This window comes from Cyrtonyx montezumae, unplaced genomic scaffold (genome assembly GCF_038088225.1).
Source record: "Cyrtonyx montezumae isolate F1298 unplaced genomic scaffold, pur_monq_1.0 scaffold_44, whole genome shotgun sequence".
Lineage (NCBI taxonomy): Eukaryota > Metazoa > Chordata > Aves > Galliformes > Odontophoridae > Cyrtonyx > Cyrtonyx montezumae.
Window position 1 is genome coordinate 872,250 of NW_027072050.1, and position 125,098 is coordinate 997,347.

The 125,098-nt window shown below is 47.5% G+C and overlaps 6 protein-coding genes across 10 annotated transcripts; 4 read left to right on the forward strand and 2 right to left on the reverse strand.

The window, feature by feature from the left end:
• The first annotated feature begins 1,825 nt into the window (after positions 1–1,825).
• LOC136055575 (excitatory amino acid transporter 4-like) lies at positions 1,826–28,784 on the forward strand. 4 transcript variants are annotated; one of them, XR_010622866.1, is made up of 12 exons: positions 1,826–1,878; positions 9,782–9,945; positions 15,196–15,439; positions 15,857–15,994; positions 16,871–17,075; positions 18,258–18,300; positions 19,210–19,550; positions 21,696–21,929; positions 22,839–23,033; positions 23,473–23,607; positions 24,462–25,003; positions 27,145–28,784. XR_010622866.1 is itself a non-coding variant. In XM_065747388.1 (11 exons), exons 2-11 carry the CDS (start codon positions 15,226–15,228, stop codon positions 27,174–27,176), a joined length of 1,641 nt encoding a protein of 546 aa, XP_065603460.1. In that variant the 5' UTR covers positions 7,689–9,945; positions 15,196–15,225; the 3' UTR covers positions 27,177–28,784. The 4 variants fall into 4 exon arrangements, 2 of the variants coding, with proteins under 2 accessions (XP_065603460.1, XP_065603461.1); XR_010622865.1 differs by lacking the exon at positions 1,826–1,878 and having other exon boundaries at positions 7,689–9,945; XM_065747388.1 differs by lacking the exon at positions 1,826–1,878 and having other exon boundaries at positions 7,689–9,945; positions 24,462–24,565.
• A 2,697-nt stretch (positions 28,785–31,481) lies between these two features.
• On the forward strand, positions 31,482–46,638 carry LONP1 (lon peptidase 1, mitochondrial). Its single transcript, XM_065747411.1, has 18 exons — positions 31,482–31,678; positions 32,831–32,919; positions 33,291–33,410; positions 35,712–35,934; positions 36,457–36,518; positions 37,028–37,157; positions 37,508–37,591; positions 38,255–38,475; positions 39,444–39,582; positions 39,911–40,089; positions 40,807–40,894; positions 41,655–41,777; positions 42,103–42,219; positions 42,516–42,656; positions 42,740–42,905; positions 43,972–44,180; positions 44,860–45,024; positions 45,760–46,638. The coding sequence occupies exons 1-18, from the start codon at positions 31,574–31,576 to the stop codon at positions 45,922–45,924; spliced, it is 2,526 nt and encodes an 841-aa protein (XP_065603483.1). The 5' UTR covers positions 31,482–31,573; the 3' UTR covers positions 45,925–46,638.
• A 967-nt stretch (positions 46,639–47,605) lies between these two features.
• On the reverse strand, positions 47,606–49,718 carry RPL36 (ribosomal protein L36). Its single transcript, XM_065747420.1, has 4 exons — positions 49,689–49,718; positions 49,476–49,570; positions 48,300–48,434; positions 47,606–47,734 (listed from the first exon to the last, which is right to left on the reverse strand). Exons 2-4 carry the CDS (start codon positions 49,566–49,568, stop codon positions 47,645–47,647), a joined length of 318 nt encoding a protein of 105 aa, XP_065603492.1. The 5' UTR covers positions 49,569–49,570; positions 49,689–49,718; the 3' UTR covers positions 47,606–47,644.
• Positions 49,719–64,046: 14,328 nt separating this feature from the next.
• On the forward strand, positions 64,047–93,546 carry LMNB2 (lamin B2). Its single transcript, XM_065747305.1, has 12 exons — positions 64,047–64,349; positions 75,269–75,405; positions 77,760–77,916; positions 78,467–78,592; positions 82,686–82,856; positions 85,337–85,462; positions 87,449–87,669; positions 88,232–88,523; positions 88,972–89,079; positions 89,880–89,999; positions 90,958–91,059; positions 92,271–93,546. The coding sequence occupies exons 1-12, from the start codon at positions 64,047–64,049 to the stop codon at positions 92,310–92,312; spliced, it is 1,905 nt and encodes a 634-aa protein (XP_065603377.1). The 3' UTR covers positions 92,313–93,546.
• A 5,025-nt stretch (positions 93,547–98,571) lies between these two features.
• Positions 98,572–120,536, forward strand: TIMM13 (translocase of inner mitochondrial membrane 13). 2 transcript variants are annotated; one of them, XM_065747292.1, is made up of 4 exons: positions 98,572–98,773; positions 98,863–98,931; positions 99,048–99,147; positions 120,525–120,536. In XM_065747292.1, exons 1-3 carry the CDS (start codon positions 98,636–98,638, stop codon positions 99,144–99,146), a joined length of 306 nt encoding a protein of 101 aa, XP_065603364.1. In that variant the 5' UTR covers positions 98,572–98,635; the 3' UTR covers position 99,147; positions 120,525–120,536. The 2 variants fall into 2 exon arrangements, with proteins under 2 accessions (XP_065603364.1, XP_065603363.1); XM_065747291.1 differs by lacking the exon at positions 120,525–120,536 and having other exon boundaries at positions 99,048–99,187.
• On the reverse strand, positions 100,062–112,557 carry TMPRSS9 (transmembrane serine protease 9). The gene is made up of 19 exons (XM_065747290.1): positions 112,440–112,557; positions 111,510–111,637; positions 111,077–111,144; positions 110,514–110,692; positions 109,962–110,003; positions 109,542–109,655; positions 108,066–108,237; positions 107,584–107,858; positions 107,322–107,458; positions 106,353–106,671; positions 105,488–105,659; positions 104,143–104,414; positions 103,358–103,494; positions 102,451–102,811; positions 102,254–102,370; positions 101,838–102,009; positions 101,282–101,547; positions 100,713–100,849; positions 100,062–100,245 (listed from the first exon to the last, which is right to left on the reverse strand). Exons 1-19 carry the CDS (start codon positions 112,555–112,557, stop codon positions 100,084–100,086), a joined length of 3,348 nt encoding a protein of 1,115 aa, XP_065603362.1. The 3' UTR covers positions 100,062–100,083.
• Positions 120,537–125,098: the final 4,562 nt, after the last annotated feature.

Consider the following 125,098-nt stretch of genomic DNA (forward strand, 5'->3'; position numbering starts at 1 on the left):
ATTCTCATGTTTTTCTAAGGTGACCATTCTCTGAGGATACAAAAAATGACACCTACAAGGAGCTTGGGCTGTTCGCCCTCAGTGTTTGCTCACTATTTTTTCTGCAGTGAGCTTCACATTTGTGTTAGAACATATCCCTGAAAGGAAATATCCAATTCTGGCACACAGTACACTGAATTAAAGGAATTCTCAATGCCCCAGTATGTGACAGGTGCTAAAAATTGTTGTTCTTAAAGGTAACTGTTGTGAATATATCTTCAACACCTGACTGTAGAATTTTATTCTGTACATGATCTAAATTAATATTCTCTCTCTTTAATGATTTCTGGTAGCACTTGACTACTTCAAGCCAATGCCTTAAGCTCTTCTGGAGTGACTGAATTCCCAAGGAGCCTAAAAATAACCTTCTGCATACTGTGATCATACCTAGGGTTTCTAGAGGATTGCAGCAGTGCTGTGGACAAGCAGTGCTTTCAGGGTGAGGGCTCAGTGTGCACTCCACCACACACTAGACTGGCTGCACAAACCATGGATGTGAGATGCTCTTTTCTGTTCAGATATTAAGGGAGATTTAAGCAATTACAGCTTAGAAGGAAATGAGAACTGAATGCCTGTGTCTAACTGCTGTGTAATTAAGAATTGGTATTTCTCATTTGAGTTTTGTGGTTTTGCTGAGTTCGGGTAAGACTCAAGTTATCTTTATCTTCTAAGCCTTTCTCTACTTGTCTCTTTACTACTCAGGGAAGCTCTCAAAGACTGCACTGCACAAAAGCATACCTGAGATCCTGATTTCTCACTTAACACAGGGTTTTGCAGGATAGGCTGCAGCTAGCCCAGTGTGTTGCAAAAAAAATTGTGCACAAGAACTTCCAAGCACTTATGATCTGTTTACCTCTTGCACAACTTCTTCAGAGCTGAGGTGCCCCTGCAACTCCATAGAATCACTGAAATACATTAAGAGGTTGAAATATTGAAAGAAATGTGGGCAATACCCCCATGCACTGCATGTAGGCTGTGTGTGAACCACACAGTGCAGCACTGGCTGAGCATTGTAGGAGTGCATTCCCAGCACAGAACTGCAGGGCTCATGCAGCTCTGTGCAGTGCACAGCCGTGCAGCTTGGCTGTCCTGGCCAGCAGGCATGGCAAGGAGAGTGGCAGCAGCACTATCCTGCTGCTGCTGGGGGTCAAGGCTGGGGTGCTCAAGGCTCGGGAAAGAGCTCATCTGGCATTTACCAGGAGCCCTGTGTATGGCTGTGTGCTCTGAGGTCATCCTTTGTTCTAATTTTGCACATGGTTCATAATTAATGTCAGACATTAGTACCACTTGCTGTCATTTTTCTCTCCTGGACAAGCTGTTTCCCTCAGCTCTCTGCACTGCCAAACCTGATCTCAGGTCTCTTGGCTCCATCCCTTCAGCAGCTCCTGCTGCCTTCCACAGCCCTTGCCCAACAGCTGCCTGTAATGAGGGAGTGGGGACCAAGTGCTGCTTGTCCCATGCCACTATCTGCGCAGCCAGGCAGATAGCTGTGATGCACTGTGGGTTGCACTGACACTGGCTTCCAGCCCAGCAGCGTGGCCTTGTACTTGGAGGCCAGCAAGAGTCAAAGTCACGAGAAAGAAAACGGAGCAAGTCATAGACATGATGCTGTGCGGGGCTGGTGGATAACTGTTGCTCTCCAAAGGATTTCTTTCCCTCTTCAGCTTCGTGCCTGCCTGGCTTTTCTCTGCAGCTGGGAGTTTGCACATGCTGTCGTTCAGGCTCAGCAGGCACAGCTTGACCTCTGGGCAGTGCTGGGCTCCCTGCTGCCACCGAGCCTTCCTGATGCTTCGCTCCAGGTGGTGTGCTGCGTGAAGGTACAGTGAGAGCCCTGTAAAGGTAATGCTCGTTTTGCTGACAGATTTTGCATGAAGGTGTTGTTATCCATACAGGAGATTCCAAGCGTGGAGAGGACTCCCATTCCAGGGGAAGCACAAAAGGTGCTAGGACTTGCAAAGACTGGAAAATACTCATTCTTCTTTCTGTGGTTCACAGATTTTGTGCCATTTCCCATTCTCACAGCAGTGGGTGATGATGAGGAATCTCTAATCCAGTTTGCTCTTCTTACAACATTTGTGCACATCCAGGCTTTGTGAGCAGAAGCTCACACACCTGCAGCCTTTCAAGAAGCAGCTTTTGTTTCTAGCTTCTTATAAGTGAAGACAGGATGCTGACTGTCACCTCACTGGCTTTAGTGCCATCTTTCACATTTTCTGCAATAGCTATGCAAGATACACACTTTAGCCAGAACTCAAGAATTAAATTATGTGCTAGATGTCTGGAAATGCTAGTTAGAGTGAGGAAGCATCCCTTCTTCAAATGTCTGTCCCTTTTCTGACACCTTATTTTAAAATAGCAGAACTGGATAGAGGTAAAAGACCTCCTCCGTGAATTCATTTTTGAGGCAGTATTTCAAATGTGGGGATAAAACATAGACATGCATCTAAAAACCTGTCAAAGGGGAAGCATACAGCGGGACTGAAGCATTAGTAAATAGCCTTGTTATTCAGTATAGAAGGAAAATCCTTCAGAGGGCACTTCCTGCCTGCACCTCGCTGGCCTTGTCAGTGCCAGGAGCTGGTGCAGGGTACGTGCTTGTTTCTTGGATTCTTGTTTCCTCATGCATCCAGAGATCACACACAGTTGAGTGCCTTGTGGTCATTAGCAAGCTAGATGCCTTTTTAGGAATGTTACATTAAAAGTCTGAATAATGTTTGTTTCTTGATTTGCTGTTCAAATGCGTAGGTTTCTGAGATGCCCTCTGCGCAACTACAGAGTGTAGTACTGAAAGAAACTCAGCAATAGTACTTTCAATGTATGAAACATAGTTTCCAGGATTTACAGCCGCCTAATTCCCTTAGGACTTATTCCCATCGGCTACTAATGGGTGTACGGGTGACCTGAGTGACATTGTAACACGAGGCCTTCCGCGCAGGCACTTGCAGGCTTTCCTCACTTCCTAACAGGGGATGAAACACCTACAGCGAGCACAGCTTCAAATCCAGAAGGTAAGAGTGTGTGGATGGGAGGGAAAGTGCAAGTGTTAAAGAGGAAAGGGAGAGAGGTGTGCACAGATAAGTGAAGAAAGAGATTGGGGCTGGTAGCACTTGAAAGCTTTCTGATCCTCAACCTGTCAGTATTCCTTCAGCACTGTAAGGCTAAATATATTTGTTAGGATTACTTTAGTCTTGATAGATGGATAATCAGAAGTAAGAGAACTCTGTTGTATGTCATTTTACCAATTTTACACAAGTTAGTAGATTTCAGGTTAGTCTGGGGCAGGAATGTCCATGGCTGATCACAGAACAGAGGTGCAAGTAGTGAAAACATCATATGAACTGGTTTCTTGTGCACTCCTGGCCAGAGCCAAAGAAGAAGCAGGTTCTACTGGCAGCCCTGTTCCAGAGCTTCAGTCTTCATGTCACCCTGTAGTGTCAGCAGTGCTAAAAAAATAGAGTGAAACAGAGCAAAGGAAGCAGGACACTGCTTCATCTCTACTCCTTATCACAGTGCTAAGAGGGCTGAGCAGATAGTGTGGGTGTCCTGGTAAATGTGACATGGCAGCCAAGCAGAACAGCAGCCCAGAGAGCAGATAATCACACTGCCAGCAAGGCTTGCTTCCTAAGTGCCTGAGTGTGCTCTGCCATGACCAACAGAGTGGAATTTTCCAGCTGGTTAGTCAGACTGCGCGTGCCACGCTCCTGACTCCCCACCGTGGCCGCTTGCTGATGCCCATTTAGCTGCAGGCTACGAACTGTGAGATTTCTCAGGGGCTTCTCCTGGGTCAGGAACAATCACTGGAAAAGTAGATCAGAGAGCTCACAGAGGAGGTGGCCTGATAAGCTGTGAACGTGCCTTCCCTCTAGCTCAGTTTCTGTAATGAGCTATGAGACAGTTTGTATTGCTCTGTTGACAGCGTGCAGCCAGCATCACTCCAGGACACTCCATGCTGCTGTCCAGGCTTCGTGTTCTTGCCCGAGCTAAGTCTGACAGCCTCCCAGCCACTGCCTCACCCATCTGTTTTAAGGTCTGCAACACAGGAGAGGAAGAAAGCTGAGAACTCAGCAAGGATGCTGGGTTAAGGAAGGAGACATCTCATCTGGTGTGATCACTCCCTTCTTGCCATGCTGCACGCTGGCAGGTGCAGCCTGCCCACAGCACCCTGAGTGCACACAGAGGCCTCCTGAATCACAGCCCAGCACTGCATGGACAGCTCGGTTCTTCCTGGGTGTTTAGGGAGACACAGGCCACAAAGCCTTGCAGCAGGCCCCAAACCCACATGGCAGCAGGCCCCAGACTCACACTGCAGGCCCCAAACCCATGCAGCAGGCCTCAAACCCACGTGGCAGGCCCCAAACCCATGTGGCAGGCCCCAAACCCATGCAGGAGGCCCTAAACACACGTGGCAGGCCCCAACCCTTCTGTCACTCTGTGTGGAGCAAATTTTTCGTTGGAATGCCATTTCTGAAGATCTCTGTGAACACTGAGCTTGGAATTCTTCAGATTGTGGATTTCAGAGCAACGTCCTACCAGGGCAAAAAGGTGTTTTTGTCAGAATTAGGAGTCAAATAACATGACAGAAAGGTGAAAAAAAATATGAAAGAGTAAAGAAAAAAATCCCCGAAGAGGAGCATAATTTTTCTAGAAAGAATTGATGGAAACAAAAGACAAAGTCCATCAGAAGTGGCTAAAAGCAGCTGGCTATAGGGGATTCTGCAATTCAGTGAAGGAAAGCCAAAGATGTGGACTTCCTACACAGATGTTTTATCTGAAATCCTGTGAATTTGAATTATTCTTCTTCAAGAAAGCTTGTACATAACTGGACAGATATCTGAGAGCAAATTGCAAAACCAGACCTCAGAAGTCAATAAAAGTAGCACTTGGATTTGCAGTCAAAGATCTCATTTGGGAATAGAAGACAGGGAACCCATTAATGTATGTTAAGGGAAGCAATTGTTTGAAGCAGGGATCTGGAAGAAACTTCTAGCTGCTAACTTTCCATTATCTACTGCAGGATCATCCATATTGATCAAGCTTTTATATCCCAGATCTCATGCACATTTTAGTCTGTGCCTGCAAGTGCTGTATGTATGGGTGTTTCCACGTCCACATTAACTAAGGTATGCTATAGCTCCTTGGTGTGTTAGTGTCAGTATTAATATTAAGTTCTGCTCAGCTCATCTACAGCAGCAGCTGGCTGCTTCTTCCAAATTATCATACGTAAATTCAAGGGTCAGGTAGACCCAGGCTTATATAATTTGCCTGGAATTGTGGTGAATTCATCACCACCAGGAAAGAGTAATGCAGGTTTAGAAATTTTTCTAAATAGTATATTCTACTTAAAAGAAAATTAATTAACACAGGGCTATTCCTGTCCTAAAAAAGGAGGTCAGACTAAATGATCACAAATGGTCCCTTTTGTCCTTGTAATATCCACATATACAGAGTTGGGAACTTACTGAGAAGAGCATAATGCCAATGGTAATACCATGTGGAGAATACCAGAGAAAATGGGCCAAGTTAAATTTGGACAAATATATCATCAGAGCAGCAGAAGTATTGCCATCCTGTTTTCCCAGCTCAGAGAAGGCAGACTTAACCCACAGTAGCACTGAACCAAGCCACTTGAAATATCAGGAAGGTTTTCTGACATTCTCCAGCTTGTACAGCTCAGTCATGTAGGATGTAATGTGATGTTGATGGAGAAACATGAAAGCCATTCCCCTGGTGTCATGAATTGCCAGATGAGGCATTTTAGGATGTTATTATGAAACATGGTACAGGAGAGTATGTGGCTTCACAGTGTCTCATCCTCAGAAACAAACCACACATAGAAGTTACAGTTGTACCCACTACTGCTACTCCTGCCAAGAAGTATTGCTCTCTGCTTTTGCATCGCTTGACTGCAAAACAATTGCAGTCAGACAGTATGGTGTATGCTGCATGCAGCATGCAGCTTCCTCTCAGCCCAGCAGCTCTTCAGTTTTGGTCTTCCTACCACATGGCTGTCCTATGGGATGCCATTCCCCCACGCTGAAGATTAAATCTTCCCCTCCATGACTTCCCAGGTGCTGGGACCCGCTCACACCCCTCAAGCCAGAGACTGTCCCAGAGCAGTTGCTCCCAACCTAATAACCCGTTTTCTTAGAGTCCAACTCCTGTTTGGAAATTGGATGAGATTCTCTCTTTCCAAGCTGCTCCTGGCTGCCCCAGCTGTGTGTGTAGGGAGGCTGGGGAGCTGGGGAGAGGGAGCAGCTTCTTCAAGCCATCCTAACAACAAGTGCAAACTCTGTGCTATTGTACAGTGAAGCAGCTGATGTGTGATGGCATCCTTGCTGGAACCCAACAAACTGCAGCAGTGAGTAGTGGGTGACCTGCAAGCTGGAGAAGCTGTGCAGCATGAAGAACAGCCTAGCCTGGGCTGCAGAGGTAGGGCAGTAGCAGTGTAAGTGCAATCTGGTTAAGGAAGGGAAGAAACAATGAAAACAATTTCCAATAAATGCCACACGCACATTAGATCTGTGTCTGCGTTAAACAAAGCGCATTCCCAATTAGTGAGCAAGATGTTGAATAGAGTTCAGTGTAAAAACACAATAAGTGAAGCAAAACAAAGATCCTTAAGAAGAACTTGTTTATGGTACGAAACCTGAATACAGCCTCTTTCAGATACGTAAGGCAGAACTGCTTGACAGTTTGTATTGCTGGGAGGAAGGGAAGGGGCTGAAAGGAGGAGTCAGAGATGGATTTGGGCAGAGAAGGGAATCTAGATCACTCCTCACATCTGTTCCCCCCTATTGGTGGTGGCATTTGGGTGAGATTTTCTTGAGGGCTGCTGTCTGTACCAACAAGGTGAAAATCTGACCATGAAGCAATGTTACAGCTCAAAGGGGAGCAGATTTGCATGTTTTGTTTGATCCCAAACAAAACATTTCTTTACATTTCTGCAAGGATTTTTCTGCACTTCGTGTGTTGCAAGAGTTTAAATTTTGACTTTTTGTTTCAAAATAGGGCAAAAATAAATGTTGAAATATTGGCTTTTCCCATAGGAAGGAAATGCCATTATTTGAGCAGTGCTGCTTAACACCAAGGAGATTCATTTGCAGAAACTCTGCTAACTTGGAATGAAGGTCATGGCTGCATAATTGGACTCTGCTCCCTGGGCCAAATGAGCAGCGCAAGATATAAAATTAATCCCAACCCCCAAATTAAGGTTACTGTAACAAGGAGAACCAGACCACGGAATTGCAAAATCCAGTGGAGGAAGATTTGAGGGATTGCTTAACATACCAGAAAATCACATCTTTCCCTGTGGCAATTAGCAACTGGGAATATTAACACCCGGGTTTCTGCACTTGAGATTCACAGCAGCATGCTTCCTAGTGCGTTCTTCTCAGCAGTTTGGAGACACTGAGTGCTGTCAGAAGGATGAAGCAATAAATGCTGACTGTTAGGTAATGAACCAGTGGGATAGTGGGCATAGCTTTCTGCTGGATGTTCTCCAACCCAACCCTGCAGCTGTTCCACCGGGCCTGAATATCTCTCTGTTATAGGAACAGAAACCCTGTGCAAAATCTCTCTAGAGCCCTTTGCCCAGATCTGCACTCTTTTAGGAGTTTTTCTCTCCAAGCTGGGCAGAGGTGTGGGCTGAGGGCGTGCTTCAGGAGGGGGTGGGTGCAAACAAGCTGTCCTGCGTCTGTGGGACATTATTTGTCTACTTGTGAGACTAACATTAATCTGTTCAAAAGGCCCTTTGTGAAGGAAATCACAGGGAGCTGATTTGGGAAAGCGGTTCCTTGCAGTGTCAGGTTGCTGCATGTGTCCTATTTTATAACTTGAAGGTGCCTGGAAGTTGCCGCAGGTAAAAGTCAAAATGAAATGTGGCTGAAGTTGGTGAAAGAGAAGGTCTAAGGCATTTGCCATCATGTGTTCATGGCTAGAGAGAGCACAAGAATATTAAATGGGGTTTAAAAAACTGGTAGGGATCAATACAGATTCTATGAGCCAAGCTGAGATGCAGGCAGAGAAGGTGGAAACAGGCAATTAAACACCCCTTAATCAACCATCTAGTGCAACTGCTGATATGGCCAAGTGCAGGGCAGCTCTGCCCCTCTCTGGGCAGTGCCAGAAATGCACTGTGCATGTGAGGAGCCCCTTTCTCACTGCTGTGATCACCCAGGCCTGCAGCAGGCAGCTAACCGTGGATCAAGTGCAATCCCATAGGGAGAGCTGCTGGCTGAAAGCAGGGGCAGAAGCCACGAGCCACCTCCTGTTCCCTCTATTGCTGGAGTCTGCACCACATAACCAGAGGCTTCTGGGAAGAAAACCAACTCACATTCCAATATGTGCTTTGTTGGAAGGGTGACTGACACTTTGCAGCACACGGGGGCTTGGGTTTCCAGTCCCAGCTGACGCTCACGTGAGCTGAGACCTCATTGATCCTGTGCAGCCTTTGGTAGGAAAACCTATGCCTGTTTCCTCTATTTACAAATGAGCCACTGAGTCACATGCAGCAATTTGCCTGGTGCAGGCAGTGTGTCCTTGTCTCCTGTTGCAGCAACAGCCTGTGTCCATGCTGATTTGGCAGAGGGAGGAAGGAAAAGGATAGAACCAGTCGGGACTGCAGGCTCCAAATGGCCCATTCAGCAAAGCCCCACATGGTCACGTCTGCCTGCTGCTGCAGGAAAGCCCATGTGTGTTGGGAGCTGTGACCTGAGGCTGAGGAGCACCCTCCCCTTCTTATTGAGACTGATGAAGACAGAGAGCTCAGAGGCAGTTCAGCTCCAGGACTCTGACACATGAGCTGACACTGAGGCTTTGGTCTGCTTCTTGCTGGAGGAATGACACTCTGGGGCAAGTTCTGGCTGCGCAGTGTGTTGCTGCTGCTGTGCACCAGGGCTGGGTACGCAGCAAAGCCTCTGCTCTGGGGTCACCTGGAACTGGGGTGTGTACCATCTCCCTGTGACCGACGTGTCTGGTGGGAACGGGAGCAGAGGTGCTGCTGTAACCTTGGCACTGGCTTGTATTTGGGAACTATTTTCTTCACTCTGCCCCACCTGGCTGTGTGATGCTCACAGCCTGACCTGTGCATTAATGTAAATATTGAAATGCAAGGCTGCTATTGAAAGGAAGCACAGCAGGAACCAGCATTTCACAGATCAGTGAGCAAAGGCAATGCCTTCTTCCTTGAAAGCAAAGCTTGGCTCCCTGACAGATCGTGTTGCTAACACATTACCTTTGCACACTCAGTGAAATCGTTCTGCCCTGGGACTTGCCTAACCCGCCACCAGGAAACTGCAGCTGTTTGGCTCAGGCACAGGCACATGTCCATCCCCCTGGGCTGCTGTGGACAAACTACCTCGGTGTGTCTGGATCTCCAAGGTCCTGCTCACACAGACGGGGCCAGGAATGAGTTGCCTGCTAGTGGGATGCAAGTATTGCTGTTCCTGCACACAGCCATCCCGAGGCAGGCAGCAGGGGATGGGGATGGGGATGAGAGCTGGTTCTCGATTAACAGCTTGCCCTGCTCTCTGTTTCTGCTAACTCTTGTGTGAGGAGGGAGAAGAAAGTGCAGTGATAGTGTTCAACCCAGTACGGACTGTGTGCAGCATCACGGTGACAGGTGCTTCTGTCCTCTGGTCTCCTGCAATCATCGAAGATTTCTTCAGTCTCCTCCTCCATGCCACTCCCCCACCCCTACTGCCATGTATCCTGAGCATATTACAGTCTTCCTTTCCTCTCTCAGGAGGCATTGCTCAGAGCTCTCTGCTAACGCTGTACCTTTCAAAGGAGAAAATCCTACACCCTGCCTTTGAGCTTCAAGAATCGAGGAACAAAACAACTCAGAATAATCCCCCAAGGAGAAAAAGACCTGCTGTCATCCTGCCTGACCACTGATACTTGTTCCAGGTGAGTGGTTTTGTCAGCAAATCTGAATGCATGAATCAGAGCGGGGCCAGGTCCAGTGGAGGGATAGGGGCAGGAGGGTGGATGGAGATTGCCTTGGGCACAGGCATGGGGGGCAGCAGGGACAGCTCTTGTCCCACTTTAGGAGAGGGCACTGCCCACAGGGGAGTGCTTTAGAAGTGAGTCTGTTTTAGAGGCTGGGTGCAATGCTGGTGGGCAGGTGGAAGCAGCTACTGTTGTCACGGGACATTGGTATGATTGGAGGCTATGGGGAGAAAAGCACATGTCCTCCCAGGATTGTATTTAGGCCCCAGAACCACTGCTCAGTTGGTGATCAATGTCACTGTGCTCAGCGGGGATGGAATTCCTGCCCCATGCATGTGCCCTTTGTTCCCCTTGCACCGAGAGCTGGTCCTCAGCAACCACGGCTGGGCCTGGGCAGATCTGCTCTCCTGCAGTGCCTGTTACAGAGGGATGGGTTGGCTGGCAAGGAGCTGGGAGATGAACATGGGCAAGTCCTAGTGCTTCGTGAGTGCAAAGCCCTGCCAGGGGCTGCTATAGCAACTCAGCAATGGCTGAGCCCACCCCAACTGGGCTGGCAAATGGAAGCCTTCAGCGTAGGCACTTCAGTGTCATTGCTTTCCGCGTGTGCTGCCCTTCTAAGGACAAGCAACGAGACGAGCTGCTAAGGCTCCAACTGGTGTAGGGATGAAAGTGTCTCCCGCCCATGGCCCATGAGCCAGCTCAGTCCTGTCCCACTCAGCACTGGGGTTAAAAAACAGGTAACAGCACAGCTGCTGGATGCAGTGCTGCTGGGAGAGTGGGACAGGAGGGGGGCACTCAGGACAGTGAAGTGCTCATTCTTGTGCCAATCCATTGCCCAGCCCCTCTCCTCCCACAGAGGTTCCCCTTCCCTCCTTTCCCTGCCAGCACACTTCCCTGCTGCTCTCCAGGGAGACCTCCCTCCCTGAAAATCCTACTGCTGTTGACATTAAACAGGATAGCAGAGTTTCCTTGGAGACGAGAGAAACAGTGGGCTCCAAAGTGCTGATTATTTCAGTTTCTGGCTGGCTTTCAGTGATGAAATAAAAAGAAAAGAGTTGTGATAGCAGAGGGAAGAGGGAGCCCAGGGCAGCCAGTGTTGCTTTTCCAGTGCCACCTCTTTACAGCAGGGTTTCCTGAGTGTGCCCCGAGCAGCAGAGCAGCAGCACCAACAGCACTGCTCTGGGACTGCCCCTCTTCCCAGGCCCCCGGGGGCCAGAAAACTGGAGAGAGTCTTCACCGTGGGCAGTTCTAATTGGGCTGACTTCTGCCAGTCCCGGGAGTAAAACTGGCTAATTAGATTAACCCTTCTGTGTTATTCTACATCAACATCATCAGCAGAGAGACAACGTCAGTATCAGTGTTTGGATCATTGTCACCTTTCCATTTGTCCCAAGTAGCGACAATGAAGTTTGTCTCAAGATGGCAGAACTTCAGCTTTGGGGAATACCCTGTGGTGCCACTTCCCAGTGGTGGCCAGGAGCTTGCTTGTCCTGGAGGAGCATCTCACAGAGGCTGTCACACTGATAGCCCCATCTGCTGAGACACGCCTGGGGTCCTCACTTGGACATTTCAACGAAGCAGCATTTTCTGGTTTATCTTTCAGTCTGGTGCAAGATTGCTGAGCAGGGTTTAAAGAGTGAGAGGAGTGAGGAACCAGGTCTAGTTCTGTGCCAATTATAAATGTAGACCTGCTCCAGGACACTGCTGGGGACAGTCCTGCTGAGCCTTGTCACACAGTGTGTGACTCCAGGAAAGGGTAGACGTGACCTGAGTGAAATGCTTTAGAGGGCATGGTGAGGGCGGGTTGATAGTTGGACTATAGACAATCTTAGCAGTCATTTCCAACCTTAATGATTCTAAGAGTCAATGATTATGAGTTGGAGGGACCGCAGAATGGCTGGGGTTGGTAGAGACCTCTGGAGATCATCCCATGAGTGTCCCTGCTGAAAGCAGTGTAAACTGCAGCTGGTTGCTCGGGACCATTGCTCAGGATCATGTCCTGGCAGTTTTTGAACGTCTCCAAGCACAGAGACCTCACAACCTCTCTGGGCAACCACTCCAATGCTCAACCACCCTTACAGTGAAAAAAGTGTTTTCTTTTACATGAATTCTTGTATTTCAGTCTGTGTCCATCACACCTCATCTGGTCACTGGGCACAGCTGAGCAGGGTCTGGTCCATCAACACACACCGTACTGTTAGCTGCCTTGTTCCATCTGCACAGGGATCCTGAATTCAATGTGCTTACATCTCCACCACATCCCTGTGAGCCCAGCAAGAGTGCAGCCCTATTGCTTTACATGGATCTCTACTTTTTACTCTCGGTTCCGCAGTGCTGTGCCCATTGGTGGAGAGGCATTTCAGAGGGGCTCCCGTCTGTGCTGTTCTCCCCAGAAAAGTGTGAGTTAGTGCCTTTGTCCCTTAGTGCCAAGCACACACATCTCTTCAATACCTCCAGGGAGGAGGACTGAACCATTTCCCTGCACAGGCTGTTCCAACACCGGACCACCCTCTCCATGAAGTAAATCTTCCTAATGTCCACCCTAAACCTTCCCTGGTGCAACTTCAGGCTCTTTACTCAGATCCTATCACGTGTCATCCAAGAAAAGATTGATGCCCTCCTTGCTGCAACCTCCTTTCAGGCATAAAAGTATTTTAAGAAACCAATCCTAGTGATGAGCACTGGTGGCCAACTGACAACAGTGGATTGAACTCCATTCACTGTGGCTTTTTGAGTCCATCCAGTTCAGTGCACCCCTAAATGTGGTTTGCCCTCAGCTGACAGGACACACTGAGTTGAACGTGCATCACCAGCATGATATATCCAAGGCTTCTTGTCCCTACAACTCCCAGTTTAGTATCATGGGCAAAACTGCTCAGCATGCACTCCCCACCCACACCAAATAATTGATAGAAATATTGAATGTAGAGCTGAGCTCCGGAGAGCACCACTAGTGACCGTCTGCCAGCCAGATGTAACCCCATGCACTATGGCCCTTGGAGCTCTACCATTGCTCCAGTTCATCACCCAGCATGATGTGAACTAGAAGGATGCTGCAAGGAATGGCACCAAAAACCTTACTGAAACCCCTGGAAGGTTACATCCATCACTTTCCCTTCATGCACCACGACCTTATTCCAGAAGGTCATCAGATCACTAAGGCAGGACCCTCCCTTGATGAACCCATGTTGACTATGCTGATAACAGCTTTGTTTTCTGAACAAAATGGTAAATGGGAAGATGGGCACACAAAACTCTGCAAAGTGCACAATAAAACAAAAACAATACTGTAAAAGTCTTCCTTCCCCATTTTTTACTTTTACCATCTTCTTACTGCTGTCCTTAAAATAGTCAACATTCCACTGATTGTGTGAAACCTCATTGCCAGGAACTAGGCATTAGTTATGCAACACTGGGCTTACAAAATATCCTTGTGCTTCCTGATCTAGCCTGGAAGTTATCTCCAGAACTGCTCTCTCAGATATCTTGATTCTTCTAGCAGAGCAGGGGCTGGAGAAGCAGCCTTGATTAGGAAGGCCTTCACCAAGAGAGCAAAGCTACTGCTTTCCTCCCAGGTAGTAAAATCCATGCCATTGCAGGCTGCTTATCTGCAAGAAGGCTGTTTTGACAACCTGCTGCTGCATCCGGAGGACTTCCAACTGATGCAATAGAGAATATTTACACTATTTCAGGCTGGCAATGCAGTGGGAATGTGCTATGGAGAGGGCTGCTGGATTGCAAAATGTGCAGATGGAGAAAGGCAGCAAGAGAGTGGGGACATTGCAGGAGCGAGTCCTGGTGCGTTCCTTCCACGTGATGAGTGTTGCTCTGAGAAGGCTGCTGAGCATACGGTGGAGCATGGCATCCTAGTGACTCATCCTGAACTTTCCCGTATCAAAATAGACATTTCATTTTCTTTGCACAAAAATACTTTTTCCCTGTATGTGTGGATGGGGACACATCTGGGGAACAAAGCAGGTGAGTCCCTCTGTAGGCTCTGTGGGTGCTGCTCCCACTTTCCCTATGCAGGAGTTCTTGTCATTGCTGTGATGTGGTCTAAGGAGAGCGAGGTCTGGGGGAGAGCTCAGTCTGCATTCTCCTCGATCAGTGTGGTTCTTCTCAGTTCACCGTGGCAAACAGGAAGCCTGCTTTGCCCCGGGCAAGCTGTGGTGGAGACTGCAGATTCCATTCACTGAGAAATGGGAGTGTTGCATACAAAGTGCCCTTGGCCTTCCCAAGATGTGCAGGGTGCTCTGGTGAGGAGTGAGCAGATTGGGAGCAAGAGTGTCTCAGAGGGTTTGACCCTTTATTTGGCAATTTGCTTTGCAGGAGTTTGTTTGCAGGAAGTCAGACCACATCCCTCCAGCAAACAGTCACAATTCTCAGTGTGGGGGCAGAAAGCTCTGGGATGGATGGATCAAGCTAACTTTGATCCTTTTTGGCTCAGGGAAGGGGCTGTTCAGTGGGTTTGTGACAGCAGTGGGTGAGATGTGAGAGGTGATGCTGGTAAGGTCCTACAGGAGGACACGAGAAGCGTAAAAGCCCTGCCTCATTCAGACCTGGCAGTGAAAAATTCGAGTGATCAAACCCATTGCTGGAGGGCTCTTCAGGGGCACAGGAACCGTTTCTTAATGGACCGTGAAGGCACAAACGTTCTTGTGGGGCTGAAGGCTGCATGATTAAAGCCTTCTTTATAAAGGTGGTTTGATTTTAGGGAAGCAAGGAGGCATCCAGAGGGACTTTCAGAATGGTTGATGCATCTTCTGCATCTCTCAATTCTTAAATATATTTAAAAATCTGCTTCTCAGTAGCAACTCATGTAACAATGGAAACATCTATTTAATAATTTGGTACAAAACTAAAATTTAAAAAAAAAAACAACTCCAGAGAAATCAAGTTGTATCATGAAGCCTGTTTAATGCCTTGATTTCATGGTGGGCATTTATCTGGTCCAAGCAGCAGAGGTGGTGTGCAGTCCATAGCGAAAGGGATCTCTGTGTCTGGGGGTTTCTTTGACTTAAATTCAGGATTGCAAATGGAGAGGCTGCCATTGCACCCCAAAGAAAGATCTCTTATCAGCCGCCGGAGTGCTGAGGTTCCTTTGTTCTCGGGTTGCCTGCACCCACCCGCTCTTACGTTTTCTTCGCAAACCCTTTGGGACATGAGTCGCTCTCAGCTCCCTTCCCTCCTGTGCTCCTTCCTGAGCAGCACAGTCAGAGCAGCGTTTGAGGGCCGACCATGAGCGAGCAGAGCCACGTTAACAGCCTGTTCCTCAACGAGGACGCGGCCAAGCGGCTCCACGCCGAGGGTCGGCTGCAGCGCCTGCGGCAGGCGGTCCAGAAACGTGCGGCGCGGGCCAAGAAGAGGATGAGCAGCATCACTGCCGACAGCGCCAAGAGCTTCTTCCGCAGAAACGCCTTTGTCCTCTTCACCATTGCTGCGGTCTTGCTAGGTATGGGGCAGCATCGGGCACCGGGTGTGAGTGTGGGGAAAAGCCTGTTTGTTCCATAAAGGTTTCATTTTATCGTACTGGTTTGGCTGGGGAGATGGAGGTGAAGGGGCACTGTGCTGCTGTCCCTGTAAGGGTGAGCACTTTGGTGGTAATGGTCTTGCAGGGAACAGAGCCTGCGGAGCAGCAGGGAGGCAGTGGTTCAGAACAAGGCTGCCATGCACCTACATACAAAGAGGGGGAGAGAGAGGGCAGAGAAAACTAGAGCTCAGCCTTGCAGAAAAGGATGAGTATTACCCTCCTTTGGGGAGAGGTGAGCATAAAGGAGAAGAGGAGGGAAGCCACACTGCAGGATGGAGTGAGGACAGGCCACCAGCTCGCTCTGACCCATGTCCATCTTCATCCCTTCTTGATCCACAGGAATCATCCTGGCATTTTCCCTCCGACCCTACCAGCTGACCTACCGCCAGATCAAGTACTTCTCCTTCCCAGGAGAGCTGCTGATGCGCATGCTCCAGATGCTGGTTCTTCCTCTCATTGTCTCTAGCTTGATTACAGGTGAGAAGAACTTTCTGGTGCTTTCAGCCAAGGCAATACTCAGCAAAGTCTGCTGCTAGCTGTTGCTGGACTTCCCCTCTGTGTCCTGGCTGCAAGTGCTCAAATAAGCAGGGCTAATAATGACAAACCTGAAACTACAGCTGTAGTGACCATGGTTTACACTCATCCCCCTTCTGGTTTGGTAGTGGTGTAGAGAAGCAGAAGGGTTTGTGCTTTCTCAGAAAGCTGGGGAGGGCACAGTGTGGTGCTTCCAATGCCCAAAAGTTGATCACTAAGAAGTATTTACCTGTTCCAGGTATCCTTACTGGAGCAGGGGGGTTGGACAAAATGACTTACGAGGTCCCTTCCAGTGTTAACCTTAGTTCTGATTCTGTGATTTCATTCAGCTTAACTTCGGATGTCAAACTTTGTCGTCCAAGTATGATTCAGGTTTCCAGTAGCCTAGGGAAGGTTAATTTGTGCCAATCCAAAAGGGTCAGAGTCGACACTCAGCTGTAGCTCCTGCCTCATGAAGGTCCTCGCAGAGGACACCCCAGGCAGCCAACCCTTCAGAGAGCAGAAGGGGCTGCAATGCGATCAGCTCTGTGAAACCTCCCACCAACAGGGAGTTGAAGACTTATTGTCCTGGGGGGGCATTATTCTGAGAGTTTTAGGAGGAAGTTGCTATGTTCCTAAGTTCAGACTAAGACCTACAATATGTTCTGCACCTTCAAAAGCATAATCAAATTCCTCCCATATCCTCATCCCCCTGGGGCTCCAAAGTGTGCCCCTGCCAATTCCTAGAGACTCAGCTCGCCATCCTTATCCCCTGCATGCTTTGAATCCTCCTCTAAGATGACAGACTTGCTTACCTTATCTGTCTGCCTGACTCCCCAGGAATGGCCTCTCTGGATGGCAGAGCCTCAGGGAAGATGGGTATGCGTGCTGTGGTCTACTATATGGTGACCACAATCATAGCAGTCTTCATTGGCATCCTCATGGTGATCATCATCCACCCAGGGAAGGGATCTAAGGACAAGCTTCACCGAGAAGGCAGAATTGAGCAGGTGCAGACCACAGATGCCTTCATGGACTTGGTGAGGTGGGTGAACCAGTTGGCTGCATGTGAGTCCATAGCAGTGAGAGCACACTCCTCTGCTGAACATCCCTTTGAAACGTCACAGCTTTAGGTATATGCAGTCAGGGAAAGAGATCTTTGGCTGAGTCTTTTTCAATGTGCCACTTTTCGCTCAGCTGGGGGAGGCCTATCACCTTTCTGCAGAGCTGCAGCCTTTGTCTCATGCTTGAGGGAATAGGGATTTTTTAGCCTGGGAAATTCTGGGGGTGATTCATTTACAGTCTTCTGCTGCTTGGACAGAAGTTGAAGAGAATATGGAACCAGATTCTTCTAAGAGGTGCACAGTGAAAGGCCAAGAGTGAGCTGGAACAAGCACAGTTCTGATTGAGCACAGGGAATAAACTGTTCCCCACAGGTAGCATAGACGGGGTACTAAGGGCCAAGGAGACAGATGAATCTCTATCCTCAAAGATACTCTAAACTCAGCTTAGCAGCCTGAAGAAATCTAGCATTGAATGGGGCCACCAGCAGTCATTTTTCAGTGATTTCTATGACTTAGAATATGGTGGTCATCATCAGTATTTAATGATGAGGTTGAGCCAACACTTCTTGGTTTGACTGTGTTCAGTGCCACTCTGAGACCTGAGGAGTGCACAAGGATCCAGTCTTGTGTCACTTCTCCACTGCAATTTCTGAGGTGTGTTATGTCTGACATGGTTACTTAAGAGTCTCTTCTCTGTTTGGGAAGAAAGGAAGGAACACCTCACAATATAGTGGTTGCACAAAATAATCTGAAAGGACTGGAAAACAGACTGAAAAATAATGTTTAATAAGACTTGGCTAGACAGAGCCAGAGCCAAAGGTAGTGTTTGCAGTGGTTCAAGGTGAACCTCCAGAGGGATCTGGGATTTATGCTTAATAAGCCAGAAAGATAGAAAGGATCATTTCTGAGGCATACCTTCAAGCTACTTCATTGCTCACTCCACTTGGATCTTTTAGGATTTTGTATGCGTGTGCAGAAAGGTCATCTAGATCCAGATCAGCTCCAGATCTTCAGCCAGACAGAAAGGATCTGTCTGCTCCATAGGCTGGCACTGTGGCTGCTGTGACAAAAAATACTGCTCTCAGACAGAGGCCTTGGCCATGAAGCCCATGTCTGCTGTCAAGTCAAACAGGACAATAACCCTTTCCTTGTTTTATCTGCAGGAATATGTTCCCACCCAACCTGGTAGAAGCCTGCTTCAAACAGGTACGAGATCCCACCTGACCTATGGCCTCCCTTCATGCACTGTGCAGTACAAACTATTCCAGCCTAATTCTACAAAGGGTGATTAGAGGGATTGCTCTTATACTGCCTTGGTGCTTCTCTAATTCCCAGCACTTAAGGAGGCATTGCAGTCATTAGTCTGTATAGTAGCATTCCCCATGCAAAACACCACGAGTATTTACCTGTGGTTAAATGGTCCTGTGTCAGTCCTAGTTTGCTAAAGAAAGAAAGTAGGAGTTTGTTTTGTGTTGGTGTTTCTCACTGCAAAGAGAAACATTTCATGTGGATTAAATAATCTCCTTTTTAAAGCTGTAAAAATTTGAAGATATAGGAAGTAACTACAGTGCAGAGAAAACTGAACAAGGATTAGATACAAGTGAACAAATCTGGGGGATCTGTCTGCTTAGTCCATCATGTAAAGACACAGCATTTGACTTGCAAGATTATAGATATATCCAAAGGAGAGAACAATCCTATCTTATGATCAGAGAGTAGAGATGGACTTAAAAAGAACAACGACTTAAAATGAAAGGAAGAGTTCAAATAAAGAATTTGATGCAGATTTTAACACTGAAATAGACTACCCAGGGCAGAATGGAATTCTGTCTCTCAAAATTGAGATTCAAACAAAAGGGGGATGTTTTAGCCATACTTGAGTCAGTAGATGGCATCTAGATGAAGTTCTCTAGATGCTCCAGTTTGACCTTAGGCTCTGTGAATTTTCCAGCCAAGGCATTAAGTCTGTGAGTCTGAGAACACGCACGGCAAGTTTCCCACTGAGGTCAGCAGGAACTTGTACTTTGTTCTTTGGGAAGGGATGCAACAGCCTGGCACTGTCCTGGGCTCCTGAGCGAGGGCTGGGAGTGCATCTGACAATCTCTGTCATTTCAGTATAAGACGCAGTACAGCACCAGAGTCTTCACCAGAACCGTCCTCCACAGCAGCAATGTCTCAGCGGCTGTGGCAACCACTCAGCTCCCCACGCCTGAGAACTTCACCGGCATCCTGGAGAATGTCACTCATGCCCTGGGGACCATCTCCGAGGTGCTGACCTTTGAAGAAGTCATTCCCATCCCGGGCTCAGCCAATGGGGTGAACGCGCTGGGGCTGGTAGTGTTCTCCATGTGCTTCGGTTTGGTGATCGGCAGCATGAAGCAGAAGGGACGGGCCCTGCGGGAGTTCTTTAACTGCCTCAACGAAGCCATCATGAGGCTGGTGGCCATTATCATCTGGTGAGGAGCACGGCCGGTTGGAGCAGGAGGTCTGCAGGTGCAGTTTCCACTGACCTGATGAGAAATGGAGTAGCTTTAAGGATGACATGCGTAGGAATAGTAGATGGGCACAGCTCTCCTTTGGCTCCATCAGGCTGGAGGGAAAAGTCTGGATGGGATATTTGTTCACATTTCATTTCCTGTTGGTTTTTGTTTGTTTGCTTTGTTTTGTTTTTACCTTAGAAATATCAGACACACCAGGACTTGCTTTCCCTGAGGCTGCTGGAAACGTCCTTGGAAGACCAGAAAGCTGAAGTGGAAGATCTCTTAGCCTTACCAGCAGGGGTAGGGCGTGAGGCTTTCCCACAGAAAGCTTTCCTTCCAACTGCTTTCCAGGAGCCTGACTTAGCTGAATCACAGTCACCACTGCATGTTTCCTGCCACTCAGGGTGGCACTCCTGTGCCTTAGCTCTGAAAGCTGAGCTGGGTTGGCAAGATCAACTCCAAGTTACTGCCTTTCAACTGGAGGTCCCCCAGATCCCAGCTCCTCCAGATCTTAGCTCCCCGTTGCTCCCTATGCCTGCATTTCACAGTCCAGACAAGCAAGGCATTGCTATAAAAGGTCTTCTTAGAAAGCAGGATTTTACCAAATCTTGTTATTTTAAGTTATGTTACTGTCTGTAATGCAATCTCTGAATGGGGACTTGTGGTAAGAGAGAGATGGGACTGGCAGAACATGTAAAAATGCCTGACAGGAAAGGATCTGTCAGCTCCACGTCTTGTCCCCAATTCTCAGTCACTCCAGCTTTCTTTCCCTGGTGTCCTAGTGGCAGTCTTATATTGAAGAGAAACTTCCTAGGCACAGGGAACAGCCTTACACAGACAGAGATACAGGGGAAGAGCAACCCTGAGCTCACAGCACAGCCATGCACTGCTTGGGAGACCCAGCCCCTCCAGGATCTTCTCCTTCATGGATGAGTCAGAATCTGGGGCCTTGCTTTCCTAAGGGGAGATAAGAGCTGCTCAAGGGCAAGGAAGCGGGAGCAGAGTGGCCAACAGGATTCTCTCTATTTCCACTCTTCATTCTCAGAGACCATTTCAAGCCACCTCCAACTGCCTCAAAAGGCAGAGTGCTGATGGGTGGGACGTTGGTTATGCCCAGGAAACAGCCTGAGCAAATACATTAGGCAATATTTGAAGACACCTCCTGACACCAAAACGCTGCTGGTGCAGGAGGCAGCACTGTCCCCTGAGCACGCCTTCCTGAAGCTGCAGCCTGCAGAGCATCTCCCACGAGTTGCTTTGTCCTGGGGAGGTCTGGTCACTACCTGCAGCCAAGACTGTCTTCCAAGAAAAAGGTCAGAGGAAATGAAATATTTGTGAAATCCTTTCCTGAAACTTTTCCAAACCTCCCAGGCTAAGTTGGAGTTTGGCATGTGGACCTCTGAGCTTTGTGCGTGAATTGCATGTGAGCTCCTGAGCTGTAGAGGCCAAGCCCTGAGTGGGGTGGCCATGGAGCTGGGATTTTCTTCGGTCCAGTTATTTGCTTATGTTTAGTTTAGTGCCCATGATATTCCCCATGTCTGTGTTATGGCCTAATTCACTTGAGGCCTCACTGGTGCTCATTAGATGCACTGTTCTGGGAGGGAAAAAGCTAGAAGAACTGGGGAGGATGCCTCAAAAAGAGGCTGCACATAAACCACAACTGCCTTCACAGATTGGTGTGCCAGTCCTCAGTACACCAGCTGTGGGTTCCTCTTCCTTGCACATGAATCTCTAAAGATAAGCACACAGGACACTTGCTTTCGCTCCCCCTTCCCTCTTACTTCTGTAACCCTGTTCCTCTCAGTGAAAAAGATCTCCTCAGCCCAAGCTCTGCTAGGAAATGAAGGGACCAGGAGGGCTCTATAATCCCCTCAGCAAGGCCATGAGGAGTGCCGAGGAGTGATGTAGGAGCCTGGAAGGAGGAAGAAGCCTCCACACACAGCTGTTTTTTGGCTCTGAGATCTCTCCACATTGCCAGAAAAGAAACCAGCAGTACGGCCTGCCAACCAACACGTTCCTGGTGTGCTGGCTCATGGAGGATGTGCCCAGAAAGCATGCACTGAAGCAGGTATGGTGGTGTGGATGTCAGTTCTGAGCACTGTCCGTGTGTTTCTGCTGCAGGTATGCCCCAGTTGGGATCATGTTTCTAATTGCTGGCAAAATCCTGGAGATGGATGACTTGGCGGTGATGGGGGGCCAGCTGGGGATGTACACACTCACTGTCATCGTCGGGCTCCTCATTCATGCCCTCTGCATCCTGCCGCTGCTCTACTTCATCGTCACCCACAGGAACCCCTGGGTATTCATTGCAGGGCTTCTTCAGGCCCTCATCACAGCCCTGGGCACCTCCTCAAGGTACAGTGGCTACATCACCTGGGGGAGAAGTAAGGTTGGAGATGGTGTGGGTATTCTGGGGCTGCTGCTCAGTGCTTTGGCTGCCCTCAATGCAGCGCTCAGGTCTCACTGTTTCAGGCACTGACAGCATTTTGCACTGGTCCAGACAACTCATTGCAGAGCAGAAAGATTCCCAGTTCCCTGCCCAGAAGATCTTATCGTGTGGTTGTGTCTACCCATGAGTGCATGACCTGCAGTCTTCCTCACAAACACTGTGGTTACCGTGCTTACAGCCCTGAAACACTCAGCTCAGGACACAGATCAAACCCCACTGAATCCCAGCATTATTTCCCATGCACACACCTCCACACACACGTGCCCACAAACATTTGTACACTTCTGTTTTCCAGGCACACACGCTGAGTGCAGCTGGTGTCAAACTGCCAGGTCTGTCCTCAGTGACTCACACAGCCAAAGCAATGCGCTGTAGATTGCTGTCATGCCAGTTTCTCCTACATGCATTTTCACACTGAAACACAAAAGATACACAGACACACTCACATTCTTTTCTTACGCTGAGTTGGGAAGGGGAAAGGACATGAGTTTTAAGAGCTGGAAAAGATGTTTCAGTCTTGAGGCTCCATTCTGTGCACCCAGAATCCCCCAAATCCCCTTCTCCTGGTGTTACACTAGCACCACACAGCCCACGCCCAGCCCCCTGTGGAAAGCTGTGTCTGAACGTGCAATGCAGCATGCACCATACGGAGGAACCCTTGCTTAGACTGTTTTTTCTCCTAGCAGCATCTGGCCTCTGGTTCACATGGCAGGGTGAAAAAGCAGGTGGGTAAGGTGACAACCCAGGCAGTGGCTTGGTCCCCCTAGCACAGCCAGCACATACCTAATTTGTGCTGTTTTCTAAATTTCTTTCAGCTCAGCGACTCTGCCCATCACCTTCAGGTGCCTGGAAGAAAACAATGGTGTGGACAGACGCATCACGAGGTTTGTTCTGCCCGTGGGAGCTACCATTAACATGGACGGCACCGCGCTGTACGAGGCCCTCGCTGCCATCTTCATTGCTCAGGTCAACAACTATGAACTCGACTTCGGACAGATCATCACAATAAGGTGACTTGTGAAAGGATTATGGGGTTTTGGGAGGGACCCCATAGCCAGCCCTTGGGTAGGCCAGTTTTCTTGACTTGCCTGAGGGGCTTTCAGATTCCTCTTCTATTTAGAGGTATGGATATGGAAGGTGAAACTCCCAGGCATGGAAGCAAACAGGGCTTGGGTGCCATGTCTTTGAGCCTTCCTTGAGACCAAATTGCATTCCCAAGTAGGGGCCACATCCTTGGGCAGAGCTGCTGTGTGCACTCTGCCAACGATGGTGCCTGGTGGCAGGGGCTGGGTTCTGTTTTGTGCCTCACATGTCACCTTCCTTCTCTGTGACTCAGAAAGGCTGCTAAGATGGTTCATAGATGATGTGCTGAGTCCTCCTGATGGTTCTGCAAATGTGACTGCCTGTATTTTTCCCTCTGCTGAGAGCTGTGCTTTGCTTTCCCTCCAGCATCACGGCCACAGCAGCCAGCATCGGTGCTGCAGGCATTCCCCAGGCAGGGCTGGTGACCATGGTTATAGTGCTGACCTCGGTGGGGCTGCCCACTGAAGACATCACGCTGATCATCGCTGTGGACTGGTTCCTGTGAGTTCTGTGCTCAGCAGCATGCCCTACCCCGTGCTCCCTGTGTCTGCACTCTCAGTGCCCCTGCTACAAGCAGACTCAGTGATCTGAATCAGGAGGCCTTTGCACAGAAGTCCCCTCTCTGTTCATTCTGGGGTCTTCATGTACTTCGGTGACCCAGTGCATCAGAGTTCACTTACAGATCAGCTTGGTGACCAAGCAGCATGTCCATAGTTTGCTTTATCTTACAAGAAAACTATTGGGAATAGGGACAGGTTGTGTCAGTAACAGACAACTTCGCTCTGCTGAGTGCTGGTGGCTCTGTGCTACCAAACAAGGACAGTGGGATGAGACTGGCTGGACAAACCCGAGCATCTCACCAGCCACACTGCTCCATTTCCACTTTTATCCCTTTTAAATTCGGGGTGACTTCAAGGAGCTCTCTCAGGAACTACACTGAAGAATGTCCTAACTCAGAAATGCACTGGCAGTGTTTTCTCTGTTCTTCTTGTGTGTTGCTGGTTTGTAGCCAAAGCAGCCCAAGTCTGCTCCCAGCCACAGCTGAACAGTGGGAAACAGCCTGGCCCAGCACCTCCATTCATCCTGGGAGATGTGCATAAGATCAAAACTGGCTGGAAAAGGTCACACCTCCTAAGATACCGAGTTATATCTTGCACTTACCCAGGAGGATTGTTTTCAGTAAGGTACTGAAAGTCCTACGTGCTGTTGCAGCTGCTGCAGGGTGTTTTGGTTTGCTCGACTGACGAGCAATATTTTCAATATTCAGGTTTATATACCAGGTTTACATCAGGAAATATTCTTCATCCCCTTAGCTGTAAGAAGCTACATTTCACTTTTTTTCTCTAATTTTTCAGAGACCGCCTTAGAACGACCACCAATGTCCTGGGGGACTCTCTGGGTGCTGGCATTGTGGAACATCTCTCCCGGCACGAGCTGGATGCGCAGGACTGCGAACTTGGTAATTCTGGGATAGAGGAGAATGAGCAGCCCTGGCAGCAGGTCTGCCTGCACAACGACAGCCTCAGGCGCCCCAGCAGGGAGACAGCACTGTGAAGTCAGGCAGCATTGCACACTCATGGTGTATAAAGCCAAGACTTGAAGCAGAAGTCTTGAAGGACAGAGTGGAGGACAGAGCAAGACAGACTTTCCAGCATCTACACTGTTCTCCTCCCCAGAGTGCAGTCTCCCCTGATCCCTTTTCTCCCCCATCTCTCTCTGACTGACATTAAAAAGGAGAAAATTAAATGGCAAAGAAACTTTTGCTCTATGAAAGCCTGATTTAGTCATTCTTCCTGGAGTCCAAGAGTTAGACCTGAGCAAATAAGGCGCAGTGAATGAGCTGGACCAGGAGCTCCCTCATTTCTGAGCTGAAGTTGAAGCATAGTTAAGTGACAAGGTGGGTCAGTGGCACCCCACCTGCAGACTGGCACCAGGATATTGGCATGATGAGTATTGCTAATCCTGCAGCTGCAGAGTAGCAAAGCCTTCACTTGGTCAGTAGCTTCCCCTGAAGCACTTGGCAGCTTTGAGATCTCTGGTGGGCACCAGAACTCCAGCTCAACTCTTCACTGGCCAGTGCTTATGAAAAAACTGTTGTCCTCCTTATGTACACTCCCAGCGTTTGCACAGTAAGACCACCAGTGCTTCCTGAAGTCTTCTCACCCCTCTGGCAACCCTTCTGGCTGTGGGTATGGAGGTCTGGCTGTGGCTGTTGAGGTCTTCTATCTCTTGAAAGAAGATGGGATCATGGAGTAGGGACAGGGCTGTGCTGGCTGACAGCACAGAGGTCAGAATGGTTTTCCATTAATGGAAGCCATGAAAGAAGTATGAAATAGTAAACAAACAATTGATTAGATGCACTGTCCAGCCTTCAAACCAGCTCTCCTCTCAGCTGAGCTCTGCCAAACAACAGTTATCTTCATCTTTTCCTAAAAATCTGTTGTCCTCTTAGTGAAAGCAGAAGGGGAAGTGCAAAGCTTCAGAGCAGCCTGCCTCGCGGAGCAGCTGCTGCAGCCTGCATGCTGGCATGCTCCCTGTCTGCTGTTTCTCAACTCTCTGAGAGGCAGGGACAGAATTACAGAACTGTCCTGTACTGTCTTTACATTAGTCACCTTCATCCGTGCCACAGGGAGAATGCTGCTGTCTTGGGCTTTTCTCACACTTAAGGATTAAACAATACTGTTGAAGCTGGTTGGACTGTACCTGCAATATCTGCTGCTAGAACAGGAGAAAAATGACAGTGTTTCTTACTAATTTTTACAAACTTTGATTTGGAGTCCAATTTTTGAGGCAAAACGGAGCCCTCCGGGCAGAAGGCCAGAACACGTGGTGTGCACCAGGGTTTGTTACTCTCCACATTCAAGGAAAGGATTATAAATGTTCTGAATATCTGAGCAGCTCCTAGGACAGTAATTCTGGGAGTATAGCTGCAGTTACAACTACAGGAGGGCATCACAATGCCTGAAATGTTGAAAGGCAGCTAAATCTGGATGCGCAAAAGCTTATTTTAAAAGGTCATAATTACTTCTTGTTTCTACTCAGAAAGAGAGCAGTTTTTATGGTTTTCAGTATATATGGGGAAAAAAATCAGTCTTTTATAAGACTTATGGAAAACTGAGCAGGAAAAGAGCCCCAGCACTCCAGGAGGAGCACAGACAATCCCACCAGGCCCTCGCTGAGCAATGCTGATCTCCAGATTATATGTCCCAATGCATTTTTTTCCTCCCTGACACAAACCTCTCCTTGACACAATGTAAGAATATTATTTCTTGTCTTGTCTCAGTGAGTGGGATAAGAAATCGTTATCCTCCTCCTCTTGGCATGGATTTGATTGTAATGTCTATTCTTCTCCCTTCTAGACTAAACAGTGCCACTTCTTTCAGTATGCCCTCTCAGGTAATTCCTGTCCTCTGGGGATTTTCTCCCCCTGTCCCATACCTTTCTCCATGTGGATTAAGAACAACTGGACAGAATGATCCACTGAAGATCTATTAGCACCGGGAAAGAACATTCCATGCACACTAAGATTTAGACCTTAGAGTCAGCTTAGCACAGGTACCAACACGCTACTCAGGGCAACTACCCACACCTGCAACAAATTCAAGTCTGCTCAGCTTATCTTAAATCCTTGTGAAATATCCAGGTGAGGTTAGACCCAAACTTTGATGAGATGGCTGTTTCTAAAGCCTGGAGTTCTACAGTATGCTGTGTTAGCTTGCATCTACAGTGGGGTAAGACAGCACTGACTTAGCACTGACACAGCTCAGCTGACGTGAGCCTAAACCATCAGAAAGAACAGACCTGCTTACAAAATCCAACAGTGCATGATGTTTTCACAGCAGCATGACAGCATTGCCTCCACCCCACTGATGATCCACAATAATTCCTGCATCATTTTAAGTAGAACTGCTGCCTAGCTCATAATTTCCCAGTCTGTGTTTGTGCAGTTGATTACTGTTACCTAAAGAGAGTAATTTCTATTTATCCATATTGAATCACACCTTCTTTGTCTTTTTTTTTCCTTCTCTTTTTTTGCAGATTATTTGTCCAACTTCTCAAGAAAGCATTGAATTCTACTCCTACTCCTGGAGAGACTTCCTGTATATATATATATATAAAGAGCAAACCAAGAGATGAACTGGAAGAAAAGATCATTGGATTGGACTCTAGCTCAAATGGGAATTGATTCCGGGAAGCCCTCCAGCTTGGGTTATGCAGAGTCAAACTAATTGATCGTGAGGGTCCCTTCTGGCTTTATAATATATGCACGTGCTTTCTGGTTTAGAGATACTGCAAAGGGTCCTTCTGATCGTTTCCAAAAGCCATCTGAAAGGATCCTAATGGTAACTTAGCAAAACTCAGCAGTACTCTAACCTGTTTTCAGTTGCTGTTAGCAGATATGTAAGCATATCACAAAAGGGGCTTTCCACACTGCATTACATCGGCATCATCTCAGTTGTTCCCCCCAAGCAGCACGCTCCAAACCTTGCCGTGTGATTTCCTGCCTTCAACAAAAGATAAACAGAGCACCAACGAGTGGACATCCCCTTTCTTAATCCCACAGGCCAGTTTGCTGCAAGGAATTTCAGAATCCAGCTGCTATTTTTTTAGCTCTGGTGTCCACCCATATTGTGCATCAGTTTATGATTGGGATTATCCATTTGTTTACAATACCCGAACAGTATTGTCAGGAATCTGCTTATATATACAAATATATCCATATAAATGTGTGTGTGTGTGTATATATATATATGACAGGGGTGCATATGCAGACATTCATATACACACAATTATTTTGTTGCTGCTCCAAGAAGGACAGGCAATACTGAACTCATAATCTACGAAGTTGCATATTTAAATTTGATACCCAGTTTGATTTGCAAAACTATTCCCATCTCTAAAACAATAGAGGCTGCTTTACATTAGAGTAACGAGTCTTCCAAAGCAAGGTTTATTTGGAAGGAGAGTGCTAATTGTGAGCTGTAGCTGCTCCCTATGTGTATATCCCAAGGTCTCGAGTCCCCACTCCGTCCAACTTTGCAAGGAGCCAAGCTTTTAAGAGCTCAGCCAGGAACACAGAAGTGTTTGTACTCCTTCCAGGCCCAAACTCTGACCTCGTACTAACTCAGCCTTCAGAACTGCGCAACTGAAAATATCAAATCATTTTATCAGCTGTCTTTTTGTGTTATCAGCTCTTTGGGAGCTTATATGGTCTTTACTGCAGTAGTGCAGCCTCTAGTTGCAGAATCACAGCGAGTTCCTTCTCTCGACCAATAACTTACTTCTGATCATTAGGTGGGCAATGTTTGGGCTGAAACATGGAGCTGCCTCAGTGCGTACAGCCACGAGGTTCTTGGATAGGACACACCCTTCAAAGGGAATTTTAAGAGAGAAAATATATAGAATTTGGGTTTTCACACCTCAGGCCACGGATCACATTAACTACATGGTATGAGCACATTGTTTCAGAAGACAGATCTGCCCATGAAATCTGTCCTGGAATCACAAAATCTTTTGCTCTCCCCAGGGATGAAGGCAGTAACTGGAAATCACTGCTGTATAGTGTTGTTGTCGCATTCGGGCAGTTTGACTGTGTTAATTCTCAAGGCCTTTCTTTCCACGCTGTGAGTTTCAGTGTCAATAAAGATAGTTTGCAAGTTTGAAAAATAAAGGGAATCTTTTTCCACAGTGCTCTTATATGATATTTCTTTCCTTCTTTTTTTTTTTCCCTACTCTTTTTTTCCCTCAGAACCATGACCCCACAGTCAGGGATGTCATGTTAAGCATTGTGTGTTACATGGCCTTATCTCTGTGTCTCTGTGTCATGGGTCAAGTGCTAAATTCAGATTTTTACAAGGTCTTTCCCCAGAGCCTTTCCTTTGATGCTGTCTATTGCTGTATGTCTGCTACAGCACAGCAGCATGGGGCTGGATTACTTACTGCATATGCTGTCATAGCACACAGGCACAAAACTTCTATCTGGGAAGTTTACCCAAAAGTTTCTGGGGCTTAACAAAAATGAATTTATATTTTTCTCTGAAATGCTGCATTAGTGGCATGGTAATTGAGCAACACTTAGTTCCTTTTCCCCTTGAGAACCCTTCTTGTCTTCTTTCTAGCCCCAATATCTACGGCTCAAATGGAAGAAGAAAGACTATGGAATGTGGAAAAAAGGGTCTGACTGAAGGGGAGGAATATAGGAGCACTGTCAGGGCATGCAGGGATGGCACTAGGAGAGCCAAGGCCCACTTGGAATTACATCTGGTGAGAATGGTTGAGGCAAAGGAAGGCTTTTGTAAGTACATCTATAGCAAAAGAAAGACTGGGGCGAATGTGTGCCTGTCACCAAATGAGGTGTGTGCCCTGGTAGTGGAGGACGCCGAGGAGGTGGAGCTGTTGAACACCTCTGCTTCAGTCTTTATTGCTGAGGGTCATCCAGACCCTGGAGATAAGGGAGAGAGTGTGGGGAATTGAAGACTTCCCTGTGGTTGAGGAGGATCTGATCAGAGATCATCTAGGCAAACTCAATGCACAAAAATCCATGTGCCCTGATGGGATGCACCCATGTGTGCCGAGGGAGCTGACAGAAGGTACTGCCAAACCACTCTATCAAACATCATGGAGAACAGGAGAGGTGCCTGAGGACTGGAGGACAGCCAATGCCTCTCCAGCCTCTAGATCTGGGAAACTCCAGGCCAGCCAGCCTCACTGCCGCCCCAGGAAGGCGATGGAGCAGTAACTAACTTTTGGATGCCATCTTCAAAAACACAGAAGAGAAGAAAGTTAACAGGAGCAGTCAATGTGGATTCACCAAGGGGGAACCACACTTGATGAAGCTGATAGCTTTCTGTGATGTTGTGACCAGACGGGTAGACAAGGGGAGAGCAGTGGGTGCTGTGCACCATGACTTCAGCAAGGCTTTGGAAACTTTCCCTCCACATCCTTGTAACGAAGCTTGGGAAGAGTGGGATAGATGAGCAGACAGTGAGGTGGTGAGAACTGGGCAGAGCTCAGAGGGCTGTGATCAGCAGCACAGTCTGACAGTCCTCTTGGAGGCTGTAACCAGCGGTGCCCCCCAGAGGTCCGTGCTGGGCCAGGTCTTGTTCAGTGCCTTCATCGGTGACCCTGGATGAAGGGACAGAGCACACCCTCAGCAAGTTTGCTGATGGTACAAAGCTGGGAGGAGTGGCTGACACTGCAGAAGGCCGTGCTGCCATTCAGCGAGAGCTGGGCAGGATGGAGAGAGGAAGAGAGGAACCTTAGGAAGTTCACAAGAGCAAGTGCAGAGTCTGGCACTGGGCAGGAATAATGCATACATCAGTGCAGACTGGGGGCTGCCCTGCTGGGAGGGAGCGATGCCGAGAAATCCGACAAAGTAACCTGACACAGCAGTGAAATATGCCAACCCTTTATTGCAGCGCTGGGTGCGTGGGGATCTCTCCACCAAACATGCACACCAAAGAGAGAAACGAATACATATTTTTAAAGCTATAGCACATGCATATTCATCACATTCCAAACTCTGGTTATTGAGGGGATTAAACCTAAGGGTCAGTTTTGCTGTAAATGTTCAAGCCCTGAAGGGGGAGAGCTCCTCGCCGTTCCTGGAGAGAGACATTGTTTGGTTATCTTGCTGGGACAACAGGATGCCCGTCCTGCTTTCTTATCGACAAGTTTAGCTGCCTCCTCGTTCTTGGATTAGTTTGATTTACGCCCACCCCCATTTCTAAGTTTTGCTCTCAGCCTGTGTAACACATCTGGCCCAACAGATAAATCAGCAGGGAGCCGCACCTTTGTCGCCACGTACAGGTATAATCGTCCTTCGCTATGATCAGCTTCTCCAAGCCGTACCCCAAGAAAGACTCCTTGCCCCTATTTCTGCTTATCCTTACAACCTCAAACAGAGACGCTGAGGCGCCGCGACAGCCATCTAGATGATCTGCAGTCGCCTTTACTATAGAGAAGCTGTTCTCCTGATTCAGGAGCTCTGCGAAACACCCGGGTGCTCCGCTGGCCGACGGCTCAGCCTCCAGCTCCGCACGCTCTCCCCCAGCACCGGGCGGCGCCGGGACTCGAACCCGCGGCCCCACGCGCGCGATTCCCGCAGACGTGCGCCGCCCCACGCTCCCCGCGCCGCGGCCTCACCCAGCGCCTGCGCGGCGCGAACCGGAAGCGCCGCAGCGGTCCCGCGGGCGGCATGGCGGCCGCGCGCTGCTTGCGGCTGTGCGTGCGCTGGCGGCCGGCCCTGCTGGGCCCCGCGCGGCGCCGTCTCCCGGCGGCCGCCTCCTCCGTGAGCCCCGCGGCCCCGCCGGGCCCCGCGCCGCCGCCCCGCGCCGCCCTCAGCACCGCCCCGCGGTGGCGGCAGTGGAGCCCCGGCGGTTTGGCGGGGGGCGACGGGCTGGAGGGCGGCGGGGGAGAGGAGGGCGGCGGCGGCGGAGGGGCGGACCCCGGCGGGAGCGCTCCGGTGATGACGGCGCTGACGCCGCTGATGGTGCCCGAGCATTTCCCCAACGTGCCGCTCATCGCCGTGACGCGCAACCCCGTGTTCCCGCGCTTCATCAAGATCATCGAGGTGGGCGGGGGGGGGGATCGGTGCTCGGCCGTCACTCGGAGCCGCGGGGCGGTGCGGGTCGGAGGGATCTCCGGTTCCCGCGTGCTGACTCGGGCTGCAGTGCCACACGATGCTTTTCCGTCTGAGGACGTGGATTGTTTGAAAGGATTTCCTAGGAAGGCGCTCGCTCCGCCGGCTTTTCTGGCAGAAGCTCCTCCAGGTTGGCTGCGCGTCACGGAGTCCTTAGGGTTGGAAGGGACCTTGAGAGGCCGTGGAGCCCCGCGTGCCTGCGGGGCACACCGCAGCTAGAGCGGGCTGCCGGGGGCTGATGCAGCGTCGCTTTGAAAGCCTCCAGGGACATCCACCGCATCGCTGTGCCGCTGTCTGCACTCACTTCCTACCCAGAACCAGAGCCACGATACAGGCAGCAGCAGCAGCAAGCCCTGGCTGTCAGCTCTGCTTCTCTGGGCCCTTACAGGCGAATGGAGAGGCGGAGTGAGGCTTAGAAATGTGGGATGCAGAAGTTGTGTATTGGGATCTTTAGGCGTGCAGTCCTGCAACATTTCTGTATGGAAATGATTGACATCAGTGCACTGTGATCTCAGCCTCAGCACTGCTGTCTGCTCTCCACTCCCTGCACTGGGATGGGGGAGGGGGCTGGAAGTCAAAGTGCGAGAACTCATGGCTTGAGATAAAGAGCTGAACGTGTATAGCCAGAGCTGTGTGCACAAGCAAAGCACAACAGGGAATTCATCCAGCACTTCAGGACAGCAGGGCTCACCTCATGACAAACTGAATGTCCCCAGGTTCTGCAGTTCACTGTGACATCAGGTGGTATGGGATATCCCCTTGGCCGGCGTGGGTCAGCTGTCCTGTTGCTGTCCTCCCCAGCCCCACACTGAAAACATCCCCAGCTCGTTGCAGCACTGCTCAGCAACACTGGTGTGTTAACACCACTACTTCAAAAACTCAAAACACAGTGACTTCTTAAATACTCACATTGGTGTTTTCTGATGTTCTTCCATTTCTTTGTTGCTGTCCTCTAATGTAAAGACTAGAACAAGGGTTAGACTTCATAATTCAATCAGAGGGTTCCACCATATGTGGTTCAGTTGTGCTGAGGGTGCAAAGCTGAAGGAGAACCTACTCCTGACCTCATGTTTGTTGTCCTAGGTGAAAAATAAGAAGCTAGTTGAGCTGCTGAGGAGGAAAGTTCGTCTTGCCCAGCCCTATGCTGGTGTTTTCCTTAAAAAGGATGATAAGTAAGTTGTTTCTCTTCATCTTCTCAGCAATAAAATATTTTCACAGCTGTGCTCTGAGATTCTTTGCCTGGGATAGGATTCCAGTAATTATATTATGCTTAGATCTCCTCTTAGCACAGCAGTTTCCACTGCCACCAGCAGCATTGCAGGGCTGTGAGTGTTGCTGGGGTTGCTGCTGTGTGGAGGGGCTGAGCACGCAGGTAGCTGAATGATGTGCAGAGGGGCTGCCTCACCACGAGGACAGTGTGAAATCTTTGCTCCTGAATGCAGTTTAAAGTTGTGCAACCAATGATTGTTTTTTTTTTCCCTTTAACATTCACCTGCTTCCTCAAGTTTCTAAACACCTGCTTTAATTTTTTTTTCCTCTATAGCAACGAGTCGGATGTGGTGGAGGATCTGAATGAAATCTACCAGATGGGAACGTTTGTGCAGATCCATGAGATGCAGGACCTGGGGGACAAACTGCGCATGATAGTCATGGGGCACCGAAGGTAGTGAGCTGGAGGGTGGGATGCACTGGAAGTGCTCGAGATGCACACATCTCTGTCTCATTTTCACCACGTGTGTGCTGTTTCATGACAAGCTTTTGTCACCGCAGTGTGCTCTGGTGCTGCTGACTCTGTGTGATGTTACAGGTGAGGCAGTTCTGCCCCAAAAAAGAGGAGCTGGCACATAGCATTCTCCCATGAGCCATAATGTGCTGCAGGCATTTGTTGTTCTGAGGTTCATCAGTTTCTTTGGCACATACAGCAAGAAAAAAGGAAGAAAGAAAGAAAGAAAAAAAATCAGGTGGTTCAGAACTGTAATAGTGATTTATCTGCCAAGCTTGTCTGGAAGTGGATTGAATAAATGGGATTACTTCTGGGGCTGTAGGTTTAGCTATTTGTGCTAAGTGTTTTGAGCTGAGCATAGAACTGCAGCTCTGCCAGCCTCGAATAGCTAATTTCAGGCTGTGTGTTGCTTTGAAGGTTTGTTTTTTTCCTCCCTTCTGCTTTGCTGCACTGGTTCTCTTTTTTTTTCTGAACAGCAGAGAATAGGCAGTGCTTCTCAGAGCTGAGTTCATCATATCCTTTCCACATGGAGCCCCAGATCTTGTTTGATTTGATTCTGGAGGTGTTATTTTTTGCTTATTTGGAACAGACCTATTTCCATAACTTGGAAGGTGTGGGGAATTGCTCTTTGTCTGATGGAGGTTTCCACCACCAACCATCCTGCCCTCCGTGCATTAAGACCAACATCATGCACGTGGTCTTAGAGCCCATGACAGGGAGCCTGCAGCAGCACAGGTCCCTTGTATTCTGTGTTCAGGATGCACAGCTTTGGCAGAGAGCAGAGGGCTTTACGGTTGCTGAGTGGTTGTCCAGTGCTCATGTCTAGTGAGAAACCTCTTAAGCCAGGGAGGGGGGTGAGATACTGATCCCAATCTGGAGAACTATGGGTCGCACTCTGTTCTTAAGATGTCTGATGTGAGGCTGTTGGTATAAGAGGCAAAATTCAAGGAAGTTTAAAAATACAAACAGGGAAATGGATTTTGTTTGGGAGGTGGTAATGCCACGATTCTAGCCCTTCCTTTTTAGGGATTGATAGTTAGCTGATTGCTGTAGAATGCACTGCTGGTTTGATCTCTTCCAGCATCATGATCTAGGAAACAGAATTGACAGTAGAATTTCAAATGTCTTTGTACAGAAGGACTTCATGATACATGTAGTGTTTAGAATCAGGGGGGATACTGCAGCAGGTGTGGTTTAAAGCAAAGGATTGATTGTTAAGATTCAGAAGAGTGAAGAAGTGAAACAGGATGTTCAGAATGAAGGTGAAAGAGTGAACCAGAGTTTTGGGAGTTTTCGGGAGGGTGGGAATCCCTTCCATATCATTGGTTCCTGCAGAGAAGCCAGCTGTCAGAGCAGCCACGCTGACAGTGATACCTCATTCATTGTCCTGTGTATGTGCTGCAGCATTTCACTGCGTAGTTGGTCTGTGATCCTGAGCTCTGTTTGTATGTATTTGTTAACCAAATTATTTAGTTGGGGGTTCATTAATTATTTTAATCCTTAGAAGTCTGGCTTTGCAGTTCCTCAGCTGGTCTGAGCAGGTGGAGCTGGTGGTGAAGGTTTCTGTGCTCCTGCTCACCCTGTGCTTGTGCTGACCTATAGAAGGGCATGACAGAGGGGAAAAGGTGTTTACCACCTTCATCCAAATGTGGAATTGCACTGTGGGGATTCTTGAAAGCCTTCAGTATTACAGATCAATGCTTTTTTCTCGTGCTCCAGTCATTTAGCAGAGCAGGTTCTAACAGAATGTAGTTACCTCTGATTATCAGGACTATGCAACAGATCAGTGTTGTTTAGAGTGAGCAGTTGCCTTTAAGCTACAATCTGAAAAGGAGATCCCTCTTCCCTTCCTTCTTTCTTGCAAGGAAGTGTCCCTCTACCTTCAGACAGTCTTCCTGTGTCTTTTCCAGCTCCTTTTGCCTTTGTCCAAGGAACCTTGTTAAACCAAACCTGCCGGGCAATTCCGTGGTTGGTTAATTTTTCTATATTGCTGCTTGTTATAAATTTAGTGAAGAAAGACCTACTGATATCTACCACTGAAGTGTTATGATTTTGCTAAATCACACCTTATTTTAACAGAGTGAACCAAAAAGTAAATCTTATTAAAATGTGTATCATCAATTAGTCATCACTGTCAAATGTTGGCATTTGAGCTCTCAAAATGAAGGACTCCTGCCTTTCCAGGTCTTATGTGACATAAGGGCAGAGAAGAATTGTGTCTGTTTTTTCTTTGGCTTTCAGAATCCGTATAAACCGACAGCTGGAGGTGGAGCCTGAGGAGCCTGAGAAGCAGAAGGTTAGGAGGAAACAGAAGCGCCCTAAGAAAGAGGCTGATGAGGAACCTGGAGCAAAGGAGCAAGTCGAGGTGGTGCTGGATCCTGTAGCTGCTTCCTCACAAGAGGTTCTCATGGTAGAAGTAGAGAACGTGGTTCATGAAGATTTTCAGATCACAGAAGAGGTTAAAGTGAGTGGATTGAGCATACCAGCCTTGACCTGTCCTGTGGAGTTGCATCTTTGTTGCTTGCTGGGGAGCTCTAAAACGAGGCTCAAATTTCAGGCTTTGGAAAGCAGTTCCTTCTTCTCACAGGGAATTTTATGAAAACAGTTCTTACAAGGGCTCAATTCCTTAGAACCAGTCACTTCCAAAAATTGCCAGCTGAAGAGTTTGAGCTGTGTGTAAGTCCATGTGATAACCTGTGTCAGACTGAGTTTTGCCCCAGGGTGATCTACGTGGTCGGCCTGACTGCATCTTCTGTCCCAGCACAAGATAAGTTCTGTGCTTGCAGAAGTCCTGCCCCTCCTGCCCTGCCTCGTCTCCCAGGTGGAGTCACTGCCACAACACAAGCACCATTTCAGCACAGCACTGGAGATGAGTGGCTGGGGCTAGATTTCTGGGCTCCCATAGTGGGGAAGTTGGGGAATACTGTTTTCATACTGAGACCTCATCTTCCAGTCTTTTTTCATTACATCTTTCTTGTGCTTATAGGCTCTTACTGCAGAAATTGTTAAAACAATCCGGGACATCATTGCCTTGAACCCTCTGTACAGGTCTGTATGTCTGTGTGCTCCAGGGTTGGAGTACCCTCTGGTTTCCTGTTCCCTTCACCTTTTGCTGTAACAGAGATGAGACACTCACTGAATTGCTGGCCAGAATTTGATTTGGGAATTAGCATCCACTGTTGGAATGTTTTGAAGACCTTATGCAAAACTTAAATATCAGATAGGACATGGGACTTGGGATGGTGGAGCTCGCTGCAGTAGGTGTCGCAGTCTTAGGCATTTGTTATGGACGTGAGGCTCAGCATAGTGGGACACAAATTGTATGGAGCTGTTAACATTTCATATAATTGGTTGTATTTATCATTGATCATTTCTTTTACTGGGGGATATGTGTATCTGTCACTCAGCACAGCTACTTTTGAAAGCTATTTTGCTACGAAGCTGAGTTGCATTTCATTTCTTCACCATCACCACAAGCAAATAACTCAACAAGGTTACTCCCTGAAGAATGCAAGGATTTACTGAACGTTTTGGGTTTTATCACCATTTTTTTCCAGAGAGTCTGTACTTCAGATGATGCAGGCTGGACAGCGTGTGGTAGATAACCCCATCTATCTGAGTGACATGGGGGCAGCTCTGACAGGGGCAGAGTCACACGAACTTCAAGACATCTTGGAAGAAACCAGTGTAAGATGAAGCTTTCAACTAATGCTGTACTAGCTGTTCTTCATTAGCAAAAGTGTGCCTTTCATTTGTCATAATTTCTCTAGCAGCCCCAGTACAGAGTAGGCTCCCATGCTAACTTTGGTGATAGGTTAATATCAGCCCATAGATTCCTGCTGAAGGATACAGTGAGTAATGAATAATCTGCTTTCAGGGGAAGTCTGGATGCTCTGTGTCTGTGTGGCAGTTGTCTCACACTGTGCCTGCATGTTGCTGAATTGCTCAGTGGGTCTTTCCACGCCTATGAGTGCTGGAGCACAGGGAGTTAAATGAGTGCAGTGTTTCACAACTCGTTTTGCATCTGTCATTTCCAGATTCCCAAACGTCTTTACAAAGCCCTTTCCCTTTTAAAGAAGGAATATGAGCTGAGCAAACTGCAGCAACGTCTTGGAAGGGAGGTAAGTCTTTTAAGTAATGTATATCTTAGATACATTTATATTATGTCCACCTTGTGGACTTAGTAGTGCAGTACTTAGCTCTGCCAGCAAAGAATTGTAAAACAAGGGTACACACTCTAAAAGAATGACATTAATGCACATACTCTTTTTCCAGTAGAAACTTAATTTTTCTTGCATGTTTGGAAAAGTAATACAGAATTTGCTGTTGAATCTGCTTCCTCCTGGGAACTCTGCAAGCAAATGAAGGAGCAAGAGATGATTTAGAAGAGACAAAAGGGATATTTTGAGAGCAAACTGTGCTTATCAACTTTATTTCTTTCTTTTTGAGAAGGCCTAGAGGACAAAGGGAGAACAATAAGTACTGTTACAGTGACTTTAGCAAGGCCTTTGTCATCTTTAGCTTTCTTTTGGACAAACTAGGGGATGTGGCTGGGAAGATGAAACTTTGAGTTTGGTGTGGATGCTGTGAGAATAACTGGAGCACAGTGAGACTTAGAAATGGTACAGCTGGCTGCTTGTTGCATTAGAGCATGCTGCACATGAAGATCTTTGTTGTGTTTTCAGCTGCTGAAAAGCTCATAACTTAGAAGTGTTGGAAGGCATTTGGTGTTTGTTGTGTGGTGCCAGGAGCAGGACAGTCACAATACTTGTTGCTGTGTTTAGGTTGAGGAGAAGATCAAGCAGACACATCGCAAGTATCTTCTCCAGGAGCAACTGAAGATCATTAAAAAAGAGCTAGGTCTGGAAAAAGAGGACAAGGATGCTATAGAAGAAAAATTCCGTGAGCGACTGAAGGAGCTGGTAGTGCCAAAGCATGTGATGGATGTGATTGATGAAGAGCTGAACAAACTGAGCTTGCTGGATAATCACTCCTCAGAATTCAAGTGAGTGCGTGATCCTGTCAGGATTAGTTAGGAGAGTGAGAGAAATCAGCCCAGTTCTGTTAAGCCCTTACCCAAAAAGCTTATTTTTCTTTCTTGTTTTCCCTGGATAAATCATGCTCCTCCTTTGCAGCCTAAAGTGCATAGGAGAACAGTGCCATTCCTTCCTCATGAAAAGTGCAGCGATTCCTTCAGCCCTTAAGTGTAGCTCTTGTCTCTTCTCCTTGGGTGTTTTCTTGAGGTGCAAGAGAAGAGAAGCAAGACCCAGCTCCCTGAGTCAGCCCCTGAAGTGCTGGGGCAGGGGTGGAGCTGCAAAAGGAGTGGCTTTATTTTTTGTCACAGAATCTATGGAATGGATTGTCAGAAACTGAAATTGCTTTGAACATTCATGTCTGTGGAGGTGGCATCTGCTATTGCACTGGGCAGTCAGCGTGGTCATCAGTTCAAGTTTGCAAAAGAAATATTTGGGAGGAAAACACCAAAGCTGCTATTACTTTTTCAAGTCTTAATTCCAGCATTGCTGTGCACCCTGTGGATAACAAGCAGCTCTTGCTTCCAAGCCCTTTTTTGCTTCACTACAAATAGGATTTTCATGCAGTATTTACTGTGACTGTGGTCCTGGTTATAAAATGGAGATGTGGGGTTGTTGTGGCAGGCTGCCACCCTTTGTCTCCTGAATAATGAGAGTAAACTGCTGAGGGAGCTCAACAGAAGAGAACCACCACCCAGACCAAGGTTCTCGTTCACAGATTTTGGTGCTCTGAGGCAGAAGTTTGGATTTTCTGGGAAAGGGGCGAGGGATTGAAGACCACAGTTGAAGGCCAGCAATGCCTGCCCAGATCATGGGAATATTTTCATCGTTATGAGCCTGATTCATCCTCCACTTCTTTGGGGTTGAGTTTATTTTGGAAGGCAGTGGAGGAAGGTGTGGGTTTGTTGCGAAATGATTTTCATTTGTGTGCTTTTGTCAGTGTTACACGGAACTACTTGGACTGGCTGACATCCATCCCGTGGGGTAAATGCAGTGAGGAGAACCTGGAGCTGACCAGAGCACGAGCAGTTCTGGAGGAGGATCACTATGGAATGGATGATGTCAAAAAGAGAATTCTGGTAAGGTGGGAATAGGCAGAGGGCACAGCTTCAAACTCAGCCCGACTTCAGGCAGTTTGGTTACGTTTCAGTTTGTGAATTAATTTTCACAAATTGCATAAGGTTGCATCATGCAGGCCTGGGGCTTTGATTACTAATAGAATTAATTCCATGCAGTGGAAGAGTCCTGCCAGTAACCTCAGCATCTTCCCTTGCCCTCCCCAACTCTTCTGGGGACCTATTTAGTGTAGGATGCTCATTCTGGAAGCACTGCTTGACCCGATAACAGATATGTTCTGGTGTTGCTGCAGTTGCCCTGTTCATTTTTGGTGCTTCCTTTGCTGTGCAGGAATTCATAGCAGTCAGCCAGCTGCGTGGATCTACCCAGGGGAAGATCTTGTGCTTTTATGGCCCCCCTGGGGTTGGCAAAACCAGCATTGCCCGCTCCATTGCCAGAGCCCTGAACAGAGAGTACTTCCGCTTCAGCGTCGGAGGGATGACTGACGTAGCAGAAATCAAGGGACACAGGTCAGTGTGCTTTGATTTGTATTCATGAGAGCATAATTCAATTTTAACAGCGTGCGTGGTTTAATTCTCTGTTCTGCCAGCTCCTGCTGAAAGGCTTTGGATGTAGGAAGAGGATTAAAGCAAAGGGAAGGGTTTGTTGTAATCGTGTCTGTGCCTCAAAGTGCAGTTGGTTCTTGTGTATTCTTACAAGGAAGGCTTTGGAAAGCTGTGTGAGCTTCTTAAAGGTGTCAGACTTAGACGCCAAAGTCATGTTTGTCTGTAATGCTGGCACTTGAGGATAGTAACAGCTTGAACAAGGTGATTCCTGTGTGTTCAGGTGTAATTGAGACCAGGTTTCTGAAGGATCAGGAGGGAGGTGCTGGTGAGGAAACCTTAGGAACAAGAAAATAAGTTCTAGTGTTTCTTGAACCAAAACCAGCATGTTGCTATTTGACCCCCTCTGTTCTCAGCCTCAATTGTTTGCTTCTCTTTGCCCTAAAAGAGGATAAAACTAAAGCTGAAAACTGCAAATTCAGGAGTATTCTGCCAAAATTCAAGGCTGCTTTCTGCTAGAAACAGAGTAGATGGTTCTCAGTGCTTCGTGTGGCACTTCGTGTGCTTTTGAAGGAGAAACTTCTTTCCCAGCAGGGTATACCTGTTCCATCACCTGCATGTTTTGTTGTGTGATGTGTGCCATACCTCATAGTTCCTCCCTAAATGCGGTCTCTGGTAAAACAGGAGGACCTACGTTGGGGCAATGCCAGGAAAAATCATCCAGTGCCTGAAGAAGACCAAAACAGAGAATCCACTGATACTGATTGATGAGGTGATGTCTCTGCTCTTTTCGTTTTTGCTGTTAAAAATCTGTGTCGCCTTTATTGGCCCCTACAGCTGGAAGGTGCAGCAGTAATGGTCCCAGAAGTCCCACATTTTTGTGGGGTGTTAAGTTGTGGTGGTCTGTAACGTTCTTTGGGTAACAGTGATACCTCAGACCCTTGTTTTCCTGTAACAGACCTCAGCTTTGACATTTCAGTCATTCCTGTCTCTTTCCATTGCAACTATTAGGTTCACGAGGATCTGTCAGAGAATTCAGTAGCTCTCATGTTCCCCACCTTGGTGTGCATACACCACTGTGCCCAAAACCACTATTGTCCATGTGATATTAGAAGGTGCCACTCTCTCAGCAAGTCTGAAACAGTACTGTAAGAAATAAGATGCTTACTGCCAATTTCAGGTGTGACTTGAGAATACGTAAGAGCCAGGTCTTCCAGCCAAGCTAGTAAGGCCAGGATGTAACAGCAGGGGTTTAGGACAGACCAAAGATCTCTGTGTTTTCACTGTGTGCCACCAACAGCAGATGGCCTGGGAATGGTGTAGAGGATAAAGAAGCAGTTGTCTGCCCACTGTTGAGTCCCTGTGCCTTGTCAGTGGGTGAACGGGGGGAACCTGCAGCAAACTGAAGAGTGGTGGTGGCTGTTTGTTCATAAACACGTGAAGGTTTTGAGATGGAGCCCTTAAAAAATCCTTGCACGAGAACCCACTGTGATGGGAAACTTCTTATGGTGTTTAAATCTTGTCTCCTGTAGGTGGATAAGATAGGAAGAGGATATCAGGGGGATCCATCCTCAGCCCTGTTAGAGCTGTTGGATCCAGAACAGAACTCCAACTTCTTGGATCATTACCTTGATGTCCCCGTGGACTTATCGAAGGTATTTCCTCTCTTCTGCAGGGTTGTGGAGCTGGAGGGTATGAGTGAGTATCAGTGCATAAACCTGCACATGGCAGCAAGAAAAGTCAGGAGTTTGTTTTGCATCATGACAGGCAGAGTTGCTGTGGTTTCTGCTGTTTGGCTTTTGTATTTGGTTGCCTTTACACAGAATCCACAGCTTTATCTGCAATAAAATTGTCTTACTCCAACCCTTCAGGTCTTGCTCCAGCCCAGCAGCCAGGGAAGCACAGCAGTAATGGAGTAGTGCTTGGAGTAAAAGCAGCAGGTTCATGAAAGTGCCTCACAGGATCTTGTTGTGCTTCCAGGTGCTTTTTATTTGTACTGCCAATGTAACAGAAACCATTCCAGAGCCATTGAGGGACAGAATGGAAGTCATCAATGTGTCAGGATACGTAGCAGAAGAGAAACTTGCAATTGCAGAGGTAAGAGGAACTGCTTCAGCCGTGTGCTGGTTACACCTGATAAAATGGTTTTGGCAATTTCAAGCTTACATATTTACATCCAACCATATCAACAAACATGAGGCATGTGGTATGTTGGACAGAGTTCCCCTAATTTGAATAATAAATTAAAAATAGATCCAGCATTCTATAGTAGACAGGCAGTGAACTCCAGAAAATGGCAACGAGCTCGTGGCAGAACGAAGGTAGGCAGATTGGAGTCATTATGCTTTTCTCCACAGTCACTAACAGAAGAAGGTGTGGGTGTTCTCTTTCAGAGGTACTTGGTCCCTCAAGCACGAGTTCTGTGTGGTCTGGATGAAAACAAAGCCAAAATCACATCAGATGTGTTGACTGTTCTCATCAAGCAGTACTGCAGAGAGAGTGGGGTGAGGAATCTACAGAAACAAGTAGAGAAGGTGAGGGAGAACTGCGTAACTGTGACCTCTTTGCTTCAGCATTGTCAGCTCTTTCTGCAGAAACCAATTCCTGTCTCACCCAGGTATTGAGAAAATCAGCCTATAAAATAGTGAGTGGAGAAGCAGAGATGGTCCACGTGACACCTGAAAACCTGCAGGACTTTGTAGGAAAGCCCATCTTCACTGTGGATCGAATGTATGAAACCACTCCTCCAGGAGTGGTGATGGGTCTGGCTTGGACAGCTATGGGTAAGAGCTGTGCAGGCACACAGTGTGCAGTTTTACACAGTGGCTTCTGGGTTAATGTGTGTTTCCAGGAGAAATTGTTAATCTTTTACACTGGGGTGAGGCTGCAGATCAGTGCTGGCTGGAAAGCTCAAATGTGTCTCCATCTTCATGTCACTTTCAGCTCAGTGTAGTCGTCAAACTGAGTTTCTCTAACCGAGTCCAGTGAAGCTCATCTGTTGGCATTAGCAGTGCTGACTTCTATGGCTTCCACTTTCCTAAACAAAAGAGCCTTTTTTAATTAGCCTAGGGTGATTTTGGCTTCTCTTTGTGTGCTGTATCCCATGTGAACCACATCTGTAATGAATGACAGTGATAAAAAGCACAAGCTATGCTATAAGAGCAAAGGCAAAACTTTGCCTCCTTAAGAAAGGAGGTGCTGTTGTGATGTGCAGCATGCCTCAGCTGTGCTGGGTCTCTTCCAGTGATGTATCACCATGGATTTGGCTTTCAGTATCAAGGATAGATATTCCAGCACTCTCTTGGAGTAGGTTAAGTTAGTAATTAGAGTTCATTGGATTACTCTCATGATTATTTGGGGACGTATGTGCACCACTGAGTGAAAATAGAGCCCGTGTTTAAGGATGAGACATCCAGATGTTGCCCTTGTGTACTCTGTCTCTGAGTGGAATTGAAATCCTGGAAGTGTTTAGAAAGGAAATAATGGTACAGTAGAGGTAAATAGATGTGTGGCACTGGGAAGCAGAGCTGGACTCCTCTTACTTTGTAGCCAAGGAATGCCTGAAGTCGTTGAAAGATTCTTTCCACTAAATATGGGTTGTGTCTGTGAGTTGTGATTGTGAAGTCTGAAGGAGCAGTGAAGAGAGACTGTCAGTGCAGTAATGTTGAGAATTTGAGCTAAGCTTTCTGAAGGGATTTGGAGAGCAGGCTTCAATCACTCTTTCCCCAGCAGTGTCTCATTAGAAAGCCCTGACTTCAAATTTATCACATAGTTTCTGCTTCACCAAATCCGTCTGCTTTGATTTCCCTTTAACATTTCTCAGGATGTCATTTTTCTTTTCTTTCTCAGGAGGTTCCACTCTGTTCGTTGAAACATCCCTGAAGAGGCCCAAAGACAAGGAGAGCAAGGATGGGTCCCTGGAAGTGACAGGGCAACTGGGGGATGTGATGAAGGAGAGTGCCAAAATAGCTTACACGTTTGCAAGAGCCTTTCTGATGCAGAAGGAGCCCAACAATGACTTTCTCATGTCGTCCCATATCCACCTGCACGTGCCAGAGGTAATGAGGAATTCAGAGTCATGCTTTAACATAGTCCATGTTTTCCTTTTGCTTCTTCCAGTGCAGTAGGAACTTGGTTGTTACTGGAGTGTTGGCTTCCTGGAGGATCAGAAAGCAGTGGATGTTTTCTCTGCCTCTTGCTCCTCTCAAGTTCTGGTTTCTTTCATCTCAGAGATCTGTTTGTCCTCAGATCCATGCAGACTGTCACTAGTTGAGGCCTGGGTTTTGTTGGGTTCCTAAACTGAGCAGTGTTTTCTGCCTTGAATGATTTTCGGTATCGCTCTCCACTATTTTGTGATTCTTGATGCTGTCTGCCCTTGAAATACCAACCTCTGCTGCTTGTTCCTGTGGTTGGCTTAGGCCACCAAAAATTGAGATATCCATGCTCATTTTTGCTTGAATTTGTTATTCAAAATCCTGAGCTCGATGAATGAATATCACAGTGGCATCAGGCCTGAAACCAAACTGTAGACTCAGTTGGTTCATTACTGTGAATAAGATGAGGAGTGGAGTGGCATGATGTTACTGGCTGCACCAGTTCAAATAGCTCTTTCCCCAGAACCTTTGTGCAGTTACATATGAGAGGTGCTGTGTTAAAACAGCAATGGACAGAGGTTTTGTCTGGGTTTGCTCATCTGCAGATGGGTTAAAGGGGTTAAAGTACTTTTTTTTTTGACAGGGAGCAACACCAAAGGATGGACCAAGCGCAGGATGTACCATAGTAACAGCTTTGCTGTCATTGGCCATGAATTGCCCGGTGAGGCAGAACGTGGCCATGACTGGAGAGGTGTCCTTAACTGGGAAAATTCTTCCTGTGGGTGGAATCAAGGAGAAGACGATTGCGGTGAGAGCTCATTCTGTGCACTGTGGGGCAGAGCCCCACATTTGTCTCTGTGCCTGGGGCAGCCAGGCAGGCTGCTCTGATAGCAGAAGGGAGAGGCAGTAATGCAGTGTGGAGAAGCCTGCTGGGTGGGTGTGGGCATCTTCCTGGTGTCTCCAGGTGTGAGGAAGGAGTTTGGAGCCAAGGCTACGTGCCAGGATGACCCCATTGATGAGAGTAAATTAACAGACTTAAGGGATAATCTGCCCCTTACAGCTGCTGTCTCTGTGGCAGACTATGATGTATAATCTATGCTGGGATAAAGTGCCTTTTCAAGAGAGCATCCAGTATAGATCTGAAGGTATTATAAGATCATCCTTAACGTTAACATTCCAATTCCTGGTTATGATTTGAATTTGCCTGGCTTAAAATTTCACAGCTATCCCAATGTTTTTCTGTTTTAGATGGAGAGGACTTAAAACTTTGAGTTTTCAGTGTGTTTCTGCACTGAGCTTTGTCTGTTATGAAGTACACATTGGCACAGCTGTCCTTGGTGTGCTGTCACTGACCAGGCTCCTGCATCAGCCATCTGTGCAGCCAGTGCAGAGTGTGTGTGGGGCTGGGGAGAGCCTGGAAAAGAGTAAAGCCAGACAGAGCTCCTAAACAAACGTGCCTGTTCTTACTTTCCAAAACAGGAGTCTCTGTTCAGTGGATTGCTGGATTTCTAGGGCTAAACACAATGTAACTTTCTCCCCATAGGCGAAGAGGGCGGGTGTTACCTGTATCATTTTGCCGTCAGAGAATAAGAAGGATTATTACGACCTTGCTGGATTCATTACAGAAGGACTGGAAGTGCATTTTGTTGAGCACTACAAGGAGGTGTTCGATATAGCGTTCTCAAATCGGGACTCGGCTGCAGGATGATGCCCACACACCTGGGGCCTGGAAGACACTTTGTCCCTCAGTGCTCTCCCACTGCCCACGCGGGGGCTGATCCTGACGTGGACATGGAGCTATTGCTGCTGCGCAGCTGCTGACGTGAGTGGGGGCTTTGGTTGGATGATGCATTTCTTTCTCCCTCTTTAATATTGAATTAGGATCCAACTTAAGTACTTCCAATAAAATTAATCGTGAAATTTTACCTAAGGAATGTGCATGTTATCGGCCACCAGCAGCAGAGCTGGTTCAGTCTCTTACACTCCAAGATTTTTCAGTTATTTCACTGTAAACCAAGAATCTGCTTCAAGGAACACGGACACAAATGGAGCACTGTACTGATGGATGAGTTCCCAGGAAGCTCTCTCTGCCTTCATGGGGAATGCTGGAATTCTTCTAGGACACTGAAGCACAGCAAGCACATCCCAGTGCAGGGTGGACGTGGATCTCCTCTTCCAGTATAAATCACAACTCCCAGCTTAGAGGGACGAAAGAGCAGCCAGCTCAGTGCCAGGAGTGAGTGCTGCGCCCTGCTACTGACTTTGAAGCAGCTGCCCTATGTTCCCTGACTGAGAAAAGGGATGAAATGTGTTAGTGTGACTTGTGGTACATCAATAAAGACAGACTTGGGTTAGAGAATTTGAGTACTTCATCTTAGGGCAAGCACTAGAGAAAGTGACTTTGAATAGGACTTATTTAATAGACAAAGAGTAGTTGCATGGAGCACTTGAAATGTATTCCTTCTGCTGGAAGAAGTGCACTTGGGCCATCTCTCAGCTACGTAAGCCCAAGTGAATAACGAATTTTCCTGCTGAAATTCAAGCGGCTTTTAGTGACTGCATTTCTCTCCTGATTTGTAAAGATGCTGTTGAGTATTTAGAGACTGTGTCTTGGGATGGACAATTTAGAGCTGGAAGAGCATTCCTCCTTAAGAATGTATCAGTGGGATGTGACCAGGAGCAGCTCCAAGCTGAAGTGAGAGGTGAGGACGGCCCATAACACAGCTGCTCCCCCTGGTCAGCTCGCTGCTGTCCTGAGATGTTTGCAGGTGCCCATGAAGTCCCTGGGGGACAGATGCATGCCGTTATGGACCTTGCAGCTCCCAGGACTGGCAAAGCACAGCACTCCAACCCCTGCCCCTTCTGGTTTGGGTTCTGGTATTTATTGCCTTACCTCCAGCTGTGGGAGTGCTGTGATTTGCTAGAAAATAGCCGCTGTATTTTGTAAACTTCTGTGTACATCTCCAAACCAGGGTGAGGGAGCAGCACTGTCTCCCAGATGATTTGAGTGCAAGCATGAAGATAAAGCAGATTCCTTTGTCTTTGCCACAGGTGTTGGAGTGGCAGAAGGAGGCAGCAGCTGCCCACCACCTGTGGCAGCCATCCCCTCTCTCACTGGTACAGATGAACTTGCTTGTTCTGCCCTCTGGAGCGTTCTCCTTCTCTAGCACCTGTTCTGAGGCAGAATTATTGATAGAGAAGCCCTCCTACTAGCACCAGGCACAAGGAAGGAATGTTAAAAGGAGCAGAAACTCCACTGTAAAAATGGGCACAAGGGAATACAACAGCGATACAAATTCCAGGTTACCACATCTCAGGGACTGTCAGCACAACCCCTCAGCATCCCCAGGAGCTGCCCCTGCCCGACAGACCGAGGCACTACGCTGCTCTTGTGAGAAAGGGCTTTATTGAGCTCCAGGCAGTACAACTCAATCCTTCTTTGCAGCAGCTTTCCTCATGGCTGCCAGCACGTTGCTGAGTTCTTCCCGCTTTCGCTTCGCCCGAATGTGAGTGCCAACCTGCAGGGAGCAGAGCAGCACAGTCAGCATCAGCACAGAGCACAGAAAACAGCAGGTTGGCTTCAGGCAGTCACTGAAGGAGCCTGAGAAGCACATGAGACAGTGCCATTTTAGCAAACACAGATTTGAACCCCAGCAACCTCAGCTGGCCAGCCAGGAATTACTCCACGTGACACTTCAGTGGTACTTCCACCCTAGATGTTTGGGGGACAAGGCAGGGAATGCTCCCAGCCATCAGGGCTGCCTCCAATAACTCATCCAGGTCGGCTGGCTTACAGCCCAGCCTCTGCCAGTATCGCTCTCCTCTTCCCAGCACCAATTCACAAGTAATTCAGAAAGAGCAATGGAAGTCTGCATTCCCATAGCTCTGGACCTCCTTAAAGTATCTCTCCCCAAATTTGCTAAGTCCACCTCCCTCACTCCCACCCTCCCTCAGACAAGACACTGACTGCCCTAGCAAATGGAAAGACAATAGCAATAGAGCAGAGCTTCTCTAGGAAAGGCCACAGAACTGGCAGCTCATCAGAAGTTTCTGACGGCCTTTTAAAGCATCACACTGACGCACCCGTTTCTTTATGAACTTCAGCGCACGTTTATCTTTGGAAACCTTCAGCAGCTCCATGGCACGTCTTTCATAGGGTGCAAAGCCACACACCTCCCTGATCATGTCTCGCACAAACTTGGTGTGCTTGGTCAGGCGCTGTCAGAAAGGAAAACAACATTTACAATCAACATGAGCACAAAACGGCCAGGTGCCAAAGCCATCCCCTGCCGAGGACCCCACATCCCTGCCACGCGCCGAGCAGGGCTCTGAGCTAATGGGCTATGGGGATATTCAAAGACCTGGCTGTGCCACACGGTGTGGGGAGCTGCTCAGCAGGGGGGTGGACTCGATGCTCCCTCCCCTGTGATATGTGAATCCAAAGCCACACATGCAGCTTAGGAAAATACACAGAGGGACGATGTCTTACTGTGTGTCTGCAATTAAGGAATTAAAAATAGAATTATGCACTGAAGTGGAAGGGCACAACTTGTCTTCATGAACCAAAGAGCTGCAGCAAACCCTGGGCTAAAGACCCCAGAGCAGCTGTGCTACTCAGAGAGGACAGCAGGTAGGGGCCGGGCAGCACTGTGCTCCTGGTGAGATGCACTGCTCCACACTGAAACAGCACCCGTTGTTTTGGATGTTTGCAGGCACCACCATTTGTGGCAAAAAATGGCCCTAAAAAATCAAGGGGTGCACGGCTGCACATCTCAAACACATTTCTTTTGTGAACAGGCAGCAGAAGCTGCAAACAGCATTTCTCACATTAGCACAGGCACTCACTGAGCCCCTCTAAATCCCATTAGTGCTCGTGAACGTGGAAAGCACCTGCTGTCATTACCAAAAGCTGCAGCCCAGGAATGCCATCCAAAGCCACTCAGCCCATTTTCTATTTCACTGCCCGTGCTTAAGCCGTACCTTACACGTATCCATTTCATCCTCCCACTACAGGGTTCCCCACTGCCTGTTCTGCTGCCAGCTCTCACTGCACTCGTACCCCCACGCATTTAATCCCTGCCGTACCCTACACAGCCCTCCACGCCTACCGGCACCCCCGTGCCGCTCAGACACTCCATCGCTGCGTCTTCCACCGCGTTTCCTACCGCTCCCAAGCGTCGCAGTTCCCGGGGCCCTCACTCAGCACCGAACCCCGCCGACCTCCCGGTCACCCTGCCCCTGCCCCGACCCCACACTCACCCCGCGGCGGCGGCAGTGCCTGGGCTTGGACACGTTCTTCGTCACCTTGTAGCCCTTGTTGAGGCCGACGGCCATAGGGTAGCGGATCGCCATGTCTGCGGGAGAGAGAGATCAGAGCGGCGGCCCGGCCCGGCCCCGCTGCGGGCCCCGATCCGCCTCGCTGAAGGTCCCGGCCCGACCCCCACGGGCGCGGATCGCGGCCCCGGCCCTCACCGCACTCAGATGGGCGCGGATCGCGGACGCCCAAACCCACCCGCAGCTGCACCGCAGGCGCCGCACCGGAAGGAAGGAACGCGCGGCGCGCGGGGACAGCGGAACTTCCGGCCCGCGCGCAGGGGGCGCTCTATCCCTCGGCGGGACCATAGAGGCGGTCCGGGCGGTGGCGGAGTGGCGGCGCTGTGCGGCGCTGGGGCTGCGGGCGGTGGCGCTGCTCAGTGTCAGCCCGGAGCTGCGGGCGGGCGGTGCCGGAGGGGTTGAGGAGCTGTGCTGGGCCACGGGGCTTCAGGGCTCGCTGCTGCCTCAGACCTGGCTCACTGTCCCTGCAACCCCCAGGTCCCTTTCTGCAGGCTGCTCGACCACTTCTCATCCCTGTACCCGAGTCGTGCATCCAGACACCAACCATCTCCAGACCAAACCTCTCCTTACAGATACAACACTGAATCCTGTAGGGAGGGGTGTGATCTAAGAGGCTTAGAGAACACTGCTGATCTCATTAAATTGCTTTCTAAATGTCTAAAAAATAAAAGCATAGGAACTAAAGAGAGGTCACACATCTCCAGTTTATGCCATCAGCAAAATGTACATCGTGTCTTTGGTTGGACCTCCAGAGCAGGCTCTGGGAGACTGCTGGCATTGCAGAGCATTGCCTGGGTACACAGCTACTCCCTTGCAGAAGCTGTGCTATGGAAATCACAGAGCATTTGCAAGAAATGGCATCAAACTGGGGAGAGATTGCTGTTCTCCTTGGTGGCCGTTGCTTGGGTAAGTGATTTGCATCTCAAATGGAGAACCAGAGGGACACCAAGGAGGCCAGAAGGGAACTATTCAGAAGGCCACACTGGGAAGGGGAAGCAAGGGCCAAGTGAGGAGGGATCTGCTCTCGGTACAGCTGTATTTGCTTCTTGACTCAAAACACCCATGGCTTTGTGCAGGACCAGCCACAAGTGCTGGTCAGCAGCACCAGCTCTGGCCAGCCAGGCCTTGGGCACTGCACACTGCTGCCACAGAAGCTGTGGAGTCCTGCTCCTCTTCTCCTGATCCCCCAGGACAGCATCACAGATCACCTTGTGATGATGCTGTACTGTTAATGCTGGAGGAATATTGGAATACTGTACTGGAACTGAAGACACAAAACATTTCTGATGAAGAGGAAACCAAATATGTCCCTCACATTTCTTCTGAGGAGAGCACTGACAGAGCAATACCTTCTCCACGCTCAGTTTTCCTCAGAAGCTCTGGGCAGTTTTTGAAAGTGATGAGTTTAAGAGCATTTGGTGGGGTCTCAGCAGAAACTGTTTTGTCATCAATGGAGAAATGTTTGAGGTAGAGGTACTGGGAAGGAGAGGGTCTCTGAGCATTTTTGACACAGAAGGCATGAAAAGCTTCATTCATCAACTGGAACACCATGGGTTCACCGAACTAAAACATGTCTGTAAAGGACCTCCCTCACCGCCTGAGTTCCTGGCAGAGGAAGGAGCATTTGCTGCTCATGGCAAGGTATGTCAGCTGCTGCACATGTGATCCTGCTCTCCTGTTCTGGTGGGAGAGACAGAGGTTCCAATAAAATAAGCCTCGGTAATGGAGGAGCTGAGGATGACAGTAGATGTTCTGATCTCCATTTCTGTCTTTGGCTGTTTCCAGGAATTTTAGAGGTGGCATTGATGGTAGAAAGATGGATCAAATGTATTTGGGTTCTATCTGAGTTTGAACCCATGAACCAGAAAGATAAATGAATCAGGATACAATGAGTCTACTTATTTCAATGTATTTGCAATGTACCTTGTTTTAGTCAGCCTAAGCTGTAGGATTACACTGACTGATAGACCTCTCCAGTACCCATGTTTGTATTTAGCAATTACAAGTCTTAGTTCCTCCATCTTGTAGCCTTTCAGTCCCAAGCTGACAGCAACTAGCTCTTCTCCTGTGTCTGTCTCAGGTGGTGTCCCACTGCAACCCATACTTCAAGAGAGGTTCTCCGCAGCCTCTGGAGCACTGCAACCCATGCGTTGCCTGGAAGAGATGAGCCCTGGCTGCTCCTGCCCTGCAGGGAGACCTGAACAGGAGCTGCCTGCCCAGCAGGGACAGTGCACCAGTTACCCATCCACCAGGTGGCAGCTCATAGGTAGGTCTGGAAATAAGATGGTAAGTGATAAGCCTTCCCAGCTTTCACGACCTTTTCTTTATTTATTCATCTGTTTATTTATTTAAAGGTGTTGGAAATAAAATGTTGGAATAAGAAACCTTTTCAGTTGCCATATCCTTTCAGTCATTCCTTCCTTCCTTCAGCGGTGAAACTGAATTTGTGTTTCATCTCCCAAAGGAAGTAGAAGCAATGGTGTAAGGGTTTCCTGCAAGAATCGAGATCGAGGTTCTTAGCTGCAGAGATTCACAAATAAATGATAATCACAGCAAAATTGTGTTAATTTCAGGAGACAGCTTCCCTCATGGAGTATTTAAGTGCTCTCAAGCACGAGTGCTACTATGGCAGTGCTGATCTGCCCTATGGGAAACTTTTCAATACATGGGGAAGTCTGAAGATCCCATGAGAGATGCAACAAACTGACAAAACACGAGATTTGTGAGACATGTTCAACCCAGTGAGCTGTTTTCTACTTTCTCCCATTCCATGAGAGGTAAACGCCTTCTCCCATATTTCCAGCATTTGCAAATGGTTTGCAACTCAGCAGAATTTTCCCTTTAATTAACTCTCCACACTCTTTGCCTTGTTACATTCTCAGAGCTGTGGTAAGGGAAGTTCCCATGATGTGAGCATACAGAGGTTGTGGCTGACCCAGGTTCAGGAAGGATGGAGGCTGTTCCCAGGTGAGTCACTCATTCTTTCACCCAGAGCCAGGTTAGACAAAAGGGCTCACAATTATTCTCAGGAGTGGATGAAACTGAGCTGCTCTCTGGAGCTGGAGGTAGCTTGATTCACCAGGTGAAAAAAAACAGAGAGAAAAAACAGAAGAAAAAACACAGAGATTGAACATAAGAGCTGTAAAATAGGGAAGTTTGGGGGTCTTTTCATTCAGATATTTCTTCTTTAGAACTGGTAAAGGTCCCAGTGACTCCAGGATGACTGATTCCTTTTCTTATACACAATGACTGTCTTTTGTGCTCTGTAAGGTCTATTTTACTTGACTCAGCCATATCAGAGAAGAAGGAAGGAAAATGTGGTCTTCCCTCTGAATAGGGCTAATATGGACAAGGCTGACTCAGTGCCTTTCTTGCCTTGCTCCACACCAATAGGTTCTCCCAGGCTTTTGTGTCTATAAGACAGGAAGTTCTTGAGAAAACATCTACAGCTCCATGGGGCCAAATGAGATACAGCCAGTAGTGCAAGGATACATGTCTGATGTCAGTGCAAGACTGCTGTCTAATCACTGAAAGCTCGTGGAAATCATTGATGACCGGAGAAAGTGAAATGCTGCACCAGTATTCAAAAAGGACAAGAAGAGCAAACCAGGGAAACAGTCAGGTCGGGCTTACTTGGAGCAGAGGGGAGGGGAAGGGAGGGGAAGGGAGGGAACACTCTTGGAGTTTTATGTCCTTTTTGTACTGTGGTGCCCAAAGCTGCACACAGTACTCAAGGCAAAGCTGCACCAGTGCAGTGTAGAGTGGGACAATCCCTTCCCTTGCCCAGCAGTGCTGTGCTTGATGTATCCCAGAGTACGGTTGCCCTTCCTGGCTGCCAGGGCACACTGCTGACTCAGGTTCAACTTGCTGTCCACCAAGAACCCCAAATCCCTTTCAGCGGGGCTGCTCTCCAGCCTCTCACACCCCAGTCTGTAAGTATATCAATGGCTGCTCCTCCTCAGGGACACTTGCTCTCGTTGAACTTCATGCTGTTAGCCATCTCCCAGCTCTCTGATTTCTCTAGATCTCTCTGCAAGGTCTGTTCACCCTCAGCAGAGTCAGCAGCTCCTCCCAATTTAGTATCATCATGCTCAAAACACCATCGAGTCCTTCATCTGAGTCATTTAGGAAAACTTAAAAGAGAATGAGCCCAAAATGGAGCCCTGGGGAACCCTGCTAGTGCCAGCCTGATGTAACCCCATTTACTATAACCCTTTGGGCCTGACCCAGCAGCCGATTGCTCACCCACCACATTATGGTTGTGTACAGCTGCATGCTGGATATTTTGTCCACAATGCTGCTGTGAGAAACAGTATTGAAAGCTTTGCTATTGAAAGCTAAATGACATCAACTGGCTTCCCTTGGTCTACCAGTTGGGCAACCTTGTCATAAAAGGAAATTCAGTTAAAAGGACCTTCCCCCCATGAACCTGTGTTGGCTGGGAACAATGACCACATTGTCCTTCAGGTGTTTTTCAGTAACTTCCAGCAACATTTTCTCCATAATCTTACCAGGAAAAGAAGAGAGACTGATGGGCCTGTAATTACCAGGGTCTTCTTTCATGCACTCTCTATATGGGAATGTTTGTCACGTTCAGCACCATCCCCATAGGCATCCTGATGCTTCCCCTGTGAGCGCAGACCTTGTCATTCTTTGGGAAGTGTTGCCTCCCCCATGCACTCCTGGCAGTCCCTTCTGGACCTCAAACCTCTGAGAGCCCCACTCACTTCTGCCAAGGCTCTGGGCTGTTTGGATGTGTGCTGAGGTCTGCCCTGTGTTGGTATGTTGCATGAGCTCAATCTCAAATGCTCGCACAGGGTGTTCCCCCAGTGACAGAACTGCAGTGTTTCCAGGAAACAATTACACAAAACTGCAATCAGCAAAAATCCTTGCACAGGATTCATCATCACAGAGATGCACATACGCACCAAGCTCTGAAAAGAGGATGTGGGGACAGCAGCAGTTATAACATCCTCCTGAGCCCCCTAGCAAGGTACAGTGGCTGTCAGATACAGAAACTTCTGCCTGTGCCCCCGCTACAGACGCACCATGCTGTGCTGGCACTGCTGGAGCACACTGTACATCTGCCACCAGTTCTCTGCTGTGCTGTTCTGAGAGAGCTGAGGAAGGGGTCAGGGCAGCTTCTGTTGATGAGATGTTGAAGGTGGAGAGGATCAGCAATGGTGCTGATCAGAGCTTCTCCAAGTGCTTTGGGTGTGAATGGCGCTGGGAGCCTGCACTGCTCTGTGTTTTAACAAGAACAACCCTCCTGTGCTGGAACAACTCCAGAATGTTTGGATGCTTTGTCTATCTCCTCCGTGGTGTTTTCTGTGCATACCTCAGCACACAGGAACGTGCTGCATCAGTCCCAGCCCAGCCTGACCTCTGGCTGGCTCCCACCAGGCGTTACTGAGCTGCTCCCCATCCCTCTTTCAGAGCTCTGTCCAGCTGTGGGCCAATCAGTAACTGAACACTTTCTTTGGTTGTAGTCTATTAGTTAGATTTAAGCACAGTTTAAACAAAACACCGCTTTGCATGTCATAGAGCAATTTTTACGTTGTTTTTTGGTTCTTTCAACTGAAGCAGTTTGAACAGACGTTAAAAAAAACCTCTGGTTTTGGTAAATAAACTGAGATCTAGACAATATCCCCCAGAGGGGAGGAAGGGCAGATGAGCCTGCAGCAATTCCCCTATTGCTGCATGTAACAGCAAGGAATGGAGATGGGTAGATGTATTTCTAATGCTGTGCCTCGTGCAAAGGCTTCTTTCTGTTAAAGACTTTCACAGCACTGGAACTGTTGCCTGAGCTGACCCACACCAGCATTTGTTCCCGAGCCCACCTGCTCCAGGAAAAACTGGAGAACAACCCCTATCTGTTCCTTGGAGCTTCTGCTGAGGGGTGGTTGCTGTCCACCTGGCCAGCACAACTGCTGCCCCTGCCGGAGCTAAGGAACCATCTGCAGCTGCCATTTCGTGTGGCTGCTTCTACTGGAGGCAATGACTTAACCCTTCCAGGGCTGCACATGAGCTTTTCGAGACTGGCTTTTGCAGTTTTAGCTAATATTAATTCTGCTGCTATGTTTTTGATCCGTTTCTGCAATTACAGGTGCCTTAGTTTTGCTTTGCCTTACAAGCTGCTCCACTCTTCCAAGTGGAAAGGCTAAGCTTAGGTAAAAGAATATTGCTCAGAGGAACACAGATTCTTTCTTCTTCTGGGAAATTGCATAGAGGACCACCTCAGTCCTCCTGCAGCTGCTGTGCTGGCAGATTACATGCTGCTTCTTCTCTCTTATGCCAGCACAACTTTCAGTGCATCCACTGTGACTTACCTTCCTATTTACCTCTGCTGCTGGGGATGGAAAGGTTTCACCCTGATCAGGTGGGAAAGGCCATTTCCAGCCCCAGGGATTTCCCTCAGAATGCAACGACCATTTGTGTCACTGTTGTCTTTTACAGGATGTCCAATGTTTTGTACCGGCAGAATGCCATATAAATATGAATGACTTGCCCAGGGATGAACCCATGGCCCCTTCCTTATGGGGCTGGTCAAGTATCGCTGCAGGCACAAAGAAGAGTGGCGCAGCAGGGGAGCACTGACCCTTCAGGCAGCTTGGGATGCCAGCTGAGTTCAGCCCAATGGTCAGTGTGTGCCGAGGCCTCAGGCCATCTTCTACCCACCTGCAAGCCCTGGCAGGGCGAGAAGAGCTCCAGCACAGGGCACACCTTAATTTCACTAGTGACCGCACTGCAGAGGAGCAGAGAGCTGTGCTGTCTGCTTGCACTGTACACCACTATAAGCTATACACATACACCATCGCAGCTGTAAGTTCTAACATTTCCCACTCCTTGCCTGAAAGAATGGAGCACCTGCCCACACTCTATCCCTGGAGGCTGTAGAGTCCAAGGCACACTTTGTGACCTCGTGCTGGGCAGGGAGCAGGCACTCATCGTGGAGGAGGCAGGAAAGATGGAGTGAGGAGAAGATGGGTAAAAGGCAGGGAAGCGCTGGCTTAGAGGTGAGAGGACAAAGAGAGGGGGAGGGAAGAGTTGGAGAGGTACTGTTCCGCCTCAGAGGCACCAGTGATTGTGCAACACAGCTTCCCACTTGTCTTCAGGTCAAAGGAAGCCAGAAAAGCAGGAAGAATTATGCAAGAGATGGCTAAAATGAGGGGATTGCAAAGAGCAGTACCTTCCCAGAGGGAATTCTTACAGAAGATCCACCTGACAAGCTGAGGATTGCAGGGTGGCACTCAGGGCTGTATCTGCCTTAAGGAGAAAGTGGGCTATCCACCCACTAATGAGGTGTTGGACCTTCCTTCTATGTACACCAGTGGGAGAGTCCTGAAGAAAGCAAATACTGCTGTTGATTTTACATAAGGAGGCATTTTGACAAGAATGAACAGGAAAGTTGTTTGTGAAGTGGTTGGTATGGGCAGGGTGCTGCTAGCTGGCAACATCAAAGGAGAAGTGCGCAGAAAACTGAATGAAAAAGCAAACTGAATTCATGAGATTTGTGCAAGGACAGAGCAAAGGCAAACAGGTACACAGCCACAGTGCCCATAGGTGGCCTGCACAAACATAGGCTTTTCAGACAGGATTTTCTCCTTGTGGAAGTCCTGCATTCTGGTTGTGCAGCCAAGATACCCGGAGGCTCTCCGAGCACCTCTCCAGGTATGGGCACTCTGCTGCACTGGAGGAAGTCCCAGCTCCTTGCCAGAGGCAGGTGGAGGTGCTCTCCATCTCTGCAGACCCCACCGCTGGGAAACTGGGTGCGGTGGCTGCTGAACCAGAATCACCATGTGATGTAGCATTCAAAATGTGTTTGCTTAGTAGGAGGGGTATAGTAGGTAGACAGTGATTTTTATTTAACAGCTGCATGATGAAGTCTATCAACTGTTTCTTTATTTTCCAGCACACCCCAGATGCATCTCACTGCTTAAAGCCAGGCAGTCACACGTGCTGTGTGTGGACTTCCAGGTAGACCCCTCTCACAGACAGGCTGCTCGGGCCTGAGCAGGCACCAGGAGCAACGTGTGCCACCAGGCTGTGGTGGGGGGATTATGCCTGCGGTTGTGGTCTCTGTGTTGGTGAGCACAGCTGGCAATCTTTCCAGATGCACTTCCAGATATACTGAAGGAGAACTGGCTTAGGGCATGAACTGTCAGCTAGCGAATGCGTGTTATTTATTATCTCTTGGCAGACTGAGAAGCTTGGTACTTTAACTCACCAGTTGCTTCTCTGGATTCCACAGAGCGATAATCTTTTGCACTTGAGGGAGTTCAGGGCTTCAATTAGAGCAGGCCCAGCTGTGAAATTGCCCGCTCCTGGCCCACTGAGCAGCGACATCCATGCGTCCAGTTCCCTCTGCATGATGTCTCCCATCCTTCTAGTGGGCAAAATGAGCACTCCATGGCTACACTGTGTGGGGTTTCACACTGATGGGCAGCTAAGTTCGAGCACAGCTCTCTCTCCCACTCTTCAAAAGAAAATACAGTGAAAAAAGGCTCTGGGTTTGAGATAAAGGCAAAGAGATCTCCCACCAGTGGCTGTCATGGGCAAACTGGACAGCACAGGGAGGTTAATGTAACTTATTGTCTATTACTAACAGCACAGAGCAGTGAGGTAAAAGCAAACAACTTCCCCCCATCCACTGATATTCCTCTCACATGCCAACACTGTGAAACAAACAAAATCCTGCAAAGCCATGAAATTCTGCTATTCAGAAGTTTAGCAGAGTTGTGGCTGCCTGCAAACATCTCTGTCAATTCAAAGCTTCTCCTCATTCGCTGCAGCTCCCACTCTTTTACTCCATTAAAGTACGTCATTTGTGGCTGCTCCAAATATCTCTGGTCCTTGCACCTATCCATCCACAGCCATCTGTGTCTGTGGGTGGCAGAGAAACAAGCAACGTGGTGATGCTGGCCTTCAATTCATTCAGCATGTGGCAGGAGAACAAGGTAGGGAAAGTCTCACCTGGTTTCACAGTCATGTGCAAAGCTCAATGCAGTGAAGGGCTTCCTGCTGAGGTGCTATGGTTAATCTGAGCTGTCCCTCACATTAAGAACATGCAGCTCCAACACAAGTGATGACTGAGCCCGAGCACCTTGCTGTTGTCACCAGACATGGACTGCTAAAAATTATTTCCACTGAAACCCATGCACTGGTAGAGCCCGACAGCCAGGTTCATCATGAAGCTCAAGGCACTTCACAACCATTAACCAGATAATCTTCACATTGATCTTAATTTTGTTTCAAGACCATTATAACATTCGTTAAATTATCCTTTGTAAAAAAAACAAGTGAGGTCCTGGGGCAGAGCGTGCTTTGGCAGTGCAGAATGCATTCCTTTCATCTCCTTTCTTCATCATCTAATACGCACAAGAGTGCCCCTAAGCACACACCTCTTATCTCCACAGCCATGCCTTCTTCCTCCTGCACCTTTACAGAGGTGGTCTGAAAGAGCCTCAGCTCAACTGGCTACACAGAGCACTTCTGCTGCCGCTGCACACAGATGTGCACCAATTCTATTTCACGGGGAAACCAAAGATTTCTGCTTTCACTTTGCTTCTCAAAACACCGAATCCAAGGTGTTCTGCTTGTTTGTGGAACAGAGCACAGCTTCAGCTCAGCCCCAAAGAGACCCCTGCAGAAGCAGAGCCGGTGGGGCCAGGCATGAGGCATGCAGTGGGTTTTTTTAGTGCAGGGACATACAGCATAAGCTCTGTGCTGATGGGCAGCGAGCCAGCAGCAGTTGGTCGGCGGATTTCAAAATAAGGCGCCAAATGGTTGTTTTGAAACAAAAACAAACAAACAAAAAGGACCAAAACAAACAAACACTGGGTTTGTTTTCATCAGCCTTTGAGAACGGTGCCAGGCCTTTATGTAACAGCAGCACGGGGTGGGAGCAGTGCGCGCTCCCCTCCCACAGCTCCAGCAGAGCCGCAACATCGGAGCGACTCTCGGAGCCCGCAGCGCTGGGATTGCTTGTGATAAAAGCCAGCTTTGTGAGCTCAGAGGAACTGCGGCTCACCCCCCTTCCTGCACTGCTCTTCCCAGCAGCCAGCAGGCCGGGGCCTTGCTGTGTCCTGAGGAACTGCGCCGAGCAGTGACGCCGCTCACAGCCTGCTGGCTGCGGAGCATTTATCGACGGGAACGGAACTCGGCTCTGCGTGTGGAAGCCCACACTCACCACATCTGATTACTGGCCTGATATCTCAATAAAGGTGATAAGGATAATTTTTGACATTGGATAAATGTTGTTATTCACCTACATCAATAGGTAAACCCATGAAGGCTCCACAGGCTCCAGGACTGAAACCATGGTTTTGTTCCCATCTGGCCACCCCATTTCATTTTAGTTGTATTTTCACAGTATTTTCTTGCCAGTAAATGTCTTCTTACTACTTTGGAAGAGCCCCTGAGCCGTGGGGGAGCCAGTGAAGGGAAAGCTCAGTAATGCTCCTTTCCCTTACCAAGGCTGTGGTTGAGTTTGACAGGGGAACCCTCCACTATCGCTCTCATGTGACAGAAGTGGCTCTTTTTGGCACTGGTAAGATAAATCACTACCAGAAGTGACAAAGCAGGATTGGTTTAACATGCAGAGCCTTGAGCCCTCGCCTTATTCCTTTGTTTCTTTTTTGTTGAGATGGGGAAAAATTGAGTTGTGGGTTTTTTTTTTTTTAATGAAATTCTTATTTCTGGTCACAGGAGATCAGTTGCAGATCAATTGCAGGAGATCAAGTTGCAGCACAGGAGTCCAAAGGCCGCCCAGGTCCTCTTAACAACGACAGTTGCTCCTATCTCTGCCACAGAGAAGTGAACAATGAGAAGCACAGACCTGAGTTCTCTCCCCCAGGTTTGGTTAATGCTTCCCCTGCTGTGATCCAGGCTGAATTCTGCCTCAATGAGGAGACAGATGCTGTAGCAGAAGAATATAATTGTCCAAGGCTCCTGCCTAATGTTGTCTGCCTGGAATTAGATGTAAATACATCCTCTATTCATTAGGAGGTGTCTTGTCGAAAAAATCCTTCTTCTATATGTAGTCTGCTGTCTGCTTTAATTTCACAGCTGTGCACTCTGTTCCTCTTTGTTCTTTTTCACACACCTCTTAGCAAACTTTCTCATAAGCAGGTGAGGAAGATCTCATCCATGGCATACTACTAATTTTCTCTACTTGCCTTGGTGCTTTCTGTCCTGACACTGCCAGAAGCAATCTCGTTCAGTGAAAGATGAAAATCTTGTTATGAGTGCTTCTTCCAGACTTGAAGTCGTTGCTAACAATTTCTGAACTACTGTTGAGCTGGGCTGAATTTGGACATTGAGGAAAATGTTCTGGTCTGTATGTTTGATCCATGTCCCACCCTGAAATTAGTGAAAATATCTGAGACAATGAACTAAACACAGACAGATGGTTCAGAGTGAGATAAAGAACATAAGGCAGAGGGGAAGTTTGATGACTACAGGAAAGACAGAAATAATTTCACCATTAAAGACGTATGAGTAATATAGGGCAGAATGAGAAAATGGAGGACATGGCAGCAGCTGAGGAAGTAAGGCAGCTGAAGAAAAAAACAGCAGTGGAGATGCTGTGTTCCCAGATTTATGACAATATCAGTGTCATTATGAAATCCAAGATAGCATCAGAAAACTCTTCACACCAAACTATACAGGAAAGTGGCCAACAACTGAAAAGATGCTTGGCATCAAAGGACGTGCAAGGTTTTCCTTTGTCTTGATTCCATGCTGTAAGCAATCTCTTGCATTTCTTGGATAGGAAGAAGCACTCCAGTGCAAGGCAGAACCTGCCACTGATGTCTGCATTATCTGGCGTCTCAAGAATTTATGCTTAACCTATCCAGACAGCCAGGTATGTCGCAAGTACCTCTAAGCTGGAGCTCCTCATCAGAGCCCGGAGCACTTCCAAGCTCCTGACTTGTTATCAGAGTGAAAGCTGTACATGTTACACCTGTGCCACACTTCCCACAGAAAGTCAGTGGGGGAGTGGGTGAGGCAGGAGCCTTGGCATCTTCCCATCCCACTCCCAAACTGTTCTGTTCACAGTGAAGAAAACTGAACAAACATGTTCAGCAAACAAGGAGGCAAGACTGGTAACAAGGATGAAAGTCTGCAAGTGCTCTGGTTACTGCTCAAGAAAGGCACATTCTAAATATTGTAGAAAATATTAGATCTCAAGTGTGAGAAAGTAGAAATGTAAACGGAAGATTTTACTGTGATGTGGTACCATCACTATGAAAAGAAATTGTAATATTAAAAGGCAAAAAAAAAAATCTTGAAACATACAAAGTTTATAAAGTAAAAAAAAGTCTGACAGAGTAATAGAACGGTTTCTTTATGAAACTTTGTGAACTTCATGAACAAAGCAGACTTGCATCTGGATTTATTTTCAAAAAGAGGCAAAAGTTTTTAAAAAATTTCCAAACTATGATCGATGTGCAGAGCATCATGTCAAATCACATGAGAAAAAATGAGCTAACCCCAAAAAATGTTTATGCGGAGGCTTTCTGCATTCCTAAAATACTCCCCCCCCCCCCCCCCCCGGCTTTATATAACCAAATTTAATTACTGGTATTCCGCAGATTTCTTAGCATTGGAAACAGCACGCTGGGTGAGAACAAGTTCATTCGAAGCGTACGGCTTGACACTCACCACTCACAAGGGTTAGTTTTAAATTAATATTATTATTTTCTTGCTTTGCTCGGGGGAAGGCAGCGATGTCTGATACGCTGCAGGCTCACAGCAGCAATGTCTGGAGGCACGCGCCTGGGGCTGGAGCTGATCCAGCAGCGGTTGGTTTACAGTTTGCAACTGGCGCCGAAATTCAAAAAACGCACTGTACTTCAAATCCAGAGCGGCGGATGGAAACAATGAGGAAGGAGGCGGCCCGCGCGCTCCGGGGCTGTCCTTGGTGGGGCTCCCAGCCCTGGGCGCGGGGTCACACCTCCCTGCTGGGAAGTGAGGCACAGCGTTCTGGGATTTGTAGTCTGCCCTTTCTGCTTCCTCTTGCAGATGCGTTTCAAGGCCAAGATGATGGCTGCTTTCAGAGAGCGGTTTCACAATGAGTGGTGCGTCAGATCTCACTGACTCAGATCTGACAGCAGCACTCCGTACATGCTGACGTGCCCACACGCCTATAGAAATGATACGCGGGGTGATCGACATGATTATTTTCATCTCATTCAGAACTCCCTCTGAATAACCCACGGATACCCACAGCTTCGCAGGCTCAGTGTGGAAACCTCTGCCCTCAGCTCTCTGCAGGTGGAGGAGCAAAATGCAGCTGAAAACCTACTGCTTCAACAGGCCAGCTGCTAAAGATATGCAGCAATTGCAAGAGGGACTTAGAACTGCTTACCCACAGAGCAGTGCTGTGCTGAGGTTTTCCAGTTTGACAGATATTTGATCTTAGGTTCCCAGATCCTCTAACATGAGAATCAGATTGCTTCTGTTTTGATTATAAGCATCTGTTTGTTCAACCTGGCTCCCTTTGTTTCTTTCCATTTATTGCATTATTTTCTTGCTTTCTCTTGTTTTTCTATTTAGATGTCCTCTATTGCTAGCTTGCATTATACTCATGCTCCTTTTTCTTTTGCTGTTGGACCACCACATTCAAACTCATTTTTCCCAGAAAATCTTCCTTTTTCTCAGCCTTCACTGCTCATCACAATGCAGAACTGCACGGAGTGCTTTTCAATCTCAAGTTCGGGGACATAAGGAATTCATGGGTTACGTGCTTCATATTCGCTAAATGTGCAAGAACTTACAGAAGTCGGAGAAGAGTCAGTAAAAACATGCTTTGGGGTAGGTAATACTCTGAATATTTAGGAAGTGAACAATTCCTGGTGGCTTCATTGTGAACGGGCTGCATCCTCTGGGACAGCAGAAGCACTTCAGGCACTTTCCTCCCGAGCAGTGTGACTGGGGAGCACCACAGCTTCTCAGCATCACCTTGTATGTTTCTTACACCTACAGAGCAGCCCTCCTAAAAATCCCTGCTAGGAAGCACTCGATTGAAACCCCGGGAAGCAAACAGCACTCCTCGACCTAGTTGCTGGCGGGGAAGCAGTGAATTCCTCAGCAGGCCTCGCTGCTGCCAACCATGCCCCCCTCCCAGGGCGTGGAAGGTGGTCTGTTCGTAGGAAGCCGTTTTTGGGAGCACAGGCTGTGACACACGGTGCTGGGAAGGAGCCCTATCCCACACGTCGAAGGGGGAGAACAATCAGAACCCAACAAACGGTCTCCGCTTTCAGAACCGGCTTTATTCACAGCCGAGGTTACGACAGGAAAGGTTATGAAATAACCTTTCTCCCCGTACTTTATTCACAGTCTCGCTGGGTTAACAGTACGTAAAGCGCGTAACGAGCGATCCCTCCGTGCGCGGAGCAGAGGCGGGCGGGCAGCCCACAAAATGGCGGCGGGGCGGACTGTCCGTCCCGGCGCGCCCCGCGCGGCCATCTTGGCGCCCAGACTTCATTTCCCATGCGGCGCGGCGGCGGGGCAGGCGATGTCCGCCATCTTACCGCTCCCTCCTCCCCCGGTGCGGCCGGATTGAATGAGCCTGCTGCCCGCGAGCTGAGCGCCATGTCAGGCACCCCGATCCGCGGCACCCCCGGCGGGACCCCGCTGTCGCCGACCCGCATCTCCCGCCTGCAGGAGAAGGAGGAGCTGCGGCAGCTCAATGACCGCCTGGCCGTCTACATCGACCGTGTGCGGGCGCTGGAGCTGGAGAACGACCGGCTGCTGGTGAAGATCTCCGAGAAAGAGGAGGTCACCACCCGCGAGGTACGGCCTGCTGCCTCCACCCGGGGTTTCCGAGGCGGAGGGCGGCGGGGCCGCTCCGACCCAGGCAGGGAGGCTGGCGGCCCCCGCTCGGCCCATCCCGCCCCCGCGGCGCAGGTTGGGGGGGGTGGGGGTGTACGTGTAGGGGGCTGCGGGGAGAAGCGGCTGCTGGATGCGCGCTGAGCGCGGCTCGGGCTGCTCTTGTCACCGAGCGAGAGCGAAAGGCGGGAAGGAAGGAACGCTGCGGGGGGGGTGCGGAGGGCCGGGGCTGGGCCGCGCCGGGTGGGGCCGGCGGGAAGGAGCGCGCTTCGCGCCGCGCTGCGGCTCCGGGCGCTGCGGAGCTGTCCCGTCCCGCCGCCGCGCGTAAGCCCGTGAGGGGCTTTCGGTCCCCGGTGTGAGGCTGTTTAGCGCTGAAGGGTTTGGGAGGGTTGTGCTCGCTTTGCTTCTCGCCGGAGAAAATCTTTCGTAGTGCCTGCAGATGCTGTGAAATCCCTGCGGGTGGCACGTCCCCCCGTCTGGTGGGTTATCTGTTCTGTGACCGGCAGGAAGACTCGCCCACCCTTTTATTTTTTATTTTCTTGGAGTTGTTTTACTCTCTTGTCCTGTACCTGCCGCCCCGGACCCTCCTTCCTTCTGATGATGGTCCCACCTCGTGGGACCGCTGGTGCTGGAGAAGGCCTCTGGGATCACCAGCTGCCACCCACCCTCACCGTGCCCGCTGGCCGTGTCCCCACGTGCCATATCTCCATTGTTCACCGACCACTTCAGGAATAGTGACCCCAGCACCCCCTGAGCTTCCACCACACTTTGTGCAAGGAAATTGTGCCTGTCTCTTGGAGGTAGTCTGCAAGGAGAGGTGTCCCGCTTCCAAAGTGAAGTTGAGCTGAAGGTGGCAGCTAACAGTGCTGTGAAGTGTGTGATGTGAGGGATTGCTCTGCCCCTCGTGTGGGCTCTTTCCCCCCCCCCTTCTTTTAGGGGTCTGGTGTGATGGTGGTGGTGGTGGGAAAAAAGTTTGAATTCATGCTATTTAGCTTAAGTAGACCAAATATGGTAATGTCTTCTTGGGGAGAGGTCAGCCTGCCTGCAATCAGTGTTCACCAGAGTACCTTGAAATGCATTTATATAAGTTAATGGTGTAATGTAACGTGTGGTTTCAAAGTAACTAGTTATTTCTAATCCTAAAGTGTGCCTGTATCTCTTGAAATAATGCTATAAACAGAGTAACCCTGTCTAGCTCCAGGCACTAGGAAGTTGTAGATTGCTGGAGGCTGGAACATAAGAGCAGGGAGTAAATGCTTTAAATATATAAAGCAGAATATAATTAACAATAACGTGTACAAAAGTACAGGACAGGCACAAGGCGTTTAGTCTTATGTTGGTTTATGTTCACACTATTTGTATTGTACTTGTTGTGTGTGTTACCAAGAAGTCTGAAAAATACTCTGATGCCGTAAATGGGGAAGGTAAGCTTGAGAGTTAAGATAGAAATATTTTGTTTACTTTTCCCTTCCAGTTTTCCTTCCTTTACTTTTATTAAGTCCTAGTTCTAAGATTCTGTTGTGGGTCCCTTCCACATCAGGGCGTTCTGGGGTTCTTTTGTGTTGTGTTAGAGCCATTATTTGTACAGTCCTTTACCAGCTCTCTAGACTGTGTGTTGAAAGCTTCCCTCCTGTCTCTAGGATGGCTTATTTTTTCTACACATGTGTTCAGAAAGGGACTCTGCAGTCTTAGCAAGTTTCAATTCAGGCAGTGGATTAGGGCTGTGTGTGCAGTGAAACTTCATGTGGCTGTCAAGTTCTGGGTGCACTGAAATGGGAGGATTCTGTCCTTCTGGCACTAATGTGGTAAACTGGCTTTTCTGCTGATGTTTCAGTTTTCTTGTTGAATTTGTATTCCTAAAATAATCAAACTTAGCATGAAACAAGGTATTAATTTAAGAAACAAGACAGCAGTAGCTTCTATGCGGAGGCAGTGTTAGGTGTAGTGGACTGCCATTCTGTTTGAGATACACTGTTATATCCTTATATTAGCCGTGAGTGTTTGAAATGGGCTATTAGGGTTTCCAGTGTTGATGAAAATTTCCCTTGGTGATTATGCTTGATCGTGTTCAAATTTTAGCTGCTTTTTTTTTTCCTTTCTTTCTTTTTTTAGCTTAAGATTCATAGTAGCTTTGATTTATCCATGGTTACATGTTTTCTTTCTGCTGATGCTCTCACTCTGCCTTTAATAACTGTCTTGACCTTGGGCAGATGAGGAAGCTTTTCTTTATTCCCCATTCTAAAACTGTTTAATTTCAGTACTTTAAGTCTTGTTCCCATTACTTAAAAGGAGTCTTCTGATTTTTGTTTATCTGTGATGTGTGGCAGACTGCTTGATGGGATAATTTTGAGTAACTCTGAGGAAAGTGATTGTTTCCTTCCTACAAAAAGAATGATGGCATTTTGATGTGAATAAAAGTTATACAGTGTGTAGAAACTGAGGAATTCCTGTGTTTTAATTGTCCACTGGAGTATGCAGAGAATCAAAAAAAGCAGTATTTTTTCTTCCCACCAGGGAGCAGGCCTGGTTAATTTTTTGTTTCTGCTCCAGAAGGTTTGTTATGACTTCTGCATAGTCAGTAGGAGACCGTGCTTGCTGCTCATACTGAACTGTTGCGGATAATTTTAGCTTAAATTGGCTGATGAATTTCAAAAGGACCTCAGTGATTGATGCCAGGAATGTGCGGTGGATGCAGCCATGGGTGTTGTAGATTGACAAGCACTGTTCACCCACTGGGCTCTGTGTTAACACCTGAAACTTCTGCCTTGAAAGCAGTTGATGCATCTGCTTTTTTCATAACAGCCTTTAACAACTCCCATTTGCCTCAAAATGTAGGCAAGAGCATGGTGGTGCTTAGCAGTGTTTGTCCACTGCTCATCACTCCGGCGTCCCCACATGTCTGTGTCTCAGTAAGGGGTTGGGATGAGACCATTACTGATGTTTGAGCACTGCTGGCATCCCTTACTACTGCATGCATGGAAGTAACATGGGCTGCCACTACTTAATGTGAGAGAAAAAGAGCTCAACAGAAGTTGAGATTCATCTCCAGTCCTCTGCTAACTACATTCCATCAACTGTCCTCATTCTGTTTGCTCTGTCGTGTGACTCCGCTTGTGTAGCTTAGCCTATGAGAGAAGTTGAGCATATCCCCTTGTTTTTCTACTCCCTAGTTCACAGTTAATGATGATCCCAATACAGTGAGAATATCACCTGTTCTGTGAGGTTGGAGAGGGAGTAAAGGATGAGTGTGGGAAGACTCCTTTTGTACCTTAATTCCCGGCAGTGCTTATGATTGCAGTCCTCCACAACAGATGTTTTTATGGGTATCGGAGGTTTACTATGCTGTTCTAAGAATGTCCTTACCCACAAAAAAAAAAAGAAAATGAAGGTCCATGGGGAATCTCAGCCACTGACTGCAATTGTACTTGGACAGAAGCAGAATCTACGGGCTTCCCTCTTTTGTGTGTTCTCAAGATCTATGGATGTTATTGCAGTTGGCTGCAGTCTTGTATGTCAGAGCCATTAAAACTTCACTGCAGTCTCGTGTGGTTTCTTCTTCCCTATGGGTGTTGCAGCTGCTGTGCCCTTTGCTGCCCAGTGGGTAGCAGCCAGAGCTGGCACTTAAAGAGGATAGGTGGTCGTGATGCTGCCTAGTTGTCATCTCAGAAACAGATATTTGGATGCTTCTGTGGATGGTGGATCACTTGAGTCCTAGCCTGCAAGGCACAGGGTTAAGTGGTGTTCTGGCACTACAGAGATCAGCAGGAGGGTAATGGTGCTGATATGCAACACCTATCTGCATTGCTCTTGAGAACTTGGGTCCTTTGGAGGTTGCTTGTTTCCCATCTCCATGCTGCCCTCTTAGTGTCTTTTTTCCCTCCTTGAGGAGCTGGTCAGTCCTTCAGTCTACTTTCTGGCCTGTAGCAACTCCAGTATCTGCTTATGGTCTTTGTCAGTGAGTCAACACTGTAGTAAGCATCTGTCTGCTTTGTAGGGAAATGTTTCCCCTACTAATTGCTGGTGATGTCCCTTCGTGCTACCCCTTGGCTGGACACCTGCAGAAGTGCTGTGCCTGGCTGATAAATATGGGAGAAAGTGTATTTCAGTAATCTTTGGCAAAAGTCTTTGGGCAAAGGCAATCCTAGTCTTCTTAGATCCCTGACCCCATGAACTGGGTTTCAGTGAGATTGTGTTGTGGCACTTTTCTTCACTCTGCGAAAAAATTGATTCTTAACTATGTGAGGTGAGCAGATTTCCTTGGAAGAATGTAATACTGTTAACATTTTTTGGATAAACTGTCTTTGATGTTGATAGTGGAGATTCCCTGGTTGTGAGCAGGCGTTTCCATAGCCTTGGTGTGTGGGACCACATCTGAAGAAAGAATGGCTATGTGCCTCAACAAGTGTTCCTGGGGAGGCCATGAGCTGCAGCTCACCGATCATCCTTCATCAATCCTTAGCTGGGTGAACAAGAACACACTGAGCCACACCTGGTGGGAACGCATTTGTTTTGCACGTTGATGCATATTAAGATAATTAAATCTTTATCGCCTAATTTGACCAGCCTCATGTAGGTTCTTTGCTGTCTTGGCACATCCCCTGTGTCTTCACTGAGTGATGTTGTGTGGCTTTTTTAGTGGTTGCTGTGGGAGATCTGTGGACCCGACCTGTCTTCTGGGCGTGGGGTGCTTGGGTGGTTTGCGGAGCAGGTGAGGGATGGCTGGGCAGATCCTGCAGAGCACCAGCTGACTGGAACTGCTGCTGGCAACTATGGAGTTGTTCTTCAGGGCTGATGGCTGCTTGGAAGAGACTGGATCTACCAGACTAGGCAGGACAGAGGTATCTTTACCAACAGACTGGTCACCCCACTGAGGTCTTCAGACTTGAAATGGTGGGAGAGAGAGAGAGGTTACTATAAGATCAGGTGAGGAAGTGGTGGATGGGATAGACAGGTAGAGGGCCAGGGGCTGTGTGAGTACAAGAGATAGCAATCAACAAAGCAAGGGTGAAATGGAGTCATCAAGGAAGTGCCTGCAGGTCAGTCTGGTGGGGAAAACTCTCCTGTTCTTCCTGACAAATCTTCATGATGCCTTTCTGAAGTGCCTGCAGCACAAATGCATGCAATGTGGAGAGCAGTCAGGAGGAATTGTCCACTGTGGGTGCTGCAACCTTCCTGGGATCATGGATGTGAAGTGAGATAGCTCACACGATGAGTGCTGTGATGGACATCTGATCAAACTGCATCCATGAGTGGTGGAGGGGCTGATTGGTTTCATTGTGAGGTTACTACAAATGATCTTTGGGAAGTCATGACTGATGGCTGGAACAGAGCACATGTCATGCCTATTGTTAGGGGGAGAATGGGAGATCCAGGGAACTGCATTCTGGTCCCTGGAATGTGATTTGTTTCATTCTGGACTTTTCAAATCCTCATCTGTGTCCTTGTTGACTCCTTCCTCCAGGATGGATGAAACCACACTGACTGTTTTTTCTTTCCACTCCAACATTCTTCATGCATCTGCTATTTTCCTAACTTTTTTTTTTTGTTGAATCTGTCATGAAATTCCACTTCCCAATTTCCATGACAAATCTAGTTAGCCATGAAACTTGTGTTTTGCACAGATACTGATTCTTCCTCAGTATGGCTCTTAACATGTATGGCCATCTGTACTGTTGTTCAGACTAATGTCTGCTGTCTCACTGTAAACTTCAGCTTGGTGACAGGTAGTTCCTCTTTAGAAACTCGTTTCTAATTAAGTACAAAGTGAATTCCTGAAATATTAGATATTGTTGCTAGTGATTCACCTAATTGGAAAAGTGGTCTTAGAAAGCTATTAATACTTCATAAACCTGGTGGTTACTGCTCAATTTGTTGGTTGGTTCCGTAATACTTTTAACTCATGTTTAAGTGTAGGGACCTCTTGAAGGTTTCTCTATTACAAACCTAAGTAAAAAAATCACAAATAAAGGTGTATTTATACTTCATCTTTTTGATATGGTACTTTTGCTGACAAGCTTTGAGCCACAGGCTCTCTGTCGTGTATACCTTTTTGTAGGTGGAGCAAGAGCATTTGCTTTCTACACCATTTATGAGTTGTTCTTCAAAATTAATTTTTTGGCTTGCCATGTGTTTGTCAGAAATCACTATCAGTTTTTATTTGCCATCTTTGTATGAGCTTAGCTTTTTGATAAATGCTACTCTGTGTCCCATACTCTCCTGCTCTACTGTGTTGCCCAATGGGTAACAATGATGTCTTATAAAATATCCTGCTTTTTTTTCTCAGTTCTAACAAATACCTCTGTTCTCTGTTGTGATTATTATAGTATGACATTTGTAAGTACTTCTTGGTTTCTCTTGCTTCTGCAAAGCTACTGAAAGCAAATCTGCTAAGGTTCTTTAGCAAATCTGGTCCCACATGCTGCGGAGGTCTGGGTGAAGAGTTGCTTCCTCTCATGGCTTACCAGACTGACCACTCCATGACACTCTCACTGCAAGCATATGAAACAGCTCCAGTGTCAGCTCTTGGATTACAGCTTGAACTAATTGATACCTGCTGGAATGACTACATCTTCTGCCTCTCTGATTTCCTGTATTGTTCCTGTTTTTCTTTGCAGCTAGTGATTGATTAGTGCTGTATATACCTGTGTTGTTTCCGTGCTCTGGATGCTACATACAGTTCTCTACGTATTTCTAAAAACATGCCAAATCTGAGGAAAGTATGCTCCCAGTATTCCTGGGACGCACGGGGACATTTAGACACTGGTGGCACAGTGCTGAGAAGTGTGATGAGGTGTGAGCACCAGAAATGGGCTTTACGTTGGTAGGTTCATTTAGTGATTTTCCTTTCGTTGCTGCTGTAGATGGTGACTGTTGGTCCTGTTGCCATTTTTATTTTCCTTTTTGTCCATCAGTTGTATGTGAGGCATACCCTAGAATGTGCTGCTTTAGATTAACAGCAGCCTTATAAGAACGTGGGCTTGAAGTGTCACTGCTAGCGACCAAACTGAGCAGCAGTTGCAAAGCAATTTTAGAAGAGAGAAGACTAAAGAGTGATTGTAGCTCAGAAGGCAAACAAAGTTGGAGGTGTACACTTAACAGAGGCACTTTTGGGACCATAGTAGTCTGGTGATTTTCAAAGTCAGTAGACTCCTAGTGTTATGTTCCTTCCACTAGAGCAGAGCTTGAGAGGCAGCAATTTCAGGGAACAGAAATACTTGCCAGAGTTTCTCAATGCTAGAGTAGGAGGCAGTGCTGCTGTTGTTTTTTTCCTGGTACTTTCAGTGAGTAGCCAGTTTGGACTAGAAGAGTTGTCAAGTTCACACTACCAGGCTAGTTTACCTGTGCTGGCACTGTTTGCATCCTTTCAGGCCTGCTGCTTTGATGGTTTCTCTCTAGTTAGCCAGCACTGGGAAAAACAAGATGTTGTTCTCTAAGATCTGGAAAGCACATCTTGTCCATCAGTTCAGTACAGTCATCATGGAATTTATATCAAGTTTACTATGAGCCCATTCTGTCTTTGTGCATTGTTGTTAAAGTTCTCATGTTTGCAGTGTTTGAAGGTGTTATTGCTCCCAGCTGTCTGCTGCTTCACAGTGCTGGTTGCTGTGATGTGTCCTGGAGTCAGCATAAGTTAAACATGCTACAGGAGAAAAAGACTACACTAAGCTCCACAACAGGTTATGCAGTGAGTGTGAGTCAGACTTTTTTAATTAAGAAGCGTTGTCTCTGGTTCCCTTTTTACCGAAAGGTTCTGAAATGGCTTTCATCATTTGACATTCAGTTCATTCTATCTTATATCAAGACAGGGATTACATTAAATGTTTGCAGTTCAGAATGTTGTCCTTTTGATGTTGTTAAGCTGTGTGTTGTTTGGAGTGCTCTGAATTTTAAGCATAAATTATTTGCTACCTGTTGTTGGTTATTAACGTTTTGTAGTGGTATTTACAAAAATAGAGAGAAAAAGGCTCCCTTACTTCATATGTGGAATTCCAGTTTTGCCCTGGAGGACTCAGAATTGATTTGTCTTTTTGTTGTATCAACTATACCACTCAGATCAGCATTGTTAGCAAACCTGCTGAGGATGCACTTGATGCCACTGTTGAGATCATTGATAAGGATATTGAAGAACTCCTGTCCCAAGATGAACCCCTGCAGGATAACACTTGTCACCACCCCCACCTGGACAAGAACCATTGACCGCAGCCCTTTGGCTGTGACCTTCCAACCAGTTCTTTATCCTCTGAATAGTCCAGCCTTCAGATCTGCATCTCTCCAACTTAGAGATAAGGATGTGATGTGGCATTACATCATAAGCCTAACAGAAGTCCAGGTAGATGATGTTTGTTGGTCCTCTGATGCCGTCAGCCCTTCAGAGAAGACCGCCAGATTGATCAGACACAACCAGCCCTTGGTGAGGCCAAGGCAAACATTTGGGTTGATCAGCTCCTTGTCTTGCATGTGCCTATTGTCTCTTTCCAGGATGGTCTGCCCCATGATTTTCCCTGGCACAGTGGTGAGGTTCGCTGGACTGGAGCTTCCCAGATCTTCCTTTCTTCCTTTCTTAAAGTAGGAGTGATGGTTCCCTTTTTTCAGTCTCTGGGGACATCCCCAGTCAACTGTGATTTTTTTTTTTTCTTCCAGTTCCCTGGAATACATGTTTTCTGGCCCCATGTGCTGTATACATTCAGTCTTGTGAGGTAGTCTCAGACCTACTGTGCTCTTACTGATGGAGGGATTTTGCTTCCCCAACCCCCACCTACAGATTCAAGACATGAGAGATGTGGGAAGCTTGACTGGCAGTGAAGAACAAAGCAAACAGCTTGTTGAGTACTTCAGCCTTCTCCATGTCTGTTGGAGCCAGTCCTTCCTTCTCGCTTAGCAGAGGGAGTACTCTCTCCATGGCATGTTTCTTCTGAGCAGTGTACCCATAGAACCCCTTCTTGTTATTTTTCACATCACTCACAGAGTTCAGTTCCAGCTATACCTTGTCTTTCCTTGTCTTTCCTGATCCCACCTGTATGTGTTTAGACAGCATTCCTGTATCCTTCCCAGGCCACCCGTCCTTGCACCCACAACCTGTGCATGTACTCCTTACCCTCAGTCTGACCAGTAGGTCTTTGCCCAGCCATGCCAGTTCCTGCATCCTCTGAGCTCCTGTGCTCTCAGGAAGGCATCCTTAAGGAGCTGCCAGCTCTGTTCCATTCCTGTGTCCCTAAGGACAGTTTACTGGGAATCCCATCCAATAATTCCTTAAACAGTTGGAAGTTTGCTTTCCTGAAGTTCAGGTGCCTGACGATGCTCTTTCCCAGGCCCCCCAGTCCTCACTCAGCCAGGACATGGCTCCTGCAAGTGCCTCTGATCTTAACCTCTTTAATGATCTCTGTGTTGGTGAACACCAGGTCCAGCAAAGCTTCACCATTGATTTTGTCCAATACCTGTGCCAAGAAGTTATCCTCAGTGGACTCCAGGAGTCCATTGAATTGCTTGCAGCCCACTGTGTTGCTTTCCTCTGCTCCTGCACTGGGTATCCCTTCTAAAAAGCATCTAGCCCTCAAATGTAGTATTCAAGTTATGTGATTTTTGAATTGTAATTTGCAAATACTGTATTTTTGCAATGGTTCACACTTAGTGAGAGGCTTTACAGCCTTAAAATCTCAATTATTTTCTTGTCATAGTGGAGTGTTGTAAGAAAGATCTTCGTGCAGTCACAGCACACACTTCTGTGGTACTTTCTGAGTAATGCAGAGTTGTATTAGCTTAATAGGGAACTTCTGGCTATCAGCTGTGAGGGGAAAAAAGAGGAGGGCAAACAAACAAATTGAGTAAGTCTTGAAAAAAATTTTTTTAAGAAAATGAAGTAAGATTGCATGAATTGACAACCAAGTTTTTGGTATGTCACCAGCTTGCAGACCAGGTTTCTGAGCTCTCAGGCTGCTGTATCAAAGTTCATTTCAGAAGTTTTATGAAAATATACTCTATCAGGATCTTAATTTATTTTCTGACTGCCTTTAATCCATCTTTCTGAAGACCAGATGGTTGAGCCTGTCATTTGTGCTTTGGAATAGGCATTTCTAGGATCAGCACAGTTGTCTTGTGTGTACACTTGATGCTTTGTTATGAAATTTCTCTTCCTAAAGTTGGTATATTATGCTTCTGGCTCTTCCCACCCTATGATTGCTCTGTTCTGATATCCTTTGATAGAAGCAATACCATCAAACTTATCTTCAAATTTTAGCTATCTTGATATACCTTTCAGATGACCCTACGTTCAAAAAAAAATTAGCAGTGTTGAAGACTTTGAAATGCCTTGTTGCAGTCGGAGTGGCTGATCATCTTATCTTTTTTCTGAGCTGGGACAGGGAGAGGTCTGTAGATCCTTATCATCTGAGGTAGAAAACAGGAGTAGACACTTGTCTCTGAGCTGTTTATGTGTCTGTAATTTATCTCCTTTTCTTTGCAATAGTAGTACAGGAGCAGCAGAATTGTATGAGGCTTCATTTGTATTCCACAAAATGTTTGTCCTACTTTGTTTTTAAATGACATTGCTGCTGAAAAAAGTCACCCAATGCAACGGTCTTAGAAATGAAAGTACAAGGTGTATTTGCAGGGTGTGCTGCTCTGCTTCTGTTTCTCTCTTGGAAGGACTTGCATACTTCAAACACGGTGTGTTATGTTCTATTGGGAATAAGTCTTCAGTGTTGTCTTTGGGACTAAGTCACAGCGCATATGCACATAGGTGCATGTTACTTGGAAATGGTGAATATTTAATGTACTTAAACAACAGAAGTAGTATCATTTTCAAAGGAGCTGGTCACAACCTGTGAAACTCAGTTTGCTAATGTTTAGACATGTTTTTCATGTCTGAATGCTTTTTTCCCCTTTAGGTCAGTGGCATCAAGAACCTCTATGAGTCTGAACTGGCTGATGCTCGAAGAGTTCTGGATGAAACTGCCAAAGAGAGGGCTAGGTTACAGATTGAAATAGGAAAACTGAGGGCTGAACTTGAGGAGTTCAATAAAAGGTAAGCAAGATTTTACGTTATGTTATGTTTTTTCATCTTTAAATGATAAATTGATAATCTGCAGTGCGAAAGACACTGCTGATGCCTCTTAAAACACCGTAGTGGCTGTCTTGTTTAAGTGATGCAGGCTTGTCAGGGGAATTTCTGAAATTGTACAGCTTGTGTATACACAGATCTGCTTGTAGAGAGAAGATGAATAAACTGTGGGTTGATGGGCACTTCACACATGTAGATGCTAAAACAAGGAGTTGTGACTGCTTCTGTCCTGGTCACACACACAAACACAGCTTTGTGGTTAAATGGATTGGATTGCGTGACACTTGAAGTTACCCAGACATCAGGGTTGTCTCTTTGTCCTGGAGACAGCAAATACTCTGGTTGGGTTTTAAGGCAATCTCCAACAACAGCAGTAACTTTAGGAATTTGGCTCGTGCACCCTATTCTGCAAATTGCATGCTTCTGTGTTTTGATTAAGGTATTCTTGTCAGAGTTACCTTCACTTTGGAGTTGATGAGAATCACTGCTAGTTGATCTCTGCTTATTAGGCCTTTGGTAATACTGAGAGATCTTACAAATGTCTTTTTACAGAACACTGCGCTTGAAGTGCTGGTGCTAATGGTTTTCCTGTGGGTCATCTCCCTTGCCCTGTGTTTGGGTGACTGAGTTGTCTTTTATCAGACACTTCAGGGACTTGACAGGATAGTTCTGCCAGCCTCATTCAAACATTCTTGGTGTTCTGAGATACACCAAATATGAGGAAAGAATGCCAGGTTTTCTGTCTTCTGAGTTTGTAATAGTGGAACTGAATTCTTTCTTGGCTTGGAAGCTTCTTTGTACCAGATTGCTTTCAGTCTCTTGGGATGTACTTGGAGTACTCTTGCTGAGTATAGCACATATGGAAAGTCATGCCTGGGACATGCGGCCTAATTTTAGGTGCACTCCTTGAAAACAGAACTTTAACAAGTCTGTTTGCAGAGGGTACCTTGATGTGCAGCTGATGAAGTCCTCCCTGCCCGCCCTGCTGCTCACCTGCCAAGCTTCAGGGCTTTGTGGGTAAATGAAGAGGGAGGCAGTATGTAACGCTGTTTGCTACAGTTACCTCAGTGTCTCTTTCAAGTTCACCACAGGCTTAGACCCAACTCTGTAGAGCTGGGAAGCAGCAAGACCTTGGCTGATACACTAGGATTTGTGACAGGTTGTGGTATCGGAGAGATCATGGTTTGCCTGTCAATGTACAGGATTTAAGAGCAAGTGTTTATGCTGACATCCTTGTGCCACGTGTACACAGCTTGTTCAGATAATGACAACTGTTGTCGCCGTGTGTTCTCCATGAGTATGGATTATTCTTTTGGGATTTTGGATGCCCTGGAAGATATTTTGGTCATTTTGTTTCCTTATGCTTATCTGTCATGCATGATACTGATTAATGTTTTCTGGATTTTTTTATTACGTAGGATAACTGGACAACAAGAAGGATCCCAAGCTATTGTTTAGACAGCAGACAATTTTCAAATAGACAATAGACAAAGATTAGCTCCAGAAAGGCTTTGAGATATGAAATGAAAGGTTCTCGTTGTCTTACAACCAAATTTGAGATAGAGTGGTACTTTTTTACTTCTTATGTGTTTATAGAGTTTTATCATAATTTTTTGTCTACCTTAGAAGTGAGAACAGCTTGGAAAGAAAAAGGAGGTGTAAGGCCAGTGGGATGAGTTGGAAGCTCTCAGGCTTTGGGAGGTTCTGGGGCACAGGACACTTCATTTACTATTTTAGTAATCAGGAGTTACCCTTTATCACCGATACCTGAAGGGATCCTAGTAATTTAGTGGCTCTAGACTCAAAATGCTGCATCTCTCCATTGTGGAAGAGAAGTGGTTTGTCACTGTTCTTTTTTGTAGGAAAGCAGTTCTCTGGGCTAGGCTCTCTGCTGTATGAAGGGATTCATAGTTCTTGGAAGGAACTGAAGGGATCACACTGGTCTGGGACCAGCCAAGAAGTGATTGCTCGTGGGCCTTTGATAAATTCAGGTGCTCTGCTCCTTAGGGGCTGTAGTCCAAATGTTTCCTCTGTGAGATGAAAAAATGGTCTTTATGCCTCGAACAGCAGGCAGAATGTTTTTTGCCCTTGCCATCCAGTAATGTATATTCCTGCTAATTGGACAATGCATACACAGAACATTGTTCTAATACTCAATTTGTACCTGGTTTATCATAATTAGTTGCAGTTGCAGGTTACTGTGGAGCCACCTACTGGTGCAACAGTTGTATAGTACCAAAGCATCCATAAATGTGAGCAAGGTATTCTCCAGAAGTGTGTGTAACAATGTGTAAATATAGGTAACTTGTTTGTTTCAGCTACAAAAAGAAAGATGCAGATTTGTCTACTGCTCAAGGTCGCATTAAGGATCTTGAAGTACTCTTCCATAGAAGCGAAGCAGAACTCAACACTGTCCTGAATGAGAAACGCAGTCTGGAAGCAGAGGTGGCTGATCTGCGTGCCCAACTTGCTAAGGTATTGCAGTGAGTGTTTCCTTGCTTTAGCACAACAAAGGTTACTCCGTGTGAAATTTGTTGGGATTTTTTGCTGTTAGTTTTCTGAACATCGTTGCTTCAACTCACTTCTGTTTAACCTTTCCCTGCCCCTCTTGGATGTGAAAATAAATTAAGAAATCTGTAGTAACCAAAGTATTAAGGTGTGTTAGAAATATTTCTAGTATCAATATTTGTGTTCCTAGTTACTTAATGTTCAATTTTAAATTACGATGGAGTATCCAGAGGAGCTGTGCTGTCAAGAAAAGGAACATGCATTATCAAACTATATGGAAGTAATCTTGTTTTATATATGTGGGATAGAATTGTGAAAGCTTTAAGTATTCATGCATGCATACATACACATGCTTTTTCCTTTTTTCCTTTTTCTGTTCTTTTGTAATAGCTTGAGATGAGTTTTACTGTTGTGTATTATTGATCCAAAGATGTCAATTGAAGGTTGTGATGGACTTGTGGATGGAGAAAAGGAGTCCAGTCAAAATTAAATCTTCATCTTCACAATTTTCAACCAGGCTGAAGATGGTCATGCTGTGGCTAAGAAGCAGTTGGAGAAGGAGACACTTATGCGTGTGGACCTGGAGAATCGGTGCCAGAGCTTGCAAGAGGATCTGGATTTCAGGAAGAATGTGTTTGAGGAGGTATTACCAACCTAGTAATCTCATTATGTTCTGAAGTTTATGTACTTCTTACCCAGACTGACCATAAACAATTACTAATGAGGCCAGGTAGTGAAAATCGGTGTTTGCCTATCCCCTATCCTTGATATAAATCAGCTGAATTTAAAGATTTTATAAAAATTGCAAAGCAGATCAGTGGCAGAACTGGCATAAAAGCCAGTTAACAAGGGTATTACTGTTCTGTGGGCAGTTGGGTTAACTTAACTTGCTGCTGTGTGAGAGGGAAAGTTTTATTCCCTCTCTTTACGTAGGCTGCCTGGTCCTGCCCCTTATTTGCACCAGCTCTGATAGACTGTTAGACCTGACTGCAACCTGTTCCCATTGGTGAGGACAGTGTACCAAAAACTGCTTTTTGCTGGGGTAAAGAAGGACCAGATTTTTTTGTAAACAGTAGGAATGCACAGATGGGGATTGGGAGGAATGGGAAAAGGAAGTATAGTCGCTTCTTGAACCAGTAGTAAAGCGTGAGGTTGATTTATTCTGTCTTGGGAAAACCAGCTCTGACCTTTGATTCTTCAGCAGCACAAGCTGACCAGCCATTAGTGCTTGCTAAGCAGCTGCCACAGACTCCTGCCCTTTTTCTGACCTGTGTGATGATTGGCTGACCATGTGCCAGACCATTTCAGCAGGATTAATGAGAAAATATTGTGGCTGTTTTGTTGAGTTTAAGATTTGTAAATTTGATGACTGAGTTATGTTTTACCGTGGAATAAAATGAGTGCGCAAACCAGATGAAGGGGTTAGGCAAGCCACTGTGGCTAAGGACAGGTATTGGAACAGGGCAAAGAAGCAAGACACCCTGAGCTATGGTCATTGTCTCACCTCCATGCTGTGAAGCATTTGGATCGTTGGTGCAACTGCAAGCATCAAACCCTTCCTTGGTTGTAGGCCATTAAAGTAATTTTTTGCTCCTTGAGAACTGTCTGCAAGCAACTCATATAAAGAGGTCCTGAATTTTTGTTAGCCTGCTGTGACTTCAGTTTAAGCATGGGAAGCGGAAGAATATAATTAAGCACCTTAATTATCTTGCCCTCTGACCTCACTGCTACCTACCTCAGGACTCCTCACAGAGTTTACAGAATCACCAAGGCTGGAAAATACCTACAAGATCATCCAGTCCAACCCACCTATTACCAGTAGTGCTCCCTAAACCACATCCCTCAACACAACATCCAAATGTTGCTTGAACACCTCCAGGGACAGTGGCTCCACCATCTCCCTAGGCAGCCCATTCCAGTGCCTGACCACTCTTTCAGAGTAGTAGTATTTCCTAACATCCAGCCTGAATCTCCCCTGACGCAGCTTGAATCCATTCCCTCTAGTCCTATCACTAGCCACACGAGAGAAGAGACCCCCACCCAGCTCACTACAGCCTCCCTTCAGGTAGCTACAGGGAGCAGTAAGGTCTTCCCAGCGCCTCCTCTTCTTAACACTGAACAATCCCCAGTCCTTCAGCTGTTCCTCATAAGACTTATACTCTGGATCCCTCACCAGCTTTGTAGCCCTTTGTACACGGTCCGCTCTCCGTGTCTTTCTTGCAGTGAGGGGCCCAAAGCTGGACACAGTACGTGAGATGCAGCCTCACCAGTGCTGAGTACAAGGGAACAATTACTTCCTTGTTCCTGCTGGCAACACTGTTTCTGATGCAGGCCAGGATGCCATTGGCCTTCTTGTCCACCTGGGCACACTGTTGGCTCATGTTCAGCTGAGCATCAGTCGGTACCCCCAGGTCCATTTCCTCTACACAGTCTTTCAGCCGCTCTGCCCCAAGCATGTAGTGCTGCCTCGGGCTGTGGCCAAAGTGCAGGACCCAGCCTTTGGTATTGCTGAACCTTACTCCATTGGCATCGGCTTAGCTATCCAGCCTGTCCTGATTCCCTCTGAAGGGCCTTGTTACCCCCAGGCAGATCGACACTTCCAGTCAACTTGGTGTCTGTAATCTGTAAGCTTACTGAGGGTGCACTCAGTGCCCTTATCCAGGTCATCAATAAAGATATTGAAAAGGACAGGCCCCAGCACTGACCCCTGGGGAACACCACTCATGATCAATCACCAGCTGGATTTAACTCCATTCACCACTGCTTTCTGGGCATGGCTCTCCAGCCAGTTCCTTACTCAGCCAAGAGTGTACCTATCCAAGCCATGGGCTGCCAGCTTCTGGAGGAGAATACTGTGGGAGACAGTGTCAAAGGTTTTGCTGAAGTCTAGGTAGACCCACATCAACAGCCTTTCCCTCACCCACCAGATGGGTCACTAGATCACAGAAGGAGATCAAGTTGGTCATGCAAGGCCTGCCCTTCGTGAACCTATGCTGGCTAGGCCTGATCCCCCAGTTGTCCTGCAAATGCCATGTGATCTCCCCCAAGACATTCTGCTCCATAACCTTCCCTGGCACTGAGGTCAGGCTAACTGCCCTGTAGTTCCCCAGGTCCATCTTAGAACCTTTCTTATAGATGGGAGTCACGTTGGCAAGCATCCAGTCTTCTGGGACCTTACCAGTCAACAAGGAGTGCTGATAGATGATGGAAAGAGGCACAGCTGTCATCTCTACCAGTTCCCTTCAGGTGAATCTCATCCAGCCCTGTGGACTTGTGGCAGTCCAGTTGGAGTAGTAGATCTCTGTCCTCCTGAATCATGGGAGGTTTTGTCTGCTCCCCAGCTGAGAGTACCAGTTCAGAGAGTGGAGTACACTGAGGATAACTGGTCTGACCTTCAAAGACACATGTAAAGAAGGCATTCAGAACCTCTGCCTTTTCCTTTTCCTCAGTGGCTACATTCCCAGCCTCATCTAGTAAAGAATGGAGAGTCTCCTTATATGCTGACATATTTGTAAAGGTTTTTCTTGTTCCTTTTTGCCCCAGTGGCCAGGTTGAGTTCAGGCTGGGCTTTTGCCTTTCTGATTTTCTCTCTGCACATCCTTACAACTTCTCTGTACTCTTTCAGAGTTACCTGGCCCTTCTTCCTCAGGAAGTAGATTCTCTTTTTCTCCCAGACCCTCAGGAATAGCTCCCTATTCATCCATGCTGGTCTTCTTCCCCGCCAGCTCATTTTGTGGCTCATGGGGAAAGCCTGCTCCTGTGCCTTTAGGACTTCCTTCTTGAAGAGTGACCAGCTGTCTTGGACCCCTTTACTCTCTTAAGACTGAATCCCAGGGGACTCCCCCTTCTAGTCTTCTGAACAATTCAATGTCTGCCCTCCCAAAGTTCTCAGTAGCAGTTTTGCTGCTCCCCCTTTTGGCTCCACCAGGAATTGAGAACTTTACCACTTCATGGTCTGACTGAACTTGTATTGTTTACCTTACCCTGAAGGCAGAAATGAATTTATGTATTCATGCCCAGATGGGTCTCTTCAGGGTTCCACATGAATAAGTGCACAAGCGAATGTTACTTCGGTAGTTTAGGTCCAGTGTTATAGGCAAAGAGATCTCATAATTCACCAGGGAAAGGGTATTCTATTTGTGCAAACTGACCAGAAAAAACAATTGTTTTCAAAGCAATAGTGTAGAGGATTTGTTAGGGTTTTTTCTTTTTACTAATGTTATCAAAATCTAATTAGTAGAGGTCATAGAACATATAGAAAATAGAGATCCGCATATGCCCGAGTGAAATTTGAAGGTGCAGTTTCGCTGTATGATGTTTATTTTCAGTATACATCATGGTTACAAAACATGTTGACGTTTGTCCAGCTCCTTATAGACTGCTTGCTACTGTAGGCATGTATGTTGAGAAGGAAAATGTGGTGCAGTATATGGAAAATTTCTTTGCTATATACAAATTTCATCCTTCCCTTGGATATTGTAGCACAAAATATCTTCTTACTTGAAGTCTGCAGGAATATTTGTAAGCCTCTTTTCAAGTTTGCTCATCTTTTAGATTTTTTTACAGCATGAGAAAGGTAACTTGCATCTTTTAATAAGTGCAGTAACTTTTAGGCTGCACTACTGTAGTTCCTACGTACTCAGTAATTAGTACTGAAGTAATTAACCTGTCTAAATGAAATTGCTTGTACTGTTTACCTCAGTATAGGACTTTGTCCTCTTTTTTTTTCTGTGTAGGAGATAAGAGAGACAAGAAAACGGCATGAGCATCGTTTGGTCGAAGTGGACACTAGTCGCCAAAAGGAGTATGAAAACAAAATGGCTCAGGCCCTGGAGGATCTGCGAAATCAGCATGATGAGCAAGTCAAGCTGTACAAAATGGAGCTGGAGCAGACCTACCAGGCTAAGGTAACTGCTCCTTTTGCCTTCTGTTGGACCGGAAGTCCAATCAGGGAAACAGAAACACTTCCATCAGTCCTACTGCGTTTAAGGAGACAGTAATAATAGTGTGAACAAGTTTTGCGGTGATGTCCAGGTGTTTCCTCCTGTAAAGGTGCACAGGTGGATTTCCAGTGGGGCTATAGCCCAAGGTAACAACCAAGAATAGTGCTAGCCAGAGAACGTGTGTTTGCTGAGGACAGAGTGGGAGTGGGGGATGTCACAAAGTAGCTGATGCAGTAGTGGTTTTTTTTCCTGTGGTTCAGGTGGATTTTTTGTTGTTTTTTTTTTTTGTTTGTTTGTTTGTTTTGCTTTGTGTTTTTAATGCAGTTGTGGTTTCATTGAGGGTGGTAGTAGGGAAATCAGATGAGATAATAGATGCTTTTTTTTTGACAAGCCTTGGTATTAAAAGCTGTGGTATATAATTTGAAAGTTTGAACACAGTGAGGCATAATTTGATGGAGAAGAATTCTCTTTGAACTTCTTCAGAACACAGATACTATTCTGTTTTACCTGCCTGGGCAAGTCCTGAGTTAGCAAGTGGCAATTAATTCAGCTGACAGTGTGGGGGAAGTAGTATCCTTGGTAATGGTATAATTGCTGGCTACAAGTATATATTTTTGTGTATTCAGTACCTTACATGAAGGAATAAAGTACGTGTCAGTTTTCTGGTTATAAAAATACTTACCAGTAACTGTAGCCACTTCTAATTTTCCTGTGGTGGAGACACTGTGGTTCTGCTAACAGTGTTTTCCCACACCTTCCTCTTTGAGATTCCCTGAAGAGTTCTCTGTTTTGCAGTTTGAGAAACATTGATCTAAAAAATATTTAACTGTTTCTTAGGGCAGCAACAAAATAACTAATAGGTAATAAGAAGCAAAATAAAAAACTTTTAGCAATCTTGGCATTATTTGGGGAAGTTAGGAGCAGCCAGATACTTGAATTGACTTGTCTGAAAAAGATCCAAATTTTTCTCTCCTTTGTAGTGAAAACACTGTTTTGCAAAGCAGATAGAGAAGGAGAAAGTGACAGGATTTGAGAAGAGGATGAACAAATTAAGGTTTCTCCCCTCCTTCCCCCCAAGAAAAAAAGAAAAGCTGATGATCATTATGCAGTTGAAATGAGAAGGGAAAGACAGGCTTAACTGTGTGTTTCTGGGTAAAGTTCTGTTTAGGGTAATGCCTTCATCAGAGACCTTGGGCTGTTGGAGCATATGATGTTGAAGCAGATGTAGTGTCTGCCAAGCTTCTCCAGGATGAGTTATCTTGGCAAAAAAGCTCAATGCGTGTTCTTCGTGTTCTTCCTTAGAATTCTTTGAGCAATGCGGTTGACGAAGATCGATTTCTTGAAGCTTTGTGCTGAGTGGTTAAGAGCAATGTTCTGCCTAAAAGTATTCTTAGAATTGGGGCAGTTTGGTTCCTGCATGGATTCTGTGGTGTGTAGTAGTACATTGTTGAATTTAAGCTGCAAAGCATAAAAAGATCCTTTTTCCAGCTACCTCGATGAGACTTACAGTGTAATGTCTTTGAACTCCGTTATTGCTCTGTCAGATTGAGTTAAGATTAGCCACTAGAAGTGAAGCTTGATCATTAGGTGAAATTAACAAAAACTGAAACAAAAATGGAATTAAAACCACTAGGGAAGATTTATATATATTATTATTTTGCCCCTGTGGCAAGATATGTTCCCAAGTTGTGTGTAGTCTTGGTCTTTCCTGAAAAGGTAGTACAGAGTAACATACAGGAGACCAACAAAATCTCAATGTGTGAAGCAGATCCTGCATCAAGAGAGTTTAAAATAAAACTTGACGTAGGATAGAAGATAAGAGAATGGGAGAATATAATGGGTGTTTGTGAAAGGGTAGATGGCATGGAGAGGGCAAATGTTTCTTATTTTTCAGTAGAAGTAGGGAAAGTGAATGTAACTCTCTAGTAGCAGACTCAAAAGAAACAAGAAAAAGTTTTACTTCATTAATACATAGATTAAACATCCTACCATGTGAATGCCTAGGTCAGAGACAAAATCCTGCCTGAAAAATCCGTGAAAGACCATTAGCATCAAGATCTTATTTCCAGCTGAGGAAATCAGTAAGTTGGTACTGGCCAGCTCAGACGTGACACTAGTGAACTGTTTTATTCAGCTTGTTCTCCGGGCTTCCAAGGAACTGTTAAACCAGAGCATGAAATTGATGGCCTTCATGTGACCGTTCTGGTATCAAGCAGGCAGTGTGATAGCATGGACCTAAGTTTTGTAAGACTGCTAGTATAATCCTGTAAGAACAGAACTGAAGTATGTGTTCTTGTTCCGTAGAGTTTGTCCTTGATGCTCACAAAATTACTAAATTTCCATTTTCAAGTATTTAAGATTAAAAAGTTTATATTCCATAGTAAAACTGTTTTTACAAGATGTCTAACACAGTGCAGGTGACTTGTATAAAACTTGTCTTCCAGTTGGAGAATGCCATTTTAGCCTCTGACCAAAATGACAAAGCTGCTGGTGCAGCTCGGGAGGAGTTGAAGGAGGCTCGCGTGAGAATAGAATCTCTCAACTACCAACTTTCTGGCCTTCAGAAACAGGTAAAAGGCACTAAATTTGCTCTCATTTCTAATGTAAAGCACTGTAATGTTTGAATATATTAAAATTTCTGTCCTCTCATATTTTCTGAATGCTATGGAGAGAAGTTGTCTTTGTGATCTTGGGGTTGTAGAATCACTGAGGTTGAAAAAGTCCTCTAAGATCATCCAGTCCAACTGTCCACCTGTCTCCAGTATTTCCCACTAAACCATGATCCCCTCAGTACAACGTCTACATGTTTCTTGAATGCCTCCAGGGTCAGTGACTCCTCCATCTTGAGGAATATGGGCCTGGCAAAGAGTAAAGTCAGGACCCTGAACTTTAGAAGAGTGAAATTCCAGTTGTTTAAAGAATTAGTGGAAAACATTCCTTAGGATCTGTCCCTAGAGACAGAAGGAACAGAACAGAGCTGATAAATATTTAAGGCTGCTTTGTTAGAGTGCAAGAGTTCTCCATCTGCGCTTGTAAGAAACCAGCTAAGGGAGTCAGGAAACTGGCTTGGCTGAGCTAGGATCTGCTGGTCAAACTGAGGGATAAGAAGGAAATACTCTAGATGGATGACATGGGAAGAGCGCAGAGATGCTGTCAGACATGCAGAGGAAAGGTGAAAGCCGAGATGAAACTGAGCTTGGCAAGTGATACAGAGAATAACAAGGAGTTCCATGGGTATGCTGGTTAGAAGAGTGGACCCCCACTGATGGATGAGAAGGGAAAATTGGCTACATTCAGTTTTTTGCCTCAGTCTTCACTGTCAGTCAGGCTTCCAACATGTCTTGTGTCCCTGAACCGTTAGGAGGGAACTGGGAGAAAATCCCTCTTCCCATAAGTAAAGATCAAGTTCAAGAATACCTGATGAAATTGAACGTGTTCAAGCCTATGGGGTCTGATGACACGCATCTCAGAATCCTGAAGAAACTGGCTGATGTAGTTGCCGTGCCACTGTCCATCCAAAAAAAAAAAAAAATCACGGTTGTTTGATGAATTCTCTGGTGACTGGAAAAAAGGTAATAGCTCCCATTTTTTAAGAAGGGTAAAAAAAGCCTCATGTCTGTGCCAGGGAAGATCGTGGAATTAAATCCTCCTGGATGCTATGTTAAGACACATGCAAGATGAGTTGATACTGGAACAGTGAGCAGAGCATTGCCAAAGATAGATGGTGCCTGACCAACCTGACGGCCTTCTGTGAAGGAGTGATGACATCAGTTGATATGGGAAAACACAGAAGTCATCTCCTGGGACTTCTCTTAGGCCTGTGATGCAGTCCCACACCGCATCCTTATGTCTGAGTTGAGAGATAGAGATTTGAAGGTTGGACTATTCAGTGGATAAAGGTAGCCTCAGCCAGAGCGTTGTGCTCTGTGTTCCCGTAGAGGATGGTGACGAGTAGTGTCCTGCAAGGGGTCTGTCTTGGCCTTCAACATCTTTATCAATGATTAGACAGTGGGATTAAGTGTACCTTCACTAAGTTTGCTGATGACACCAAGCTGAGTGGTGCAGTTGGTATTGATGGAAGGGATGCCATCCAAAAGGACCTGGGCAAAGTGGTCCTGCAGACCCAGCCTGAGGGAGCTGGGCTTCTTCAACCTGGAGAAGAGAAGATGCAGTGGAGACCTCATTGTGGCCTTCCTGTTTCTAAACAAGATGAAAGACAGAGTTTTACGTGAGCAGATAGTGATAGGACTAAGGGGAAACAGTTTTAAGCTAAAAACAGAGAAATTGCGGTTAGATGTGAGGGGGAAATTTTTCTCTCAGAGGGCAGTGAAGCCCCAGCACAGGCTGCCCAGAGAAGGCTGCGGATGTTCCATTCCTGGAGGTGCTCAAGGCCAGGCTGGATAGTCTGGTGGGGGTCAACCAAACCATGGCAGGGAATTGGAGCTGAATGGTCTTTAGGGTCCCTTCCAACTCAATTCACTCTGTGATTCTGGTGGGAGAGAGGTGATTTCTGTGTTGCGTCCACATGGATTACAACTGGGTTTTCTGTTGTCTAGGCTAGTGCAGCAGAAGATCGCATTCATGAGTTGGAGGAAATGATGGCTGGTGAACGGGATAAATTTAGGATGATGCTTGATGCCAAGGAGAGGGAGATGACAGAAATGAGGGACCAGATGCAGCTGCAGCTCACAGAATACCAGGAACTGCTTGATGTGAAATTAGCACTAGACATGGAAATCAGTGCTTACCGAAAACTCCTGGAAGGGGAAGAGGAAAGGTAAGTATGAGTTCCACATGGTTTCCGTAGGAAATGAAAATAACATTAGTCTTATGTTTACTTTTTGTACCATAGAAATGCACAGATTTTGTTTGACTGAAGTCTTGTCTTCACTCTGTGATGTGCTGCATGGAACACTTAATAGCTGTTCATATCTGAATATCTGCATTATGTTTTGGTTTTCATAACAGTGTCAAAGTGCAGTGAAATATTCAGAGCTTGACATTCATCTCCTCTTTTTATTTAAGAGCTTACACGTACATCTTTTCCTGTGATCAGGCTCAAGGTAAGTGTGTTTAGTAGTAGAAGTACAAGAGCAGAGGATTAAGCAGCCTGTGTTGGTCTCACTAGCACTGCCTTTCATGTCACACAGTCATTCTGGAAGGACCTCCTACTTGTTCACATACAGTCCACAGACTGTATGACAGACACAGTAAAGCATGTTACAGTCTGGTTACTGACTATATTGTACTATTATTGCTTTGTGTGCTGTTCCCTGGGTGAGCTAGAAAAATCTTAATTTTCTTCCATTTGATTAAAGTGCTTGCTTGATTGTTTTCAGGTTGAAGCTCTCTCCAAGCCCCTCGTCCCGTGTTACTGTCTCTCGGGCTACCTCCAGCAGCAGCAGTAGCAGTACTTCACTTGTCCGCTCCTCCCGAGGCAAGAGACGACGGATTGAGGCAGAGGAGCTTTCAGGCAGTGGAACGAGTGGAATTGGCACTGGAAGTATCAGTGGCAGCAGTAGCAGCAGTAGCTTCCAAATGTCCCAGCAGGCTTCAGCTACAGGAAGTATCAGCATTGAAGAGGTAGACCTGGAAGGCAAATATGTTCAACTGAAGAACAACTCGGAGAAGGTGAGTGACAGCAGAACAGCTACAAGAGGAGGAACTAAACTGAAATGTTGTGCAGTCTGTTGAGCACAAGTCGCTTAAGAGAAACGGCATCTTTCAAGGTGTGTCATCCTGCAGAAATTAAGTGGCGTTTGAAAGGTGAATGTTGCACCGTGGTTAGAAGTGTGATGTCTGCAGGATGAGAACATAGTTCTGAATGTCTAATCATGTATGCTGGTACCATGCTTCTAGGAGCAGCCTCACTGGCTCTAGCAGAACTGTTTGTGTGAGGTGTGTTTTTTAAGTTTTTGCTGGATGATCTTAACACAAGACTTGGGTGTAGAAAAGTATTCTGAAGTTAGATTGCAGATGTCTAATAGCCACTTAAATAAACATGATAAAGAGGCCTAGCAAAAGTTTTGATGCCTGTTTGCTCAGCTTTAATAAATAACCTTACAACTCTCCCCATTAGGATCAGTCTTTGGGTAACTGGAGACTGAAAAGACAAATTGGAGATGGAGAAGAAATTGCTTACAAATTTACTCCGAAGTATGTCCTCAGGGCTGGGCAGACTGTAACAGTAAGTCATATTTCGTGTGTCAACAACGTTCCTTTGTTGATGTTGTGGCAGCTGTAAATCTGACATTTGGTATGGCCCAATCAGGTGTGTGACAGGTGGATTTCATTTTAGAGGGGAAGGATTTCAGTTGTAGAAAGGCAAAAAAAAAAAGTTGAACTTCCATATTAGCTCTTCAATATTTAAGGCCATTTAGCTGAAAAAAGAGTTTTGGGAGGGAAGGAGGCAAAGATTGTTGTTTATTTTTTCAAACCTTTGTTAAGGTTTGGAAGACTTAATCCTGCTCTACCCCTTCATGTAATAGGAACATTTGTTTAGTCTGGTAGACCTGTGTTAAGTTTAATACTTCACATTCTCAGCCTTAACTGTAGTAGAACAACTGCTTCTTGCAGTTTTGTTTGACGTTTAGTCTGCAAGAGAGTTAAAAAATGGCTTTCCTTTAATCCGTTGAAGTTATTTCTACCTAAGTACCAATTGCTCAGGTACGTATCAGAAGTGAAATTGCTGTGTTCCAAACTGCATTTTATGTCCCTGCTTTAGTCACTTAGGCTGTGGTAGGAGTAATTGTTGTGTTCAGAACTGATGACTGGAATGTTGGGTTTATTTCCTTTCTCTTGCTGGTGGGAATATTTGTTGGAGACAGAAAATAATGTCTTCCCACGAGTACTGATGTAAGTAAATGTAGGGTAAACCTGCTGTTGGGATTTGGAAATAAAACTGATAAAGAAAGAACAGTGAGAGGTTTGGGATATTTAAAATTAAAAGCACGTGAGTAGCTGATTACAGAATGTCTTTCTCACTAGATCTGGGGTGCAGATGCAGGTGTATCTCATAGCCCCCCTTCTGTTCTCGTGTGGAAGAACCAAGGCAGCTGGGGCACTGGAGGAAATATCCGCACATACCTTGTGAACTCTGATGGAGAGGTAGGAAGATGGTTGTCCTTTCAGTGTTGGAAGTACAGCAGCTGTTTCCATTCAGTTCCTGTGTACTCTATGTTGCCCCACATCTACCCATAGCTATTTTTTTTGTTTGTTTTTAAACTATCCCTGCTCATGCAATGGAGGATCATGCTTTGGCTGTTACTCATAAACGTGCCATTATCCCAGCAGTTCACTAGAAACAGGAAGGTGAAACAGACCACAGTTGTATTGGTTTTTCATGATGCCTTTCTTGCTGGCAATTCTGTGGAAGCACTTTGTGCAGGAACAGCAGCATGGGATGGGGTAGGGTGTAGAAAGCTGTCTGGCTTAGAATTCAAGTTGAAGAAACAGTTAAAATATTGTCTGAACATACTTCAAATCCATGTCCCTTCATGCTGTGGTTACTCCACAAGTAGAAATTTGCATCTACAATTTCAAGGTTACAAATGCAAAGAAGAATTGTTATTAAGAAGTGTTCAAAAATAGCTTAGTAGTAAAGGAAGCTTCCTGATGTTTTAAAATTGTTTTTAGTGCCTGATTTGGAGGACCATCCTTATAATTGGTATATACAGTAGACATAAAATGTGTAGCAGAAAGAATGAGTGTACTTAATACTGTAATCCTATGGAGAAGCTTCAGTTTCTGACATAATATGTCTTTGGAGAGCTCCTGGATCAGTGTGCTGTGAGCTTGCCAAACTAACAAGCACCAGCTTCTCAAATACCTAGTAATAAAAAAACCCCTCCTGTAGCTAAGATACATGGCGATGCCTTTGATAGCTGTAATGATGAATGTTTTTGTGGTTTGCAGGATCTTAAGAGGATTTGCTTATACAGCTAACTGTGACTGTGGGTCAAATTGATTTAAATCCTCCAAACATTAATGGGATTGCTATACTGATGATACAGCAAATTTTCAGAGATGCATATAGACCACCAGTCATCTCTTCCCTTTTGTGTAGGAAGTTGCAGTGAGAACTGTTACTAAATCTGTCATTGTGCGGGAGAACGAAGAGGAGGAGGATGAAGCAGACTTTGGAGAGGAGGACCTTTTCAACCAACAGGTAATGAGTCATAGACCACATTTTTAATTTATTTTTGATTGGTTTGAATCGTTAGCCAGGAGATGATGGGTTTCCCTTCAGTTTTTGCTAGGCCAAGTTTCTTGGTCCATTTTCCAGTGGGTGCTTGCAGAAGACGATGCCAGAACAGCTTGCAGCTGTGCAGCATCACTACAGCATGCAGAATGAATGTTCTAGGAACTGCTGCTTGAATCAGTAACTTTAGAGCCCAGGCAGTGCCTCGTATCAGATTGGGATGCTAGGGGATCTATGGAAGCACTTTGCAGATAGATTTTTTTTTTCTTTTTTTTTTTTCTCAACACTGCAGTGATTTTAACCATATTTGGAGTTGTTGAGTTTTAGTAGTCAGTAATTGCTGGACTGCTATTCCCCATTCCAACATTGCCTTCTCTGTGAAAAGAAAAAGGTGTGTCATTCCTGCTGTGAACAGAATGTAACCATTGGGAAACAGGACCACTAAAAAGAAGAGATGGAGAGTGCTTCTGTTATTGCAAGTTTCAGTTTATTTTTTGGTAGCATATGCATATTTGAAATGAACTTAGTTTTCCTTTATGACATGACTCTGTTCTCATAGCTCTCGGTTAAGCATTGTACAGTAACTAAACTAACCAGCTGTTGGCAGAGTGAAAATGAGTAATATGCTCTATACAGGTTATATAGTTTAAATTTATTTCAAACCTATTTCTGATTTCTTATTTCTTTGGATCAGTGGCCATGAGTAGCTCTTTTTGAGAGCTATTAATGTGCAAATTTGCAGTTGAGCTGTGCATACTTATTTGCCTTTTAGTGGCGTATTCATAGTGTAAAGCAACTGAAACATACATAATTTTTGCCCTCCAAGAAGCATCTTTGCAGCATAGTTCTCTCTTGAAAGGAAAGATGTGACATAATGGAAGGGAAATCCTGTTAAGAAGCCAGTGGCATTATGATTTTCATTTGCCATCTCTGTCAGTGTTGAAAGTGTGGACATGAACCACTCAGCCCATCACCAAAGACATCAGCAGCCAAAGTAGCAGTGTCTTACTCCTGTGCACAGACTGATGTGTAACATGCTTCATCTGTAGCTGCAGTGCTCTCTGAATACAGCTGAACGAGAAGGAAGGTGCTTTTAACAATGGAGATAAGTGGAATCTGGTCTTGTAATGCTAAGAGCTACTTAGAACATAGTTAACACTATGTCTTTCTGATTTTAGGGGGATCCCAGAACAACTTCACGAGGATGCTCAGTGATGTGAAGAAAGTAGACAAACAAACAAAAAAACTATTACTTGCTATTTTTTCCATTTATTTCCTTTTATTTTTGCTATTTTTTTTTCCTCCAGAGCCACTGAAAACTATTTTTATACGTATCATCTGATTTCTTTGATGGTTAATCCTTGGTACATTTTTATATAAAAAAAAATCTAAAAAAAAAAAAAACCTTTACTGAACAAAACTGCCAGAATTTTTAATAGATTTCTTAATTTCTCTCTCTTTGTTGAAACACTGTATTGGAATAATTTTTTTCCCTATACAGAGTTTAAAGTCTTATGCACAAACCTGCAGCAGAAAAGAAATCTTTAGCTAAAATGGGACAAAACTGCTTGAGTGTATGGTAAAGCTGTACTTCGTATATAAGCAGGATAACTTTAAAAAAGGAAAAAGAAAAGGAAAAAAAAAGCCTACAGAGTTTAAGAATGGCCTTGGGTGTTAGTGTTTTCTCTATCCTTTAAGAAATGATAGTGTCTTTTGGGCACCCAGCTTGAAAAAATTATGCCCCAAATTCATTAGAAATGCTTCTCCACCGATGGAAGTAATTAAGGGTAGCTGCCTTTTAGACAGGTCTTGGCTCAGGACCGTGGATTTTTGTCCCACTCCAGGATTTGACAGCCTGGTGATAGGATCATCTGAATCCTGTCAGTGCTGTGGCCCCGTGTCATTATTTCAGGAGAGCGATGGCTTCTGCTGTCTGAGGACACCATCTGAACCTATGGGAGTGCCAGAAACAGAGGAATAGTCCTTTTGTTTTCAAAGGATTTAGACATTGTAACAAGTGAGATCTTGTTAAATTGTGAATGCGAGTTGTGATGTGTAGTACTTACGAGTTAAGCATCATGATTTAATGATTCTGACATATTTGGCATTGAACAGAATGACTAAGATTTTAATGTTGAAAATATTTTTACTTCTGGCAATGATAAATATTTGGAGTTTTAAAAGTTATCCTGTGTAAATGTTGATTTTTTTTTTAATCAGACCTAGATGCAGCTTGTTCATTCTTGTTTTATATTCAGAGGGACATTGTCAGACATGTGAAGCAGTATTTGCAGAGTAGTACAGAAATAGCTGAGTGACATTTTTGAGAGTTATAAGGAGCTGCTGTTGATGTGGACAGAAACATTACTTTGCAGCGTTCAGATCCTCAAAGTAACAGTGAGTGATGTGAACAATCTTTTTTTTCTTTTTCATAAAGAATGCTTTGTACCAGTAGCAGATGGTTTTTATTTCAGGATGATGACTTTTGTATCTGACAGTGTCCTTTTGGCTTAAGGTTTCCTCTGCTGCCCTTCCGTGGTCGTAGCTGTGACTCTCCTACGGTCAGCATTCAGATAGCAGTGCATCTTCAAGCACTAGGAAGAATACTTGACTGCTCCAAAGAATGTATTGGCTACTGTCAAGCAAATAGTTTTTTCCATTAGTTCTTAGTTTGGATACTGTTTGATACAGCACAGAGTGCTGTTGTTACCTGCACTCTTGAGCTCTGATCTTGTCATTCAAGTAGTTTAGACTCATCAAACAAGTGGCGAGGTTTGGATGTTTTCGGTGGCTTTTGGACATTTTGTTCTCTGAACAATATTATGACTGACAGATATAACCTAGGAGGTCAGTTTAGTGGCTTTGACTGATGGCTTTGCAGTGCAAGCAGAGTGGGAACAGAAGTGAGATTTTTTTAGCTTAAGTGTGTATTTTGCCATCTAAAAATAAATTGAAGACATTACTTTTCTCTGTTTGGGTGGGATGATTTAATTACTGAAGTTAATGAGCGTCATTCTGATCTCGTATTAGTTCACCAGGTGATGCATTACAAAAAGCAGTAGGAAGATTTGGCTATTTGAGCTGAAGGGGTCACTTTGTGGGTATTGTTGACCATTTTTCAAGTGTAATTTTCCCACTCTGCTTGAGTAGAAGGTGAAATATGTAGTAAACCATGTCTCTCTCTGTAAAGTGTACCTAATGAAATTATGTTTCTCAGACATACTGTTGACCGATTGCCTTTTCTAAATTTGTTATTATACAAATCAATGCAATCAGTGTAAAAGTATTTTTGCAGTGCACCTTCCAACCACTGGACAGCATTTCCCTGTCTGACCCACAGCTTCTGTAACACACTCACATAGTGTTTGAGAGCTTTTTGCAGTTTTTCCTTAAGACCTGTATTTATTTTTATTTCACATTGGCCAGTTTTCAGATTGATTATTCTCCTTGAGGATTTTCCTGTAAATGTGATTGCTCTGTGATCTTAAATACTAAAGAAATGAATGTGCTTTTTTTTTTTCCTGTGATTTTTTTTTTTTTTTCCAGTGAAGAATGGGTGGAAAGGCAGCTTGAATGAGGGGGACCTCTTGCTACCTGAGCCACTGATTTCTTAACAGCTACTGTATGGGAAACGTGTCGCCTTGTAGCCTTAAGGAGCAGTGTTTGCTGACGTTTTATCCTTGTGCCCCTCAGTGACAGTGTGCAGAATTTGTCTGTAGGTTTGGAACTGTTTCCTGTAACTTCGGAAGCACTTGCTTTCCTTTTTTCACGTGTAGAGGTGCTCACAGAAAGCAGTGGTGTGGGAGAAGCTGTATTCAGCAGCCTAAGTGTTGGTGATTCACAGTGCTTTCTAAAAGGCTAAAGTTGGAGAATTGCTCACTGTAAACTACAAGACACAGAAAAACTACTGTATTCCACTTGTTTTCTTTGTGTGTGTCTGTCTGCCTCAGATAAAGTTCCTTCCTCTTGCTTTTGATGCTGAGCTTCAGCATAACTTCAAGCTGGTGCTTTGCACTGGGAGGTTTTCATCTGCTTTACAGAACCAAAAAGCATTGCTGCTGCTTTTTCTCTTCATCAGGATTTTCTCTTTTCATTTTTAGGATAATTGAAACGTTCTGTTGTCATAAAGTTCAGTGTCACCTTGCCCTCCTTTCCTGTGTAGTCCTGCAGGTGAACCACCTCAGGAATTTGGAGGATAGTCAGCATTTCTGCTCTGTCATGTGATACCAGCTGTGGAGCTTGAGGGAGATGTACAGTGGACTTGTCAGCAAAAATGATTTTAAGGCTTCTCTGATGGGAGAAGTTAATCAGTGTAGTTCGTATCAAGGTATTTGAGAGTGTCTACCCATAGGAATGTTCTTATTTCAGGAGAACAAGCGCACAGCTTTATTCTGGGTGAAACAGTGTGAATGAGTCTTGAGTAACTTACACTGGGAGGGAACAAGGAGTAGGAGCATAAGGAGTAACAGCATAACTACAGAAAAATGGTTAAGCTGAACTTACAATTTTGTTGATGCTGAAAGAATCCTATACAGTACTGCTCCTAAGTTTGCAGGTGCTCCTACTGGAACACAGCCAGGTGTCCTGCCAAGCACGATGGGGCTTTGTGGGGCCTCTGGCCTTTATGCTTTCCCCATGCTTCTGTCTTTGTTTGCTTCAGATGCTGTGTTGCAGTGACTTATTCCAAGCAGTGGAGTGGCTGTGATTCCTTTGTTGCTGCACACCTTTAGCTCATGGTCTGTGTGCACGGGTGCTTCAGGCCCTGACAGAGCCAGCAGCTGACACACTGGTCACTTGTCCCCAGCACCCTGCTCCACTGGATGACATTAGCTGGCACTGTTTGTATCTGTAGCAGGAACCAATAGTCTCAGGAAGAAAACAAACATCTGCTTCCCATGGACTGTAATGGAAAAGCCAGACAAGCTGTGCAGTGTGAAGCAGACCATACTGTGAAAAGAGATTCCCCTCGTGCACATTTATCCTCGAGCAACAGGACACCTCATGTTCAGTGTAGGGATCGTAGTTTCTTTACATGCCCTTTTTCTTGTAATCCTGTGTTATGTGCTTTCAGCTGTAGCCTGAGCAGGGGTTGACTGGAAGAGGCTCATTAGAAATCCTCTCTACACCCCAGAACTTTTGAGAATCTTTTCTGTGTGCTGAGAAGATTCTGATGCTGTGTGCCAGTGCTCTGTATTGTATGCTGTGTAGCCACTTCTCTCCCTTCCTTAAGCCATTCATTCTCTGTCTTTCTTTTTAAATCTTATATCTAAACAAAGGAGTATCCATATTCCATACTGGATTTCTTTGCCACTGTTGGGTCCAAGCCCTGAGCCCTGTGCAAGCAGGGGACAAAGCTTTGTTGTAAACCAGTGAGTGGAAGGTGAGATAATGATTGCATTTTTGAATCATTGTGTTAGCTGAATTGCAGACAAATGAGAGATTGTCGTTTGTCTGATGTCTACAATGGCCTGGGAAACAGAATTTTTAATTGCCCTTCAATGTGCTTAGCTTTAAACCACTTTAAAATAATTTAAGTGTTTGTTTGTTTTTTTTAATACAAAATCATATTTACATGCAATTATCATTTGTAAGCATAATGCCTTTCTGAAATGCTAAGGTCTAGAGATGAATAGGACTCCTTATGTCGAAAGTACTACACGAGCAGCAAATGTGTGCAGAGCTCAGGAAGAAGTCTGATGGGACTTCCACATCTTCCTGTTGGCTGCTAACCAAGTGGTGGTCCTTTGTCAGGTGACTGCTGCCGTGTCAGCTGCCCAGATCTCCATCACATAACATCATGAGCAATAAAGCTGTTCTAAGCAAGGCTGAGCCAGAATGCTTTGCCTTGGGGCGCGACAGTACCTTCTGGGTTAAACTTTCCCAGAGATGATGATGATGCCTTACAACTTGAACTGTGCATCTTGTCCTGCATCATCATGTAGGTAGCTGTGCCCGTGGGGCAGTGTCACTGCACTCAGCTGCTGCAGCCCATCTTTGGGAAGCTTGAGTTTTATTTAAAAGAAGGAATTGTGAGGGAGTACAAATTGGAAAGCAAGCACAGAAGGATGGAAGTGTTAATGGAGCTCACGAGAACTACATAATGATCTAGACTTTACCATTTCAAAATGTTGTGGTTTTATTTTATTTTTTTCTTTTTAGAATATGCATGCCAAATGTCTTGTCTTTTTCAATGATTTGTAATATACATTTTAAGACTGGAAACTTTTTGTACAACACACTCAAATAAATGTTTTGCATTTTATTTGTTTCTTCCTTTCGTTGAACTGATGCAGTGGGCATCATTGGAGGACCTTATGGAGACAGAGGATCAGTGTCCTCTGTCCACATTCTGAGAGGGATCGATGGGATCACGTGTGGGAGTGCTCCGGGTGAACAAGGAACCAGTGAAGCCTTCTTAAGCTTCGTGCAGGCAGTGCCATGGGGGAAGCACTGTCCTTCCCTCCGAGCAGCACTGCTGCTGGCTGTGCATAGCACGAGCAAATGAGCAACGATGAGGGGAGGGGAAGGTCTGAAGCTTCTGTGCTGGAGGGTTTGTTTCCATTCAGTCATCTTCACCCCTGCTTGAGGATAGCAGCAGAGGGATGCAGACCTGTTAGGAGTCACAGTGCAGCCCAACTCGTTGCTGTGCTGTGTCCGTCATCGCCCCTTGTCAGCTCCCAGCTGTCCTGGCAGTGCTGGGCTGGTTCCTGGGCCCAGCACGACCCTGGTGGCTGAAGAGGCAATGCCAGACTTGGGTTAAATAGCAGCGTGATCTTCCAGTGCCCTTCTGCACTGTGGACACCCACCACGCTTCAGTGCCAGCTGATGAGAGCCAGCATCCATGAAGCAGTGTGAGGATGCAGCGTTCCTGGTGGTCTGTGCTGGGCAACGTGACAGTGTGAAAGTTCTGTGTTTATTCAATTTGCACATACATATACAGTGTTGCTATACATATTAATTCTTAATAGCTCAGTAATACATGCTAATGCCCCCCTGGGCATGCACAGTAGCACTTAGGGTGGTCGTACGCCCACTTCTTCTGTCCCCTCTTTTCCACCATCACAGTGACTCCTGTCCGACCTCGAGCTGCTCCCCATCTGGTGAACGTGCACTGCTTGTTATGCCATACCGAGCAATTTCCAGAGCAGTGCCCGTGAAATGCGAGCGCAGAGCCCCGGCACCTGGTGTGTGCAACGCCTGCTGCGGCCCCGCGTGAGGCGGAGGGAGAACAGGGCTGGCTGTGCACCGGGAGAAGCTGAAACGGAAAGCTCCAGCACCAGCACCCCCCGCTGCCTTGTGCGGAATGAACGCACTGCTCCTTGCACCGAGGACCCCCATCGCTGCACACACACCAGCCGGCGCGGGGAACCAAAGCGGCGCTCGGCAAATCCGAGCCAGGCGCGGCCCCGGCTCTGCGCCGCGGGGACGCGCGCGGGTTCGGGGCTGTCGGGCGGGGCCGCGCGGGGCGCGCCGGGAGCCGTAGTTCATCGGCGGCCATTGCGACGGCAGCGCGTGCGGGCCGGCCCCGCCGCCACTCCGCGCCATGGAGAGCGGCTTCGGCTCCGACTTCGGCTCCGATTTCGGCTCCGGAGCCGGCGGGGGGGGCAAGCTGGACCCGGGGCTCATCATGGAGCAGGTGAAGGTGCAGATCGCCGTGGCCAACGCGCAGGAGCTGCTGCAGGTCCGGTCCGAGGGACGGAGGTGGGGGAGGGGGGAGGGGGAAGGGGGGGATGCGGTTCGGGCCGCTCACGGTTCTCTCTCCGCACGCAGCGTATGACGGACAAATGCTTTCGGAAGTGCATCGGGAAGCCCGGCGGAGCGCTGGACAACTCGGAGCAGGTGAGCGGGGCGGGGGCAGGCGGGGCGGGCGGGCGGACCCCCCTTCCGGGACTCCCGGGGGCTGCCCCCCCCCACCTCCCCGGGGCTGCCCCCGCTCAGGGCTCCGTGTGCCGCAGAAGTGCATCGCAATGTGCATGGACCGATACATGGACGCCTGGAACGCGGTTTCTCGCGCCTACAACTCCCGGCTGCAGCGGGAGAGGGCCAACATGTGACGCGGGGACGGAGCGCGGAGGCGGCGGTAATAAACCCACGCTGAACCCTGCGCGTCCTCTGGCTCTCATTAGCACCGCGGCTGTTGCTCTGAAGCTCAACGCTGCTCTGTTTGGAGCGGGAGGTGCCCGAGTCTGTGTCACACGTGGGAGCTCTGCGGCCCCGGCTGTCGCTGCTGTGTGCCCTGAGTACCTGAGCACTCAGAGCTTCCCACCCCCGCCTTAACCCGAGCAGCGGTCCGTGTGTCTGTGCCTTAATCCTTGACCATTTCATCACCCTTTTCCTCACACAGAGGGAGCTGCGGTGGGGGTGAGAAGCCCCTGCTGACAGATGCAGGTGAGGGCCTGGGCAGGCTGAATCCTAAGTGTGTCACTCCTATAGCTTCTCTGGGGCAGCACAGTGAGACACCAAATTGACTCGCACTGTGTGTGGACCACAAATGGTAGCATATCCCGTCCAAAAGCTGCTGCATAACATAACGGCACCATCCGGACAGTGAGGGCCTGAGGCTTTGCAGGGCATAGCTCAGGGCTGCAATCAAGGTCGTTTATTTCTTGGATTAACTGTGGGGTGGTGGTGAGCAGGCAGTGTCCCTATGTGCTGTGACTGGTGGGTGTTTGTGGCAGCCCTCCGACTCGGAAGGACAGCTGTTAATGCACAGGATGTTGGCCAGGTCTTAAGACGAGACAGGCCTCATTTATTCATAGAAAACAAAACAAAACAAAAGTCTAGAATTGCATCTTTCTAAGCAAAGCAGTTATCAAATAACCCGGTGTCACGACTGCAGTGGGTCACAAACACGAGCATTTGCTTCACACTCGCAGACCATCTTTACCCCTTTGCAGCATCCAAGAAATGTACAGTAGTGGTGATGGGGTTGGTGTGTCCCCTCGCAATTACTCCTCTCGTTCCTCCTTCCCTGAGTGGTGAAATTCAGCTTCAGAGCTTGAGGTTCTGCGCGATCCAGCCCTGGACTGCTGTGACTTTGGTGTAGACCCCAGGGAAGTATGGCCTGGCGCAGCCATAGCCCCAGCTCGTGATTCCTGCTAGAAACCACCGTCCTGAGGGTTCTTTGCATGCCAGGGGACCACCTGCATCACCCTGCAGAGAGAGAAAAAGGGTCCTGTACCAAGCCAAGAAGAGAGCCAAGCCAACCCAGCCCCCAGCTTTGAGAATATTGTGCTGTCTAGGATGCAGAGCATTTTTTGTCCTGTTGCCCACCTGCCCTGAAGCCCAGAGTGCTGCTCAGCAATGCATTCATGTGCACAGAGGTTGAGACTTTGAGGCATTTCCAGATATGCAACAGGGTCATGAAATGGACTCTGTGGTACCATCATGGTGACCTGTTTGTATATTGTGTGTGTATCCTGTCACCCTGTGTCAGCCTGTCGTGGTTACTCATGCAGAGCATGGTGTGTGCGGGATGGACTGAGATGGGGTGATAGGATGGGTGGTGGGGTGGACAGCTGAGCTGGGGGGCAGGGCACGGCCCTCCTGAAGGACATGGCAGGGGGACTTGGCACGAGTTTGCTCCATCCCACAGCACCACTTGCTGCTCTCACACTCACTGAGCAACTGTCGACGGTACCCTGCGGGAAACCAGCACACACCATCCTGCTGCTGATCTGGACAGGATAGAACTTTTTGCAGTCCTGGTCCCCAATCACATTCACTGCTGCTTTCTGCAGATGCTTTGTCATGAGACCTGAGGAGACAAATATTGCTGTTAGCTTGGTGCAGAGCACATGAGAAGTACAAGCACGTGTAGGAGCAGTGTCCCTGCAGCTTTACTCATGTGCCAGAGGGGGAGACCTGCACCTGGTTCCTCCCCATCAGAGCAAGCACAAAAAGGTCTCTTTGGTCTATTATTTGTCAGGCTGACTGGACAGAAATGGGATTGAAGCAGTCCTTGTACTGCAGGAGCATGGCTGGAGCAGCTGGAGAGATGGGGAGTTAGGAAGGTGTAACCAGACGGATGGGTACAGCCTGTGGGGGACTGGAGAGGTATTCCCTACAAAGGATGGGTTATGTGGAATATTTGGGGCAGTGGGATGGGAAGTGTAGCTGCTTGGGCCTGCAGGGTGGGTGGCACTTAATGTGGTCATCGTGGGTGTGAGGGAGCCCTTCCAGCCAGTACCTCCTTCCTTGGTGGAGCCCCAGCCTGTGATGAAGCACCTGGCTCCTTCCTGGAAGATGTGTGAGTTGTCTGGGAGACATATGGGTTTGATGGTGCTGCTGAACTTGATGGGTGCGTTCAGCTCCAGCAGTGCCACATCGTAGTCCAGGCTGTAGACGTTGTAAAAAGGGTGCTTGTAGATTCGGAATATTTTCTCCATTTTGCCATCGTTGCCATTCAGGAAGGGTGTTCCTAGAAAGGCCACCCACATTTTGGGGTCACTGTAACTGCAGAAAGACAGCAGAGCTGGCTGTTAGGAGCATGGCTAGCAAGGAGTGCTGCTCCTGCACCTGTGGGTGGGATGCACCACGGCCACATGCTGAGGCTGCAGCCTGTCTCCCTCACACTGCAGTGCACTCAGGCTTTGCTCCGCTCATTCTTCATTCTTACCCATAGGAACACATCTCTGACAAACAGTGTGTGCTTCCAGTGAGGCACAGTGCCCCAACCACGGTGCTGGACCACAAGGAAGGGGAAGGGCAGGTGGGAAGGAGGCCGAGGCCCACCTCAGACTTACATATCAAAGCAGTGAGCTGCAGACAGCAGCCACCTGTCAGCAATGAGGACTGCCCCACACTTGTGCTCCTTCTGCCGAAGCCAGAGACTGACTTGCCAGGGCCATTCTCCTCGAGCTGCAGAGCTCCCACCCACGATCTTGCTGGAGGCCAGAGCAGTGGTTAAGCCGCAGTCTGGGACAGAAAAAGAGGCACTATGGTTTTAAATAACAGTAAGCATAAGGGATATCCCTTCCCCATGTCTGGGAACTCGTTATCACACATGGGGATGTGCGACCCGAGCTGTCACACAGCAAGGGATGTGCAGCCCAAGTAACAGTGCTCAGATGGAGAGCACTTCTGGGCTGTGCTGCTGTGCAGAGCTGGTGTGCCAGCTCGTAGGGGCAGGCTGTGCAGGAGGCTGCAGAGCAGTGCTTACCACAGTTGCTCTCATCAAAGCCATTGCTGCAGTCAACAATTCCGTCACATTCAGGATTTTCCTTTCCAATACAGATGCTGCTGGAACACCTGAAGGTGAGGCTGGTACAAGGCACCACTGGAAGACAACAACCCAACTCAGAACCCTCTGTGCCAGGGCTGGAGGTCTCAATGGATTTGCCATTGCTGGACTTTTACCTGGGGCTTGGGTGGGCTTGGGAAGCTCAGTGGTTGTCAGAGCTGTGGAGGTTTCTTCCACGGTGGTGGAAGTCTTCATGCTCAGGGTGGTTCCGTTGATGGGACTTGTAGCTGTTGTACTGGGATGGAGGGTGAGGATGTCTGCAGTAGAAGTTCCAGTGGTGGCTGAACTGAAAGGAGCTCCTGTACTGGGACTGGGGGACTGGGAGATGGTATCCAGGATCCAGTCATTGAGTTTGGTAATTCTGGAGTACACGCCGGGTTTCTTAGCCTGGGCACATCCAATTCCCCAGCTCACGATGCCAGCCAGATAAAACACGCCCGGGGTGACCTCGCAGGCCAAGGGCCCACCTGAATCTCCCTGGAGAAGAAGCAAGGCCATGGCTGCTCAGCCCATGTCCCCAGCACAGATGTGCACAGAACTGCTCCTCAGCCACACTGGGAGGTGTTAGCTAACCTCCAGTTCTTCCAGCTCTGAGGAGCTCTGCTCCCATGCACCACGTGCAAGACATGACTGCCCAGAGGCTGAAACTGGTGTTGATGGCTCAACCTGGCTGCACAGCTGCACAGTGGCATTTGTCAGGAATGCTAACATCTGGTAGCACCTTTCTGCAAGTGGAGGGAAGTCACCAACAACCACCACTTGTTTTGCTGCCACAGGTAACCTGCTTCAGCCAGGGCTGCAGGCAGCCCAGATGGGGCAGCAGGATGGAAGTGGTTTAAGTCATGCTTAATTTGATGGACCTTCATTCGATTTTTTAAAGTTGCAGGAGAGCAGGCTGTGCTTTTGAGCTAAGGTGCGCATGGGAAGCTTGGTAAATATTTCCTATTGCCATGCTGAGGCTATTGAGTTAGCACATCTTTCTGGAGCAATGTGCAGAGGCGTGGAGAAACCCCAGGCTCCTACCTGGCATGAGTCTACCTTCCCCTCCAGGAAGCCAGCGCAGATCATCCGCTCAGTGAGGGAGAAGTTGTAGAGGAAGTTGCAGGTCTTCTGGTCTATGATGCCCACAGAGGCTTTCTGCAGGCTCTCAGACATGGTGACTGTGTGAAGACCATGGGATTAGTCAGTGCAGCAAAGGGAAGCAAGAGCTCTGGCTGCTCCAGCACACACATCAGAAAAACAAGCTCCAATCCCAGACAGGAGCTGCATCCTGTATGAACTACCCTCCTATTGGATGCCCTTGAAGCTCCTGGCTCACCTCAGGGTGCAGTTTTGTGCCTGGATACAGGCCACTGGGCACAGGCAGCCATGTTCTGTTGTCTTGGCAGTTGGTGGGCTCCTTGCCAAGGTAGAGACACAGAAGACCTTCTCTGGTGGCACACGTAGCCCCCCCAGGCCTTCCCCCTGAATTGGGATCCTTGCTCTTTCTCAGTACTCATTTTGACTGAGCCTCATCACTGAGCTTAGTGCATGAAGTGCTGCCAAGGCAGTGCCCCACTCGTGCTTAATATGGGAGAACCATTGGAGGGAGCCAGATGGGTTCTCCTGGTTCCTGCCAATCTCTCTGACCTTATACTGACCTTATATCCCAAATAACTGCAGTTTGAGGTGTGCTTTGTTTCTCGCTTACTCATGTTTGTTAGGTCCTGACCTACCTTGTATACATGTAGGGTCACAGTCATGCAGGCTTTGCTGCTGAATCTGTCACTGTTCCAGAGCAAATGAACTGATAACACAGCACTGCTTACCGTTCCCTTCTTGGAGGTTTCCCCACCCAGAAATGATGCACTTCTTGCCAACAGGAAACTTCTGCACAGCGAGTGGGAGGCAGATGGGCTGGATGTATTTGTTGAAGACGAGGGGTTTTGCCAGCTCAAGTACAGCTACATCGAAGTCCAGAAGGATTGGGTTGAAGAGAGGATGCAGGATCACTCGTGTTACATTGACTTTCACTGTGCTCCCGTCTGTTCCGTTTAGTGATGTCATTCCCATGTAGGCTTCAATCTCTTCTGGATTTGTCCTGTAAATACACAGTCCTGAATACACATGCTCGCACACGTACACCTATCCTGAATTCTGAGCTGGCAGGCTGTTTAAATTGCTCTGCTTCCAGCAGTGGCACCTGTAGGATGTGTAGGAGCAGGAAATTGAGTGGTAATCCTCTCCTCACCCCCCAGAATGTGTGACTTGAGGAGAACAACAGCATACAAATGGTGTTTATACTCAGAGTCTCGGGATGGATGGCTTCTACTAGATTTTTTCCAGTTTTCTCATTTTTTAGCCACATGTGAACTTCAGAAATACATCACTTCATACAGTGAAAAGGTCCACTGTTTAATGATGAAGAGCTGCTGCTTTTTGCTTGTTTTTCACAATTTAATGTGGTATCTTACAAAGCTAATAAGAAGACATTCCCTGACTGCTGCCCACAGCTGTACAGACCCTAAGTCATGCTCCCCTCCCCAGTTGCCTGCGTTCTGGCCTATTTTGTCAGGCTTGGCTTGGGTGCTGTTCTGCTTCCAAAGCACTGTGTTATGCTTTTTACAAGGTGTAACCTGAGCATTGCATGCGATGTGAGAAATGGTTTGCTGCAGATGGACAGAGCTGTGCATTTGTTCCATGCCCACCTTCACACTTGCCTGCTTGGGGTTTTACTTTCTGTTTTATTGCCCATCTGTTTAACACGAGGTCCTCCTGGAACTCCCAGCTGATCCCCCACTGTTTTTGCTTTCAGGATTTTTGTGGTTGGCAAGCACTGTGCTCTTGCTACTCCTGCCCTGTGCTGGGTCATCTATAGATGCATGTAACTGGGCCAGTGGAGGTGTGAACTGCCCACCTTCACTCTAACCATGGAATCTCAGCGTCACCAAGGTTGGAAAAGACCTCCAAGATCATCCAGTCCAATACTGCCCAATGAACAGTGTCCTTTAGTACAACATCTGAATGCTTCTTGAACACCTGCCAGAATGGTGAAGCCCCCTCCCCTTCTCTGGGCAGTCCACTCCAGCACCTGACCACTCTCACTGTGTGTTTATTTCCTACGTTATAGCCAATATTTCCTATCTGTACCTGCACCAGCAGGCACAGACTCACTCGTTGAAGCAGTGTGCAGCTGACAGCAGCCAGCGGTCTCCAATGATGGTGGCCCCACAGAAATGCATCGAGTCTTCCTGCAGGCTGACTTGCCAGGGGATCTCTCCTCTGGCAGCATCGGTTCCTCCCACGATCTTGTTGGGTTTAGAGAGGCCAGGTCGTCCTCCGCACTCTGAATGAAAGCCAAAACATGACCTGTGAGTGCTCCCAGAAGCAGAGAAGTGAGCAGAGGCTTTGACTCTCTCTAAGCAGGAGGTCTGAGCAGGGACAGGTCAGGGCTGAAGGTGGGGACAGCTGCCCATGCCTGCTGACCATGGGGTGGCTATGCACAGCAGTACATGGGCTTTCACCACAGACACAGCTTATTCTTAGCAAGTTCTCAGGCCTATGCCTTTCTCAAAGGCAGTGTGACCAGCAGCTCTGTGCCTGTTACTCCAGAGAGGAGTTTAATCCTAAATTTGTAAATATGGCTTACATCTGTTTCTCCCTGCAGAGCTTCTTGGAGCTGCCAAGTCATGCTTCCTTCCCAAAGGGAACCTAAGTGAGAAGATGCATGGCTGCTGCCAGGTTGCAGCTATTGATTTTGAACTTCTGGGAAATATATTGGTGGCAAAGAGCAGCGAGTGAAGGAGTTATGCAGCATCAGACAATACTGAAGCCTGATGCAGTGCACACAGCTGTCAGTTTGGTTGCACAGGTAAAGGAGCCCATGAGACTCGCTGTGCAGGCACTGAGTGCCACACAATGCTTGTGTGGGTCAGCTACTGATGGGAATTTCAGCTCAGTGGAAGATCAGACCTTGCACTCAGACATGTGCCAGCCACTCCTCCCTGTGAGGTTGTACCCACCCTGTGGGTATTCATACCTTGTGGTCTGGGTGCAGTTGCTAGTTTGCTGGCAGCCAGGACTGATGAAGAGGTGGGGAATGCTGTGCTGGTGGTGGTGTTGATCTCTTCAGCAGTGACCACGTTACTGTTGGTACTGGAGTGTATTAGTTGGACACTGTGTGCTATGGAGGTGGGAAAGGGAGAAATAGCATCCAAGATCCAGTCTCTCAGTTTGGTAACACGTGTGTAAACCCCCGGCCGCCTGGCTTCAGCACATCCAATTCCCCAGCTCACAATTCCTGCCAGGAAAAACTTTCCAGATGGTTCTTCACAAACCAGCGGCCCACCAGAGTCACCCTGCAAGAGAAGCCCAGGTGGTGAACACTTCCTGGGTTCGCTCTGAACTTCCCAGTTCCCTCAGCATGCCTCCAAGTCCACATAGCCCCCATCACCTCTGTGGATTTGCTTCAGCCTAGCGATGGGTGAAGCACTCCCACACTGCCCTTAATGTGCTCTGCTGTTAAGCTGTAGCCTTATGCCCTTGGTATACCAGAAGAGCACAAGGACATCCTCATTAAGATCTAAGGCTGCTGGTTCAGTGAGTTGTCAAACTGCTGCTTGTAAAGGCTAAGCCCAACCACCCCTGGAGAGCCAGATGGTGGGTGGACACTGCATGATACACAAACCAGGGTGGCCATGCTAATCTTTGCATGGTTGTTTTTTAAGTTGGTCCTATGGTGACTACAAGTCAGCAAGCAGAGGAAGGCAGTTAAACAGCCAAAGGGTCCCCTCGAACAGCAGTGCCCTGCTCTGAGCACTACAGAACATATCCCTGTTTTTCTCTTGCAGTCCCTGACCCATGGCTGGATCCAAGGCATGGCCTCAGACCTTGGTGGGGGGCTGCAAGCATGGTGTCAAATTCTGCTTCTGGAAATGCTGCCTGGTTCATACCAGCAAGGAAAAGCCTCATGCAAGGAGGTGTGCCACCCTCCTGGGGCAACACTTACCTGGCAGGAGTCAATTTTCCCCTCCAGATATCCAGCACACAGCATCCTGTCTGTGAGGGCATGGCTGTAGAGGCTGGAGCACAGCGCCTGGTCCAGCAGCTTTACCGTTGCCTTCTGCAGGAACTCGGGTTTCACCACTAAACAGGAAAGATGCAACCATGAGCTCCCCGCAGGGAGCCTGGCGTGGGCCCCTGTGTGATGCCCGCCCCATCTGCATGCCCTTCCCTGGTGCCTCCCTCGGCGCCTGCCACACTTTGCTTACAGAAATCCTCCTTGAGGTAGCCCCAGCCGGAGATCAGGCACTTCTTGTTGGTGGGGAAGTGATGCCCGGCGTGTGGCAGGCACACGGGCTGGATGTACTTAGTGAAGGTCACAGGTCTCTTCAGCTCCAGCACGGCCACATCGTAGTCGGCCGTGTCGGTGTTGTAGGAGGGGTGTGGGATGATCCGGGCGATGCCCATTTTCACTGCACTGCTGTCTGCACCGCTGATGGAGGTGGTCCCCGCATAAGCTGCCCACATGGCCGGATCCTGAAACCTGGAAGAGTGACAGCTGGGGCTGTGCATCCCTGCAGCATCGCCCCGCATTCAGGCAGTGCCATCTCCTGCACGTCCTGCTGTCTGCTGTGGGACATGAGCCCTCTGCATTGTGATGCTTGATGAAGCAGCATTGTGCAGTGGGGGCCTGGGCCAGAAGATGTAACAGCGTTTGGAAATGGGGCAAGCTAGCACGGCTAGGACTTACTCAGTAAAGCAGTGAGCAGCAGACACCAGCCACTTCTCCGTGAGAATTGTAGCACCACAGAAGTGCTCGTTGTTTTCTCGCAGGCTGACTTGCCAGGGGAACTCCCCTCTGGATGCCTCTGTGCCTCCAACTATCCTGCTGGCAGTCTGCATGGCAGGGCGGCTCCCACAGTCTGAGAGAGACAAGAACATCAGGATTGTGCCAGCTGTGCCCTGGCAAAGCATTCTCTGGGGCAGGTGGGAAAATCTGCTTGTGCAGGCTCCCTGCATGTACTCATGAAACAAAACATTTCTAGGGAAGTCACGAGAGACCAGATTTTAGCCTGCAGACCTGGAAAAGGGCACTGCAAAACACTGACCAACCACAGGGTCCTCTCTGAAACTCCCACAAGCAAGAAAAATCCAGAGAGAGATAACTGCTAGTTTCACAAGCTCAGCCACTACTGAGCTGCTTCCAGCAGTTCACAGTTATGCAGAGGTGACTACCTAGCACACTGTAGACACATAGGTGTGAGCTGCTTGCTGGACCTGTACAGGTCATCCTGGGGGTGCACAGGGGAGTGATAGCGTTGCAGGGGGAATGGGAGAGGCTCTCTGTCTCCAGCAGTGGCTGTGGGAGATGGCTGCAGAATGCCTGGCTCTCCCTTTGTGCTCCCTCTTCCTTTGTCCTTTCAGGCAAGGAAGTGTGTGACTACACCAGATGTCAGATGTGCTCCTGAAGGCCCTAAGACAGCTCAGCTCCAGGCGTGTGGAGATGGGGCTGGGTATGCCTGTCATGGTTTTATGATTTTTGTTATTGGTATTCCACATTGCAACATCATGTGAAGCATTGGGAGTCCAAGAGTTAATGCTCCAAGTCTGTGGACTGCTGGATTTCTGGGTACCTGGCTCTCAGAAGAGAAGAACTCCATACCCCAGAGGACTTTGTGTTCCCATTTTCCACCCACAGGGAAAGACCAAACTGCACACAAGTCCTGAGACTGCTTCTTTTTGCTGCTCATCTCAGCAGTGGAGGTTCCCTAGCTGTCTCACCTTCAGTTTTAGCATATGCCCTTCGGTTTTGGACACTCTCTCATTTGATTTATTAGCTTCAATTCCAATTATATTGTTCTATCCTGTATTATTTTGCATTCTGATATCTTATTTAGTAAATTAGTTTTCCTCCTCAGATTGTTACCACTGTTTTGTTTTTACCCATCTCCCTCCCTACCCTCTTCCTTTTCTTTTCCCCCTTCCTCTTTCCTGGGGCATGGTGGCTCCCCCACCCCATTAGTCACAGAACCGGGCTGAACCACCCCATAAACTGTCAACAATGCCCTTAGGCTCCCTGGGGCACTGCCACTGAATGGCTGCAGCTTGGGTTCATCGGATTCACTGGGAATATGACATTCTGCCCCAGTGCTGTCATGTCCCTTTGCTGATGGTAACAGGAGCAGCCCATCCCCCAGCCCCAGCAGTGCTGCTGCAGGAGACTCACCGCAGCCCTTTTCATCAGAGGCATCGGTGCAGTCCTCCTGGCCATCACATTCAGGGTTTTCTTTCCACACACACTGCGTGTTGTGGCACATGAACATGTCACCAGGGCAGCTCCCTGGGGACAGCAAGGCTCCGGTCACTTGTGTCTTCTGCAGACCACCCAGCAGGTGCCCCCCACCCCCACGATGCTCAGCTAGCAGTGCCCATGTCCCCAGGGATGGAGCCAGCAGCTGAGCTGCAGCTCTTGTTGAACTGTGGGGAGCAGGGGAGCACGGCCCCAGATCGTGAGGTGGTGTATGAAATGGGACACAAACACATTTTGTATCTGCAGGCAAAGCACCAGAGAGGACGAGGCTGGAGGGAGCTGGGGCACACTGCAGTGCTGTGAGCACTTAGAAGAGAACTGCTGCCCAGCTCTTACCTGACTTCAGTCCTGGTCTGTGTAAAGGAACGTGGCTGGGACCTGTAACAGCAGAATGGAAGTGGGGCTCAGTGAGGATGTCCCAGATGGGGGCACAGGAGCTGTGTGCTGACGTGACTGCTGCTCCTAGGCAGCACTGGCAGAGGCTGTGCTTCACCTCCAGCCTTCCTGGCCACCGCTTTCCCTGTCCCATGGTCCACAGGAGCCCTGCAGCACACTCCCAGTCCCCTTCACCTCCCGCAGCCCTTCGCCGCTTTGCTCCACCACGGGCACAGAGCATGGGGAGGAAGCAGCTATCTATGGCCCTGCAGGGTTTGGGGGTGCTCACACACGACTCTCCAGTTAGCAAAGGAGAAGAGAATTTCTAGTCAGGTGGTTTCAGGGAACACTTTACATTGCTGCTGGGCGCAAAGCCTCAGCTGGGTGTCCAGCCCTGAGCCAGTACGGCTATTTGAGACCCCACCTGGCGGTCTTGCTGGTGCGAGCTGTGCTGCTAGCAAGCAGCCCAGGCCACCTTGCTCTGACTGCACAGTGGTGACAGGAGGAGCACACCTGTAAGAGAAGCTGAGGCTATCGTCCCGAAGGCGGCCAGGGAGAGGCCCTGCTCCTGCAGCGCGGCCGCCAGCCCATGCCGCAGTGCTTCCTCCTCCGTGGCAGAGCTCAGGGGCTGCGAATCCTGCGGAGCGAAGCGGAGGCGGAAGCGGACAATCACACTCGAGTTCCCACTCCTGCTGGAAGACACAGAATTACGGAGCACGTTGGCTCCATCAGCGGTGGAAGGGACAGCTTCTTAGGCTACGCTCCTACGGGGAGCTTGAGGGAAAAAAACAGCCCTCAATTTCAGGCCCAGGTGCCCCTGAAGGTTTGCTCTGGATCGTAACAGTCATTTGCATTTTCTTCTTTGCCCCAGAGTTCTTTTTTGGTTGAACCCTCTGCTTTTCTGATTACATTTCCAAATTAAAAAAGCCAAAACATTGGTGAAATCCTTCCCCCCCCCCTCCAAACAATTCCAGCCTTGACTTAAAAGCTGTTTTTCTTGTTGCAAGTTTTGAATAAGAGCACAGGTGTGTGCTCACCTGCAGCAGAGCTCATCAGAGCACCCTGAGCATGCTCACCTGTAGCCCAGGATGGTGCAACCGGTGCAGCTCCAGTCCAGCTGGGAGTCCTGGAAACTGGACAGAAACTGCAAAGCAAAGAAGGATGGTCATGCTTTCAGTGGGCAGCGCCCAGGAAGATGGGTCTGGTTGGTGCCCGGGATTTTCAGGGAGCTGTAGCTAACTGGAGCATCTTCTCGTCTCCTCAGGCAGCAGGAGCAGCTGAGTCCAGCTCATCTGAACACGTTTCCCTGCTCCCACCCTGATGATTAAGAAATGCTCGTGTTCCTCCTGCTCTCAGTGTCTTCTCCACATTTTGCTGAGTGAGGACAGCTGAGCTGGGCCTCAGGGAACCACTGCAGACTTTACTCAGCAGGGACAGGACCCAGGACACCCAGCAGCCCCCTGCCCCGAGCGTGGGGTGCAGAGCTGCAGCCAGCACAGCCCAACTCACCAGCCGCTCGAGGGCGGGGGTCAGCACCCGGTAATAGTCCGAGTTCTCTGCCTGCAAGCTGCTGTTGAATGTGATCCCTCGCAGCTCCACTGTGTGCTCAAAGCTGGTCTCTGCTGCAGGATGACAAGCTGCAGGGAGGGAAGGTGTCTGTCAGAGGCACTAAGGGTGCATGGAGGTCTGGGCTACAGCTGGGTTTGGCTTTCCTCAGCTTTGGAACATGGGTTTGCTCGTGTCCTTAAAACCTCCCTGGTTTTAATAGCTTGTCTGTCCCTGCAGTGCCTTGGAGGTACCACGTGGCCATGCAGGGCAACCCAGCACATGTATAAGAGGAGAAATCTGAACTTACAGCTAATTTGAATATTAAAACTGTAGATTTTATCAAGCCTGAGGCAACAGTTCCCAAACAAGGTTTCAGCCCAGCAGGGCAATCCCATCCTTGCAGGAACAGATGGGGAAAGGTGTGCTCGTTACCAAAACCAGCTCAGAAAGTGGCATCTTGCAGCAGAGATGTGCTGGTAGGATCTACCACGCAGGTGATGCTGGGCACACCAGGGTGCTGGCCTGATGTGACATCTGGCCACAGTGCACCAGAGGTGGCCAGAGTGATAGGTGAGACAAGGGAGATGGTCTCACGCCAGCAGTGGCTGCAAGGGGATGAGGCAGGAGGTGACTGGGGAAGCAACAAGGGATTTGGGAATTCTCTGGAAGGGATGAGAGGGGAATAAATCACATGCAACAGTAAGGAAGTCATTCAGAACAGGAGGTGACTACAGCCCCTGTAGTTTTGGTGAGCATATGGGGAGAGCTGGTGATATTCTGTACTCAGAAGAACACTTTTGAGGGTTTCTGTTATGGGAACTGTTGCTGTGAGCTGCACAGACCATTATTCCTTTGGAGCAGATGAAGGTACATGGCCGGCTTTGCACTCACCCAGCAGGATCCCCAGGTAGAGGGCTGTCACGCTGCCCACAACAGTGGCAGTGATGGTCACCTTCCAGCAGCTGGCCCTCGGTCCACTTCTGCTCTGCACTGGCTTTATTTGGTCCATGCCTTCTGAGCAGCTCTGAGGATGACCTCTGCGATTAAAGAGAGGAGGAAGAAAATGACATGTTTGCGATGAAATGAGAGATAACAGCTCAGGTTCTCCCAGAGCTCTCACCAGTTCAGTAGCACAGGAGGTGAAAGGACTGGACTTGCTGCATCCCAGCCATGCCTCAGACTGCCATTTGCTTTTTATTCAGCAGACAGCCCCCAGCCTTGATTTAGCAGCAGGGTTCTAGCTCCTGTGATGCCAGGGTGAAAGGGGATGCCAACTCACAGCAAGAGCTCCATTTTCAAGATATGCCTGAAAGCAGCAGCCATACAAATTTCTCACAACACTATCAGAATGCAGTGCAGTTGCTATATTGATGCAGGGATAACTGACAGCCCTGGATCCAGGAATGGGAGGTTGTTTCCTCCCCTCTGCTCTTCTGTCCTGCTGGGAAAGGTATTAGCTCCTCAGGTAGTTTGGAGAGTGTATCCCAGTCCTGAAGCCTCACAGCTGCTAAATCTGCAGAGGGATTATTATTATTACCACTGAAATGCCCAGAACTCTTCTAAGTATCGTAACAGCAAAGGGAGCCAAGCTCAACCTTTGCTGAATGATGTGCCTTTGCTAGAAGTACAGTCTCAAATTCTCAGCACTGGGTTTCCTAGATTGCACTGAATCTAGGAAACACTGAAACAGTGGGACAAAGCCCTGAAAAATCTTGCTACCCCACAGGCCAAAGAATGAGCAATTGGGAGTGCAGGGAAAAATGTACATCAAATGCTCGGGTTGCAGGTCTGCAAAGAGAACTTGGCTAAGTGACAGCATCACAATGGAGCTGTGCAGGGAGATGGTCTGGCCAAGCCTGCGTCTGCTTTTTTTTCCTGGGTGGAGGCTGACTTGGCTCTTCTAGCATCTCTAAGGTGCGTGACCACCCCAGTACTTGCACCATCAGCTTTTGCTCTTGGGGCCTTCCAGCAATGTTGGAGGTCAGGAACTGACAGGTCTGCCTTGTAATGCAGAGAGCTGAGTCCTGCCAGCAGGTGTGGGACGTACAGCCACCCATGGGAAACGATCTTCTGTTTGGGAGGTGGGCAGAGAGAAGTGCCAGGGAATGTCCCTGAGACAAAGGAGAAGGGGGTACGCTGTGTGTGGCAGCAGAGCCTGTTCTAAGCAGACCCAACTGGGGATCATTCAGATCCTTTGGGGATGGAAAATGCAGGAACCAAGGTTGGGTCTTCCTTTGAAACAACGCTGCTGCTAAGTGTAGGTAATGACAATCAGAGGTTGGCGCAGCAAGGCTGAGAACTGTCAGTTCTGTCCTCCTGGGGCAGCAGTCTGTCCCAGCTGAGCCCAGCCCAGCCCTCTCTGATGGAATGCAATACTTGCTGCCTATAGGTAATAGAAATCTTGGAGCACATTCTGGTGGGAAGGAGATACTGCTGCATGCCCCTGATAGGATTCATCCCTGGAGCTGTCTTTGTTGCTTTTACGTGCTCACTGACAAGAGCAGAGAGAAACAGGTCAGTGCAAAGCACTGGAGTAGTCACAGAAGTGTGAAGTGTTGCACAGGGCAGCATGGAAGTGGGATGTGGGAGGTCTTCCCTACATAGATGCATTTGGAAGGAAAGGGGAAGTGGAGCTCCAAAACTCCATGAGATATTCAGTGAAATATCTGCTGCCATAAATGAACACTGTAAGAACGATTGGCAGTGATGGAGGAGTGTCTACCTGGAGTTGGCTGGCAACAGAGAAGCCCACTGAGGTGTTAGGGAAGAGGTGGAGGACAGGAGGTCTCTGGTGGAAACTCACCTTCCTCAGACTGGGAGCTGCTGCTCTGCCACAAGGCAACAATCAGCACTGGGATCCCATATGTTTACTAGAAAAGCTTGAGAAGCCTCAAGAAAGAATATTATTTACTGCTTTTTGGAGAAGAAGAGGCAAAGCCAGGTCCCTGAGTGGCTCAGAGTTTTCTTCATCCCACTCTCTGCTTCAGTTTGGGCCAATTACATATTAATTACATTTACTACATGGCACTGGGGGTAATGGTCAGTCATGCTTTATCTCAAAGTGAGAGCTATGAGTGTGCATTAACTCATAAGTAACTGCTGTTTACTGTTCCTGTTGCATATTGTCCTTGCAGTGACCAAGGGAGGAAAAGTTTCAAAGCTGGTGGAGAAAGAGATTATATCTCGATAGTCTTCCAGGGCATCTCAGGTGGACTGCTTCTTTTGATGATGAAGAACCACAGAGCAGCTCTCTCAAGCCAGTGGTGTGCACATTTCTTTTACTTGCATCAGTGGCATCAGTCAACATCAGTGCCGTTCATGCACTGAAGGTGCTCAGTGGACGGTTCCCCAAATGTGATGACAGAACTGACAAACAGAGGGCAGTTACCCCCTTCTGTCTGCACTCTGACCTATTGTTGGTCATCAGCAACCAGCCAGCATTGACTGAATCAGCCTGGGCTATCTCACCTTACCCACAGCTGAACTTCTGCCACATCGGTTTTTGTGAGAAGTTGAAGAAGGCAAGAGAGGGAGCTGGCTTTCTCTGACCCTACAATCAATTAATGACATTCATAGTCCTGCCTCAGAGGGAGGAAAAAATACACATCCCTTCCCCACAGACTGGTACACAAAGTCTAGGACAGTTTGGTTTGAGACAGTTGGAAGACATGGAGGTCTCAGAAATACATGGAACACTGCTCTTCTCACCCAAAGTTCGTTGTTGTTGGTGGTTTGTTCTGCTTTGTTTTGTTTCTTAAGGACATTACCTCTGGCTTCTGGGAAATGCCAGATGTACAGAATGGCTTGTTAAGACAAATCCTGAACATTCAAGGGCTTTTCCCTCTTCACTCCCACATTCTGGCATGCCGAGGAAGGCTCACTCAGCCAGCTCAGCTCTAGCCATTCCCTACTGGTCCAGAAGATGCTGTGGGTGGTCCAGCCTGGATGCTGCAACAGCAGGCATTATGGCTGCTATGAATCAGGCTGAGACCAGGAAACTGTTAAGGAACAGCCTTTTCTAATGTAAATCTATCTCAAAATGAAAGAAAAAAAGAAGGGGAAAAGGCAGGCAGGACACAGGGAGCAGCAGAAGTGTTTCTGAAGAGCTTTTCAGTGTTTTCCAAGAGGCATCAGCGGCTCTTTAAACTGAAGCTTCTAGATAAGAGATTTTAAAAGGCCACTTCTTTGTGTGGGAGAGACAGAGAAAGGGGAGAGGAAGGGAGTCTATCCAAGATGCCTCTTTTTCTTTTTTTTTTCTAACAGACCTCCAAATATTCTTTTTCAGCTGTAATGGAGACTGGCAGAGATAGGTGCTTTGGGCCACTGCGTTTCGCTAACAATATCTCCATTTGACAATTCAGCTCCTGCTGGGACAGCTAAGAGACATTTTTTCCAGTGGTCCCTGTGACCTAAATGCATACAGATGAGCAGTCCCTCCTCTGCTCCATCAATAGGCTCCAGAGTCACTGCCTGCCTTGCAGTGTGCTGAATGTGGAAGCTCAAAAATGCAATCCAGATATGCTGACCAGGGCAAGAGAGGTCAGCATTGGCCTTCAAAGGTAGTGCAAAGGTAGAGACATCAGAGATACTTAGCAGAACAATAAAAACGTGTCTTCTTTTAGAATAAGGCAAGCTTATTTTCTTCAAAGCAAGCCATGTGAATTAAAAGAGAACCACTGGTGAAATGAAAATGCAAAGAATGTTATGCCCTTCCTTTCTACCTGCAGCCTTGGACTCCGTATGGTGCTGTGAACAACCAGGCAGCTCCTGGAGGATGGAAGCTGAACATCACAGAGCAGTGAGTGGAGCACCTGCTGATGGGAGATGGGACCCACCTGGGTGCAGCTTTTCCCAGCACAGCCTCCCTGATGATGCTCCAGGTGTACTAACTCAGCAAGAATGAATCTCCCCAAATCCACCCCACTCCAGTCTAGGGTGCTATGCTGGGCACGTTCTGCTCCTCGAGCAGAGATCCATTGAGTAGAATTAGGTGTGCAGCTATTGAGACCACACGTCGACTTTGGCCTTTGGTTTGGAACCACACAATCAGCTAGATTGGTAAATACCTTGAAGATCATTAATTCCAAACATCAACCTGAGCTACCAACCCTCATCATGAAACCACATCCCTCAGTGCCACGTCCACATGTCCACATGTCTATTAATCTTCCTGCACCACCTTCCTGGGCAGCCCAGCCCGTTCCAGTGCTTGACATGAACATAGGAACTGCAGCATCACCCACGTGTATATGACCTGGACAAAATCTCAGAAGACTACTGTGAGATGTGTGACACCACGGCATCCTCCTTCCCACCTGGCTCCTCCAGGGCTGTGCTTACCCACGTGTCAGTGTCCTTCTCTGTGCCTCCACAAGAAATCATAGACACACAGAGCTGTGAGGACTCCGATGAACCTCCATCACTTCTGATGATGGGGAAGAGATGGTTTGAAAGCCAAAGGAAGGCTGAGGTGGTGTGTTTGAAGATGACACGCTGAACTGCAGCACCACTGTGCTCTGGCCCTCGCTCTCGCATGGTTTTCTAAGATAAAGCCTGGTGCTGGCCAGCAAGAGGGGTGTTCAGAGGAAGGTTCAGCTTGTCAGTTTGTCCATTGGCTGAAACTAAACTTCAGGAGAAGCTACTGCTGAATCAGAAGGGAGACAAGGGCAGGAACTGGCATCAGCAGTCCTCCTGGGGGTGTCTGGGGGTTTTGGAGCCCTCTTGGTTTAAGAAGACCATACTGTAGAAAGCCAACATTTCTCTTCTGTATGGTGTCCTTGTTGATTCTATGTACCTCTGATTTTGTAATAATTATTCTGTATCTCTGTCCTGAATATGTATGATGTGGTCATTCCTGATGCTTCTGAAGGCTCATGGGGAGTGAAGCAGTGTAGCAGTGGTGCTCCTGTAGGTAACTCCTTATCTGAATGTGGGGCTGGCACAGCACACAGGGAAAGACACTGAGCTAAAGAACAGATACGTCAAAATTCTCTTTGTCTGAAGAGAAGGAAACATTGCTGATTGTTTCTCTGACATCTGAATTTGTTATCATTAATTATCACATGCTTTTTTTCCCCCCTCAACGATTAACTTATGCTCTTTGTAGAGTATTTTTCCAATAAATAAGAAAGCACTGATGAATAAATGTAAGGTGGAATCTCCTAGTATATTCAGTTCTGGTAACCTATATTCCCTGTCAACAATTTATGCCATAAGAGATAAAGAGATGATGATGACTTGTAAACAGAAGATCCATTGTGCAAGAGCTTAGTAGAAGGTGGACATTTCTTACTTCCACAAGATGTTCTATAAATACTTTAAGGAGAGCAGCAAGGAGCTGTGTCTGTTCAATAACATCACTGCATAAAAGCAGCAAAGAAAAGAAAGCAAATTTTACTGTTGAGAGGCAGAAGAGCATGAACTCTCAGAGGATCATGAGTTTGAGGTGGGAATGTTGAGAAGAAAACACACATTTATGGATTTTTGTTGGAGTATACACTGTGAGCAGTTGGACAGAATTATTTCCAATTGGTCAAACTCACTAACAGGAGCTCTTGCAAAATGTGAAAGCACCTGAGGTGAAAACATGATGGTGACCCTCCATTGTGCTGATGGCTATCTCTGCTGCAGGGACTGATATCTCTTTGGTTGCTCCTGCTGCCTTTCACCTACCTCCTCCGGTCTTTCCTCCCATCTTCCCAGTCCTCTCCAGCTCTACACTTAATCTCTCCCCTTCAAAACAGGAATGCTCACTCATGTACCTCACACTGCTTTGCCCCTGGCTCCCTCTTGCTCCCCATCTTTCTCTGTTGCTGTCTACCAGAGAGCATCCCTGAGCAGCACCCCTGCACCACGAGGGGAGCCAAGTCCCTTACCTCAATGAAGAAGAAGGGAAAGAAGCACAGCACTAAATGTGTCTTCAATAGTCAATTTAATTTAGTCTGCAGCAGATAATGAATGCTAGAAAACCCTAATCATAGAATCACGAATCACCAAGGTTGGAAAAGACCTCCACTGTCATCCAATCCAACCATCCATCTACCACCAATATTTCCCACTGATCCATGTCCCTTAGTACAGCATCTACACGTTTCTTGAACACCTCCAGGGATGGTGACTCCACCACCCCCTGGGCAGCACACTCCAGCACCTGACCACTCTTTTGGAGTATAAAGTTTTCCTCATATCCAACCTGATGTCCCCAGAAGTCAAGGTCCAGACTGCTCTGGAGTCTTTGTGTTGCATATTTGGATGTTTTATTCTAACATTACTGTTGCAGAAAACAGCCAATGTGCTCCAATCTTTTGAAGAAGGTAATAAAACACGTTGGCTTTATTCCCCAGTAGGTTGGGATACAGAGCAGCCCAGCCCTCAGCACAGCACTACTGAGCACTGTTGAGATCTCAGGTTGTCACATCACCCCATGGTTTGAGGCTATGCCTCCCAGACAGAGCCTTTGTGAAATGATGGTATGAGAAATATGTGATTTGCCTGAGGGGACAGCAAGCTCAGCAGCAAATCCACCTGCAGCCTCAGGAAGGATTGAGCATTTGGTGAAGGGTGAGTGAAGGACTGGTGGTTTATCACCGTATAGGACTTGTGGCATTTTGTTGTAGAAGCAGAACCCCTCTTTGTAAGAAGAAAGCATAAAAAGGAAAATGAAACTCCAGTGTGCCCCACTGGGTGAGTTCAGTGCTCCAAATTGCTGCCAAAAGAACAAATCACATCTACGCCAGCAAGACATGAGCTTGAACAGAGGAGAGGACACAGCTGGTAGAACACAGAGGAACAACAGAGCTGCTCAGTGGCACTCCAGATGGAGAAGTGCTTAACAAGCAAAACCAAAATGCCCACATGTGGGCACAGTCAAGCTGGCTCTGGCTGACCTGGCCTCTGTGTTTCACGTGACATGAGCATCTCCTGTGCTTCACTCTTTTGCTTTACCCCACCTCCAATTTCCGTAACCAGCACACACAGAGTTGGTTATGTCCCCATCCTTCAGGGACTGTGCTGCAGCTGTGAGTCCAGCTCCTGAATCCTGCCAGATGAAACACCCTCCATTCCCCAGGATGGAGTTCTGTGCTGAGAACGCCTCTTTTCTGTCCACGTAAGCACAATGCCCCCGGTGCCGTCTGCCTGTGACTGCGAGCATCCTTCACAGTAACAAAGCTCTGGGTGCACCTAGGATTAGTAATGCTCCTGCATACTGCTCCCTTGCAGCATCCCTTCTGGAGGTGCATCTGGTTCAGCTGCTCTCAGCAAACGCAGTGACACTGTGAAGGCCTTGTTTATTGTCCCTTTAGGACTTCAGATGTCTCTCAATTTACAAGTAAGAAGATCCTCTTCCTGCCTGCCAGCTCTGCAGCTCAGCTCATGACAGGCTGAGCAGCGCAGTGCTCCCATTATCCCACTAACAAAGGCTCTAACATCATTTCCACTGCAGAGACACTCAGTCCTGAGCTCTCCCCTCGGTGAGAGAGTACCAAGGCAGATCTGGACCAGCAATCTCTCTTTGAACATCAGCTGTGTGTTAGAGAGTGAAATAAAGGCTGCTTTCCTGTGAGCACACGGTGCAGATAGTAAATACTAAATTTGCACTGGGAGTATCCAGTAAGCAAGGAAGTTCATTTTAGTCCAGTTACTTTTCACAATAGGACCACTATATAATGTGATACTTCTCAGCTGATGAATGAGCAAGAAAAGCTCACTGGCTTAACTCACAGTGCTTCCTTCTGACACAGCTGCCCGAGATGCACTTTGGAGACAAGCAGAGCAGTTCCCTGCCACACCTGGAGATACTGGGACCAGAGGTCCTTGGAGGAGCAGCAGGGAGCTGAACTCAATGCCTTCATTTAGCACAGAACCGCTTTTCATTCTTTCTTTAGGAGACTTCTTAGATTGGAAGTGTAAATCACCTTTTTTTTTCCCTTTGGTACCCAACTTCAGCCCTTATAGCTGTCCGACATCGATGTCCCTGGGCACGGAGCTGCTGTGCTGCCCTGAAACCTGCTGTCCTCTGCGTGCTCGTCCACAGGCTGGGCTGAGGACATGCAGGTTGACAGCCAGAAGGAGAAACACCCCACAGAAATGTCATCTGGCAGAAACGTGTCAAACCCACACAGAGGTTCAACACTGAGCACATTTCTGTGGAGAGTTTTGCTCCTTCGGATGGACGAGCAGACAGACAGACAGACTGACTCCTCCACAATCACAGTTCCACCTGCACAGTGCTCCAACCCCAACAGTGCCACTTCAGAGTCAAATGAAAGAAAAAGTAGCACTAAAACCACGAAAGGATCACAGAATAAGGAAAACTACAGAGCCAGCAGCGACTACATGGGAAGCAGTGAAGTTATCTGCATCTCTGGTTCTAAAGAGAAGGTTTGAAGTACAGAAACAAGTAGCACCCGCTCTGCCTGAGCCCGGTGCTGGACGGCAGCACCACCACGGCTGGGCAGAGCCACAGCTGAGGAGCAGTACCAAGGCGAGGCAGCAGGACCAGAACCGGGCAGTACCAGGACTGGATAATACCAGGGTTGGCAGCACCAGGACCGGGCAGCAGCTGAACTGGGCTGTACCGGGGCTGGCCAGCACCAGGACGGGGCAGCAACAAGACTGTGCGGTACCAGGAACAGGCAGCAGCAGAACTGGGCAGAACCAGGATGTGGCAGTACCATGGCTGGGGCAGCAGCACCAGGACCAGGCAGAACCAGGACTTGGCAGCAGCACCAGAAGCAGGTAGTGCCAGAACCAACCAGCACAAGGGTCTGGGCAGCACCAGAACCAGGCAGTGGTACCAGGACCGGGCAGCGCGGAGCCGCGAGAGGAGGGGATGTGAGAGGAGGGGATGAAGGCACGAACTCACCTGCGGTGCTGCTCCGACCGCCGCCGCCGCGTTTGGCCGGGCCGTGCGGGGCGGTGCCGGGGGCGGACCCGCTTCCTGCCCGGCTCTGTCCCGAGGCACAAATTCTTCTCCTGTTTGGAAACCGGAGCGGGGACAGCCGTGCTCTGAGCGCACCGCGTGGTTTCGGTGCTTTGCTCCGCGGTTCCCTTCGCTTTGGCAGCGTTTCATCAGAGGGGCTGAGCTCGTCCCGGTCTGCACAGAGCACCGCAGGGCGCTTCTGGACCGAACCCGCTCCAGCCCCCTTTGCCGTGCTGTGATTCCGTGAGATGCCTTGAGCAACACTGAGCTGGTTTGCTGCGTGACATGGAGAGCCGTCATTCACCGAGCGTGCCATCGTTGCAACGGCCGAGAACATTTCCAGGCGCAGAATACAGAGCAAGGAGGGCAACACAGGAAAGGATTTCAAAGATGAATCCTCTCATTCTGATCCCTGGGAAAGCTGTTGGCACGGGAAGAAATAAAGTTGGGTTCAGTGGTTGTGTGTCCTGATCCTCTCGCTCTGATAACATCTGAACAGCGGAAGGCAGATAGAAAATGACCTGGGTGACAATGGTCATTTGTCCTATAAATAGAAGCTCGGGTTTGTCTTCTAGTTACAGCTGTGGCATAGCTGAGGATCAGGGCCGTTCCTGCACACACTCAGTGCAATTCATCAAGGCTCCAGGTGGGCCGGGAACCCCCACTTACTCATGTGCACAGAGAAAACGGAACGGACTGCAGATCCTCGTGTGATTATGCAGGAGCTCTCCAGCTGGGAGTGCCCCCGAGGACAGCCTGCAGGCAGCACCTCTGTGCTAACCGGTTCATGTGCTTAAATCAGTTGAGTATCACTCTGCTGGAGGATGCAGTCCTTCCTTCCAGAGACCCCAGAGGTGGTTCTTGCTGAAAATTGAGCGAGGCACACGAACAGTTGACAGAAACTGCCTGCAGGTGTTTAATAAATAGTCCCATAGGGCAGATCATTAACGCATACTTATGTATGCAACAGAAACAGCGATATAAACAATAAAGCCACACAAGGTTTTAATTCTTCTCTCAGGCTGGAGGGGCTCTGGGCAGCTGATGGAGCTGTAGTGTCCCTGCTCAGTGCAGGGAGTGGGACCAAAGGGCCTTTAAGGGTCCCTTTAAACTCAAACAATTCTATGAACTCTATGAATAATTCTATTATAATGTGCAGAAATTAATCAAAAACTAAAATACTATTTCAGTGAATATATGGTGTGCTACAAAACAAACGTGACTTCTTCTTTGCTTAAAAGCACCAATAAGAATAGCAATGGCATCACTAGCTTAATGTTTGCAGAAGTTTGTGCATTACAGGAGTGGGTTGAGTAAAACTATGGGTGATGATGCCACGTGGTTCTTTATCCCAGAGAGTGCTGTCTTTCAGTCCCTCAGGATGAGTGTTGGGTCCCAACTGAATCTTGTATTTGCTACTCTTTATTTAACACAGAACAGCACTTCTGGTGTCGAGCTGCCTTTCCCAGAACAAATAGCTGTACCTTCATTCCCTGGTGAGAGCTCCCAGTGCACACAAATCCGTGGGTGCTGATGGGATGCACCCATGTGTGCTGAGAGCACTGGCCAGCAGGGCAAGGGAGGTGATCCTCCTCTCTGCTCTGCCCTGGGGAGGCCACATCTAGAATACTGTGTCCACTTCTGGGCTCCCCAATGCAAAATAGGCAGGAATCTCCTCAAAGCAGTCGAGCAGAGGACCACGGAGATGAAACAGGGCCTGGAGTATTTCCTGTATGAGGAAAGCTGGCTGGTCCTATCTGTACCACGATTCCATTGGGGGTGAGCTGGCAGTAGGAAGAGATTCCTCTGTGACTGTTTCAGGATTTGTTTTGAGTCTTGCATATGAACAAAAGACTCAAGAAGTCCATGAATAAGTGTTAAGAGTTTCCTATGGACACCTCATTTCTTTGGTTACTTCAATCACAGCTCAAGGTTTCTTAAATCACAAAAGGCATTTTGTCACATTTTAGAGAAAACAAGAAAAAGAAGCAGACAGACTTCAACTGTGATACAAAAATGGCAAAATCCGGTTCAAAAATTAAGTATCTTTATTTTACAGGTTTAGAAAACTTCTACATTTTGTAACTAAAACAGGCTGAAGTCCTTTTTTATATTTTTTTTAAAGCAAAATAGATGAAAAGAAACATTGCAATTTCAGCAGATCAGTCTTTTTCAAGTTTGTTTACCATATATGTGTGTGCCCAAAACAGGCAAACATGGAAAACTCCATGGAAAAGACAACCAGAGTACTGTGGCAAAACCCTTGGGATATTCATCAGCTCTCATCCTCACATTTCTCCCCAGTGGTAATTACACAAGTTTTTCCTCCCCCCCTCCCCCAACCCCCACACTTTAAATCACGGAAGGAAGAAACAAATCTACATTCGACGATTGGAAATGTGATGTCTTGCAATGCACTTACATACACAAACACCTAGGATGATATGAGCTGGACATGAGGCAGCAGTTCAGGCAGATGAAGGGGGCTGATCTCAAAACCACGGAACTATACAGACATACAGTAGGTATTACAGGAAGACCTAGAACCTCAGAAAAACAAACGTTTACCAAAACTTTATGACTTGGAAATGACTTATTTTTCTCTTGGGCACTGCAATGGCTCTTTCCTGTTTTCAGAAGATGGTACTGAGAAGGGAACATGCTGTTTGGGAACAGTAACACAACCACAGGACCTTACTCCTACCCCAGGCAGCCCAATTTTGCAAGTAACCACCTAACAACTACCGCACCTCCTACACTTTGTGCAAAGGGTCAGAATGACCCTATTCACACCAGGCTGCCTACAGTTCTGCAACAGTTACTTAAACTATGAAACCAATACACATGGTGTTCATGATTACTGACTTGCAGACAAAAATAAATGAGATGCAAGATAAAAATCAGGGAAGGATACTCATCTGTCAGCACTGTTAATGACTGACTGCATTGTTTTTTCTTTAGGTCCCATCTGCATTTATCCATTTCCTTTCCACAGCTTCAGTGCATGCAGCATTAACAGCCCCTATGTAGGAAAAATACTTGAACAGTTTTTAATGCCACAGCCCTCCTACACTGGACAACTCCCTCAGCTATTTATTTATTCATTTATTTTAATTTACGGGCCAAATTGCAAAGGTTTAGCAGTAGTTACAAAAAATACAGCACAGCTTTTGGAACACAGAAGGACTTCCCTTCAGTGATTTGTGGAACAACAGCTTAAAAAGTTTATTCATCAGGAGTACACAAGCAGAATTAAATGGATGCATTCACAAGCACTAAAAGGAATATCCTTCAGAGTTTGCAGCCACCACCCTATGTGATATTCTGTAGAGCTCTTTCACAGAGACATTTAAAACTGCTCAACTCATGTTACCCCCTGCTTCCTAAAAAAATGTTACAACAAACATCCAGGAAAGCAGCATTAGGAAAATGTGTAATATTCTCTGGTCTTATCCCATAAACCCTGTTCATACTGCCTCGTTTGCCCACAGCCTCCTGCCTGATCCATGCATCCCAGTGACTTGCTCTAGCATCACTCAGACGTGGCTACCAGATCCCCAGCAATGTGCTGTATGAAAAACTAAGTCCTGTGGGGTAAGGACAGAGCACAGACCATCCATTGCTGGGG

Coding starts and splice junctions, on each gene's coding strand:
- TMPRSS9 (XM_065747290.1), bottom strand. CDS start 112,557: ATGGACCAAATAAAGCCAGTGCAGAGCAGAAGTGGACCGAGGGCCAGC. Junction 111,638..112,439: donor CTACCTGGGGATCCTGCTGG/GTGAGTGCAAAG, acceptor CCCTCCCTGCAG/CTTGTCATCCTGCAGCAGAG. Junction 107,859..108,065: donor GCTGCTCACTGCTTTACTGA/GTAAGTCCTAGC, acceptor TCACTCTTCCAG/GTTTCAGGATCCGGCCATGT.
- LMNB2 (XM_065747305.1), top strand. CDS start 64,047: ATGCGGCGCGGCGGCGGGGCAGGCGATGTCCGCCATCTTACCGCTCCC. Junction 75,406..77,759: donor CTTGAGGAGTTCAATAAAAG/GTAAGCAAGATT, acceptor TGTTTGTTTCAG/CTACAAAAAGAAAGATGCAG. Junction 85,463..87,448: donor TTTCTGGCCTTCAGAAACAG/GTAAAAGGCACT, acceptor TCTGTTGTCTAG/GCTAGTGCAGCAGAAGATCG.
- TIMM13 (XM_065747292.1), top strand. CDS start 98,636: ATGGAGAGCGGCTTCGGCTCCGACTTCGGCTCCGATTTCGGCTCCGGA. Junction 98,774..98,862: donor ACGCGCAGGAGCTGCTGCAG/GTCCGGTCCGAG, acceptor CTCCGCACGCAG/CGTATGACGGACAAATGCTT. Junction 98,932..99,047: donor CGCTGGACAACTCGGAGCAG/GTGAGCGGGGCG, acceptor CGTGTGCCGCAG/AAGTGCATCGCAATGTGCAT.
- LOC136055575 (XM_065747388.1), top strand. CDS start 15,226: ATGAGCGAGCAGAGCCACGTTAACAGCCTGTTCCTCAACGAGGACGCG. Junction 15,440..15,856: donor CATTGCTGCGGTCTTGCTAG/GTATGGGGCAGC, acceptor CTTGATCCACAG/GAATCATCCTGGCATTTTCC. Junction 18,301..19,209: donor TAGAAGCCTGCTTCAAACAG/GTACGAGATCCC, acceptor CTGTCATTTCAG/TATAAGACGCAGTACAGCAC.
- RPL36 (XM_065747420.1), bottom strand. CDS start 49,568: ATGGCGATCCGCTACCCTATGGCCGTCGGCCTCAACAAGGGCTACAAG. Junction 48,435..49,475: donor GGCACTGCCGCCGCCGCGGG/GTGAGTGTGGGG, acceptor CCTTTCTGACAG/CGCCTGACCAAGCACACCAA. Junction 47,735..48,299: donor TGAAGTTCATAAAGAAACGG/GTGCGTCAGTGT, acceptor TGCTCCCTGCAG/GTTGGCACTCACATTCGGGC.
- LONP1 (XM_065747411.1), top strand. CDS start 31,574: ATGACGGCGCTGACGCCGCTGATGGTGCCCGAGCATTTCCCCAACGTG. Junction 36,519..37,027: donor GCCTTGAACCCTCTGTACAG/GTCTGTATGTCT, acceptor ATTTTTTTCCAG/AGAGTCTGTACTTCAGATGA. Junction 41,778..42,102: donor TCCCCGTGGACTTATCGAAG/GTATTTCCTCTC, acceptor TTGTGCTTCCAG/GTGCTTTTTATTTGTACTGC.